General features: G+C 38.4%; 1 protein-coding gene across 3 annotated transcripts; it reads right to left on the bottom strand.

The window, feature by feature from the left end:
* Positions 1 to 30,686: 30,686 nt before the first annotated feature.
* FAM83B (family with sequence similarity 83 member B) lies at positions 30,687 to 88,258 on the bottom strand. 3 transcript variants are annotated; one of them, XM_059842716.1, is made up of 5 exons: positions 88,130 to 88,258; positions 83,049 to 83,552; positions 50,998 to 51,162; positions 42,301 to 42,425; positions 30,687 to 40,244 (listed from the first exon to the last, which is right to left on the bottom strand). In XM_059842716.1, the coding sequence occupies exons 2-5, from the start codon at positions 83,490 to 83,492 to the stop codon at positions 37,889 to 37,891; spliced, it is 3,090 nt and encodes a 1,029-aa protein (XP_059698699.1). In that variant the 5' UTR covers positions 83,493 to 83,552; positions 88,130 to 88,258; the 3' UTR covers positions 30,687 to 37,888. The 3 variants fall into 3 exon arrangements, with proteins under 3 accessions (XP_059698699.1, XP_059698700.1, XP_059698701.1); XM_059842717.1 differs by lacking the exon at positions 88,130 to 88,258 and adding an exon at positions 87,569 to 87,823; XM_059842718.1 differs by lacking the exon at positions 88,130 to 88,258 and adding an exon at positions 84,006 to 84,142.
* Positions 88,259 to 144,179: the final 55,921 nt, after the last annotated feature.

Raw genomic sequence — 144,179 nt, forward strand, 5'->3', positions numbered from 1 at the left:
CTATGAGGAAGTTGACTATCATCTGCAGAAGGGAGATGCCAGGTGGAAAAAGTTTAAAGCTATGCTTAGCTTCATGAGTAGTAAGAATCCCATTGAGAACAGTGAGCTGATCAGCCTCACCTCAGTCCCTGGAAAGGCCTCAGAGCACATTTTCTTGCAATCTATTTCCAGTTTATTGAGAGACAAGAAGATAATAAGGAACAGGCAGCTTGCAAACCCTGCTTAATCAACATGATTCTGAGTTGGTTACCAGGTGAGGATGAATAAAGGGTGATGGGCTAAGCTGGAGGGCTTTAATCCAGAGGAGATTTGAGAAGCTTGAGGACCGAACTAAGAGAGGCCTTACAAAGTTCAACAAAAAGAAGTGCAAAGTTCTACTCCTGGATAAAAATAATCCCTTAATAATAATAGGTGGGGAAATAGCTGAATGCATAGCAGCCTGCTGCAAAGGACCAACAGTGTATGTGACATTGTAAGTTATTCTACATAGATGTTACAGTCATACTGCAGACATCCTAAGATTAAAATGAGTCTTTAATCTCTCTTCATAATGTATAGAAGATAACAGGTCATGGCTTTGGTTATCTCCATGGGAAGGACACTCACCTGATATCTTGCATTTTTTTTTTTTTACTTCCTGTGAACCTTTCATGTCATTGGACGGGTCAATAATATCTGAATTAACTTTAAAAAGTTTAGTTCTTACCTAATTAGTCATCACTTCTAACTTTGCATTTAATATCCCCATTAAAAATATGAAGGTAGCAAAAGGGCTTGAAGTAAATACCAGCAGGTAAAAAGGCAAAAGAAAGTGTTAAAAAAAAATTAAAAAGGAAAATCTGTAGCCCAGTGAAACATCTGAAGTATAAGACTTTATATGTAGAAAACAAATTTTTATTTATTTTTGTTTTATTAGCAGAAAAAGTGTTCTGGCACAATGCAGCAGTTTCAGGTCATGGCATCATGTGGCCCAGACAAATTACACCTAATGGTCTTAAAGAAAGGAGCCAGAAAGCTCTGTGAACATCATATAGTTTAATGAATTATATATTAGGAATTAATCTTTGAATACGAAAAAAACCCTCTGGGAGACATCTGCTCATATATTTCCAATATTTAGACATGATAAAAAGAGTGAAATGAAGCCTCACTTCTAAACAATATAATAGCTAATTCAGGGCCAGCAGCAGTGACTTTTCATGTAACTGACCAACACTGAGTGACCAACTATATATACTCACACCCCTTGCAAGGTGTTCAAAGCATAGTCTTAAAAGATGGCAGATTAAGGGGAAAAAAAAGAGCCTTGTGATGCAAAACTTGAAAAGCACACTCCATCCAGCTAGTCAGAGAGAAGCTATAGAGGTTACTTCTCCATAACAATTCATGTGTGCTTGTAACTCCCATTGTAGTATATAGAGAACTATTTCAGACCTAGAGAAAAGAGCATGAGACAGCAAAGTTGCTAGAAGTTGAAGTCAGGCCACTTCCCTTAGGATGAAAATTAAATGTTGGAGCAATTCATAAGAGGTGGGGGAATGTTAAGCTCTTGCAGAGATATTGAATTTCATTTTAAAAGCCAGCCATTGATCCATCTCCTGGGAGCAATCCTGTAGTCAGTGCTCAGAGCAAGCCTGCAAAGATCACCACGTGGTCCCATGGCACCATCTGAGTTTCTCTGTACTGAGCTGCCCTGGTATAATGCCATGGCACATCAGACTGGGTCAGAATCCTCAATGCATGTCCTGTCCTATCCTGTGCCCAGATCTTGGCTGTGACCCCAGTATGGAACAGTGTCTCTGTAGCTACCAGAGCAAGCTGTGTCCCACCTTGAGGCTGTCTGCATTGCTAGTGATAGCCCTGCAGGGGGGATAATTGCAGCCTGTTTCAAGCTCTTCATTTGGAATCACTGTAGGCTTGTTTTGAATTCTGTCCTATCACTGTCATTCACATTAATCTGTGGAAAAGAGCACCTCCAGGACTGAGAACTCACTCGTATCTCCCACTGTATGCATGGTCAAAGATAGCTGCTCAAGTTGTATGTTAAAAGCAAGTGACCCCTTCTACACCACATTGACAAAATGCTTTTGCAGAGTCTTCACGACTGACTGTTGGAAAGCAGCAGAAGATACTCCTCCTGTGGCTGTAAAACGAGAATTAAATCCAACATTTTAATTTTTATTAGGAAGATTAGACAACAATAAAAAGGAATAATTAGCAAAATTTCAAGTGCCTGTTGTTATGAAATGTAATTCTGAAACCCTGTTCTCTTTCTGCCCTTTGAAGTAATAAATATTTTCTGGCTGTCCGTGCCTAAGCTTCCCGCCAGCTCCCAGCACATTGTGGCTGTGCTGGGACATAATCGACACCATTAACAATCTGTTAGTCAAGGTTCCTGGAAAATGGTGTTGGCAAACCTAGGGGTTGATAACATGGATTGACTGATACTGCATGCACTGAAGGCCAGCTGACACACCTAGTTCAGTCCTTATCTCCACAAACCCAGGAGGCAGACACATTTGAACTACACTGGATGGATCTACAGCATGCACTAATTCCTGAGCTGGGGCCAGGACATTGCTGTTATGCCCAGCCATGCCAGGGTCAATGCTGAGAAATGAATGGTGAGGGAAATACTGCTTGGGTCTGTCCTCTAGCCTGCTTAAAGAAATAAATGCACTTAGACTTGTAGGCAGGTATCTCAGCAGCATCACACTAAGAGCATCACAATTAAAGTGATTAAATTACAGAGCTATGAAAACACCCAGTGTGACTTTGGACTTGAATTTTCTGGTTTCAGGCGAGGACTAAATCTTAAAATGTTATTCTGGATAGCAGCCTTATTATGAGGGAAATATGTGATGTGAACGTAATGTTAATGCTACCCAGCTGTTCCTTTTGCCTTCATCTTCCATTCTGTAAGTGCTTTTATAGTAATATAACACCACAAAATACATGAGAAATAGCTTAAAAGTCTGACTGGTAACAGAGTATGCCAATACACCAATTTTCGATAGTAGATGAAGCCCAGAAAGAAGGAAAATAAACAGAAGGCTAAGCAGAAATTTCAAGAGAATAGAGGGCATGCTGCCTTATCAAAACCAAGAAGTGAAATATTATTTTGGTTTAGGCGCCTTATAAAGAAAATAATTTCTGGGTTACTGAAAATCCAAGATATCCAAAAAATTTCATGTCTAAACTAGTAGAAAAAGGGTAAAGGATTCAGCCATAACAATGTGTAAGCAAGCTCATTTCCCATGGCTCAGAAATCACAAAATAAAAGCAGAACATATCAACATGTCTCTGTAGTTATTTCTGTCTACCATCCCCAAAGACTAATCAGCCTATGAATACTTCACATGCTCATCACAGACTAAGATATACTTCATCAACTATGATAAATACAAAATTCAACTTGAGATGGTGGGGTGCTCTAACACCAGCTGGAAATTAGACTCCAAATAAGCCACTCCCTTTCCCCCTGCCCCTTTTGAGAAGAGATGGCCAAAGGCAGAGGGTTGAGATAACAATTTACTGAAAGGAAACAGCCTTGGAGTAAGGAACACACAGTAACAGCAGCAATAGAAATGACAAAAGTATAGGGAAGGAGAAGGTGCTTTACACACAAAAGCTGCTCAGCACCTTGCCTTAGCTCTGTGCAGCTGCTGGGATGAAGGCAGGATGGAGGATGCTCCCTGTAAGTTGAGGCCACACGGCCCCTGGGACAAAGACGAGATGGCAGCCGCTCCCATGCAGCACCACAAGGTTTCTCCAGACAAAGACGAGATGGCAGCCGCTCCCATGCAGCACCACAGGGTTTCTCCAGACAAAGACGAGATGGCAGCCACTCCCATGCAGCATCACAAGGTTTCTCCAGACAAAGACGAGATGGCAGCCGCTCCCATGCAGCACCACAAGGTTTATCCAGACAAAGACGAGATGGCAGCCGCTCCCATGCAGCACCACAAGGTTTCTCCAGACAAAGACGTGATGGCAGCCGCTCCCATGCAGCACCACAAGGTTTCTCCAGATAAAGACGAGATGGCAGGTGCTCCCTGCAGGTGGTTTTCCCGACCCCGAGCTCAAGACAATGAAAAACAATGATTGACAAATGCCCAAAATCCGGACCATCTATCTGTGCTGTGCCATCCATTGTTTTCCAGGCTGCTGTGCTCCGTTGGTTCAATCCCACACGGTGCCATTGCTTTGCACTGCTCCGCCCCACTCCACTTGGCTCTGTGGGGATCCTTTCAGCTGGGCTGGGATCAGGCTCACCTCTGCTGCTCTGTCACCCATGGACCCTTCCCACACCAGGACCACTTTTCAGCACCACTCCTTGGAGCTATGTCTGGGAGGAATGGGAAGGGTACAGGCAGCAGCAGAGGACAATGTCTGCAGGGCTGATCCCGACAACATCCCTGATGGAGAAAGCGAGGCAAAACGTCACACTTCTGGTGATACATTCATCATTTCTTGTCCCTTAAACCATGTCCCCAGTGATGATGTGGGTAGCACAGAATGTCACCCTGGCCATGCCACATGGTGCTAAGCCATGCCCCCCCTCTGCATTCAGAACAGGTGGGTATCTACGCAGGGATTCAATCTAAGATGAAGATATTTAAATTAATGTGTCTGTAGACACATCTCATTCTTTGTTGGGGTCCATGGAGGTGGAGTTGTAGAGAAAGCAGCTCATCCCTCAGCAGTAACCAACAATGAAATTCAGCTGCCTAGATATTGGTGTCAAGTGTTTTCTCAGTTGGTGTATGGTACAATACCTGGTTTCCAGTTTTCAGAGGCATGCAAGTCTCACGTAATCTGTGCCTCAGTAGGTATAAAGCACTTCCCAGTGTGTCTGAACTGGCACTAGGGGACTACATAGAGGCAGCTGAATACTGCCCATAATACTGGTTCAATTAACTCACTCCACTTGCTGAAAAGAAAACTTCAACACATACAGCACACCTAAACACCTAAATGAGAGTCTTGAACAAATTCTGCCTCCAAAATCTGTTACAGAAATTCTGTATGTGATAAGAAGCACATGCTGTAACAGACTTTTTGCTATTAGCTGGCATGGGTAGATGAATTATAAAATTACATTACTTCAGCTGAAAGATTAAGACTAAATGAGATGCAATTGCATAAATAGTCTTAATTGGGAAATATCCCATGTTTTCTTTAGTTGTTACAGGCTTCAGAACCTTTTAGCTCAAGTAGACTTGATATAGTAGATCAAAGTAGGATAACTCACATTTGAGAGATCTCAGGAATCTATAGTCTTATCTTCTGCAGGTTAGCTGAGCTCTGACCAGGTTGCTCATTTCCTCATTTCATCCAGGTCTTGAAAACCTCCAGGGATGGAGCCTGCTCTATCTTTTTGGACAATATGATCCAAATGAAATAGAACTTCAAGCAGAACTCAAATACTTTTTGTGCCTCTTTCAGAATGTTATTTAGAGTTTAATTTTCAGAAATATGTAGGTATTGTATGCAGTCCTGACTGAGAATGAGGAAGAAAAGGATTTAATTAGTCATCCACAGAAACTATCAAATTATGAGCAATTTTGCAATAAGTATCATTAATATGATCACTCTGGACACTATGTTCTTGTTTCAGGACAAGAGATGAGAAAAACCTCACAGCAGATGACAATATTGCAGCGATCGGTACGTGACACCAGACTCCACATTTGCTCATAGTTAGGACTGCATGGTGTCCATCCAGCTCCTCTCAAGAAATTAGGTTGCAGATACAGAAAATTACCTAAGAGTGAGGAAGAGGAACATCAATACAGAAAGGGGAAGTTAACCCAAAAGATCTTACCAGCAATATTTAAACCAGATTGGATCTTGGACCCTCTAGAACTATCTAACACAATCCATTCAGCAGAGAAGGCACTCTATCACCACTGGGGAACATATGGGTTTACAGTGATGTCCTCTTCAATCGTCTGCAGGTGTATTAGATCTTTTCTATTCACAGTAGGTTTCATTAGAGATGTTTGAGATGCATTTTTAGTAAGGACTGTGACACTTAACCACTAGCAAAAGGCTTTCTGTGAGACAAACAGGTAGCTCTTATCTCATGATATACCTATCATGTTTAAATTTGCTCATTTATAAGGTCAGAGAAGTATATGCAAAAAAAAAAAAACAGTACCAAGAAATTATACTCACATACATCAAAATAGTTTAGCCAGTTAATGAATGGTGGAGGTGTATTCATGACCAAATAACCAGGAACTTTAGAAGTAATTTAGTCAATTTGAGAAACAAATTGGGTTTGGCACTTTACACAATTGTGTAATGGAATGTTTAATTAAAAATTGAGCAACTTGTTCAACCTTTGTATTTCCTGGCTCTGATTTAGCTAGGTCTGTTATATAACCTTTCCTTTATGACAGCAAATTACATTCTGTCTGTGAACTCTGGAAACTTTTCCCACATCAGCTGTGGAGACAGATGAGAGGTCACCATCCCTTATCCTTTTTCAATGGCCAAACGTCAAAGGAGCGTGGAAAACATAAAAACCTCAAGGTCACAATCCTTTCTCCTCTGCTACAACTCCTCAAAAAATAAAGAAATTTCTTATTTGAAAAATTGGGGAAACTTTTGTGGAGAGCATGAAAATTGTCAGCATTCAGAAGAAATACATTTCTTCTTAGTCCCTTAAAATCACACTCAAGGCTCTCAATTCATTAAATCTGATCTTATGACTTCCAAAGTAAGCTACAAATATCCAGATCAATGTGGAATCAGCAGCTATTAGTTCTTACAAGAGTAATTAGTGTTCATACTAGAATTTCCAAAAGGAAGACTATTGCTGTTTACCATTTTGGATCAGTGGATTTTAAGATAATTTTTATATGAAGTGATGAAGTACTTTGTTTCGGGCAATACTGATTCAGTACACTAGAGTCTCTTTAAAGCTGCCAATTTTCAGACCACAGAAAACATACCTCTAATTGAGAAACAAGCCAACACTGATTTTGGGCATTACTTCTTGATTTTGTAGCTTGTTAGCCAAAGTAAATGATGAAGAGCAAAGAGAGAAAAGGGGATAAGAGCTAGGGATAATAATAATATGATAAATAGCATATTTTAAAATTGAGTTTACTATTGTTATATGAAAACAGCAGCTGGCAAATACAGTCAGCCCACAGAAAGTATGACTATGCAATGGGAAACTCATCATCCATTCTCAACTACCAGGTGTTGCAGCTTGCTTCCTGTCACTTTAAGTCCTTTGGCATTATGAAAGTTTGTGTACCCCAACAACCCCAGCAGTGAGTGCCCCCTTATAGATGCTGTATCCACTTTTGTTATTTTCAAGGTGCATTTTAGTGCACCCAGACCAGGCCTTAGGACCCAAGAGAGATGACTGGGAAGAAGAGGAATTAGGTGAAGCAGCCTGACTCATATGAGAGATTAAAATACAAACAAATAAGGAATTGCTCACCGTGTCTTCCAACAAAAGAATGAGGGCAATTATATAAAGCCAGAGGGTGGCTGGTCATTCCAAAAGAGAAGGTAGTTCCTCTCAGTGCAGGTGTAAGCTGTGTTCATTAAATACATATCTACCTCTTCATTGAGAGGGTTTTGACCTGCAGGGTGGTGAGCATTCAGAGCACCCTGGTGTCCTGGTAATCTGTGCATCTCCCAAAGGCCATTGGGGATGACATGATGCAGGATCAGATGGAGTGGTGTGGTCATCCTTTCTATTCTCCCTGTCTGTATTTCCCTCAAGTTAAAAATTGCCAACAGCCCTCAGATTCCCTCCTTAATGCTCACAAGGGTGATCCCTCATAGGAAGCAGAAGACGAAGAGCAAATACACCTCCTGATTCTAATTTTCCATCGTAGCTGCCAACAGGAGAGACAGTATGGCTCAGTATTTTTCCCTTAAGAATAAGCAAAATAAAACCAACCCTCTGACCAGATACATTCTTCTGAAAGCTGAGAGCTTCAGGGCTTGAATGAATACTGATAAGCACTGAAATATTCACAGAATTCAGCTGATTTTCCTGTGGAAAATATCTTGGGATCTTGTATGGGAATGAAAACAGAGATCATGGAAACCATGACTGCATGCAACTAAGTGAAAAACGCTGAATTTTAAGAAAGTTTAGTTATTTAAACCTTTGCATAGCACTCTCGAATTAATTTGAATGAAATCTTCAAATATTTTGCAGAATGTTTTCAGTAAAGCTTTCATAGTCATACCATGGAGAAGCTAAACCTAGCAGACACTCTATCCAACAACTGAAATTTATCTTGTAAACTCAATCAAATCTAGCAAATGCAGAAAATCCCAGGTGGAAAAATGTATATTTATGCAAGTTTTCCAAAATAAGATGCTTTTGCACAAAATTTAAAGATATAATTATGGTTTTAAAAGTAGAAAAAGAAGAAATCTTTATACTTGGTAATTATGTTCCAGTAAATTGGATCATTTTCAGTGTATGGATAGTTACATGTGAAATCCTACTGCATTAATTTAAAGGTCATGGCTTCACCAGAGGAGTGATTTCTCAGCATGTGTCCTCTGCCCTTGACTTTATTATGGTTTGCTCATTCCTAATATCTCTGTTTATCAGTTTGGTATCCTTGCTGCCTACATCAGGCATTTTTACAGCAAACATTATGAGTAAAAGGATAATTTTTCAGAAATGAATGTCTGAAAGTTTGAAAGATTTATTGACTAAGGAAAAAAAATAAATTAAAGGGTACCTGGCTCTTACTATTTAAATGTATCTGCACTTATTCAGCTGCAGGTTGAATCTGGCTAGAATATTTCATTTGCCCTTGACTAATTTTTCATAATTCTCTCCTTCTTAGAAACACATGAGGGCTGTATTTGTATAAATAGATCTAATCCTCTGATCCAAAAAGTAAAATGGCAATTTTAAGAAAGAAAAAATATATTTACTCAAATAAAAGAGCATCTTAATATGTTGTGTACCTGCATTTTTAAGGATATTGATACTGAAAGTACAATATCCTTAAAATATTTCACTTACATGCTACAGAGATTGACATTTGTAAAAATGACAACCTCTGTAGCATGTAAGTGAAACACCAACAAAAACTTATGATATTTGCACCAGTCTTGGAGAAAAAAAGCAAGTGAGGAAAGACAACAAAGCTGTATAGTCACACTTTTAATAACAAGTCCTTTTTACTCACTAGATAGTGGGGGGCTAAAAACTTTAAGTCAAGGCCTCTAATTGTTATTTTTTTGTGAATAAACCAATACATCTAGTTAAATCTCTGCTATTCCTTTTGCAGTTGTAAATTTTGGAATAGAAAGTGTACCAGAGCAGTATTTCCCACTTCAGTTACAAATTGTTGTGAAGAGATCTCATTGTTATAAAGTGATGTAAATTTTAATGGATACAGGGAGAATAAATTTATATGATCATATGGTGTTTTGTGAAATTTTGTGACAAAAATTAAATATTGTGACAAAACTTAACAATGGATTTCACCTGGGACTTTCATTCTGTGAATGGTTCAGGGCAACAGAAAGGAAAAACTAATAGACAGAAACAGTTATTAAAATTAGACAACTCCTTAAATCCCTAATTAATTTGGGATTTACATTTTGACTCCATGTGTGCATACAGAATACATGTTATGAAGAATGATAATAAATAAGGTATTCTAGACTGAACAGTTATACAAAATGCACTAGGCAGAAGGTGGTAACCTCCCTATTTCTGCCTCTGTTCTCTGAGTTTAGTGTTAGAAGTCATGTATTACATTTTATTAAGACATCAGAAAACTGCAGACATGCTCCTAGGCTTGCCAAAAACCTGTGCAATTTGGATTAGCTCACCAGAGAGCTTAAGTGAAAAGAACTGGAGATTCTCTGTGGCGTTTTTTAAAGCTCAGAAAAAGTTTCAAAATGATGGCTCTGTCAAACAGGAAAAAAATAATGAAAGATGGGCAATCAGTTATTGGTATAAGGAACAGACAGTACTTGTAGGTAGAAGGGGTGTATGGAGGAGGGAGCAGGAAGGCTTCCATAAAAGTGGGAAATTAAGTTCATGATCTACTGATAAGACCGATAAATTTTCATACAAAGAATGAAAAAAGGTTGTTGATGGTCAGAAGACATTCAGATAACTACTACATCAGGCAGGTAAAAACCCACCATTCCTTTATACTGACACTACAGCACAAAAGTAAATAAACTTAATAAAAATAAAAAACATAATCTCTTTTATGTCACCGACATGTTTTATGAAAAATCCTTTCCTTAGGATTTTTCCCTCCTGAGAAACTGAGAGGCCTCAAGAACAAACTGTAAACAATTCTTATCTGCTGCTGTGGAATGCAACAGGGGGAATCTGTGATTGGTCTCATCTGGGTGTTTGGAATTAACGCCCAATCACAGTTCACCTGTCCAGACTGTCTCGGTGAGAGACAAGCCTTTGTTACTCATTCCTTTTCTATTCTTAGCTTAGCCTTCTGATGAAATCCTTTCTCTCTATTCTTTTAGTATAGTTTTAATATATTTTCTATCATAAAATAATAAACCTAGCTTGCTGATACATGGAGTCAACCTTCTCGTCTTTTCCCTCATCCTGGGACCCTTGTGGACAATACTACACTTTGTAGGGGTGAATTTGCTCAGTTTAAGCTAATGATCTCTAAAGTCCCTTCTAACTCAAACCAGTCTATGATTCTATGATCCTTTGAGACTCCTATTTCCTGGGAAGAAGTGGATTACTTTCTGAGTAAAGTGTGAGAAGGTTTTTTGGGGCCTGATGTTTTGGGGGCTCCATCTCTCTATTTGATTTTCTGTGTGACCTTGAATGAGGTATCCAAGGCCAAATGTACTTCTTATGCTTTATGCACTGTTTTCATTAAAATGGATCATTCCTTTCAGTAAAGTAATGAGAATTGTTTTCCTCCTTTTCAGGCATTAATTCCTTTGGTTGAAATAACTTTTTTATTTTTTACTTGTTCCATTGTCTTAACTGAGTTATATAAAATGTTAACTTAGATGCTGCTAGACTGGGAAAAATTTGGCTCTGCATTGCAGAATTTCATGCACAAAAATGATGGCAGAAATGGCAATCTGACTCAGGGAGATACAGCAAGACTAATTCATTGGAGCCTTTAAAATGCAGTTTGGAAATAAGAAAAACCTGTGGGATCTGGTTTCATGCAGATACAGTAATAGTCTTTCTGCCTCCTAGATGGAGCTAAAGCACTTGTCTCCTGTATCTTGGCTCATGGGATGGAGGAAAGCAAGTAACATGACAAACATAATTCTTTTCTCTTGCATTTCTTGATTAGTATTACCTGCATTTTTTTTTACATTTTACAGAATAAAAGTTAAAAACCTTGGTCTCCATTTTGCAAGGACAATCTTTTGTGAGTGTAAATCAGGATAAAGTTCAGGATAAAGCCATTTTCTGCTTCTCTGCAGGCAGAGACAGTGCTGCTCACTAGGTACATGCTTGAGCAAGCACTGCCAGGTACCCAGTTCAGCCTCCTGGAAGACTGATGCTCAGTTTTCTTCCCCCTAGTCCTCATGAAGGAGAGATAGAGGACTTCTGCCCCAGGACAGAGCCTGAACATACAGCCTAGATGAGACCTCTTCAGTATTTATAAAGGAAGAGATTCCATACTGTTGAAAGGGAGGAATTTGAAACTAGAACCCACAAAACAAGGTACCATCATGGGCTAAGTATAGACACAAAAGCAAAGCAAACCTTGCAGATTTTTTTATATGTTAACAAACACAGTTCTAGTAAAACCTTGCAAAACCCCCCCACAAGTGAACAAAACAGTGCTATTCAAACAGTGTATCCTGTTTCTGGGTAGGCCAGTGTCAGGAAAAGGATGTTCCTCTTTCAGAGTTTTAGTGAAACTGAAGTCATAAGCACATGCATTAGGTCTCTGTGCCTGTCTATGCAACTCAGTACGTGTCAGTATGCTGAGACATTTAATTTCCACAGCCTCATTTGTGGTGAGTGCCAGCAATTCAGTCTACTCTACCTACCAACATTTTGGGGTGATGAGACCAAGAGAAATGGAGGAGGCATATCAAACCAGCCACAGGTAAAAGTGGAAGGGGAAGAAACAAAACCTCTTCATGCTGAACAGAAATATGGAAGACTCACAACAGTTATGATCAGAGTCTAAGAACATTAAAAAAATAAAACTACCATGCCTAAAGAAGACTTTTTAGGTTTAAAAAGGGGAAGAGGATGAAGAGGTTGCTGGTGTCCAGAGCATCAGCTGCAGCTCAGTGTCAACTAAAATCTAGGAAAAAGATCCTGCCTTTCTGGAAGACAAGGTAGTTAGTGAAAGTATTATAGCAAGTTGGCAAAGCAGAGCCACTGCAGAAGAGAAGGTCAGACCCTGTCCTCTGGGTTACTGGGCTTCTGTCTATGCTTTTGGACTCATGAAACAAGCAGCTCTGAAGTGCAGCCAAAGAGGCACTGCTGAATCTTTATGCCTGGCATCTGGCCTGTCTGCATTACTTATGATTTTAATGGCATCAATTTATTGCAATATCTTATGATGGTTGTAAATTATTTAATTTGATGCTTGAGGTAATTTTTAATTATTTAATTTGTATTTGTTCCCTTATATTGCTGCCTATATTAATCTATGACACTGATCCTACAATTACTTCCTCATTGGTGAACCTCTTTTCTACTGTGGACCTGCATAAAAGGTCTCTGCAAATGACAAGGAATTTTCTCACTTCTTTTAATTAAGCAATAGCTGTCTATAAAAAACCTCTATTTTTATTTTATTCTATACATTATTCTCAGTCTATCAAGAAACCATCCAAAAAATAGGTTATTTTAATAATATTTGAGCCCTAATTATCACTAGAATTTGGTCCTTGAGCCTGCTCTTTTGGAGTGATGTACTCTACACAATATGTTTGTTAGGTTAATACATCTGCTTTAAAATCAGACCAGGTTCATATCTGGAGATTGAGGCCACAAGCCAAAAGATTTAGCTGCAAGAGTCATACCTCTTCTCCAGACCTCCTAGTTGAATGTTATTATGCCATAAAACAACATCATGTGAAATTCAGGCTCCCCTTCAATATTTCAATATTTTTACTTCTCCAGGATGCCTAAGTATTGCAAATGCACAACACTGATTAACAGCCACATTCCATAACAACTCCCTAGTTTATATGCTGTGAAATATAACAATATTAATTTAACTCTAAAAAGTTGCTTATCAAAAATGAAAATATCCCATGCCCATTAAAACATGTTAATATTCTGTAATTGTGTATTCTATGTTTTGGCATGGGACTGAGTATAAAGCAGACTGAAATAAGGAGCATTATATCAGTCTTTAAAGAATATCTACATAGGCCATATTTTGTCATCCTCCTCTGGCAAAACCACTGCTGAAGTCTTGGCCTGGTTCTCAAACACAGCAAATGCAGCTCGTACCATCTCAAAGACCTGGTAACACAGCTGAGAAAACTCTTTCAAGTTGTGCCCTCATGTTTACATCTCTCCTCAGATCTATGCTTATGTATGCCCAGATGTGCCTGAAGGATTAAAATCACATTAGTGCGTGGTGTTTGTTGGCATTAAAACAACTTACAGGATGAGATATTTTGTCCCTGTGCATTGACAGAGCTGCCATGGAACCAGTTTGCACTCAGGAGTGTCACAGCAGGTTGAAGGCTTAGCTAAGAAACCAAGCCCACAGTCTAATCTGTTGCTGAGCACAGCTGAAAACAGATGTTAATTAAACTGCAATTACTTCATAACAAGGCTTGCATGTCAATTGAAGATAGAAGGGAACAACATGAAACTGATGCCCTGGATCATTGAACTATCCAGCCATAATGCCCAAGGATACAGAGCCAACTGGCTTTGGGATTACTGCAGCCTCTGTGAACTGGAGCATCAAAATCCTGATGGAGGCAAAAGTAAGAAGGTATTCAGAGGCTTTTCTTCATGACTGTTACTTGAGCTTGAGCTGCAGCAAATTGACATTTAAATGAAACACCTCTTCTCGTGGTGAAAGGGATTCCTCCTGTGCCATTAGCGAGCTGTTTGCCATCACACATTTTAGCTAGACCGGCAAAAATGAAACTGTGATCCAGCTTCTAGCCAGACAGGTATGAGAAGCAGAGAAAACAGATTGCAGGGAACGAGACCAGTGGGAATACTGGTCTTGCAGATTAAAATGCTGCATGATTTTATGAGCTACAAAGCACTCTGGAACACAGATATGCCCATGGAAGATAGAGATCAGAAAATTAAGTTTAGAAAAGTAAGTAAGGCTTTACAATCTCTTTACACCTTACAAAAGTAAGTAACAATTTAAAATCTCACTTTAAAATCAAAGACTCATGAAACAAACAGATCTGAAGTGCAGCCAAAGGAATGATGCTCGAAACACTGTAACTGCTAAAAGTGTTTGGGGAGAGAGATTGCAGAGAGATAATTGGGTGACTGTTTTGCCTTATCTTTTAAAACTAAAACCAAGAATCAGCAGAGACAGTAGATATGCTGCAGAGTTGGGTAATCCTGGTATCCACAAAGAAAATCAAGGAGAAAATCTTAATAACAGGCTTATTTTATGAGGTATAGCCACCTAGTTTCTAGGACAGCCTGTTAAGAGAAAGCGAGTTTTGCCTCCAAATGTTAAAGAGAATTGGCAGGAAAACATCAAAACCATGATCAAAATTATGATGCTAATAAAACACAGCAAAAATTTATAAGGTCAAATCTGAAAAAAAATCCAGGACTAGAAGAAAACAAACAAATATTCAGTGACATTTTAGGTCAATGTGAAAATATTTTCAGAATTTTTTTGGCGTTTTTAAATTGTTTTTTCATAAAAGATTCATTTTCTAACTGTAAAAGTCACAGAGTTATGCTCTGACAAAAGTTAGGCTTTTGGAAGAGAACAGTTCCACCAGTTCACAGCAAAGACAGACAACTTAGTCACAAACTGCCAAAGGAGAAAAGAAGACATCTTAGATAACTTTTGCTGAATACAATGAATATGAGGCCTAATTCTATACATCATAACACATTGTGAAAGACATTAATTAATACATATTTGCACCCTTGATGAGCCATTCCAGGTAACACTAAGATGTGGTACTACACACAGTAAAACAATTCCCAAACTTTAGAGTTGGCCATAACCTCAGATATAATAATCACATGAAGTTGTTTTTTTCTGTCAGCAAAGTGCTGCACTGTGGGTAGAAAAGTGTCTCTTTAAGAGAATCCAGACAGCAATAATATCAGATTTAAGAGACGACAGCATTTATTTTAAGCATAATTCATGCCTGGAGATAAAATAATGCCTAAAAGGAAAGAGACCTTGTATTTTGCCATGAATGCCCATACAGGGAGAAATACGAAGTGTGCAAAGAATACTTTGGTCACTCATAAAAGCAAAATTTTCAGACTTGAGAAATCACAGCCTTTTATTTTAGAAAAGGTTGTGATAGGCCTCTACAATTTTAAAGTCAAGAGCTACAAGGTCAAAATTATCAGCCTCTGAGTGCTAAATCATGCCAGCAAGAATTATGATAAATATTGACAGCAGATTCTGCAAGTTGTAATATGCTGTTCTTTAGCAGGTGAATTAATGGGTCACAGTACATGCCAACGTATTCAAGTGTATTTAGTACATAACTGGAAGTGAAAAGCAATGTATGACCCCTCTGGTTTCCCTGCCAGCATCAGTGGTCCAAGCTACAGACTAGTGTCCTGAAATGCAGAGGAAACTTGCTGGCTTCCTTCAAGTTCCCATGGTGCAACAGGTTCTAGTGAGGCTTGACCCCAGGAAGTACTCTGCAGATTGCAATCAAATAAAGGATGGGAAAGGTGTAGAAAAGCTGGATCCTGGAGGGAGGATCTCAAACTGCCTTTCAAACTGGAAAGGAAGAGGCTGGAAGTGTCACTGTGACACCAGTATGAGTACAACAGGGCTAATGGGAACCTACCTGCATCCACACCTTAATCTGGTTTTACAAGCACTGAGTCCTCTGATGTTATTATTCCCTGTGCAGCACACAAAACAGAGCACCCTGCCCTCATACAGACAGACAAGGAAGCTCAAATAGGATACAAATATCTGGGATCTGGCCAGGACAGGGAAAAAGAACTGGATGTGGACAAAAGCTCATCTTCATCATTGAGATGGAAGGCTTCTGAGGTGTGAGCCTTAGGGAATACAATGTATAAAAAGTCCCAGATTAGCCCTAAGTGTTTGCTTTGTAAATGTGGCACACATAGGGCTGCAGGGCTGTACCAATCACATATCAAAAATTTCTACAGCTGCATTTGCTCCACACTGCACCCTAGCAAGTAAATGCATTCAACAAGGCTGGTGCATACTGCCTACACATCTGCCATTCTTCCAGTCTTGGAGCTGGCTCAGCCATTTCTAGCTTGAGTGCTCCAATGTGCTTGCACAAGCAGTCACTTAATTCACTTTCAGGACAAACTTTGCATGTTTAAAATCCTTGTCTTTTTCCTTTAATAATTACTAGGGCAGACTTCCTCATACCTATGTCATGCAGGAAACATTAAAATTGTATCTGAGTGAAGTAGTAAATGTACCTAGTTTTTTATAAAAAATGATAATCTGTTTTCATGAAAAATGATATATCATTCTCCTCTGTTCATTCATGATTGAGAAAGACTCTAATTCTTATTAATTGCCCAATTTAGACATTAAATTTTGGAAAATATTTAATGGGAAATATAAGAGTAGACTACAGCAATTACAATTATTAGAATCACAGAAAATGGTTTGGTATCTCCAGGCTCTAGGCCACAAAACAAACCTAACATGAGACTATTTGAGCAAAACCTTCAGGAGCCCTTCTTTTCTAGGCAATTTGTGGGACAGGGCAGTGCTACATCACAGAATAGAGCAGCATATGCTCATTCCAGCAGCAGATCCAAATGGCACATGTCAGAACCAAAATGCTGAATATCAAGTAAGAGACCATGACACAAACAACAAGCAGCACTGACACATTAGATGTGAACACCTTGTAAAGAGAGAATATTTTGCATTCTGACCTACAGTTTTCTTCTGGTTCACGGAGGAATTGAAATAATTTTGGAGAAATTTCATGAGTGCATATTGGCTTAAAGGGCTCCTTACTGCATTGGTGGTGAGAGAAAATAGGTAAGTAATTTAAGTGACTTACACACCACACTGGGACATGTGCCTTTTCTGCATCAGTGAGCATCTGACTTTAAAAAATACAGATCTTAAGACTCTTTAGTCTTTGTGAAAACTGCCACATGAATCCAAAATATTGGCTTGAAGAGAATTCTTTTATTTCATGGCAGTTAAGTTGGTGTAAGGTAAGCATGAAATGTCTTTCAAACCCATCAAGTGACTGTTAGATACTTCTGCATGGTTCTGATTTTGAAAACTGATCTCCAGATTGCAGTAAGAAAGCACTTGTTATTTCACTTCTACTTTTCTCTTATGAATCAGTGTGTTTTCTCTCTGCCCACTCTACACGTGGTAGCATATATACATATAATGTATCTGCAGAATTCTACACACTCTAACACAGACAACTCCTAAAAGACTCCCTTGATTTTGTCTAGAATTTTTCTGAGGTTGATGGCATGCTATTTGAATGCCTCTGTTAGAATATCTGTTATAGAAAGGACCTGGTTTAAAGTGGTGATTAAATTAAACTCCAGCTATTTCCTATTGAAAGGAAATAATTTATTTTTTTGGAAGAAAGAAAATATTAAAGAATGGGCAAAGAAGGAGCTTATCTGAGACAACCATGGTATACCAATACAAGTAAAGGGGCTTAGGACTTCAGTCTGCTGTAACAGGCTTCAGTTATCCCTTTGAATTGTGGTATCTGGAGGGTCAGAGGTAGACCACAAACCAAAAGACACACACAGAGATAAAGGCTATGTCTATATCCATACAAGACCGGATTCAACCTTGTTGTATTTAACATTTCCTGACCACAAACAGCTTTTTTGCACACCAATTCCCAGGTATGTACAGAGATTGCCTCGACTCCAGAGGTTTCTGAAAAGTGAAATTTGAGGACACTTGGCACCCCACCACATCTCTAAGATCTCTCTTTGTAAATAGATGGATCAAGCAGAGGCAAAGTCATCAGCTTTTCTGCCAGCATCTACCCCAAATCAGCTCTTCACAAGCATAACCATGGCTGTCTGACTAGCATAAGAGTTAGTCAGAAAGAAGATATATGAAGCTGAAAACATGCTCACACACGAGTAGTAGGAATATTGCTATGTGGTGTACATCTCTTCCCACCCCTCCTTTCTTAACCCCACAACTTCTGCATCTGTACAAGAGGAATTTTTTAAAAGAAAAAATATATATTTTAAGATGTTTTATTCATGTTAGCTTGCTCACTTTTTAAATTATCTGACAAATGGCTGAATAAGAAAGTTGTGTGTCATTTCAGGGGCATGAACACTCAAGCGAATGCCCTGAACGTATGTCAGGGGATGTGTAGGTTGGATATTAGAAAAAACTTCTTCACCCAGAAAGTGGTTGGGCACTGGAAAGTGGTCACAGCACCAAGCCTGACAGAGTTCAAGAAACATTGCAATTTGGACAATGCTCTCGGGCACATGGTGTGACTCTTGGGGTGTCCTGTGCAGGGCCAGGATTTGGCTTTGATGATCCTACTGGGTCCTTTCAAGCTCAGAATATTCTGTGATTCTGTATGATGGTAATCAGTCTTCATTATCCTACAATATTCATCATTTCAGAGATTCCACTTTAAAAGTCACCTTGATTGTGTTGTCAATAAGATAAGAAATGTTATGGCTTATCTTTTCATGCTATCCTCATGACACACCTTGGCTTGAGTTTTATGGGCTGATGGGTTAATAAATAAAATGAAGAACTATTCAGTTCCTGTGTTGTTTTTAGAAGTCTTGCTGTTGTATTGCACTCTATCCTTCCTTTTTATTGGCAGAGCTGGAATGAGATATCATACCAGACAGGGCAGCCTTGCCTCCAATTTGGTTGCTGCTTAGAGTACAGCTTTCTCTAAGTTGGGAATAATACAGTTTGGGAACAATTTAATTATAATTAAGGATGATATTTACACATTCCTTCCTGAGGTAGAGCCAAAGATAAACACAGCCAAGAAAATAGCTGTGCTCAGTTCAAGAAGACCTTTAGTAGGGACTAAAACTTTGAATATTCATGAAGGACTATGTATTTTCCCGTGACATCAGAAAATAAACTCCCTTCAGCCAAGCAGGCTTGTGGGCAGGGAGAGATAAACATATGCCAATGAATTACACTTCTTCCATCTTCAGTAATGAACACGCCTCAGAAGTATTGCAAAGAGCTAACTTAGGTCAGATTTCGTAGCTCATGACTTAATTGAAGGCCTGTTCCTCATTCTGCACTAATCTTACATCTATTTCCATGGAGATGAAGGTTTTGAATGCATTCATCCCTGAATGACTTCCACTCCTTTGTTATTAGGCAGGTGTGCAGCGTGCAAGACAATCACCCCAGAGAAATTCTGCCTGTTCACTGTGCTTCAATGAATATGAACCTTTCAGGACATTTTGTAACCTGCACTTTCAGGTGAGTCAGCAGGGAGTATGCTTAAGTGGATAGCCATGCCCATAATCAAGAGGCTTGGTTTGCAGACTTCAGAGTCCTCACTGGGTGTGACATCTCTGAGGAGAGCCTAAGAAAGTTCAGAGTAGATGAATAAAAAATGTCATTCTAGTGAAAACCCTTTAAATTTTATTTAAATGTTATTTTCTGCAGTCAAACCTTTTCTTCAGCTGTGTCAGTGTCATTACTAGGTGCATGTTCTTGATTCTTCCTCTCCTTAGAGCTAGACATTTTGCACTGAGGAGACCTCCAGGTCCCACTGTCCATTGGAATATAGACATCTACTAGGTCGTTTCAGGGTAGATTCAGAGAAGAAATTTTAGAAAATAATTGAGCAATATCCCCTTTGCCTTAGTTTCCATTCCCTTAAGAGTTTATCTCGCAGGCTCGTTATTTATTAGACTTCACTGATATTTGTAGGTCAGATCTGAACCAGGTGTTTTCAAGAGAAATACTGTGATTTGAATAAATCAGTTTAGCACTTTATAAAAATACCAAAACATATACTGAATGTCTGTTCATAAACGTGAAGATGTTATTACAAAGTGCACAAAATTTCCCAGACATATGTGATAAAATGAGGACTCCCAGCATACAATGAGTCATATTTTCTCTAGGGCTGAGATATTCACAACTGAGAGAACAGCAAGAGGGTATCCAGGTTAGCTGTAATTCAGAGAGAAACATGAGAACTAAAAACGAGATCAGTGGTGCTCTGGTCTCTGCTCCCTCCCCAGACACCCATACTGGAAGGTGACCAAGTTGAAACAGAAGTGGGTACTGCTGAGAGTAGAAGGAGCACCAAGGAAGTCCTCAGTTTGCCATTTCTAGTAAATTATCTAGGACAAAACAGATGTCTGAGGCCTAGCATTTTTCTCTTGGCCCAACTGAGTCCTCTGAAGTATTGGTAAGACTCACCAGTTGATACCTCTAGGGCATCTCAGCTTTAGTCCTATAAAATTACCTCAGTACTACACATTTGACAGCTATACCGTGAGAACACTGAGTAGGATTTTAATTGTGAATATTAAATAATTACAACTTCACACAAAATAACAACATTAACAGCAGTAAAGGAATATTTATGGAATATGACCATAAATATTACTTTGATCAATGTGGGTGGTCCTGACCTACACAATGGTGCAGTAAATCTTCTGTAAAGGACAAACACACAAACTTCTGTCCAATCTCACATCACTGAAATGAAAGAAAATCACTGTGAAAGCCAGTGGATTTGTTCAGATGCAAAACTAGTAGGAAAAGACACAGATTTTTCCAGTCCTGTGATAATCATTAATACGCAATATTCACAAACAATGCCTGGCAAACTTTGCACAAGAGTTGCACATTTAAATGCAATAAAACACTTTGTCATCACTATTTGTCTTCATTCCTGCTTGTTGTTTGTAAGAGGTTCTGAAGGGTTAACCACACAGTTGGGAGGCAAGGAGATGCAGGGAAATGTAGCCAGCTGTTGAATGAAGCATCAAGACACGAACAGGACAATTACTTGAGGCAGTTTTCCTGCCTAAAACAACAGGAAGCTTCATCTACTGGATATGAATTTTTAACAGGAGACCTTTGAAGTGACTTCAAAGACATCAGGTGATTAAAACAGATAAAGGGAGCAAAGGGAGAGGCCGACCCTGTGCCATAGGAGGGGCTGGGATGCAGAAGGAGTTGGCTGGGGTTTGCAGACAGGAGCCTGGCCAGCTCTCCAGCTCTCCAGCTAACACCAGGGACTAACAGAGCAGCCTCCCTCAAGGACTGCACTATCCACTGCTTTCAGACAACAAGTACACACTGCTTTGTTTCATGGAGAAATATGTTCTCAGCTGCTGATGGTCTGCATCTCGTGGAGCGAGCACCCTGACTTGCCTGGCTCTGAGGCCATGGGTGAAGGAAGCATCCCAAGGCTCTGCTAAAACCAGGTTTAGGAGAGGTTGCTTATCAACAGGAACTGCATCTGGGGCTAACTGCAAGTTTTCTCTGAGGATGTATTGATAAGATGCTAGCTGAAAACAAAAGTATTTTTTGGGATAAGGGCACAACATCTATCCTTCACACCCCCTAAGAGTTATTCTAACACATCTTTCCACAGGATTTTCTTGACACAGACCTGAAAAGGAGCAATATTTTCCTTCTTTTTCAGAAAGCAAGGTCTATGCAGCTGCTGTATCATATCTGGCAATTACAGAAATACTAGCAATAAAGGAATTTTCTGAAGGTTTTATCCATAACTCACAAACTTGTGAAAAATCTCATTATTAGCATATTTGGTATTAGCAAGCCACACTTTTGAAAAAAACACTGCTAAGAAATTTTAAATGCCCAATTTGGGACTATATTGTGGCTGGAATTTCAGTGCAAAAAGCCTTTCAAAGAATCTAAAACAAAATGCAAATTAATTTTGTTTTACTGGCATGCCAGCCAAGTTATTTAGTTAAAGGACTCTCTACTATTTGCAGTGAAAGAGGAAGGACTAATTCATAAACTTCCAACACAAAGTTATTCTTTTCCACACAGAACAACAGTCTAAATTTTAAGTTCTCATTTAATATTTGTTTTCACTCATGTTGCTTCATTTTGTACCTGGCTACAGGGGAGGGTTGTTTGTGGCCTCTTCTTTGGGGTGGGAAGGAGGAAGAGTCTGAAATGATTTTGTGGAACTCCTGTGATGTTTTGTGGAGCAACAGAAACTCACAGGTCACAAGCTGAATAATGCTAAAATAAATCAGGAAATGTTGAATCTGTTAAAAAAAGATCCCAGAGCCCACAGAGGTGGCTTATATAGACATAGTCTGCAGATGCTCAAACAGAGCCATGAAGTGCACAGTGCAGCTCGCACATTAAATCCAAAGGTTACAATAAATAACCTAAATAACCTGTGCATCCCTTGAGGATACTCCCTCAAGGAAGAAAGATTGCCATGTGAGAAGAATAGCAGCAGCTCCATTTGCAGCAGCAGTTTCAGGTTTCATGCAGCAAGGGGCAAACAGAGGTTTCCCTCTAGCCACGCTGCACAACACCTCTGTGACTGCTCCAGGACGTGCCAGGGACGTGCCCAGCGCTGGGGGCTGCAGGCAGGAGTGAGAATGGGACACACCACACTGTCCTGCTGCACACAAGGGCAGCTTCCAAAGCTTCAGCAGAGCCACACTGATGCTGGGCAGCCGCACAAAGTCAGCTGTTGTAAAATATCCCAAATCACAGAACAACAGAAGAGAGGTGGGACCGTTTCAAGGTGACATTTAAAAGTCATTCCAGTCAATCACTTTTGGCTGCTGTTTATATTTACCCTTTTGTACATGCTGTCTTCTTTGAAAGTAAGTGCTCCTTTTTGAACTGGTTGGTCTATTTCCTATTCCAGAGTGACTAAATGCAGTGGTTGAACTGCTTTGGAAAAGTTTTTGTAAGTATTTTTAAGTCTAAAAATTCATAGAAATAACTCACTCTGAAGGGGCACAATGAAACTGAGAAGCAACAATGAGGAACAAAGTCCTCCTTAAAAAAATTGGGAGCTACTGACAGAGACTTGGGGTTTAATTTTACATCTTCTACCCTCCCTTCTGAGTGGTTGATCCAGTAGCCCCCAACATCCTTCTTAGTTCCATGGGAATCACCAGCAGCCTTCCTTCTCCCTATATTACACTGGCTTTGCTCTCAGTGCCATGGGGACAGGCAGACACATAGATGCCTAGCATTTGTCAGCTCATTTTTCCATCTTGGCAGAAAATGTTGAGAAAAAAAAGATCAACAGAGTGAAATTAATTCTACAATTGTTACATAATGTTACCTTAAAAAGCAACAAACTTGGAATTATTGTTTTGTTGCCACAGTAGATTTCTTAAACCAAAATCAAACATTTTAGTTTAAGAGCACCATTGAAACAAATACAATTATTGCAGAACAAGTCATGTAAATGCCTTCTTGGTAAAAATTCCAGAAATCCAGAGATATTTACTCAGAGTTATACTGCTGCAAGTGCTGCAGATTGCAGTGACCAATGCTAAACATATTTACACAGCACACTTGTTTCCATCTTTTTTCACAAACCTGTGAAGTTACACTCAACCTATTCAAATAAACCTAGCTGTAAGTTATAGAAGCAGTTTCACCAAGAGAAGAAGCAGGAGAAACTTTTTCATCACTCTGTCCTGAAGGTTATAACAACTCAGAAAATTTTAAAAAGGGATACATAAAAAAGCAATTTAGAATTTCATACTGTCTAGACAGAAAACATATGAGACTGCAGCCACTAACTGTACCATGGACACAGGAGATGTACTGTATCTTGCCCCTGGTATGATGCAGACAGGTATATGGAAGAATGTTGGGTTTTTTAGGGTTTTTTTGGGTCTCCTTGTTTGGGTGGGGTTTTATTATCTGTTTTGTTTTGCTTTTGTTTTTGTTTCTTTTCCCTTTACAGTGTGGTTACTATGTACAGTAAGAGCAAAAACGGAACAGAAACTACCCCAGCTAAAGCACCTCCAGCATAACACCCAATTTACTCCCACTGATCCAAGTTATTAAGCCTCAAAAGCCAGCCTGGTTTCTTCCAGATTAGAAAGTCACTGCAGACACACAGACTGTCAGTATTACAATTTCTCACCACTTAAATTCTGCTTTGGTCATCTGTAATGGGCCCAGATCTTGCTGGCACAGAGACAGTCATCTCACCTTTCCCATACCTCTGCCTTTAAAGTTTCTCAGTTAAGTTTTCCTCAATTTTTTGTATTTAAGGTACCAGGTTGTTCCATCTATGCCTGGTCTTTTTGTGTCCCTGGTTGGTAAAAGAAGTCAGCATGGAGCTGTAGGAGAACCAGTATCTCCCCAGAGCTACCCCTGTAGGAGCACCACTGATGAAGATGAGCAATCAGGTGGTAAAAATCAGGCAAGGACAAGAGAAGAGGTGTCTGTTGATTGTTGGAAGAAGAAATCTATCTTTTTGGTCCTTGTATCTGTCTCTGCTTATTTTAGCTTAGAGGACAAACAAAATATAGAAAAATGGGGTTTCATGATGTGTTCACAAATCGAATCCTAGCTGGCTACATAAGAAACCTGTGCTGCTGAATCTTAATCTCCCACATGCTAGTCCAGTACTTAATTTAAAAATATTGCCCATCCTGAAAATCAGGACTTGGGACTGCCCTCTGTCAGGTGTAAATCAGCATGGAAATTACCTTAGGGTTGTTTAGAAGTAGCAGCTGTGGGCTGTGGCATTAGCTGGAAGTAATGAATACGTTGCTGGTTTACAGCAAGCAGAATGCATTTATTCACACTACTTTCACTTTAGGATTGGTTTGTAGTTTTTCATCTATACAGGGAGTATGCATCATATACAGAAAAAGAAAATCCAAACCAAAAAACCCAACCAACCAACCAACCAAAAGAAAAACAACAACAAAAAAACCCCAATACCAAACAAAAAATGCAAAACCAAAACTAACCAACCAAACAAAAAATCCCGAAAAGGTATCTGAAAAACTGTCATCTCTGTCATCAGGTTGCTGTTTTCTCTTTTTCTGGTGATGAACCTTTTATGCCTGCATCATCACCAAACTAAAAGCAAATCAATTGCATGTTTCCTAAGTATTATTTCCTGTACTTGATTACTAGCTAAAGCAAAACTCAAAGAACACTTTGTTCTTTCTTGAAGGTCAGTAAGGAACCATCTGCAAAACCAGAGTTGTTTATTAATTAACACTTTATTCTGGGGCATTTTACTACCTTGTCAGATCAAACAAATCAGTATTAAGTACTGACTGATTATTCATTTAATTTTATAAATTCTATATATATGCACAAAAATATCACAAGATATAATCACTTATCATGTGAAGACTACTATCACACAGGTACATTGACACTGAACCTCAAAAACTGGGGATGGTTTAAATGCCAGTTTTGTCATCTCTTCAGTAGCCATGCATATACTTTTGTCAGCACTAAAGAACAGAGATATCTGAGCAGGCTGTGAGCTGTGGCACTTCAGATATTTTAGCAGCCTCATTATACCTGCAAAATTGACTGTAGCTCGCATATTTCTCGGGAGTATCATTATGCATTGATGCTGATGCTGTGCTGGACCCATGAATGCATGGGTAGCAGTGTGAGGAGAGAAAAAGAAAATTTCTTTGAGGAAATGAGGGAAAACTGAAGACCAGGTCCTTTACAATGATTGCGCGGTTTTGATCTGTGAAATTTTCATCAGACACCAAACACCACAGACCTGACCTGCTTGAGACTTCTCAGAAGTGCTTACAGGAATAGCCAATAACTCAGTGTATTGACAAGGTCAGATTCCTGCTTCATATGATTTTGTGTCACTTTGTGTGCTTTCCAGTGGAGAAGTGACAAATCACACCCCTGGTTCCTGCTTTGGCCTTCTCAGCACTTCCCCCTGCCACAAGAGTCTGCTTTCAAATGAAAAAAAAACAACATAAAAACTATTGATGGGAGAGATTCTTTTGCTTCCTCCCTTTTTGTGATATTTGAGAAGATTGTTTCAGTTTCTCAAACAGCCTCCCTGCCAGCAATAGCAATCTCACTAAAGCCTGGTGTGGTCACTCGTCAGCATCAAGAGAAAAAGCTTTGGGACTGAATTTTCTAACTCCTTAATCTGACAGTGCATGAGTCAGAATGGGATACAACAGATCTTCTGCCTCTAGGTTTGAGCTTCACACTGAAATTAAACACATAGAAGCAGATATAGGGAGGCTAGGGGATACATAGAGAGCACTTGGACAGGAGTTCATGCACTTACTGGGAAATACTAAGAATGCCAGGTGAGGTGTCCCCTGCACTGTGTGCTGAACACCCTGCTGGGATGGGCTCTGCCCCAGCTCTGCTGCTCAGAGTGGGCAAACTCTACTCTCTGCTCATGAAAATAAGAGTGGGGTCTAGCTCTGGTAATTACCTGAGATTTACGTGAAAGACTAAAGTCACAGGTGAGCATAGTGCTCTGAGTGAAATGCTAGCCTGGGCTTTATGAGATTTTTAGTTGCCACCTTATTTTGTTTGTCACTTTGAAGCACTGCTGATTTGGCTTGCTGCTGGAAGGGAATTAAAATATGCCAATGAACATTTTGGTTGCCTCAAGCAAGTGGAGGGATTAATATATCTTTCTGCCCCATGAATCTTTTTTGCATTTAATTAAGAGATGTACAGATGTGCATACAATTGTTATGATAGAAATGCACTGACCCACATTTCCTTTCCCATTAAAAGTATTTCTAAATAGTTCAAGAGCATAATGGCTCTTTTTTTCTCAATAAGAGAAGAAAGCATTCCATTATTTGTGAAGGAACATGCTAAAATATGATTTATGGTATATTTCTTGAAACTTAAAGTACATAAAAATTGCAAAGTCATGTCTGTTGTGTTTCAATAATTTTGGAACCCAAGGCAGTGATGATAATGGAGTGCATTATTTAAAATTCAAAGGAATAAGATCTATTAATTAATAAAATACTTTTGATCTTAAAAAATGAAAAATTAAAAGGTTTTTTTTTTTTACAAAAAAGCCCATACAATACTTCTTGCTCAAGGAAATGCAGATGCAGTAAAAGTTGTTTGAATGTCAACTGTCAGCTATCAACTTCATTTATTATGAATCTCTCAAGGTAATGAGATTACCATTTTTAAAAATAATTGATCTGAAAAATAATCCAAACAAATTATTGGCTTGTTGACTGAATAAAATATTTCCTGTTAACTTAAAGATTATAGACTGTAAATTTTTATCTACTGATAAAGTAATCTCTTTTGAATTACAGACCATTGTTGAATACTTGTCTTTAGAGCTGATCAAGCTGGAAAATAAGCTCATGTGAGAATGTATGCATGGAATATAGATAACCCTTAAAATATTAGCTCTGTAACAAGTAATACTCCTCAGGAAAAACAGATTCCCATATAGATAATGCTTTTCTCAGAGAGGTGAAAGAAGGAATATGATGAGATAAAAGCAGGGCTAAACACAAGTCTGTGAAATGTGGGTTTGAGGAGCAGTGTAAGAGGAATAACTTGAACTCACAGATTTGCAGTAGAGACAGAAAACCAATGGCTAGCACAGAAGTCCTGCTAGGAAAAAAGTATGAGCAAGTATGAGATACAAAGGTGCCTTCTGGTTTACTCTTATTTTTATGGCTTTGTTTCTCTCAGGCCACATTTGTGGTGTGGGTGGGGGGAAATAAAGGACAAAAATGGTTCAGGCAAAATCTTTATTCTGCTTATAATCTCCTAAAGTTCAACACTTTATTGTTTGAGAAGCTTTATTGCTTGAAGTCTGTACACTGTGTATGAAAAAAAAGGAAATTCAGTATAAAAAAAAAGCTAATTTGTGGAACATCTGTTCTTGAAATCTGCAGAGCGAAACAAGCTTCCCTTTCACAGCTGATGTCTTCCCAGCAAGTGAGAAGAATACTATTCCAGATCCATGATTTGTGATCCTATCTCTGCCCAAACATTTGCAGCATCAAAGGACGATGACACAATCTCTTGGACAATGGCACAATCCCTTGGACAGAGGCAGAGCTACCTGGCTGAAAGGCTGTATACAATGCATTGCTCCAGAATATTCCTCCCACCACTAAGAATTTGCAGTGCAGGGACTGTATGAGCCCAAGATGGGTGTCAGTGAGGTAACCAAAACCCAGCAGGTTACTTATTTGTCAAGTAACCAGTGACAGATGCTGTCCTCATAAAGGCTTTTTACCTAGCATGCCAAACAGGCTTCTGATCTTCCCAGATCTTTTTTCCTTCAGTTTTTTCAGTTTTCCCCCAAACCCTTGTTCTGATCAGAGAAGGAAGAACAGAGGATATGAACCTTGAGGTGTGCATGACACCTTTAAGGCACTTCTCTGGCTAATTGAGAATAAATATATGGCAACCACCTGCTTCCTATGGCCTGCATTGATTGCTGTAATGGTTTTGTTAGGGAAACAATCATGAGGAGTTTCTGAGAACATCCTGACTCCATGGCCTGTCTGCCCCACTGATTTATCCACTTAAAGCCTGAGTCGTCTGCATCACTCTGGTGGATGAACTTGAACAGTCTTGAACAGACTTAAGAGCCAAGTGCCTGTCCCACCTTAAAAAGCACAATGATATTTTTGTTTTGATGAGCAAGTTGAAAAGAACAATTGTGAAGACCATGGCTAACTGATTTGAAACTGGCCGCTGCACACAGAGTAATGGTTAATTATTTTTTCTTTATGTAAGGGTTGTCTACTTACTGACATCTATCACAATATAGTGCCCCAAGTACTACTAGTCACTACTTCAAGACAAAAATAGCTGGGTATCACAAATACAGTGTGAAAGTCTGTAGTTATTGAGATAGATAGGGAAAGGCCATTTAGTATATGCAAAGATCTGCAATTTTACAGGCACTTACTAGAATCACAGAATCAGTTAGGTTGGAAAAGACCCCTGAGACCAATTGAGTCCAACCGACGGATGGGGACTATAGAAAGATTTTAGCTTGAAATGAGCTTGTGCTAAACAAGACCCAATTTGCACACATGGAATCTCCAAGTCACCATATTATTGGTAAATTCAAGCCAGTGAAACCAAATGAAAGTAAAACAAGGAGACATCCATGTCTGCAGGCGCAGCTACTCTGGCACGCAGCAGCAGTAAAGCCTTGGGATTCTCATACACCAAAAGGGGATGACAGCTCTTACTCAGCTACGAGGAATTCTTGGATAATAAAGTAATTCTGCCAAAACCCTAAATATTCGTGTTTTCAAAAAAGTTTTGACAAAAAAAGTTTTCTTACATTTTAACTTTCAGTAATAACAAGCATGCAAGTACTTTCCTGCCAGAAATCCCCTCTCATTCATTCATCAGTCTCATTCTCATTAGGATATATGCATGCCTTCCTTCTCAATCCAAATTATATGCCCCAAAAATAAAAAGGGTTTTGGTTTTTATATATTTACTTAGTGATCATACATTTCAGAACGATGCACACAGAGTTGCTGGCAGGGTAAGTTTACGTTTGTCCTAAGTAAGGAAAACACAAAGTAAAGGAGAGGAGGCAGTAATTATTATAATGAATTTTGTGTGTGGGAACTGGGAAAAGCCTTGAACTCAATGAACCATGATGAGTTTTACTTAAATTACAATGTAAGTAGAAGTTCCTGCACAAGTAGCAGGCTCGGTATTATGTGTACAGGTGTGTGCCTGGGTGCCTGCAGACACCACACCACAACCCCAACCATCAAAGTCTCCATATGTGGTCAATCACCTCAGTGTTCTATAGCCTTTTATAACTGAAAAAGCACAAACTTCCTCTCTTTCTCTTCATTTCCTTCCTCCATTAAGTCTAAATATAGACCATAAGCTGTTCAGAAAGGCTACTATGTTTTCTACTGTTTTTTCACAGGCAATGAGCAAATATTAAGGATTCAAAATCAATTTCTCCTGAGCCATCCCATGGTACAACTCATGCATGGGATTGTCAGAAGTTAATTCTCACAAGCCATGGGAATTATTTTTCCAGTAGCAAGTACAATGCCAGAGACAGTCAGACAGATTTTCTGAAGGATGTTTCATTTAAATAGGGAAGAGGAAATTAAGGTGGAGATAGGAGGGAAAAGAAAACACTATTGAACCTGACATTACTAGCAAGGCAGAATTAACAGGAAGGCAAACAAACCCAAAATATTACAGCAAGGAAGTGACAGAAGGCTCTGAAAGCAAACATGGGATACTAACACTGTGGACCTTACCCCCCTACAGTTTTGATCCCACTTACTTTTATTATTATTATTATTATACCAATATTTTATTCCAGCTACTTTATTTTAGTGATGTTGGCTTTGGTCCTTTCTCTCTGGTTTCTGTGAGCTCTTGGTTCCATAGAAGGTGCAACAGTTCTGCAAACAGTGATGCTACCACAAAACAGCTTTGAGACCTCAGTTTTTTAACATTTCACTCAACATTTCCGATGTCAGCATTTTTTTAAAGATGCTTAAAATTTTGAAAGGAGAATTGCTAATAACAGTATGAGCCAGTGAGAAAACGAACACAGAAATGAGATGAGCTTGAAAAGAAACATTTTATTTGGTAAAAAATAAAGGTAATAAATTATTTCAAGGCAATTTTTGGTTTGTATTTGTACATACAGAGTATACTCATAACATAGCTGCTATGTAATCCAGGAGTTCCATCTTAGGGAAAAAGGATTTACGTATCAAGTAGTCTTAAATGAAACCAGCACAGTCCTTTACATCTGTCAGAATTGAAACCAACTTGATGGAATCCCTTTCTCATGCTTGCCACCCCCCAGAATTATGCAGGAAAATCCATTCTGGGTCTTGTGTATTTGTAGCATCCCTCATGCTTCTTTTTCACCATCTAGATTAGTGTCTCAGCTTTTTTCAATCAAAGAGCAACTGATTATTATGTTTCCTGCCATGTTGGGGCACTAGCTTTCATTTTCAAGTGGTAAAATGTTCAACTGGTAAAACATTATGAATATTCACTCGTGATTTCATCTTCTGATTTTGTTTCCTTTGCTGTGTGTGAAGATACCTGCAAATTCTCTTTATTTTTGTCTCTTTGTTTTTTTTTTAGTAATTCAAATTCACATCCATATCCTCTTCTGAAATCTTATGGATCATCACAGATCCACATACTCTTCTTTAAAGAAGATTGATCTAAACTCTGAAATTGGAATATTTTCACATCAGCACATGTGACATTTGAAAGAAACATATCATGAAGTCTAAATGTGGTGTTGCCATGGGTCAAAATCAGACACGACTCAAACAAAACAAAGAAAGTATGTAGTCAACAATTACCCACAATACATCAGCTGGGATTGCACCGAGAGCTTTAATACCAAAACCTAACAAAACATGTATGCGTTTGTTATACATGTTTATACTTGTTTACATGTTATACATGTAAACTAGGCCATTCCAGGTATGCTTTATCCTGGAATGGCCTAGTTTAAAAATCTAAGCATGTTTTTAATGCCTCATTGGAACAGTTCTTCAGAGTGATATTCCAGAGCTTGGGAAGCTGTAGACGATCAGTCTGAATTTTGAGTATGTTGATTGCTAAATGAGGCAAGAAAAGACATACAATAGACATGTAGGAGTCCAGTGTCTGAATGCTAATTGATTAGTTGCATTCATTCCTCAAACACAATAAAATATTGTCAGTGGTGCTCAGTCTTTCAAATATTTCTACTTCAACTGGCATAAATTCCATGTGTTCTGGAGAGAAAAGCAATTTTTCTCCCAGCTGTATTTATATATGGAAGCAACACTTTCAAAATAAGCACGTATCTTGGCCCACGCATCAGAAATGATGGTTTTTCCTCCAACTATCTTTTGCACTTAACCATTGAATTTTTAGATATTTTACCACATATGGTGAAAGAAAGATGCATAGCCATCAGAAGCTTCAGAAGCTTCTTCTGAAGGGATGCCAAGTAATTCTTAGCAAACCAGATTTTCTTCCAGAAATACACAGAGATATTTTGTAAAAATCCACAAAGACATATATGAAAAAAAATTATTTATGTCTTTTGGAAGAAGGGACAGGCAACTCAGGACAACTACAAGGATATTGTGAGGATTTACAAGGAGAAAATTAGAGGGGCCAAAGCCCATCTGGAACTTAACCCAGCTACTGCCAGAAAAGACAATAAAAAGCCTTCTATAAACACATCAGCAACAGGAATGTTGAGGAGAATCTCTATCCTCTCTTGGATGCATGGGGTGGGGGCGGGGGGGAGCATCGTCACAAAAGATGAAGCAAACACTGAGGTACTTAATGCCTTCTTTGCCTCAGTCTTCACTAGTAGGACCAGTTGTTCTCTGGGTACCAGCCCCCTGAGCTGGAAGACAGGAATGAGTAAGAGAATGAAACCCCCAAAATCCAAAGGAAAATGGTGAGATACCTGATACTGACACACCACTTAAACACACACATCTCTGGGGCTGGATTGCACTTACCCAAGGGTACTGGGGGAGCTGGCAGGAGTGCTCACTGAGCCCCTTTCATTTAGCAGCAGTGCTGCTTAGCTGGGAAGATCCCAGGTTACTGAAAGCTGGCAAATGTGATGTCAATCTACAAGGACCAGAAGAGGATGCAGGAAACGACAGGCCTGTCCACTCTGATCTGGGTGCCAGGGACACCATTTCCCAGAGCATTCTCCTGGAGAAACTGGATGCTCATGGCTTGAATGGGTGCACGGTTCATTGGCTACAAAACTAGCTGTATGGCCTGTTGGTGGATGGAATCCATTCCCATTGGCATCCAGCACAATGGTGTTCCCAAGGGCTTGGTGTTGGGGCCAGTCTTGCTTAGTACCTTTTCTGATGATCTGTGTGAGGAGATCACATAGACCCTCAGTCAGTTTGCAGATGACAGCAAGTTAACTGGGAGTGTTGATCTGCTGGAGGGTAGGAAGGCTCTGCAGAGGGATCTGGACAGGCTGGATCAGCAATAGCATGGCCAGCAAGACCAGGACAGCGACTGTTCCCCTGTGCTTGGCACTGGTACGGCCACACTTTGAACACTGTGTTCAGTTCTGGGTCGCCCACTACACTTTGAACACTGTGTTCAGTTCTGGGTCCCACACTACAAGAAGGACATTGAGGTGCTGGAGTGTGTCCAGAGAAGGGCAACAGAGCTGGCAAAGGGTCTGCAGCACAAGTTTTATAGCTTAATTGATCAACATCACAAAAGCAAACTCAGAACTACTAGCTTTGCTTAACAGGAAAGGAGCCCTGTTCTGAGCTCTCCAAGAGAAAATGTTTTGTGGTTTTTTTCTGTCCTGGTTACAAGTACAGAAAAGCATTCTCAGAACATGCAACATGTTTAGCATCATGTGAAATGTGACAATTGTAGATCTAACTATAACTCTTAGAGCTAAAAATTATGAAAGATTTCAGACCCCATGTAAAGGTACCCAGACATCTATCTGTAAGCACCTCTCTGAAATAAGAAATGAAATGGCAAGACAGTCTTTCAAGCAATGCAGTCTCCTCTCTTGTCAATGGGGTGCTAATGGAATATGTACTTGTGCAAGTGAAGGCAAAATTGGAGGAACATGCTTCAATTACCCATGAACTACTGCAGCTTTATGTTGCTCTAACTTTCCTGACTTATATGAACACAAACAAAAAAACCCTAAGTACTGTACTGTGCAATACAACATTGATATGGGGAACAAATTACACTAAGTACCGTGGTAACCCTACTGATCTCTCTGCCTTATACAGTTGCAAAGCTACTTGTTGATTGTACAGCTTGCCCCACCTAATGCTACAAATGAAAAAAAATGTGTATTTATCATACAGCTTAGTAGAGTCAATTAAAATTTTATTTTTACATTGTCCTGGAACAAATTTAGGTATTTTTTATGATGTCTTATAAACCACAACATGTTTTAATACATTTCAGAAAGCTGAGAAAGGATCAAACAGTTGTTGTCTTTAAATAGTAATTTTTCACCTATGCACAAACATCTAGCGCCTGATAAGCTTTTTGCTTTTCTCAAGGTTTGTCACAAATACTACTATCCTCATTTATTAGACAGCTGGCAACTCACTTTTTCTTGATTTATAATCTTTCTTCACATCTAGTTCGTGTTTGTTAGCATGAATAAAGAGGGCAGTGCAAGGTCATTAATAAGAGAACCACCAACAATTTTGCAGTCCGAGAGGCAGCAAAAGCTATTTATTATAAGGCTGAAGAAAGGAAGCAATTTAAATCATGACTGTATGTAGGGGTAGTTTATTTATGACACAAATTGAATGAGCACTGGATGAAGAGCCTGCATCTCCCAGCTGCACTGCCCTCTGCTCCCAACAGTGCTCCTGAGGGAGCTCAACACCCTCAGCACAGCCTAACTCTGCCCAGCTTTCATAGAGATGTGTGACTTTGCTAATGGAGTTTTACTGAATGCGGGAATGACGTGACATTTCTTATGGATTTCACAACTCCCAAGCCATGTGGCCAAATGACCATCATGCATGGCAACAGCTATTACTTCACAGCCTTACAAAACTGGGAGTGCATTGGGTGTGTGCGGGTTGTAAAACCTGTAACATGCAATGCACATTTAGGACACATTGAATTAACTGCATCTCTTTGGAAAGGCAGAAACATCAACACAAGCTTTGGAAAAAAAGAAGTTCAAAAATACAAATTCCAATATTTCTCTCCAGAAATCTGCACATCTTTTTTCTCTGCTGATATAAGGATTTTTTTGACACCTACATTTTCATTTTATGGGCAACTGGGTTCCCATGGAGACATGAGGCAATCACATCAGACATCAGTACATCAGACAGTATTGGGTGAGTATCTTCCCACTAACACAGGTTCTGGAGGGAACAAATGAAAACTTGGTCCTTGCAGCATCTGTGAACCTCCCTAGTGTGCTTCCCAACCTTCAAAGCTGCAGCTGCAGGCAGGGCATTAAGCTGCTCTTCCCATGGTGTCAAGCAGAGCCTTATCCTCCCCAAGCAGCACTGGGTCGTGTTATATTCCTGAAATAGTGATGTCAGTACATTAAGAGTCTGATCCTACTTCCCCTGAGGTCTGTGGAATTCATTTTCATTAACTCGGATCAAGCCTTAGCACAGACCATTCCTATGTGGGAACTCTGAGAACAGAGCTGAAAATGAAAAAAAATTGCTAGTTCTATGAAGAGTTTTTTGCAATATCAGCTCTATGAGCAGGCTCTTCACAGAAGGATCTTAATCTTCTGTGCAGGTAAAAACCAGCAGTATGTATCTACAAACACAGGTGACTTGGTAAATTAAAGTATCTGCCTTATGAGGATTCTTTAATTAGCAATCTACATTGAAAAATTCAGTAAATATTTCCAAATTTCATGATTTCCCAAAGCTTATTATAATATGGAAAGCACTTGCTCTTCTAAACTTGCCCCAAGATCCTTGTTCTCCCTCTCTCATTTCCTTCCCAAATATAGTTCTGCCTACAAGCGTATGTCAGAGATCACAAGAGTACATAGCAAAACTAAAGATCTGCCTAAAACTAACCCCACCATTTTTAGCACTAACTGCACTTCAGGTACTATCCTGAGCAAATGTCCAACTGGCTAAAAATTATTAAGTGTTTTAAAAAGTACAGTATGGCATTGCTGGTGTCTGCCCAGCTGTGGAAGTACATTGTGCTTATGTGAAAACATGCCTTGAGAACTAAGACACTCTTTATCTTGGGTCTGAACATGTTGCCTCTGTTGGGACAGAATATTTAAATATAAATATTTGTTTGGGAAAAATGCTAACTATGGTATTTCATCAAGGAAGGAACAAAGTGCTCACCAAGAAATTAATAAAATCTTTTGTGATTACAAGCAATGGAGAGACTTAAACTTTCAGCAGAGGACTGAGATGCAAGTCTTTGTCAGTCATATAAATAATTAGCATCCCCACAATGAAAGTTACTGCTATGAGGCATGAGCCCTAATAAAGGTGCCTAAGAGCTTGAATAAAAAGCTGACACTGCTTTGTTGAAATCACTTACAGTAACTATGGTGACTTCATGGGAACCTGAGCAGGTTCTCAGGGAGAAGTAGATTTCTATTTAAAATCTATTCCCAGGGTCACAGGTAGATAAGACAAATTGACATCATCTAACTGGTGCGTTTTTGCCTTTTTGGTATTTCTTTCTAAAGAATGATGCCAAAACCTTCATGGTAGACTCCTCCATAGAACACTGTGGGACTTTCCAGATTTAAGACTGACGTTTTCTCCTAAAACTCTTTCCTGAAACACTAAGATCTGTATAAGAATTCTAAGCTTTCAGAAGTGTCATTTCAGAAAAATCGGAATTTTGAACAAAAGTGCCACAGAAAATCTTACAGGTAAATGGTTATGGAGTCCTTCTAAGACATGAACTTCACACCCAGGGCAGGGTAAGCCAGATGAATGTATTGGCAGTGCACTGCAGATGAGAAGTGGATGCCATGCTGCTGCCCAAACACATCACCACACACCTGTTTTTGTGAGCACTAACCTGTAGTCACCTATTTTATGATGCAGAGGCTCAGATAAACCAAATGTCCCTTAGACTTAGGTGCCTCAATCCCTTCACTAAAGTTTAACACTTTGTACCACCACCCTTCACTGATACTTTCTTTGTCTTAGGAAAGGTGCTTTATCATTTGATGTGGTGATTTGTAAAAATCTCACTTTTAGCTGCCTAATTCCTTGCAGATTCCTAATGCCTTCCTTCCTTGTAATAGTCATCCTGACATAAGGCCATTAAAGCCACAAAATACCTGGCCACACTTGAAAGGCCACAGCTGCAAAAATATCTGCCAACACTTAAAACAGATTGTTGCATGTGAAACTCAAAAACTTACCTGAGAAATGGAAGTCCACAGATTTTTTTTTTTTAAACACCAAATAGAAAAATGTAATAAAAAAGCTTTTTAAACAAAAACATTACAGAATACTGGCATGCTGTACAAATGTGATTAACCCACTGAAATTTAAACTAGTTGTAGGTTATATTCAAGGTACCTTTTCTATAAATAGTTTTTTTTAATGTTCATTCTACATTCACACTAGTTTAACCATGTAAACAAGTCTGTGAAAACTGAGATTAAGGTCACTTTCAAATCTGTTTGCCAAATACTTCAGAAAAATATCATATTACACAGAAAATTCAATAAAGATAGATCCATCTACTGCCTAAACAGTTCAATAGATGCTAGGGGGTAAATTATTAACAAAATGAAACCTAAAAGAGGTTTCCAAAAATTAAAGATAAGTAACATGCAATGCATTAACATTTGTGTTTATCACTTGAAAGTGTAAATAAATGCTGAAAAAATATGATTTACTATTCCTAGTGCTATCCTATTTTTGAAGGGCAAATATTTGGAAACAATATTATCTGAGGTTTAAAAACATCCCCCATCTTTTTTACCCCATGTTTATTAATCTTAAAATATACTAGAATGTATTTTCTTCACAAGGAAAATGTATAAATTTAATCTTACAATATCAACACTATAAACAACTTCCTTGAGACATTTTCTGGACACAGAATTTCTGTGAAGATTTAAGTATAACAATTCCAGAATAATAATTTTTAAAAATATGTACATTCGTTCCAACGTCCTAGACCCAAGAAGAAAACCAAGTAAACTCTACAAAAGTTAGCCACGAGTCTTTGTCCAGTTAAGATTATGTCCAGCTTTGCCAGTCTCGCTGCATTTCAATATAATCAACAAAATTATAACATCACTTGTTTTTGTGTAGCAAGTTCCCAAACTTTTGCATAAATCCTCTCAGCTTGTTTTCATTAGGCTGCAATGGGTGGTAAGCAGCTGAGTTGTAGCTGACCATGTGATTACTCCTGCCATAATTATTCCCTAAGGTCTTGGTTTTGATATCTGATAGATGTGAACTGCTGTTGGCCACATTTCCTGCAGGTTGGCTGGCATTTTCCATCTTACAGAATGGCTCAAAGCGACTATAAACACGCCTTTCACTCAAGCGAGACCTCAGCTCCTCTTGGTGCTTTGAGCCTGTCAGCTGTGGTGCCACTGAACTTGATCTTTGGAGAGCAGAAACAGGAGCACTTTCGGAAGTAGCATTTGAGGAGATTTCCTTTGCATCTTGATACTGAATCTGTTCTGTATTAAATCTTGGAGTAGATGGATCTCCTGCAGTTTCTATGAACTTACTTTCAAGGGGGCACAAGAGAGGACACTTTTTATTGCTCTCGTCAGATGGAGGTTTTGGAGATTTCGGCGACTTCGGAGACTTTGGAGACTTTGTTGGACTCCCGGTGACATCTTCTTTACTTCTGTTCAAACTACCTTGAGAATTTGATGATGAATTTCTTTTTCTCTTTGGGGAAGAATCTGTCTTATTTTCAGAAATCTTCGGTTTTTGATTCTCATCTTCAGAAACCAATGTGTCAGAACTACTACACATTCTGTAAAAGGCAGGACCTTTGTTTTTTGACAAGTTTTCCTTCTTGTCTGGTGTGAGATTAAGAAGTGACCGCAGTTTCTGGGATCCTTTCTTCAGAAAACTTGGAGAATTCTTACTTTCTTTCTTCGATGTGCAATCTTTACTAGACTCCTCTCTGCTAGCTTCAGTGAGAGCTGCCATGGAGATTGCCTTGCTAGCAGTCGGGCTCTTCAGCTCTCCTTTCAGGTCCTTTTCCTCCTGTGGCGAGTGATTGGTTACACTATGCAAACTTTTAGCACTCTTCAGCATGTCTTCTGGAAGTTTTGGACTAACTGGCTGCTTAAGTCTATGCCTAGTCAATGTGCTGTAAACATAATTGGATGCATGTTTGTTGGTACCAGGATCCAATATGGACTTGGAATTAAACATGGGAAAACTTCTCCTTTTGAGCATATTTTCATTTTGAAGGTTCTTCAAATTTTCTGCATGTTTGTCTGTACACAGCGTTGTGTACAAATACAGTGATGAGTCACCAGCTGCATTTGAATTTACAGTAGGTTTTGTGTCATCTGCAATCTGAATTCTATGGCCTGTTGGTGCATCTGATTTAAGAGGAGAGTTTGTGCTAAGCTCGTCTAAATTATTATCTGTTCTATCTTCCACACTCGGAGCGTGGTTAGATGTCCCTTTGGGTGTTGCACTTCCCTCTGACCCAATTATAGTTGAATTTGAAGAACTCGCACAGCTGCTTACTTCCTGCTGTTCAGGTAAAGTTGGCTGAAACACCAATGACGATCGCAAGCGAGAATGAGAGTACAGTGCATGAGCTTTAATATTTTCAGCTGTGTCATAGCTATCATATCTGTCACCCAAGGCTGACCCATTTGACTCTACTGGATAATCTGACTGGTCATTCAAATAGGACTTTATTCGCCAGTTACGTAGGAATGATTTTGTTGTGTGCTCGAGGGTGGGCATCCTCTGCTGCAGATGGCGGATATGATTGTCTGTCCCATTAAAAGACCTCCGTACAATTGAATTTCTCTCCGCAAGATTTACCTTTGGTCGTGAGAACTGATCAGCAAAACTTTGCTGGGGAATATTGTAGTTATTTGCATATCCTCCCCGTAATGATGACACAATACTAAGGCTATCAGATGGCATTTTCCAAGTATTTGGTAGATTGTTTGCTCTGTTAATAGCTCTGTTGAGCAATAGGTAAGGTGTCCTTTCTGGCTTCTCTCCAGCATAACTATGTCTCTTCCAGTGCTCATTTTTTTCACTAGGTTGATACTGCTGTATTGGATTTTGAACATTGAAAGCTGGATTAAATGGTTGCTTGTTATAGGCTTGGTTTCTCAAGCCATATTTATCTATTTCATTTACTGCATATCTTCCACGAGACTTCCAAACAGGATCTATCTTGAGAACATTGTCTTGCCTACCAAAAAGGTTTCTCTGGCTAGAAACTGAAGCCAAGGAAGACACTGAATGCTGGTATGTATCATTATCCCAGAGCGCCTTGCGACTGTTCACCCGCACTAATTCTGGGGCAAACGAGCTGGGAACGGAAGAACGGGCATACAGCGTCCTGAACTCTTCATCAAAGGATTCAACAAGCTGTCCTGTGATAACTTGAACCATGCTGAGGTTAGTTTTTTCAAATGACCACATAAAGCTGAAAGAAGAACAAAAGACCATTAGATACAGCTCTTTTGAGCTGAAGTATTATTCCAGTCTTTCTTGAGAAGAAAGCTTGTACACAAACCTCGGGTTTGTGAAAGTACCTTCTAAATAAATAAGTTGAGGGCATGATTAATGTAATATGGACTCAGGAGGTCTAATCTAACATCAGGTAAATTCAGATGGAGATTTTCCACTGATTTCAGTGGGAGCAGGAATGAGTCAATAACTACCCTTATAACTGCCCTTATTAAAAAAGTATTCTAAAAAAGGATTCAAAAATGTTTAACAGTAAAGTACAAATACCTAATGGAAAAAAATCACTTCTACAAAGTCCATGGCAGGACCAACCTATACCCACTGAATTAACTCTTCTGTCAGAGAATGTTACTGTGTGGTTATGTTGTAAAAAAACCACATTGGAAATAACATGCAGGAGTGCTTCAGCAATTTTGAATGTACTTAATTCTAAATGTTTTCAAAAAGATCTGTCTCAGAATTTGATAAAAGTTTACATTTTCTAATATGCACACTGCATTGGACATGAAAATTTCTTTTCATTCCAATGATGATGCTTTGATAATGCTTTTTTCTCTTTTCTGCTGTAAAAGACTGAACACACACTCAAAGCTAAGTAGCTGCAATTAACTTACAGCTACAAAATGAGATAAATTAACATGTACACTAAGGATGCTGAAACAAGACTAATATGGGGCGAAAAACATACAATTTGTAGGTTACAACAATGAAAAAATTAGTTTTGAAATCCTATTTTTCATGAAAAAGGAAAAAATAAAGAATTTATTTATTTGCATTTTTCTTCTAGAGGATAGAAAATAGGTTAGTTTTGTTCTCAAAAATAGCTTACTGCTTAAGGGGTTTTTTGCTGTTGTTGTATTTCTCAGGAAGTTACAGTGTATCAAGATTAAATCAAATCATGCTGTATAAGTTCTTCTATTAATTCTCACAATTAAGAATAACATATAATATTGAAAAAAACCCTGAACTTTAAATTGAGTTCAGTGACAGAGTTCAGAAAGACTTGCTTTTCCTGTTACAAATCACTAGATTCTTTTACCAAGGAGGCCTAATTTCTACAGAAATTGATGTTTCCAGCCCCTGTGGTGCAAGGTGTTCAAGCAGTGTGGTTTTTCAAACTGGAATGTGAAAACCTATCCCACTCTCACAGACTATGATACTGTGTGTAGATGTCAAAGTATGCAGGCTCTCCCTGCAGTCTCTTACCCTGAGTCATTTATGAACTTGTCACTTACCTCACTACCATTTATATGTGTCAGTCTGAATTTGGGGCTGGCTGAGTCTTAGAGGAAATAAAAGGTAAGATTTTCAAAAGCTTACAGTGGTGGAAATCTGTGCAAGTCAGTGGCTGTGGATCTGACACCCAGGCACTATGCTGGCAGAAACCAACTTACTCGGGCAAAGGAGAAAAGTGTAGCATGAAAAGAAGGAAAATATTTAATAATGTGTGAGTTAGGACTGTCTCTGCTTTAACTTAGGTTTTTTCCAGCTCTGCAAGGCTCTTAAGCTGTTCCAGCCTGTTTTGTTCACATACACTGAAAATAAAAAGGAAAACAGAATACAGAAACAGCCAAATACAGAAAGAGAGACGGGCAATCATGAATTTGACCATCATATACTAGAGAGCCACAGAATCAGTCTCTAATGTTAGCTTTAGATCATTACATGGAGCAGCCATCTTATGAAAAAATTTTGACACTCACTTCTCTGGAGTGAATGTTAAAGAAGAATAATTCAGACAACATAAGACAGGATTTTTTTCCTTTTTACAACTCTTCAGCTGTAGCAAAACCTATATTCTTTATTTCTTATTTGTGAAAAATGAACAGAGGATCTCTTAGGCTAGTTAGCAATAAGTATCTATGAAAACTTGTTAAATTACAGAAAACATATTCAAATTTACCCATGTGATTCCCTAGAAGAATTTTCACAAATACAAAACCCCAAAATTTGTTATAGCAGCAGTACTGAGATGGCAGGTTTGCTACAGACACTTCAGTGATTGATCTTACCTGTAAGAACCATAAATGACTTTCTTACAGTCAACAAGAATAAATTTTTGTTCCATTTTTCCATGGAATTTTGCTCCTGTTTTAGAATAGTAATCTTGTCCTTTCACTGTCCGCACCCTCATATTCTGAAAAAGACAATCAAAACACTTTACTTCGTCTACAACAGTCCATGTTTAGCATTCAGAGGGCTAAAATTCAGAGGAACAGTAGGAGAAAAAAAAATTATTACATATTAATAAGTTCTGCAGGGAATGAAATGCTGATGAAACTTATCACCTAGGGACCCAAAATGGACAGTTATTGTTTTGTCTTCAAGACTGATGAGATTCCCTAGGTCTCAGCAAAATGAAATTCCACTTTTCCATAGCTGCAACTTCAGAAAAGAGATTCGGTCAGAAAATACCTTCAACAAGGGGAAAAAGGTTTTGTACTGTAAAAAAAAAATTCTTTCCATCAGCTGATGCACATGTTTATATGATTTCCAAGTACATCAGCCAATCATAGAGAACACTTAAAAGAGTCAGGATCACTTTTATTTTAATTGAACAAGACTGCTGTGTCTACAAACACATACACCCTACTGTGAGTTCATCCACTGAATGTTACCACCTGGTGCTAGAATCCCTTGCAATAAAATTTACCACCAATAAAATTTATCTATCAGCTTTGCACCATGAGATCAATCCCATTTTTAAATTCAGACACACTAACACAATGGGCATATGTAGCACAAACTCAATGCAGCAGCTGATTTTGAATTCTATTAAGCTTTATGCTTTATTCATGCAAACTCAGTAAATGGCACTTGGGAAATTTTCCACGCCCGATCTCAAAGATGTGGTGAATTTTTATCCCCGACTACTGGGATAAACATGAAACTGATTCAGCTAAGTCAGCATCTTGTAATTTTTCTCTATCTACTGTCACTTGGGTTTTTATGCTCATAGAAATAGAAAATTTGAAAGAAGTTGTTACTATACCTCATGGACTGTACTAATAACAATTTCCTAAAAGTTCTTATGGAGATGTAGAAAAAAGGACACAAGGCAACAAAAATTGTTACACGAAAGGTGCTTACTTATAGAAAAACTAAAATTTATATTCAATGCAAACCAACCTACAAGCATCAACTTCATGTAAATATGAGACAAAATGCTACACAAGAGATAAAAGCAGCTTGGAAGGTAACTGTGAATGATCACAATATTTACTGTAGTTTCTAGCCTTGGAATAGTTTTTCTAGCAAGCTTTTCGGTGGGAGTAAAATCCATAATTTAGCATTGTCAGTAAAAACCAAGAATCTACATGATTATCACATACACTGTACATATGGAAATGGTGGCATGTAAGACCTGTGAGTAGACAGGAATGTCACACTTCACCAGGACTGCCACGAAGACAGGCTGCAGATCACAGCAGATGTACTCTGTGTAAAAGTCAGCTGTAGGTAGAAGGGCTGTTCATGAAGACACTGGAAAAGACTCTGTACATGGTAACTCCTTCAAAACCAGGAGGATTAAATAAATGGATAGGATAGGATAGGATAGGATAGGATAGGATAGGATAGGATAGGATAGGATAGGATAGGATAGGATAGGATAGGACAGGACTATTTCAGATGGAAAGGAGGTACAATGATCATCTACTCCAACTACCTGACAAACTAAGGACCGACCAAAAGTTAAAGTAAATTATTAAGGGCATTATCCAAATGCCTCTCAAGCACTGTTGGGCTTGGGGCATTGATCACTTCCACTGTTCAACAACTCCCTTGGTGCTTCCTGATGTCCAGTCTAAACTTCCTGTGGTGGGTTGAACCATTCCCATGCATACTGTCACTGGATACCAGGGGGAAGAGACAAGCACCTCCTTCTTCACTTCCCATCCTCAGCAAGCTGTACAGATGTTCAGACTTACAGACTCATTTAAAATGCCAGTCCATAAAGCATGACTGAGTTTGCCATTCAGTAATACAAGCCTTCATTACGTATGGGAGCACTTCTACATTTGCCTAAAACATATGAAGTTCAGGTAGATAGAGGCCATAGGAGTTTTAAAGATAGCATCTTCTACAATCAATGGAATTTTATCTTTCCAAACTGAAAATTTTAAAAATTAGGAGAAAATATCTATGACATGAAAGCACATTTCCAAATGACACATGCTTTATAAATCAGTGTATACTTCAGTGTTGGTGAAATGAAAAATCAAATGAAAAATCCAACCACAGAATAATAATTACACTTAAAAGCTCCTGAATTGGAAAATTAGGGTTTAACTCAAGTTATCAAAGTTGTTTAAACTTCATCCACCATTAGGAGCGTTTTTGCTTTGCATTTCTGTCAAGCTTTGAAAGAGCTCAACTCTGTTAAAATATTTTCAATTCAACTCACTTAAAATGTACAAAGACAGCATTTAAGAATTACTTTTGTTCATGAGCTATATGTCTAGCAAATGTAAAACATGCCTAGCAAATATAACACATAAAGTTTATCTTCTAAATAGATAAATACAAGAAGTATCATCTAGAAGTGCTGTAACACTTTAAAAGGTAAAAATTTTAAAAGCAAAAATACAGGTGGATACTTAGGTCTATTTTCAAAAATAGCTACAAAAGAATTAATAACAACCCAATTTGCATTACTGAATGTCAGGTTAACATAAGTTTGAATCTCCAACTGCTAATCACTTTTGCCAACCTAATGCTCTAACTTTTCTGCATTCCAATTAGAAGTTTTCTTCTTGATGAAAATCAATTTTCGTGCTTCTTCAAAGTGATTTTGTTGAACTTTGAACAAGCCCACTGAAGAAAATAATTTCTTCACCAGCAGCTATTCAGGCTTCAACTAATTATGTTAAAAGCTTTTATTTGAAAGATAAATACTACTGAAATAGCAATTCCTAAAAAAGAAGAAAATACTGAAATTTACCCATTCTAAATACAACCATAATACTAATGCCTTACTTTAATAGAATCCTGTGAATTAGTAATGAAATTTGCATTTACTTTGACGACTGTTTTACCCAGTTCTATATTACACATAATTATATGTGCATTTCAGACATAATTAATTATATTTAATCATATTTATATCATTATAATTTGAAAAAGGTAACTTGAGAGCAGCCTATACATTTTCAAGTACCCATAACAAGTAATGCTGGCCTAAAGACACGCCAGTTGAACACATTAAATGTTACTTAGATAATGTCTGATCAGTATTGGACAGGATATAATTTGGAAATCGATGCTGGAGGCGCAACCAAGTCTAATGGCTTGCAAATTACCATACTACACAAAAAAAAAAGCTTTGCCTTAGGTACACATAAGTTGAAATATAACTTTAGGTAGGCATATGTAAAAAAGGAATTCAATTATTTACATTAAATTCCTGGGAAGTTTTAAAAAAAATTGTTGTCACTGTAGTCACTCTGTTGTTTTTGTTTACCTTCTTTTCAGTATTTTCCCCCTTGTAGCTTTTCCATCCCTGATTCTGAACTCTTTTCCTCCCTTGGTAGGTCATCCATTACCAGATGGGAATGTGACAAGTGCCAAAGATCCACTCACATAACCTGTTACCTTTCTAACATAACACTTCCTTTTCCTGCACAGTTCATCCAGAATTCTTGACCAGCTTCAAACCCTCTAATTAAGGTGCCAGAAATGCACACTTTTATTAATCACCCAAAATCCCAAATCACCCAAACCATATTTGGGATATGGAAACAATGCATTTCACTTGGGATTAGAAGCAGTAAACATACACATACCGAATTACAAGCCCCATCTGGTATGAAATGCTGGGCTTCACCCTCCTGCCTGGTTTCACCCTCAGGCTATAGGACTCTCCTAACAGCAGGGTGCTCATCACAGCATCATTGTGGGGAAAGCAATCATTTACAAATGGATCTTCTCTCTTGTCCAAGAGTTTACACGACACTTAGGAACATTTAAAACATCCAGTGGCTGCAGTTTTAGAATAGCCACCAGTGTTGTCCAGTTAAATGACACCCAATGATGAACAAGAAACAAGCTCTAACCTCTTTTATGTACATTTTCACTACACTTTCTCTACATATTCATTCCAGAAAGTGCCACATAACTATGATTTAAAATTTTGAAGTATTATTCACCACTACACATTTATTTTCCTTAGTAAAATCTCTCCAATATGATAACTAGGTACAGTGAGTATACTGGTCTCAAACACTTAATTTCAGCACTTTTTATTTGTAGGCACTGCTTTTATCAGTGTTCCATTACTCGCCCCATATTTGCTGCAAGAATATGCACAAAGAAGAAAATGGATGTCTACCTAATATGTAGCCTAACAGTTTTAAAGGAAAAATAGTCAAATTTTTCATATTGTTCCTCATTGCTATAATTATTTATTGTCCTGTGCCTCTCTTCTCTAGTAAGACAAAACAGGTCATAGAATGATAGAATACCAGATTGGAAGGGACCTCAAGGATCATCTGATCCAACCATTCTTTGCCAAAGTACAGTCTGGTCAAGATGGCCCAGCGCCTGCCCACTTGAGTCTTAAAAGTGTCCAGTGTTGAGGAATCCACCACGACCCTGAGGAAATTATTTCAATTATTTTCACAGTGATTGTTCTCACTGTGACAAAGTTTCCTCTTGGAATCTCTCCAGGAGTAATTTGTTCCCAAGATCCTTCATCCTTTCCAAGCGACTCCTTGTAAAAAATGAGTCTCCGTCCTCTTTGTAGCCTCTCTTTCCATGCTAGAACACAGTGATAAAGTCTCCCTTTCTCTTCTCAAAGCTGAAAAACTCAATTTTCTCAGCCTGTCCTCATATGGCAGCTTCCCAGTCCTTGGATCATCTTTGTGGCCCTTCTCTGGGCCTTCTCCAGCCTGTCCACATCTTTTTTAAGTAGTGAGGATGAGAACTGGACATACTGCTCCAAGTACTGAGTAGAGTGGGACAATGACTTGTTCATCTCTGCTGGTGATGCCCTTGCTGATGCAGCCCAGCATGCTGCTGGCTTTCCTTGCAGAAGCAGCACACTGCTCACTCACACTGAGCTTGTCATGGGCAGAATCCCAGCTGGTTCTATCCCAGCCTGTGCTGCACTCCTGGATTATGCTTTCCCAGGTGCAAGACTTTACCCTCATGCTTGCTGAATGTCCTAAGGGCCTTGCTAGCCCACTCTTACAGCTAATCCAGGTCCTCCTGCAGGGTGGCTCTCCCTTCCCAAGTGCCCACTTATTCACTCTGTCTGGTATCACGAGCAGCCTTTGTCAGGGTACACTTGATCCTTCCATCCAGATGACTTATGAGGATATTAAACAGCATTGGGCCCAGAACTGATCCCTGGATGATTCCACTTGTGACAGATTGTCACAAGCTTTAAAAAGTAGCTATTGACCACATATGTGCTGTACAAATGCCAAGTAGTTTTCAAGTTTGCTTCTATTCTGACATCGAATATGACTCAATGACCACTCAAGACTTGACTGGAGTTTGGTCCTTATCACAGAAGTTCTCCCACAGACACAACATCATGCTGTGAGTAGCTATCCAATAAATAACCAAATCTGCCTTAGATGTCGAAGTACTGGAAAATTTTTGATGATTTTGTTAACACTGGGGAGAAAAAACAGGCTGCAAGCAGGTCTCAAGAGCAGCTCCTACTGAGTATTTAAACATGCATATCTAGGAGTAGATTTCACAGAAGGAAAGTAAAATCAATTGTGGTTTAATTTTCCCTTTCCCTCAATTCATTAAAAATATTAAGAGGATTATCAGGTAATAAACAGGTCCTGACAAATAGCTTTCAATATCCTCCTGTAGCAAAATGATTCTTCATTATTAGCAGAAGAGTAAAAAAGAGGTTTCTGCAGAGCACAGAACCTCCACCGTCTCACCTCATAACAAATAAAATACTTGTCAGTAGCAGAAAAAAAAAAAAAGTGAAAAAAATTACTTATTAGTTTCTGAAAAATCACCTGAAAAAAAAGAAGTTTGAATCTGTAACAACTCTTCATCTCTCTATGCAAAGGAATTGCTGACCAAGCAAGTCAGAGCAGTGACAAAGTTAATCAAAGAATCTTAGGTGAGACAAAAAAAAACCAAACAAAAAGAAACCCAATTAATTACTGAGGACAAATGTAGTACAGCCAGAAAACGAATGAAACTGGAAAAGAGAAATGGGAAAGTACAGGAAAGGAATTATTTGAGCTTCACTGATCGATGTGATGTCAAGATGAATATTAAGTAAGAAACAACCTACATGAAAAGATGCTGCAGAAAAGACTAAAGATGATTCTAGTAACCCCTGATTTCCTAGTTTCCTATATGGAATCCACAAAATAACAACAGAATATATGGTCCATCCATTTTTTCAGCTGTATGTTTCAATAAAGAAGAGAACATGCCCTGAATTTGGAATCAGACTACAGATGAGAAAAACTGTCTGCACAGACATTTAATGAAGATTTATGAACAAAATCCTCTTTCTTTTCCATACAGAAGACTACTTAGTTGTAAAAGTGAATTAAAAAATACAGTTTTGTTCATCATTGCATCTTGGTTTTTTTACTGATTAAAGGGAGAGACAGAGGTGTTGAGTCTGAAAAACTGTGCAGAAAACTCATCACAAGTGTAAGGACTAAGAAGCTTCATCCATACCCCAACAAGACCGAACCAAGTCATTCCAGGCAAGAACAAGACCAATGCTGCTGGTGCTACATCTTTGGGAAAAGGAATAGACCCATACAGCTCTGTTCTCTTCTTGCCTTCACTGAATAGAAGGGCAAGACCAGAAGCTAAGAGTACAAAGTTGAAGATGTTTATATTTTTTCTGAACCTTGAGTGATGTGAAAAAGGGAAAGGGAGAAAACATCTTCAAAACACTAGCTCTTCTTTCATAGTCACCTGCATTTCCCTTTTATCCTCTAAAAAGGCACAGGAGTTAATATGTAGGAGTAGTAAACTGCTGTTCACAGAGCAACAGTCACTGGGAGTAGCCCAGGGATGAGAAGACCATTAATTTGAACAGCTTTATTACAAGCTAAACTGGAAACTCAGCACACAACAGGATTATTGCTTAGCTCTTTGGCATATATTTTTTATTTTCTGATTAAACTCAAAGTATTCTAAGTTAACCTTGCAGAATAAAGATGTATTTTATTTCTGCCAACAAAACCCAGAAATGTATAAAACACAATGTCACTGAAGAGGCTACATACAAACCTCTCCAATCCACACTAATCCATACAAAATCCACTCTAATCTATGTATATTAAATTTTCAACCATGGTATAAATTACTTCAAGTCTATAAAACTGTCTTAAAAAGATAACCTTGAATCCAAAGAAGGTAAGCTTTTGAAACAACTGTTCATGGAATTATTTTGAAAATGCATATGGCATTTTTGAGACAGCACTTGAAAGACACAGTCTTAATTTTTTTTTATTTGGGAAGGAAAAACCTCATTCCATATATGGACATAGAGCATTTTTGGCAACCTCTATGGCATAATTAACCCAAGTAATCAGCAAATGGTGGTATCTCAAGTTCCAAAGTATGGAGGTACTGACAAATACTGACTTCATGAAGGCAATCACTCCCAGTGATTATACTGACTTCATGAAGGCAATCACTCCCAGTGTTTATAAAACACCACAGTTTTGGTGTTTTTTCCTCAGGAGTTCCCATAACTCTGTGTATTAGGCAACCAGAGAGCAAGAAACAAGCATGGAAAATAGAATGGGAATACTTCTGAGGACGTTAAGTCAACACTCCAGAATAAAAATGGGTATAAAATAGAGTTTGCTCCAAAAATCTACCCAAAAGTCCTCTTTATGCTCACGAATACACCACATCTCTCTCTGATTCCTGGATTGGGTTCTTAGAACAGGTGCTGCTAAAAAAAGCTTTTACAATACTTTTGAGTGGCCTGAATGAAGCTTAACTAGTTACAGAGGCAAGGAATTTCAAATGGAACTATGAGCTAAGGCAGTGCTCAGAATTTTGCAAGCAGACTCTGACAACATCCTTGGAACTTCTTTAGTACTGTCTACAGTAGAGTAAACCTAGAAGAATTTATGAAGCACTTATGTCAGTTCAGTGCAGCTCATGGTTTATATTCTAATCCCTGATAAACATTTAGGCAGTGCAGGACATCTCGTGAAAATGTAAATGTCATCTTGTTGTCTCTCCTACAGGATAAAATTACATATTTAATGTGTAAAAGGAATAGGACATGGAAATATGGATTTTCAGGAAAACACTACTAAAATAGAATCTTGGGCCTCCTAAAGTATTTTAATGCAAAACCTAAAAGAAGAAATCATAAAATGAAGTACACAACTTAAATTTATCTAAGTCTTAAGACTTTATTTGCAGGCAGCTATAGGAGAAAGGATGAAAAAAAGCTTAGTTTTTCAAATATGCAGTATTCCTAAATACACAATAATGGGAAATTATTTTATAAAATATATATGGAAGTTATGACATTCTATGAAATGCTCTTATTTTGACACCTGCAAAAGATGCTTTAAAAAAAAATATATCTGTAGAGAAAGTTCTGCTGAGAGCTTACCTATTTACACTTGGTTGTTAATTTGAAAAATCAGTATTTAGTAACCACTCTTCCAATAATAATCACTCTTTAGTGGGCTGTGGAGGAGTAAGTAGTGAATGTTCCTGCAAAGGAAGACAGTATGCCTTACCCTGAGCCTCTGAACTTGACAGCCTTGTTTCTCTGTCATCTTCAGAAAGTGACTGAAGTTCGATTCATCGAGCAGGATATACACTGCAATCCCTCTAGCAGATGCTTCCATGATTTCTCTAAAAATATCCACATCTGTAAACATATCCATAACAATGGCAATGACCTGAATCAAACAGGAAAGACACAAATTATTGCATTGTATAAACTCAAATATAGAATTCTTCACTGAAGCCTGTGCTGAGCAGCTAATACACTAATATTTTTTACACATTAAAATGTTCTATTTTCTATGTTGTTCCACTTAACCTGAAAGCTTTCAAGACCACTGGATCTTCTTTTTGAGAAATCAAGTGACCACCTGTGTGACGTTTGTCACAAGTACCAAAGTCCAGCAAAATGAGTTATGGGTTGTCTTGGTTTAGTCTGGAATCAAGTTGATTTTGTTCCTAATAGGTGGTACCGTGCAGTGGTTGGGATTTAGCACAAGAATAATGTTAATAACAAACTGATGTGGTTGTTGCTAAGTAGTATCTACCCCAAGTGAAGAACTTATCAGTGCTCCATGCTCTGCCAGTGAGCAGGTGCATAAGAAACCGGGAGGAAGCACAATCAGGAAGGGCTGACCCAGGCTGGCCAAAGGGATATTCCATACTGCAGAATGTCATGGCCAGTGTGTAAACTGAGGGGAGTTGGCTGGGAGGGGTCAATCACTGCTCAGGAACTGTCTGAGCATTGGTCAGTGAGTGGTGAGCAACTGTAACATGCATCACTTCTTTTCTTGGGCTTTACCTCTCCCTCTCTCTCTATCCTTTTACTTACAATTATTGGTATAGATAGCAATAGTATCCTTTTATTATTATTATATTTAACTTTCTATGTAAAAATGTACTTTACTATAGTAAATTTACTTATTCAATTATTAATCTGTTCTTATCTCTACCCACGAGGGTTTAGTTCTTTTCAATTCTCTCCTCCATAGCACTAAGGGTGTGAATGAGCAAGTGGGCATGTGGAACTTTGCTGCTGGCCAGGGTAAAACCATGACATGGGTGTGTGTAGTGACTGGTTTTATGAGTAAAAGAGAAAGGGAGGGAAAAGAGCAATACAAATGCTGTGGAAAAACCTTCAAAATACAACTGCATTATGTATTAAAAAAAAAATCAGATAAATTTTTTGTACATGAGGTTTCTCAGTCTTTCATCATTTTCTCTAAAGCTAATGGCTCAAGAGCTTGAAGTAGCTAATAAGCAGACACAAGAGCTGGAGGCACTATTACTGGGACAACACATCCTCAGCTCGTGAGAGCTTGAGAATCAAGAAGATCAGCATGCTGAACACCAGCTACCAACACCCTTCAATCCACAGAGATAAAGCAAGTGTGTCTGATTTGGAAAAGCAACGTCCCTCTAGTGGTACTTTGGAGATATATAGAAATGTTGTACTGTTGACATACCATTAGTAATTTGGGAAGAACTACTGTTGAAACGTGAAAGGAAATAAGAGGAAGAATCAGTGTCTGTGTAACTTCTAAAGGTATTATTTTGATCCACTAGTATTTTCATGAGATGTCTTAGGTGCAAATTCAAACAAAATAAAACCCTTCACAGATATCAGAGCAGGATTTACCATTTTCACTAATCTTTAAACTACCTGCATATTAACTTCAAAGGTGTAATTGTTAGGTTGCAAGTACTCATTCTAGAGCTGAAACATTTACCTCCCACAGGTAAATGCTGTTGCACACAACCAGGTAAAAGTTATGTCTCCAGTCAGTTGAATGAATTACTTTTTTTGAATCCCACCTGCTTAGAACTAAAATTTTCATTTATGCCGAGCATGTAATATCACTAGAAATAGAAATGAGAGATGACTAACACAAAGTAAAAGTAAAATAACAATGAAAACAATTAGAAAACATAAACACAACTGAATAAGAGAAAAGGAATGAACCTGGCCTCTTCATTACATGTCACCTGGCAATAAAGAGTCTTCACAAACCCACCAGTCAAAGAGGAACTGAATAGCATCAAAGAATTCCATTAATTTCTTAGGAAACATGTCAATGCACTACTTCATTTCCTTTACTGACTTTTTGAAAGTAAAACCTAAATGTGTTTTTCTCCAGTACAGAATGTGTTTCTTTATCTAAGGACTGAAAACATGAATGTTTATCTTGACTCCAAGGATCTCATCACTTTCAGACTGCGCCTTCTGCTTGGTCTTGTTTCTGAGATACAGAGTGTTAACTGAACAAGGCAACACTATTTATTCATCTGTCTTGCTTCACTTGCGTCTGAGAAGAAAACTGCCAAGACAGATCAAGTATGGTAGGTAATGACCAAAAAATAATCTGTTCCCAAACATGAGTCTGTTTCATTACGTGTTTACCCCTTCCTCTGAACTCCCTAATTTCTTCCTAGACTTTCCTTTTCTTCAGATCTTCAAGAAATGGGTGCTCATTGCATTCTAGGATCAATTTAAATGTAAGAGAAAAATCCTGAATGGATTCATTAGTGTACACTGATATTAGAACATGAAATATTCAAAACCCACAGCACAGCTTAGTAAAAACTAAAGCCCAGAACTGACTAGAATGGCCATATCCATCTTTATGAAGAGGAAGGTAGAGAAATAAACACATATGCAAGTAGGCCAGTAAGTTGATGACATTATAAGGATGCATGTGCACTACTGTGCAGATATTTCACTTGGGAATGAACAGGGGACCCTCTTTGTCTTCACTAGTAAAATTATTCTTAAACCATTTATCTTATTAAATCTGGAGTAGCTCTGCAAAGCATCAAGTAGTCTTGCAAGAAAATGTAGGTTTCACTTCCGGAGCTGGAGTAGGGATTATCTTTTGAAACCCAAAGCTTGTGCTGTCTGAAAAGTCCTTACCAGAATTTGAGTACACAGATGCAAAGATGCAGTCATGATCTGACAGCCAAATGGGCATCCATTTGTGCATTTCCTACAAACCAGAGGTGACTCCTGTCAAATGTCCTCATTAGGCTGCCCATTTATTCTTAGCAACACTCAACTGATCTATTAAACACAAACATAATTAGGCTTGGCTGCTGGAGAAGAGTGCCAAATTTGAACAATGCATATGATACACATATGATACATACAATATATAAAAAGTCATTAAGAGTGATACGGTAATTTCTGCATACTGATTTCCATAAACCAAAACAGGTGTTTGACCATAAACTATAGATTTTGATTCAGAAAGAGTGGATTCCATAAAGGTCATGGAACAGTCTGGCCTTTAAATGTACAAAACTTCCTTTTTTTTTTCTTTTTTTCTCCTTTTAATAGGCGTGTGTGTACATTTCCCCAGTTTGCCTATTTTGCAGCAGAAGGGAGTATTGCACATGGGAAAAGACAAAGCAAATATGGTATTCAAGGTTCCGAGTTTTGATTAATTAAGGAGACCAAGATTAGGAAATTACTTCAGCAAGGTATTCTATAACGTGTACCTACCTTTAATTAAAGCTGCAAAAACAGCTGCAGGATTAGTTACTTACTGCATCACTTTGGAAGAAAAGATTTTGCTGCTGTGTTTTTATTTTTGTTTTTGCAATTGCAGAGCTAATTTCCACCCTGGTACTTAAAAGAACACAACCGTGGATTCCAGCAAGGAAGAAAAACTGATATAATTCAAACTGCAGAAATGCATCAGAAAATTGCCTATTCCATACATTCTGCTTCTTTTAGGCATAACAATACTATCCTGAGTCAAGAAAACCTCATGAAGGCAGAAAGCTCTAGTGTCATACAGGAGGTTTCCTTACAAACTGCCTTTTTTTCTGAAGCATATTTGTTTTCCACAATGCAAAGATCTTTTTAAAAGGAACCACTTGTTCTTTTGAAACAAATACAGTGGCCTTCCAACCACTTCAGGAAAAGTGGATGGGTATGGCAGTTTTTCGATGAAAGCACCAGAATTCTGGGAGAACTTTCTGAATCTTGTCAAACTGATTATCACCCTGATCAAAAGTGACCCTCATTTGGGAACAGCTAAGCTAGCATGTTACAGGAAGGAGAAAATAGTTGGTAGAGCAGACACTTGCTGTGCATAACATCACATAGCACTGAAATTATGCACAGCAAGAGGACTTACCACCACCTGGGTGTGTATTGGATAGAAGAGCACATTTCAATGATCAACTAGAAGTGAAGACAATGCAGAAAACACTTTTTATGCTAGTTTTCTTCTCCCAAAATTATCTTTGATTGTCACTGCTTGTATTTTTATCTTACCTACCCATTCTTTTTTTTTTAAGTGATGATTATTTTTTAAGCTTAAAATTTGGTTTCAATGATGACATCCTTACAGAACAAGAAAATCTGCTGAAGTCAATAAGCACAAAATGACTCCTAAGGAGTCTGACAAAATGCTCAACCTAACTGAAGGCAGCAGTAGAGCCATATGCTATTAGTCTTCTCACTGTCTTGACACTAAGACTATGCTTTGGAACAGAAAAGTAAACTACACACCCTATTTTGGCATTTAAAAACATGTAAATACAGAGAGGAAAGTATAATTTTGTTGAATAGGACTATTTTTATACAAATATTCTAAACAGTATTTTTCAGTAAGCTGATTTATTTAATTTGCATGTTAGTGAGGAAAGTACCATTTTAAAGCTCAGTATCTCTAAACTATCATCACTCTGTAAGAATACAGAGTATTCTTTTAATTCTTTCAAAGTTCTTAATCTTCAATTTCGGTAAATGACCAACTCCTACAAAAAGTACCAGTGACAAGGTGCATAAAAGACACATATACATTTGTTTGTTGGTTAAAACAAAAAGCTATAGCTGAAATATCCTGCATATATTTGATAAACAGGAGATTATGTACATGGTAACATGGCAACAGAGTGGATAACACAACACAGTAAATGGAGGCCAAGGTTCAGCTCTGTGGCACCTATTATGCTACAGGGTAAGCTATTGCTAGTTTGGGCCCATCCATGTGCATTGTGTCTGCTTAGATGGTTCTCACCTTCAGAAACTAACACGATTCACAGGCTTATCTAGAAAGAAGTTGCCAATCCCAACAGTTACACTTATCATTAAACATCTCCAGAGCACATCCAGGGGAAGGTCACCAAAGGGGCACTTGCCCTATGCAGACTACATGAAGGAGCTGGGTTGTTCAGCCTGGAGCAAAGACAGCTTCAGGGAGTCTTGCAGCAGTTCCTGGTACTTTTCAGGGAAGTTCTGGAGGGACAAAGTCAGGTTCTTTGCAGTGGTGGCAGGACAAAAGACAATGGTCACACCGAAATGAGAGCAGATCTGCCTGGATACAGGGAAACCCCCTCATTCCTACAAGGACATCCCAGAAGTAGAGCAGGTTGCCCAGAGTGGTCCAGTTTGCATTCTTGGAGGTTTTCAAAACCTTGCTGGATAAAGCCTTGGACAACCTGTAGATATTACCACTAGCCATGCTTTAAGCAGAAGGCTGGGCTGGAAACTTCCAACTGACCAAAGGCTGCAACTCAACGATTCAGAGATCTTCACTCCCATCACTGTCAAAATGAAAGCAAATTTTGCCATGTTTGGCAGTAATTATAAGCTTTGCTGTGAGGCCTAAAGAAAACAAACAGAGACTATAAAAAGAGAATGCTGAGAATCAAAAGAGTTTTTCTGCTTTACTTCCATTTTTGATAAGAAAAAATAAGTGGATTTTAATCTTCATTGAGTTTTAGGACTCAAAATCAAACTTTTTAATAGGTGTGTGCTGAAATTCAAGCATAAATGTAACAGAAGGCCTTTACTGCCAGGGCTCAGTAAGTCTATTTTGTGAAGCTTTGACAGTTTCATTATCTTAGCATTACTACTTCTTTCACAAATATGAATTATGATTCTCTAGGTTATATATTGCAGTGTGTGTCATTTATCTCCTTTGCTATAAACAACAAAAATACAGGAGTCCTCTACTAAAACTGCTTGCTTAGGGCAGCCTTTACTAGCAACATCTACCAATATCAATAACCTAGTAAGGAATAATGCTGAAGACCTACCCTACACTGCAAGAGTATTGATTTCTTGTAACCCATATGAGGCTTACTTTGGGCATTACATGACAAAAATCCATACTGCTGTGCAGTGCTTTAAATGTCACCACCCTTTCTCACCCCAAGAACAAAGAACCACATCTCTAACAGAATTATTAATTCTATTTTCATTGACCTTTTCTCTGTTAGTCCAATTCTCTTTTTGCAGATCTCTGTTTTGGGGAGAATCTCCTTGAGGCACAGGCTCAGTGCTATCTGAGTCTGGCCTTTCTCAGAGAGCAGGCAATTGCAACAGTGCAGAAGGAGGATACAGGGCTGTGTACCATGCAGCTAGAACAGGAGGCAGGCAGCAAATGGACTGGTGAGTTTCTGGCATCAGAAGAGACAAATTTGGTGGTCAATGCAGACAACCTTCCCTCTAGTAAGCTACACAATATGTCCCACAAATTATTGTGGTTCTTTTTTCAATTATGTTGATTTTCATGGTTTAGGGTTTAGATCCAGTTTACTTTTCCTGCAATTCATATTAACAGCTCCCTAATAAATCATCTGTTATCCTTACTTTCTGACACTGTTGCTCAGTGCTTCTAAGACAAAAGAAACACTGAGACTGCTTCTAAGACAAAAGTTCATTCATTATTACTTCGGTATTAATTTGCAAAATTGAAGACAGCCCTGAAATGCTTTGCACAACACATCCTTTTATTGCAATGTCTACTTTGAAACCATTTGTCCTGGATTAATTGCTGAGGTCTCACAATACAGTAACAAATGAGAAGTCTTGCAATAAAGTGCTAAAGTGCAATATAATGAGGGGAGCCTTGCTCTGTAAATACAATAACATAAATAGTAATCAACCATTTGAGTATTATCCATTCTCCTACAATTTCTGTGGCAATATGAAGGAACAAGTACTGAGATTATTTATACCTATGCAAGATTCATGAAATTAATATCACTACTTGTTGCATTGTCACTACTTGTATTATCATCATAATTGACCCCCTGAGATCTTATTTAATATATTTAATTTGGCTCTACAGGCACAGAGCGATATACCATAACTATGCAGCGTACTTGGAAATGTTCTCCCATTATTGCATTCTTTAAAAGCAATTTAATTAACTACAGGGTGAAGTCTGGCACTTCATTATTACAGGCAGCTACACCACCTCAGAATCAGCTCTCCTAACCCTCACTTCTCCTCTTTTCCGCCTCCTGCTCCAAAATATTTCTACCATTTATTGAGGACAGAAAAACACAGGCTCTCAGAACCAAATACACCTTCTGTTCTGATCACCAAGCCTCATTTTATCATCCCATGTATCACCTACAAAATCTAAGAATTTAAAATCTAAGTTTATATGGAATAAAAACTAACTTCAAACATGTACATTAGCAATCTTCAATAACCTCAACAGTTTCTTTCTGCAACAGGGCATCAGAAAAGTTCAACACCACCAAAAAATCATATAAATAAGCTCACTGTCCAGAAAACATAAACTAAACTTGTAGCTATCTCCTGCAACACAATAAGAAAAACCAATGCAAACTAACAGAAAATTATGAAGGTGGGTAACCACATAAGGCAACTATACAAATACTTTTCACAGAATCACAGAATCACTAGCTTGGAAGAGACCCTCAAGATCGAGTCCAACCCATGCCTGAACACCTCAACTAAACCATGGCACTGAGTGCCACATCCAGTCTTTTTTATACACATCCAGGGATGGTGACTCCACCACCTCCCCGGGCAGCCCATTCCAGTACTTTATCACTCTTTCAATAAAAAACTTTTTCCTAATATCCAACCTATATTTCCCTTCATGCAGCTTAAGACTGTGTCCTCTGGTTCTGTCAGTTGCTGCCTGGAGAAACAGACCAACCCCCATCAGACTACAACCACCTTTCAGGATGTTGTAGAGAGTGATAAGGTCACCTCTGAGTCTCCTCTTCCCCAGGCTAAACAGCCGCAGCTCCCTTTTTAACTCTGTTTACCTGTGTAGCCCACATGGTAAAGCCTTATCTGTTCTGTCCAAGGAATACACACAAAAGATGTACAGTAGGGGAACTTTCTAGCTATCAGTAACAGGGGAAAATGTTCTGATTCTGTTGGTGAAGAGTAATATGACAGTAAAAACAAGAGCTCTGAGAAAGGATGCAATTTTACTTCGAAAAACACTGGGAAGATCAAATTTTTACAATGAAGAATCTTCTTAAAACTACACGAGAATTCTTCCTTTTGCTCAATTTGGGAACTTTTGTATAGCTTAATATGTCTAAAAAAAGCAGATCAGGAGACCAGCATTAGCTCTTCGAGAGATGAAACTAAAACCAAAACAAAAGTAAAGTTCTCTGAAATGGAAATAAGTCTGTTTCCTCTGAAAAGTGAATGTACAGAAGCCTTCTGCATTACCTTTCAGAAAGCTATTGCAGGCCAAGCTAGGAAGTCATATATACACCACCTTGAAGTGACACCTTCTCTGTCACCTCTTGAAATTCACGCAACGGGGAATTTAATCTTGCAAAACTGATGGGAGTGAGCTACCTTAATTCTATAAATGTGATCTTTAACTATGAGTTTGGTAGTTGTTATTCTGGCTGAAGGATTAGTAAGAACTCATTGTGAGCTGACCAAATTAAAGGAGACACTTCCTCACTCTAGCCAGCAGCAGAGGTAGTAATTCCTCTGAAGCTCTGCTTCCACACATGCAGAACTGAATGTCAGCAAGTCATGGCAACAAGAAGATGAAAGGGGATATTCCACGGATTCTTTATGGGGACTTTCCAAAGAGCATTTATAAACCTAATCCTTGGAATGAAGGATCTGCAAAGAAACAGCTGCTGCTCAGTGCTGGCACACCATGGACAAAAAAATATTTACCTAAATCTGCAAAAATCTGTCATGCATGATGAAAACAACAAGCGTCCACAATGCTCAATTTTAACACTTTCCTTCCTACATGCAGTGCTCCCATCAACAACTAAAATGCTTTTGGTATTTAGCAAGCAAATTGTGTTCTGTCACTGAGAACAGCAGCAGGCAGAGGTCCTACAGAAAAGGACATAAGGCAGCACAGAAAATCCTTGGCAAGACGGAGGGAATGCATTAGGGACCTTCCTCTGCCCTTTCTTCTCTTGCCATTGGTATCGCTGCTGTTTTCCCAGTGCCATGTGGGCTGCAGCTGGTTGGGCAGCAAGATTCTAATATTTGCATTTAGCTCCTCAGAATGTTCATATTCAGTTGTTATGTTGAGAAGCTGCCAAGCTTTTTCTGAGGAAAGCAAACAGAAAGGAAATGCCAGGATTTCTGACAGCCTGTGACTCTGCTATACCATAATGGAAATGCATGACAAAAATCAAAGGTACTTCTCTGGCCTCCGGCTTTCTCTATGATGAATTTCAAAGACTTACTGCTTCAGAAATACTTTTTTTTATTTAAAAGAGCATTAATAGCTTAAATATGTGGGTTCTCATGGGATCCCTTAATATTTAGTGAATGTTTAGGCTACTTGAATTAATATTATAATGTTATACATTTTATTTTAAATTTCTTCATAAGTAGAAGCACTTAATTATTCATGTGTGTGTATTTAGTGACTGCACAAAAACAAACAATGCACAACAGTATGATGTCTTAATTATTTTATTTAAAAGTCTTAGTAGTGTGAGTTATACTGCAAGGTTAAAAACTCTTTCAATACCTGAAATTATTATCTCACACCTGAGAACAAAGGAAAGGGATACCTCAAATGCAGGGGGGGGTAAGGGGAAGGCAAAGGGACAAAACAATTTTTTTAAATGCACTAAAATTGTCCTTTCAAATTACACCTGCTTAAAAATGCTCCTCATGCCACAGTAAACTAGATTGGACATTATTACTTCTAAGGGCTCTTCCTGTGATTTCTTTCAAGAAATATTAAAATAATTGACTGCCAAAGAGTCAAAGTAAATGTATGAGATTTCAGCTAATCTAGATAACAATTCTAGAGAATATTTGGGGGTTTGCCTCCTCTAATGGTACATTTTGGTGGGGTTTCTTAGATTGGGAATGGAGTGGTGTTCTGAGTCAGTCTGCCTTCCCACTGATTCACTTGGGTTTCCTCAAGAGTCCTGTATACACTTTCAGTACTAAACCACTCCTCCTGACAGTTTATATATTGAAAAATGCTTGACAATATATAAAACCCTGAATACTTTAATCTATAACAAAAGTATTTCCTACAGTATAGAACTTCTTTGGAATTTGTTAATTAGTCACTTGGAAACAATGAAAGATTCTCTTCAAAGGCAGATTTATAGGAAGAAGAGATGATTCATACCAACTTTTCTAGACCAGGAAGGATATTTTTGCTTTTAAGTTTGCTTATGCAAGAGCTGTGTACTGTTTGTCATCTTTAAGACCTTAATAGTAAACTGCCTGAAATCCCTTGCTCTTGCTTACAAGAATAAGTAGGTACAGCAGGAACAACTCGCACAGAAGAGAATCCAAAAAGAAAGGCAGGTATGTAACACAGGGGTGGAAACTGCTGACTGACTCCACAGTAGATGCTGGAAAAGAACGGAGTTAGATGAAAGTAAGTGTCTCAAAAGCAGGAAACATTTATTTTTGCATTCTATGCACATTAAAATTTTGGTGTGTCCAAGTCAGGAGACAAACTTGATGTGTTTCTGAGTAGCTTATAATTCAGAAAGATAGACTTTGGAATACCTATATGCAGTATGTTAGGCACAGTCCACATGGATGGCCTATCAACATTTTTAGCAAGTGGAAAAATAAAAGCATACAGTTGAGGAAGACTTGTAAGCCGTGTACTGCTAAGTCCACAAGTCTTACACCAGGGTGATCTTGCATCAAGCAAACACAAGTTCATGCAAAGACTAGTATTTTCTAACAAGGAAGGCATTGCAGCCAAGAGAAAACAAATCTATTTTTTGTAGGCAGTGCCTAATTTAAATCAACAACAACAACAACAAAACCCCACAAAACAAAACAAAAAAAACCAACAAAAAACCAAACCAAACAATAAAAGAGTTCAATCACTAGATTTCAAATCAGTGAAGGGCTGCAGACCAATAAGCATGATCTGATTATATAACTGACTTTGATACTGAGAAACAAGTCCTAATTATATCATTAATTGTTGAAGGTTGGTCCTCTATAGACACTCCAAACTTCTTCCAAAAGGTAGACTGCATAAGGAACACTGGTAGAAAAAGTGTTTCAGACATAAATGCAGGAAAAAAAGAGGAATAAAAAATTGGGAGTCCTTGCAGAAGACATTGTTATATGTCCCCAAATGAGACTAGAAGCAATTCTGGTTAAAAACCTCCTCTAGTTCATGGTCTAGAGAAGGTAATACCAAAATAAAGAAAGGAAACCTCCACAGAGGCTCCTGTTAATCTTTGGAAAGTAGTGGCATAATTTCTTTGTCTTTAGGTTAAGAAGGAACATTACAGTCTACTGCAATTGAGTAATATTTGTTGCAGCTGCAATTAGCAGACCTGGATGGATCACATGCAAGACAGCAAAATAATTTTGCTGTTGGTCATTATTAATTAAACTTTTGAGTATCAGAGAAATAATGCCTATGGCCACAATTCAAGAAACAGCTTGATGACCCAACCTGGTTGCTCAGCCTGACTCCTGAAAGGAAAACCAACAACAGAGTCAATTAATACAGAAATGAAGGCTAATCGCATATTTAGGGAATGGTAAATGGGAAAACACCTTTTCAAGTATTGCTTATTTCACCCTTTTTCGAAATACAGCTTTTATATTCAGCTTCATACATGTGATTGAGAGTCAGTAAAAGACACATGAGGTATACATACTTAAGGACTGGTTATTGGCAAGATGTGTAAAGTAGTTGTCCAATGAAAACATTTTGCTTGCATGTATTTCTAGCAGCCTGTAAGGCTCAATGGTATTAAAGATTTTCATACAGCTGTCACAAAAAGGGAAGCAAAGGCACTATAATTCACAGATTATTATGGCCTATTTCTGTTGCCCCTTCCCTTCCTTCTGTGACTGCCTTTGCCTTACTTCCCTTTACCTCCCTCCTACCACTTCACTCCCTTAATTCTTTCTTTCTTTCTCCCTTACTGTCTCTTCTTCCCTCTTTCAAAGGAAGAACTCCAAACTGATTCAAATTTGAGACTGAAAAAACCTGCTATCGGATCCTGCATGTGGGCTTAAAATGGCCTCCTACGCATTTTATACAAGCTTAAAAATACTCCCCTTTTTATTCCATATTTTATGACTATACCCTTATGATATTCACAACAAAGCTTTTGATTCCTGCTACAACTACTATTTGCTTCAATGCTACTAATTTCAAATTCTATAGATGTATCTAAATATGTTTAAGGAGGTCAACTCAAGCAGTATATGGTTAGAATAAACCAAAAACACAGAACACAGGCTGTTTAAAATTCCTGATCACAGGTCAGTGATGGGTCAGTACAAAGGAAAGCCAGTGACCCCCTAGTATAAATAAGAGAGGATGAATAATGAAAAGTTTCTGCAAGATTTAGCTCTGCCAGATTCTCTGTCCACCTTTAAAATTTTTCCACTTCAGCTACATGATATAGTAAAATGCATTTATAAGTAAAAACAGAATGACTGGACAACACCTGTAGTAACAGTTATGTTGCAAAAAAAGGAACAGCAATTATGTCAGATCACTATTCTGAACCACATATCACAGATATAATGTAAGCCTGCATAAGTCCATATGGCATCTGAATGCCAGTAAACAACCTAATCAGATGATTAAAACTATTTACTTTTTTAAACATGCGGCAAATTGAGCAGGAACTTTCCCTGATACTCACAGGATGCAGATTACACCACCTGCTCATAGAGCAGCCACAGCCACTTGTGCAACATATTGCTAATGACTGTGTGCTGGCAGACTGCATTTCAATTTCACCTATTTAAGACAGGTTTTGAAACTAATTAATTAATTGTTGTCTGCAAAGCATGTTCAGGTCCTCAGGTGAAATCCATTACCCTGGCATGCTAGATTATTTATTACAGATGAAATGAAAAAGGAAAAAAATAATTGCAGACTAGTCTGAAAGCATCAGCAGAATGTCCTAAAGATAAGAAAAGATTACTCTTGTTAATAAGCAATTATGTGCAGCTTTTCAGGAAGAAAACAGATTCAAATTTTTATGCACAATAACGTATGGAGCAAGATGGCTGAAATAGTGAGGAAGCAATTATAAAAACCCTGCTCAAACCTCCTGTGAAGCAAACTGAAATGAAGAAGATAAGTAATGCTGCGATTCTTGTAGCCCCAGTGGAGTGAATTGTGAATTGGCACTAAACAAGGTACTAAACAGAATTTAATTTCTGATCAAATGCAGCACTTGAAAAATAAAACAATAAAATAATTACTAGTAAAATTATTATTAAAGAGTTATAATTTCAGTACCAATGCTATGCTTTAAAAAACTATATTTATAAAAATTATTTCAATTTTTAAATCCTTCAAAAGCTTTTTAAGTGAAACCTGACAATTCTTGTTCAAGCATGAATCCTGCACAGGTAGTGAGGTATCTGAGGGAGTTGCAAATCAAGGGATAAGAAATAGAATTGAAAGACACAAGTGGAAAAAAAATGTAAAGAAAAATTTCTTTCTTATTTGTTTCTGCCAAGTTTTTGCTCAGCTGATCTTTTGCCTCTATGTGAGCTGACTTTTGAATAACCATCTCTGTCAAGCAAGAAGCAATACAGCTTTACAATTATCTTGGTGACACTATTATTTTGAAAATGCAGTTAGCATCAGTTTTCACTGATCTGCACAGCTCTTCCATAAGACCACACAAGTATTAATTCATCACTTGCAATTTGATACTACAATTATGCAAAATCAGAGGAAAGATTATTTGATCCTTGTGATAAAGTCTGGTCAGGTATTTATAATACTCCACCTTTCCTATCTACTACTCTTTCCAATTAAAAGTAAAAGTTTATTTTTGATGGTTACAAGTTTATTAAGTGTATTCATAATGATTTCTTAAATCAGAGCCCTAGGCCACTTCCAGGACACATCTGGGAAGGCACAGACACACAGCCAGGCTGCAAGGCTTCCTTCCATGACCCAGATTCCATCTGCCTCAGCCACAGATGGGCACTATGGACTGCTCCTCTCCTTTTTCTCATTCTCACAAGGATAGGATGCAGGCTTCCTTCCGTGGCCCAGATTCCATCTGCCTCAGCCATAGATGGGCACTATGGACTGCTCCTCTCCTTTTTCTCATTCTCACAAGGACAGGATGCATAATGAAGCATTCATTCAAGAATTATTAAAATGAACAATTATTCAAATAATTGAGTTATCACTGTGCAAGAAACTGAACCCTTTGTACTCAATTGAGCTACTGACCAAGTTAATGGCAAATTAATAGGATTTTTTTAAACAAAAAGACCAACATGTTATGACAAGTCTTGCACTGTATAGCTTCATGTATGTGAGAGCATTCCCCTTTCTACAAAATATTCCTCCTAATGTGCATTGCATGCCAGTTCACACACACACCTAACCTCCATTTGGGTAATGATAATCAGAGATCTAATCAGGAAGCCTGCTGAACATTGGCAAGAAATGCAAAACTACTCCTAGAGCAAGGTGGTATTCTCCAAAACATCACAGCAGATACCTGAATTTATGAATGGAGGAATAAGAAAATCAGTCTCAGGGGTACCTACTGCAGCTCTTCAGCACCTTTCTTTGCAAGATTTGCTGCCTGTTTGTGCCAGTGAATCCCCTGTAGCCACAAAACATTCCTGTGTTGAATATCTGTGTACCTCAAGGGTATATATGCTAGGAAACATGAGGGGCAGAGAGGAAAATTCACTTATTTTGCCATCAAAAGCAGAACCTTCTAATAATAAGGAGTGAAGGCAAAAACACCACTGACCAGACCACCCATGGATTTACATTAAGCCATGTTCTATTGGAAAACAGAGAAAATTGGCTCTGCTGGAAAATGTGCCAAGCATGCTAATAGCTAAATATACGAGATAACTTTAGTTGTTTGAGGTAAGGATGGAGGTGAGAAGATGCAATATACATCTGTGGAGGAGAGGTGAACATTTTATTCCAAGAACACTTTGTCAGGTGCTGCTTTTCAATGCAAAGTAGTGCCTTTCAAATAAATTATTTGTTATTACAAAGTACGTGTCAGGTCTCTGGAAACATGTTCCCTTGAGTAACCTGCCCACTCCAAGTTCATGCCAGAAAACCTCTCCCCATCCCAGACTGCTCTGCTCCCTGTGCCTGTGTGCATGCATGAAATCCACACTTTCTGTAGCACAGTGTGCAAGCAGAGGAATGCACATGTGCACACACACTGACTGAAAAAAACGCATTTTATTATTTGCCTATTTCCTTCAGATAAAAAGTTTCAAACCAGCACTGTATCAACAAAAGAAAAAAAGAACAACAATTTCAGACATAGTATCAGGACAGTTCTTATCCTTTTTTCTTTCTCACTTAAAAAGGTGCACACCTCTTCCTGCTCTTCAGAGTCTCTCAGTGTAATTCTGAATCTGCTTTCAGATACTCGTACAGTGTGCGCTCACTCAAGAAGTACAGCTGTCAGGAAGGAAATTTTCGGTGATTCTATTATAGTTTTTGGTTTACTGTGACTAGCAGTTGGTAATTAAAAGATACTCCAGTCTCTTCTCAGTCTTAGATGTGCAATATACATAATTTTCACTAACACAGGAACAATTTTTGCAATGAAACAAGACTCAGGTATGCAAAGGTAAGGCTTTCAAGACACTTCTGTGGGTGACTGAGCATTTGCTGAAATGCAACCTAAATTAGAAACACTATTTCAAGTGAACAACAAAAAAGTTATTCTCTTGTTTCTCATGCATAGAGGGACATGGTGAAAAAAAATAGCATCAGAAGATGGGCAGACAATGGGGAAGCAAACAACTCTTTTTCATATTTGGATATTACTGAAATATTTCTGCTTGAATGCTCTAAAGCAAACAATCTCATGGACAAAACAAATAAACAAAAGGTTAATGCAAAATATAAAGTTTTAAACCATTGGAAGCACCTGAAAAAGGCAGATTTCAGCAAAAGCCCTTGTAACTGTTCCCTACCCCTAGCACAAGGTATGCCAAGCTATCTATATGTTTTCACAAATCACTCTGAGATTATATTCATATTTATAGATGAGATGTCTGTGTTCTACAAGGAATTTGTATACAAGTCTTCCAAGTCCTAGACCAATATATTTAACCAGATTTTTTTTTTATATTCAGCAAAAATAAAAACATAAAAAAGCCCCCATATTTTTTATAGGATGTAAAAGACATCTGAGAGGAGACAAATGCAGGGAACTAGAAAATCATGTAAATCACTCCCAATGTATCTAGTTCTAGAAGATATTAGCGTAGAAATATATTTTTAATAGAGTAATGTTATTTACAACCTCCCAAATCATCCCTGGAGCAATTAATAAACCAAAATCTTACTGAAATCTGTTTCTACTACTTCTCTATCATAAAAGACTCTGGAAGAATTACCAGAAAAAATAAGCATCATTTTTAATTCTTCTTAACACTTAAATGCACACAGAAAGCTTTCTCTGTAAAGTGCAAACCATTCCATAAATGCAGGAATAACATATTGCATCTATTTTTATCTGGGAATCTGAACAGGGTGTGTGTGTGCATGTCACGCTGCTGTCCTGAGCAGGGACCTGAGTCAGCCCATTGCTAATGAGCTCTGCCACTGGAAACAGTCTGGTCACGCTAAGGTGATGCTCCAAGGAGGTGAGGACACCCTGCTCCTCGTGAATGTCCTTGTGCACTGATCCCTGCTGTGTGAGCAGCATCTCAGAGGCCAACAGCCAGGGATTATGGAGAGGCTGAGCATCCCAAGGTCTCCATGAAAGCAACTCCTGCAGCTACGAATCAGCCCGAGCCTCACCTCACCCTCCAGTCCTGCATTTAGAATTCTCTGCACCTTCTCTTTCGGCTGGCTGTCATGTTGAGTGACGAGATACACAAGCAAAAAGCTCAAGCAGGCTTGGTCTGGGCTTGCAACCTGGGTTTCCTCAAGCAAATTCCATCATTTAGAAAAAAGTGATTGTCCAAAAATATCCTTATCTCCTGGGCAATTCTGAATTTGTTGCCCAGAAGTGTTGACGGTAAGACTAGTACCCACCTGTTTTAAGGACAGATTTATTCTTAGCATCAGCTCTTTGAAGATGCAACACTGTCAGGCTTATGCTGTGCAGAGAGTCAGATGTCATTATCATTACAGTCCCTTCTGATATCAAAACCTGTGAATCTCTCAGTTTTATCAGCCTCTGCTGATTTTGCAGTCCAGAAATATGCAGTCCTGTTCATCTTTGCAGGCTGCAAAGATGAACAGGGAGAGCCCAAACAAGCTACGAGTTTTTAAAGACTACAAACACTGATCACAGGCTCACATTAACCCAGCTCCTTTTCATAACAACTCCCAGTAAAATCAATTAGAAAATCCTATCAGAAAAGGAAAACAATGACAAGGCCCATGAAGAGGACACATGAACACAGTAAAAGCAGTGGTATATAATCAAGAAGTACAGAAGAGTGCTTTATACGAAAAAATAGCATTCATTAAAATACCAGAATAACTGCTAGTCTTGGGGGAAGATATGTCTCTATGAATGAGTTCAAAACTAAAGGCCTGCCACTGGGATTTTGAGGAGAATGAACCTGGAGCATAGGAATTACAATGCAAAGAGCCACTCACTTCAAATTCCCAGGCACAGAGAAGCCCAAAGCATGCTTAAAAACACCAAGAAAGTAAAAAACTGCAGATTCTGTGAAACATCCAGGAATATTCTACAACTCGAAAACAAATGAAACATTTAAATTGGGATTTTCTCAGTTTTGTGGTTTTGAACAAATTTGAGAATGGAAGGAAAAAGGAGAGTATAGTTTCTTTCCACTAAGAGTTGTCCTTCCTGGACAACCTGCTGACCTTCAAGAGCCAACCATGACTTTGAAATTAATTAAACTGTCCTAAGTGAAATACCATTCTCAATTTTCATAATGCATTAATTTAGTTAACTATGTTCATAATTACAATGAAAGATTTTTGGCATACATCATATTCACAGGTGTTTTGCATTTCAGCTTATGGCACTGCTGACAGCAAGTTTTTCAATGAAATTCCTCTGTGTGTGCGTATTTATTTATATAAGTATTTTGTAACCTGTTAATACAGATTATTTACAAATATTTAATGTCAGTTCTTACTTCTTTTTTTTCAACAGGTAAAGAGATTTCTCTTATTGCAATTATATATTCTATAAGCATAAAACAGATCAAAATAGGATGCTTTGCATTTTTACTGTTCCAGGCCAAAATCCAATTTAGAGCCACAGATCAGCAATTTAAAAACAAAACCAGAATAGTTCAATGCTTATTACTTACACTGTAATTGCTTTATTCATGGCTGTTGAAAAAGAAAAAATACAAACCAGTGTATTTTTACTGTAATGTAGGACAGTCAGTGGAAGTCACTAAATGAGAAAAAAAAAGTAAAGTACTGGATTATTTTTAACTTTTATGTTACAATGCTTTCTATAGTTCCAAATTTCTCCTCACTAGAGAAGTAGCTTAAATTCTAGCCAAAGTGATTTCTTTCATAATCTCCAAACTGAAGTATATTTAGCATAATTTTCAGAAACTTCTCCACTGTTAGTACAGCAATGCCTCCAACAGGCATCGACAAGAAGCTTTTTTGTACCATATCAGGGATTTCTTTTCTTTAGGGAAAATTTTAGATTCTTTACACAGATTCCACAAAGACTGATCAAAGAGACTGCTCAGATTCAGATCTACTGAGTAAGGAAAAATTATGCTTAAACCCATGTCTGTTTCTTTTTGCATGCCCTATATATAAATATATATTATGAATCCCCACACACACTGGATGACAAAAAGCAGCTCTAAGTTCCATTTGAGTTTATAAACTAGAAAGTCTGTGTGAACATCAGTGTGAAATGAAAGGCAGCCTAAAATGCCAGTGTTACTTCTTTAAAACAGGTCAGAAAGATTTCTGTATTTGGAATTAAAATGCCACAACTTTTCATTCAGTATCATATTTCCACAATCACAGTTTCTCATTCAGTATCATATTTCCACAACAGGTAACTATAACTGTGCTCCTAGAATGTTTCAACAAATGTGCTTATCTGGAAATCCCCCCAAATCTTTAAACACCTAGCTATTTGTGGTATTTTCAACCTAATTACATTCTATGGAAAAAAGTCTGACAAGGATTATCTTCAAATGAGACTTTCAGATAGAGTACTTAGCTTTGTAACTTCAGTGCCTGCATTAAAATACTGTTATTACGTATCTCAGAAATTAGATATTTTTCCCTTTTTAAATTATCTCTGGTTTTGTTATGTGCAGTCCACTACCTTAAAAATAGATTGCTGGGTTATGAACTAGACAGTAATACATTAAACTATTTTCTTCTTTTACTTTAGTAGTCATTTACTCAAAGGACTACTTGGTATAATTAAATTTAGCAAATAACTTCCTCAGACAGCACAAGCAAGGTATCTGCACAGAATTTAGCAGACTATGAAATTCTGATCCCTAGAATTTTTTAAACACCACTAAGAAAATTCAAAATAGGTAGACCTACCTATGTACACACCATTCTGTATCAACGTAACTGTCCATTTCTTGAGGTAACTGTTTTGTTTTAATTTAAGAATATGGAGCATTTAAAAAAACAAAATCCATAAACTATTTTGGACAGTTCTACCACAATAACTAAATTCCAGATGTTTGCTTCTTACTGGTTTTTCTTTTGTTTTTGTTATTTGCATGCCAGCATACATGGAAAAGTGCACGTGTGCTTTTTGCAATATATTTTGCAATCATTTTTAAAGCCTTAAGAGTACAAATTGAGAAACTTTTCCATGGAATTTTCCTTGCAGTGTACATAAGCTCAGTAAATGTTAACTCTTAATGTTTGTTAGCAGAGGACTTAATCATTTTGGTTTTGGTTATTTATAGGAAACTACAGAATAAAATGTTCTTTGATAGACATTCTATATTGGCAAACCCTCTTCTTGCTCTTAATGTATCAACATAATAAATGAAGTCTCACTTTTGTATTTCTTTTGAAGGGAGCAGCCTATCTTCCATAACATTTGTACGTGTACCCACCCCACTTCTGTGGGAGCTGGGCCTGCATGGAGGGGTCAGTAAAGGGATGGAATAGCATCTGGGGAGAGGAAAACATTCCACTGGCTTCATGGCTTTGCTTGGCTTTCAGCTATTCAGTTATTCAACACAGTTTTTATTTAGAATAAAAGAAATACAGCAGTCTGCTTGGACACGTTATTCTTTTTTCAGGTGCTCACAATGGATGCAATCACCTGAAGATGTAGCTAATTTTGGACTACAAATGTACTGTGGCATGATTTAAGAGAAAGAAATTAATTAAACCTTCAAAATCAGATCCTTAATGATATATGGCCATATCCCTAGGCATCAATCCTGCAAACATATGCATGTCAAGTTAATAGAACCTCTCATGTACACAAATTACAGTATTTAAATCCTCCCAGAATTACAGATCTAATTTTGCTTGAAGAAAAAAAAAGTGTCTTCACTGAGAAGATATTATTTTTTTGTTTCTCTGCCTTTTACTAAATATTCCCCCCCAAAAAATCTTGCCAAATTTTATTAGATGTACTGTTTGATAAAATGAGATGGAAAGCAATTGTGTATACAAGTCATGGTTGTAATTAAATAGCCTACTCTAATTTCTGATACACAATTGTTCAATCTCTAAACTTTGTAATTTTTGCCAAAAACATCAGTAAGATAGTCCTGTTCAGAAAATACACCTTTCTAATTTTTAATATCAGAGATGCAACTTAAAATAAAATTCAGAAACCTGGCAATAAAATTGATTAGACTAGCAATTCAAAAGCATTGCTGTGTTTCTAACATCATGTTGGTGCTTTACAAGTTCTTACTGGTAGTGACAGAGGATGGGGAACTGACACAACCACCACACTGCAAGCACTGTCTCCAGGTGTGCTGACTGGCACCCTCCAGGACAGCCACATTTCTTTACTGACCTGAGAGGGAGGTATTATTTCCAGATGTCCCACCTGGAATTGCTTTCCAGAAACATGCCAGAAGTGTCTAGAGTAGGCAGCAAATGTTCACCTCTGTCAGAGGTGAGCAGTGAAAGGAGAAAGGATGGAGGAAGCAGGGCTGTCCAAGGGACAGAGTTGGAGAGGGGGCCATAGAGGGAGGGAAAGGAAAGAGGAACTATGACCAAAAATGTATGTATGATGGTTTCCTGTCAGCTATGTAAGAATGATCACTTCAGTATGCACAGTTTTTGTGCCTTACTCCCACCCCTTTGATACAGATTTTCAGCAGTTACTTCTGATCAATGCTCACCACCACAAAGTGGAGCCCAGCTGATTCAAACATTGGTCCATCTGTGTATGTCTAAGCTGTCCCCTTCCATATGGTGTTCTAAGACTCCAGCAACCTCAAGCTGCCAGCATTTTCACCCTAGGTGCAGGCTCCAGAGTGTTATGGTCCCTCAGAAGGTCGAAACAGTGTTTAGTTGCTGCACAGATTTCTAAAGAGAATCAACTGGAAGGACTGACAGGATCTCTGCTCCTCTGACATGCCTCTTACCCAACACCCAAGAACAGCACATCTTTTCCTTCCTTTGCTCTTCTTTCTCCAAAAAACACCTGGAGCTCTGGCTTTGAAAGGCTCTGGCATGCACACAGAAAGACCATCCTGAGATCTCAAGAACTCATTGCAAAGACACAGTTTACCTCCTCTAACTTCAAGATGAAGAACAGGGCCTTTACTTGGGACAGCAATCCTGTAATGGGTGATTGCAATTGTAAGAGCTGGAATGCGGGATGTAGGACTCCAGGCAGCACTTCAAAATGCAGTTTATTCCATCCAAGAGGTTACAGCAGTCCAGGGTCGTGGGTGACAGAGCCTGTGCCTACAGCTGCCAGCTCCAGCTGCAGGCAGGCCTGGAGACCCTTTGATTTTGGTTACATTGCACTATATACTCTTCTTTGCTGAGCATCTTAATACAGTAGAACCAATCTATACTTTAACTTTTATCTATAGCCTATCAGAACTACTATAATTACCATATTCATGTTACTATTCTCCAGTCACTCACAGTTAGTACATTACAGTTTAAGCTAGAAGTTGTTATTCAGTTTTCTTGCAGTGGAAAATTCTTCTACTTGCCACATCGGCAGGCTTGTTTGCCTGTGCTACCCTTCTGCTTGGTAAAAATATCTTCTTGTTTGAGTGGGTTTATCTTTTGCTCTTAAGTCATAAAACCCCCTTCTAACTAACATACCCTTTGCCTCCTTGGTTAATGAGTAAGAGTGGCTCAGCAATTCTTTTCTTCTAAATCAAAACTTGCTTCCAACTCTATTCCTTCATCAGACTCTACATTTAAAAATCTTTCTGCTAAACATACATATCTGTGAGACTTTCTTGTCAAACTTTCATCCTTCCCAATAGCAATATCATATGGCACTTCAGATCTGGACTGAACTTTCATCATTAAACTTATGCATAAGAAATCAAATCCTCTGCCTAATGAGATTTCTGGCACAAGTGGCTTACTGGTATTCATTAATCTAGATAACAGAATAGATGATGATGTTACTGCAATCATTTTGTGCATCACAAAATCCATTAGAAAATACAGTGACATTACTGGTGCTCATGTTATGCTAAAACATGAAATAGGGTGATATGATAGCAAATAAATAAACAATGGAAGAATCAGTCATAGTTGCTGGTTTCATATCTGTACTTAGTCTTCTCATTTCAAAAGTATAACCTTTGAGCAAAATAACATAGTTTTTGTTATGTTTTAAAACAACTTTCTGCAGACTTGCGAGAGTACATACTGCTGTAAAAGTTACACTTGTAGATGGCTGCATTTTTAGGCCCATCCTCAGCAAAGGTTGCTGATCTCTATCAAACACATTCTCTGCAGACACATAGGCCTGTCTGTTATTTAAAAAAAAACCCACGCCCTAAAGAGTGACTTTTCAGGCAATTATTGCATGCCTGTGCTAATCTACATTAGTCAGTGACAGGAAATTATCAGAACAGCAGACAGCTTCAGATATTACTGTGCTCCGTCATGCTGGATGGAGACCTAGTTGCTTTGACAAGCAGCATCTCTGGCATTTGAAACAAATCAGCGTTGCTGGCTTGACACTGCAACTTCTGTTTGCTGTCTCCGACGTCTCTAATGAGAAAGCACAGCTCACCAACAGGGAGTTCTGCACAGCTTAAGAAGAGCTTAGTCCCTTAGAGGGCATTTCTTGAGAAAGGTCCCACTGGGAATCGCAATTTTCTTCTGTGTTGGTTATTTCATTTCGTCCTCAATATTATTTCTTCTGGATCAAGCACCAAAAGCCCAAAGAAAAACACTAACTAAAATGTCTTCTGTGGGCTGATGCCGCTCAGATTCACCTGAATTCAGAGGTGATGTCTTAGTGCTTCACCTAGTCCTTAAGCCATAAAGGGAATTTATTGAGCTGAAGTGAAGCCTTCTTAGCAAAGAGTGCCTGCAGCTCCAGGAAACAGCATGAAAATAGGGCTGAGATGTTGTATCTGCTGTTTGAACTGAAGGCACACCTATTTGGCTACCTGAACACACAATCCCATGCTACTGTTTGAGCCTGACTGCTAGTGGATGATGCAGATCTCAAAGTTTTCTTTTCATCTCTAAGAGATACAGCACATAACTTTTCATATTATCCTATCACTCAGCCTTGTCTCTGACAGCAGGATCACTGGCAGAAGGGAAAAGACCTGAGGAGATCTGGTGCTGCAGCGAGCAAAATCCCTAGATAAAAGACACACCTAGAAGCTTTCTGAAGGCAGCTACATGCCCACAACTGCTGGGGAAAGCAGGGGTCACCATGGACCCTGGTTTTGAGGAATCTGTTCTGTTCTCTCACACCACAGATCTTCTGGGCAGGCAGCACAAGCACTCCAGACCAAGAGACAGAACTGGTTAAGATAACCCACTCCTAGATAAGGTATGAGAACACCTTGCATACGTCACACCCTTCTTATCTGAAGCTAGGAAATGCTTCATGCTGTTACAAATGTATTTGAAAAGTAAGCATTACACAGCTACGGTTTGCAACTTTTATCAGGGAAGTACTGATGTTCATCAGAAGTTAGTCTCCATAATTAAAAATGCACAACTGTAATTTTTATCAAAAACTAAAAACACAGAGGCAAGAAAATAAAAAATGGTGTGATTTATATTCATTTAATGCTCAGTCTGTCTCAGTAGACTCATTTACAGAACCATACACACTTTGGTTATGCTATTTGCTGGCTAAGGATAAAGGAGAGCATACAAATTCTGAATCTGCTGTTTATATTGTAGTAGTGGTATGTCTGTACTGGCTGGCACCAATCAGGGAGGCTTTGACAGCAGAAACGTGTACGACATACAGAAATGCAGTGAAACATAATAATGTTCATTGCTTCAGAAAACAAGCACCTAAGACATGGGAAAAGATGACAAACAAGCGCAAGGAAAGCAGAGATAGACAGTTCAATTGCTTATAATTCTGTATTTATAATGCAAATAACACTACTATAAATTCAGCTGGCTTACTGATCAGAGGACTGTGTACTGAAAAATTATTAACTGTTGATCAAGCAAGCAATAGCCAGATCTTGCAATTATTTATTTTGAATAGCTCTATTGAGGTGAGTCATTTTATGGATGTCTGCAGATCCTATGGTAAAGTGGCAAGGTCAGCACCAGTTACACCCTGTTATGGTTTTGATGCCAATGCTTCCTTCCTTCCAAAGATAAATTACAGAAGGGTTTTAGAGAGCAAAAGCCCTCTGAGGTCTCAGGCATGTTGACAGAATTTCTGAAAATGTGGACTTTAGCTTCTCTTGCAATTTTATTGTATCTTCATTATAACATGGTTATAGATATAGAAAATGGATATAGATACTTTATCAACAGGCTAAAATGGAAGGCATGACTACACAGCTATCTAGGGCAAGGTCTGCACTACTTTCAGAGAGGTAAATAATAAAGTGTACTTTGACTCCTCTATCATCTGGGCTGGAATACTTGCAATACTCCTCAAGGAAAACAATGCAGCATTAAGCAAATTGTTCTGAAATAGTTACAAGTGAAATAGATACTTCTACTCAGATCTGATCTATGAGGAAACCTAATACCTGTAACTCACTGGCATGCAATCCCACTCCTTCCAAACTGAAGAATGGGAAATTTTGTTGTTTTGTCAGCACTTTTCAGCTTTCTATGTAGATTCTATCACACTGTGTTAGATAAAGACAAATACTGTGTTGTGTCACACAAATACTGCTTCAGTACTGCAGGTATCTGCACACAAAGCTATATTCATTTAAAATTCTACCACGGATAATATAATATTTTAGTTTCCAAATTCTGATATATAATATATTCAATGTTCAGAATGACCCTAAATGTGTCCCCCTCAGAGGATCACTGGCTGTGCTGAAAAGCTATCATGAGATCAAAAGCTATTGCAAAACTGCAAGAGATGAAAAAAGGCTTATGGATTTATGAATGTGATTAGAGCTATAGTTCTTCAGGCAAGACTGTTTCCTGGCTGGAAAAAAAAAAAAAACCCACAAAAAAAACCCAGAAAAATGGAGATCTCTCCGGGAGAGGAATTCAGATGAACGAAAATAGCACTTCAACATTATCAGTATTTTCTGGACAAGCAAGAAAAGGAGAGGGACAAAACCCCCGTACACTAGTCTGGGCACTGAAAGAAGCATCCTGCCTGGGCAAAATTATTTGAAATCAACGGTTTTGTATTTATAGCCTATTTTGATCTGTAACTGCTTCAGCATAATGTAGTACAAAGTTATTGTTGAATATGATAAAGAACACTTTAATCTACTGAATGTGCAAAAAGCATAAATGACTTCTTAATGGCACTTTTGTTTTGACTGACAGAGATTTATGTCAATGAGAGAAAATGCTTTAATGAAAGGAATTGCTCCAAAGCATATGTGTATGCTTACTTCTCATATGTATGTGAATGAGACAGACATTAATAAAGAAGTACAGCTGCCTGCAATATCTGGCCTTTAATCTTCCTGATTAATGAATTCTATTTTTAAATTAATCACAGAGGTGTGGTATTTTGATAACACATTAGCACAGATCTGACATAAAAATGGCAATACCTATAAATTATTTAATTACTTATTTTAATACGAGTATTGAAGATGTTAAAAGTCTTGCAAAGATAGAAACCTGTAAATGCTAAACTACCACAACTAATTAAAAATTATGTTCTCAAAGATTCCCACTCCCCAGGCTCTGCACTCTGCTTGCTCTTCACTTTTGTATCCTCTCCACGTAACAGGAGCCCTACCAGGAAAAATTGTGGGGTTTATGTTTAGAGCACGTAAGAATTGGATTTCACAAAAGCCCCAGGTTTTCCAGATTATAAAATTGCTTGCAGATGTGTCCCATTGATGGCAGTCCTCTCTGCCTGCACTGTGAGGGCACTGCTGTGACTGCTCTGGGACTGCCCTTACATGGGGGAGCAGGACAGCAGGGAGAGAAGGGGACAGGCAGGTAAAACAGTGTGAAGGCTCCGAAGGCAAATCCAAGCAGAGAAAATGCCTGAAATAATCACTTGTTGTGAGCAGCACGACTCTGTGATGACAAAAAACTGATACTGGGTGACACAGTAGCAACAAGAGCAAAAGGCGTCCTCTTCCAACACATGGCATGTACTCGGGGCAATTAGAAAAAATGGGACATGATCTCACTTTCGGAAATAAATCTATCACAAACTAAAAACTATGTTTCACCTGGAAACCATACACATGACTGCCATGCTGGTTTCCAACCATCAGGAAGTCTTTTAAGAGACTTTGAGAGGATGTTAATGATGAGTTCACCCTTCAGCAGAGCAGCTGAACCAAAAGGCACCTGCTGAAATCCTTGTGGGGCAAAATATCTTGGCAGGGAAAATGCTGCCTTATATGTTTTCAGCAAGAAACCGAGTATTTCTACATGTTACTCTCATCTTAAAAAAATTATATCTGCTGATTATCTAACACTTTAAAGATAATACAGAAAATGTCTGAGCAGGACAACTACTGTATTTATCTATTCTTTCTCCCTGAATTCAGCAGATTGCTCTGGCTTTTACATCCAAAAGGTGCAGCCCCTCTCTCATCTGCTTGAACCAATGCAATTAGTGAGCTAAGACAAGCACTGCCACAAGCACTACTCATTATCATTGTTCCAGTCTGTGTTCAAATTATATTTAAAATAGTTGGCAAAGAGTACTGGTGAAAGAGAAATAAAAGATTGCTCAATACATCCATATTCTACAAGCTTTCTTCTGTATAGAAACATTACTCTTCATATTTGCATGTAAGAATTTGATTTTCTTTCATACTAGACTGCAGCCAGTACTAGACTATTATTATGTATTATACACGACCAAATCAGATTAGCAGTACATAATAGTGAAGAATGAACAATAATTAATAATAATACCAAATAATAATGAATTAATAGTAATAATAATTTTTTCTGTAATACAAACCTTTCACTCTTGCTTGAAACAATACACAACAAAATAAAAAAAAATAAAAGGAAATATTTTCCTTTTTATATATTTGTAAAATGAATCAACTGTTTTTATTTGATGAGGTCCACTGCTATAGAAAACAATGCAGGCATTACATTTTTTGCATAACTCTCTCTCACAAGGATTCAAAGGAACACCTTTTTGACTAAGTGCTTACCTACAGTGTGTCCAGCAAGACTAATAACAAGTTACACTGATTCACAGTGTATAATGCAATTCTTACCCAAGGGTCTAAGTTTTGCAACTTTTCTCATTAAAAACCCCAATCACGAGTATTTCAGCAAAAACAACTGCCTTTTTTTATTTTCCAAAATTATAATACCATTATTTTCCAAAATTATAATATACTAACCATTATAATTTTTATTTAAGCTTCTAAGCAATTATATTTTTAAAAAATTCTTACAAATATCACTGACTTCATGAACCCAGGCTTATGACTGCTAGTATATTTGAATTAAAAAAACCAGTTAAAAGTATTGCATATTTTTTGAATAATGCGCTACCTCATACATTCCATCATAAATCCCAGAAGTACGTCAGAAAGTCTTTAAGTGTTTTCTGGCATGTGCAAAAAAACAGTAACCCCTGGATTGTCTAAGCAACATGGTTCTTTAAATTACAGGTTTTAATTCTCTCCAGGAAGAGCAGATCCTTATTTGGATATTATTCTGAACTGTGCCTTCTCTCTAAATCTGTGCAGGAACATCTCCATGGTCGAGAGAGGAATCTAGTTGCTGTAAAAGAGAAAAACACACTGCCAGAAGGTGCCTTTGGTGCCCTGTCCTGTCCCTTCTCTGTGGCCTCACCCTGTCAATCACACCTGAGAAAACAGTACAAGAGATTTCTTGCACATATGCACAAGCTCATAACTGATGGTTTTGAGGCAACTCTTATGAAAAGTCACAGAGGGAGAGAACACTTCATTACTGAAGTCTCTGTGTTACAGTGTACTAAAAGAAGGAAGTTTCATGTTAACCAGCATCAACCCACTACAACCTGACACAGATGAGTAATAATCTTGATATCATTTCCCAGATGAATAATCTTCTCAGTAAAAACTGCTAAACATTATCAGTTGCTGTTCAGACAGCCCAGCTGTGATGAGTCAGGCTGCAGGAGCACCTCAAGCCTCAGAGAAGCCGGAAACCTGCCAATGATTAAAGGCAGAAGCCTCCAAAACGAAAGAGAAATAAGGCTACCAGCTTGTTTACAAAAGTCTCCATCATTAAGGTCAGACAGACCTTGCAGTGCTTTTTCCTCACATGGTTATATCAACATGTGAAAAAGACTCGTGTCTCCCCAGTTGACACAGTCACGCCAGCCTCCTTGTGTGAACACAGGTTATGTTGACAGAGGAGGGTGGTTGGCAAGCTGTATCATTTAGAGATGAGGTCTAGTTACACCAACTGTAAGCCCATCTTGTTGACATCTTGGTTTTACCTAAGGCACTCTGCTAACATAACATCTCTCCCACAGAAGTGCTGTAGTATATAGGTGACAATGTAATGCCGTGCTGTGTACAATACAGTTTCCCTACTCTAACAAACCTTCAGAAACATATATCACAAGCACAGATTCATCTCTTTAAAATGGTTAGCTTATTTTTCTAGGATGTAACAGTATTGATCCTTTTCTGTAAGAATTCCACTATAATATCGCCTGTATTTTACAATGAAGGTGATGTCTATAATTTTTATGCTGCTTGCGTATTCAAGAAATACGTGACAAGACTTTATTACACCACTTCTCTATAGTCACTGGTTCTATTCTAGTGTAGCATGGGCTTACAAATGATTTTCTTTAGTCAGGAAAAAATCAGTCAGCAAGCAAGTTGCTTAATGTTGTTTACAACATCTTCTTAAGGTCAAAATTAACATACATAATAATCATTTTAAGGAGTGACACTGTGATGCATCAAGCATGAAACAGGTCAAGAATAAGTCCACTAATAGTGTCATCTTATCCTTATATATATCCCAATATTCAAAAGCATCTAGGTTTTAAGTGGCTCATCTCCTTCATGAATTTTTGGGATAGTTTATACATATAAATACACATCAAATGGGTTCCTTCATGGAGTGAATCAGTGCAGAAATATTCTCTGCCTTGCCCTTGTAGGAGCTGGTTTCCTACTATACCGAGCAGTCAGGCAGCCCAGGGAAATCAGTGCCTGAACTCAGACACTCAGGCCTGGTGCTTGAATTTAAGTGGTATGAACATGCCCACCTCCAACAGCCTGTTTATTTTCACACAGAAGTTTGCTGAAATTCCCATAGATTTTGCTAGAGCTGTGTTGGCTGAATATGATTTCCTGATTTATTCTTCACAGGTTTCTGTTTTTCATGTGCAACATTATCCCACTGCCTTTGAATAGTCTCAAGACTACACATCTCCACTTCTACATAACAAAGAACCCTGTTTAATATAACTACATTTTTTTAAGTGGCTTATGAGAAGTGTGCTAGGCTGTTTACAAAGGAGTTATCTACTGTAAGCATGATTTAAATACTGTACCTTACTTAGAAATATTTTAAACTTTTCTATGAATCTGCAGACAAAAGAGGCTGAACACTATGTCTCTTAGATATAATTGCTGGTCCCTGAAGCAACCAATCTATATCACTGTATCAAAAGTGTTGTGGTTGTTGATGTTGAGGTTGTGCTGATCACCTAAACAAACCTTTCAGCTGTCAGATTTGACAGAGACACACATAAAACATCCTCTTTATAAAGTGGAAGAAATGTAAGCACACCAGGGAGCAACATACCATGCATTCAACCTCCTTTCAAAGCAAAGCAAGTAGCACACCTAATTTTTTCCTGTAGTTGCATTAAAGGAGCAACTAAGGGGGAATGGCCTAACTTCATGTCATTTCAAGACCTTGAAGCAAAACTGAACTAGTCTTCTCGACAGAGTTAACAGTGTTTTAGTTGTTTCCCTTACAGTGGATACATTGGTAGGTCAGGAGCTGCAGTTGAAAGAGTGTTCTGGGGAATTTACAGTCAGGTCTCACTACATACCAAAACAGAAAACATCCAATCTCACTCAGAAAGGGATAAAGAGGGAGAGAAATAATGAACTCTTCCTTGAGCATAGTCATTCTAAATTATAAACTGTAGGATACAAGACCTAGTGATAACTCTACTATGGCAACAAATTATATGCTTTATCTAAATATAGCAGAGACATTGTAAAAAGACGCAGTCCTTCCCTGCCCTGCCCTGTTCAGTCCATTTCTATTGCACACATTTACACACATATTTCAGCCACTGAAGTGGTTATTACAGATGTTTGTGAGATAGAGCCCATTCTACCAATTTAAAGCTCGTAGAGTCATGCAAAACACAACTGTATATCACAGGGAAAATTTTAAATACTTGCCAGAAATACTTCTGAAACTTTGTCATACCTTTTCAAGAGGTATTATGAACCTGTGTCAAACAAATCTGCATGCTAATACTTTTTCTGATTTTTTTTTTAACTAACATTGTTTTAAAAATTTAAAACTTAAAAATTTTAAGCTGACACACTGAGAGCAAGAGTGGTTTGTACATACAACCACTGTGTTTTGCACATTCTGTCACTAAGGTGTAAGCTGGGTGTGCTGTAGGAAAAACTCAAGATATAAGTGCTCCATATAAGTGCAGACAAGTACACTTGGAAAAATGTCCAAATTTTCCAGTCATTAATCAGAAATGAAGGCAAGATACACAAGTAAGATCTATTTCCTTGTTGTTTAGTCTAGTTTGTTTTTTTCACTCAGAGTTTGATTTCTGCAAGGACATGCCAAAATCACAAAACCAGACTCTCAAGGTCCGTGAGTCGGATGAACACTGAGGTGTTGTTTTCTTATAACTGTCTGCCTTGCCAAATCAATGCATGTTGCCTGATGCAAGACAGAAACATTAGTATAAATCCTGAAGTTATACAGAATTCTATCAATGTATATTCAACTGAGGTCAAAGAAAATGTGTGCTGATTATCTACAAACTTCTCATGCACTGGTCAGCATTACAGTAAAATGGTAATTATTCATTATAATGGTAGTATTAATTAATCCCTCCAATTAACCCTTGATCCCTCTGAATTGAGGTTAATAACACTGGTGCATGTGACACGAAAGGACTGATCTCAGTCTGGGAAAACCTTTCTTACTGAATTGTGAGCAACCAAATAATTTTTTTCCTGCCAGGACAAAAATAAAAACAAAAGACCCTTGTAATAAAATACCAACTAGATTATTATTATTATTATTGCCACTTTTTTCCCAATATTATTTTTCATGTTTACCTTTCTTGCATCTCGTATCATCTTCCGAACAGTTTCCTTTATGGTGTAAGGCTGTGCTCGTGGTGGATGAAAAAGCAGATCAATATTTGTGCCACCAGAAATTCCAGGCATCAGATAGGGCCAACCTAAGTCAAGATTTGGAGCTTCCACATCGGATTCAATGGGCCAGTAGGTTCCCGAGGAGGAGGTGTCATCAATGGCATGGTTAGAGGAATAAACTGTGTTTTGGGGAAGTTTGTGAACATTGTTCAAAATATAATCAATTTCCTCATCGGCTAAGAACTCTGAGCATCTCTCTTTGGAAAGAAATTCTTTGTAGGCTTCTAAACCTCCTTCAATCAGAGCATCAATAGCTATTCGGTACCATTCCTTGTAATGAGGTTCAATATAGTTGTCTGATCTGCACTCATCATGTAAGGAGGACAGCAAAGATGAAGTTTCCATTTTCACATGTATTTTGTACAAAGTCTTTTAAGAGTCCACTCATGAGCAGATGAAATGTATCTGCAAAGAGAAAATAAGTAAGAAAACAATGAAAATATTTCTAGATAACTATGACACACACGCAATTATTAACTAAAATACTCTTCTGTAAAGTTGCTCTAAGTTTTCCTAGCATTTTCCAAAATTTAAAATATTTTGAAAAGACTCAGGGACCACTATTGCCAAAAATTAAATACTAAAGAGATAGATAAATATTAAATAGATAGATAATATTAGAGAGATAGATAAAGAGCTTTTACATAAAGTAAACTAAACACATAATTCAGCAATTTTAGGAAGTTTATATTACAAGCTATGTCAGAGCTCATAGCACAACAAACATCCATACCAGTAACACTAATAGATACCCAATGCATGTTCCAATACACTATCATAAGTTGTGTTTCAAAATGCCCTTTGCAACAACTGAGTACTGTCCAAAGAAACACTTCAGAGATCAGTTAAATTTCCTACTTTTTGATACATTACTGAACCTGCAATGCATTTCTTTTCTTTGGCTTCTTTGAAACCACAGTCATTCAGGTACTTCTCCTTATCTATCTGTTCTCCCATGCTGATCTAATCCGTTTGTTGCTCCCAAGCAGGACCAGCCTACCTCATTTCAGTGAGTTATGAGGAACTCCAGAAAGATTTATCCTCCCACATCTGGGATCAAACTCTGAATCAGCAATTTGATGTCTAGTTTCCACCCTGCTCATTCCTTCTGCCAAAAGGAGCGGCTGCTTTAATCTTTTTTTTTTTTTCAAAACATTAATAACAAGTTGTTTACTGCTGATGTTTTATAAATTCATTCTTACACTTTTTTATTTCATTTAGCAAGGTCTGAGAGGTTTGCTTTGTGCTGCACATAGGAGATTTAAGAAAGAGAGAGAACAAATACTCAATGTTTCTTCCTTCACATTTCTGCAACCCTCAGTATCTCACCACAAAAAAGGGGGGAAGGTGTTTCACGGCAGCAGCATCAGCATAGCCACGTGAAACAGAAAGATGGTAGCACATCTTCCAGGGCTAGGGCATGAAGCTTAAGAGAAAGACTGCAGAAGTAAGAAGAACATCCAATGAAGGCAGAACGGTTAGGAAAAGCTTGCTAGCTTGAAAGTTAACATTGGGTTTCCTTACAAGCCTAATTAATAGTATAGCAGAATAATAGCAAATAGTCGTATGGAGTTCTGATTTCATTTACTGGCATACAAATGTAATTTAATTCCCTCTTCCCATCAAGACCTTCCAGATATTTTTGCAAACAGTGCAATTGTTTTCTGTTGGGAACAGTTTGAATCTTCCCAAAAGGAAATGTAAATTAGTTATATTAACCTAAAGGAATGAAAATAAAAATCTCCATATCTACTGATAGTTCAGATACCAATTAAATGTTCAATTAAACCAAGATTTATAAGGAACTTGGGAAGTCTGACGTTAAAAAAAGACCAAGAAATAAAAATCCAGATCTGAAGCTGGCATCAGCCTGTCATATGGAATAATTCCATTTGAATCCTGTCTCTCAGCCAAGTAGCAGGGCAGATCTTCCCAGATAGGATTGCTTTCGAGCCTGGGGGAAAGGAGTGTTCCTTGCTGCTTCAAGAGTAGCTCTTTGTGGTGAACTGGAAAGCAGAACACAAAAAGGATCTGACTGCTCTCCCCCAAACTAAGTACTACAGGTATTCCTCTGACAGCTACTCAGGGCTTCATTCTACACTGCTCTCCCAAGAAGAAATGAAATGTGACAAAACAGGAGCAATACCATTTCCCTTCTCCCAGATGCAGAGACAGCCAGTGGCGGAAGGTGACGGAGAACTAAGCACACAGTACAGGCAAGACAGATTCAAAGATCAAACTCTTAACATATTGTAAAATTAAAACTGTCACATCAGCACCAGCCCAATCATCTGGACCACGTTTTTAAGACATTTTAGATACAGAATGAAGAACAACCAAGAGTACAAAATGCAGGTACTCAGCTGAGCTGCTCTCAAGAGTCTGAACAGTAATACAGGTGACTTCATTGAGATTCCAACACACCCCTCTTTTAGGGCCCTCCAGGACAAATCATTCTCTAGTCACTGCAGTAACTCAGTCTTAAAAGTCAGTCTTATTACGACATGTAAGAATAAATATGATTTTACAAAGGCAAGTGAAAGATATTCCTAAAATTCTCACTACTTTGGAACAGATATACTTCTAAAATAGAATTTTTTCCACTGACTGCATATATACAGTTGTGAAAGATGTGTTTATTTCAAAAGCCTGTCTGAATTGATTTTTTTTCTTCTTCTCATTCTGTCCTTTGAAAATAACTTAAGGGCATAGGACTATACTTAATATGTAACATTGTGCAATATCAAATATTGAATGTTATGAACAAATAAAAAGTAAAAAAATTATTACTTGTGTGTTCTGCCTCACATGCATTTCTTTTATTTGGTTTGGTTCTTTCATTTGTTTTTCACAATAGTATAGTATATTGCTTGACTTTTCATTGAACATAATGAATTAATTAAGTGTGGAATAGGTCAAATACAGCAACTTAAGCTCAGACTTATGCTGAAAGCAGGGTATAAATAAAAGTAACCTTGAAAAGGTGAGACTTCTGGTGCAACATCCTCCAAACAAGAACAGTCATTTTACAGTGAACATCTTTGAAGTTGATGTTTGATTAACAAGTGCTGTTTAAAAAAGAAGCTTAAAGCAGTGCACATTAATTTAAGAAAGTAAATGTACAATTTGCCAGCATGGAAATAAATCACAGAACACTTGAGACAAATGAAAAAATTTTAATCCCGGTTTTTGAAATTAAAGACATCAGCATGAGACACATTCATATGAAACAAAAGAAAACTCCTGAATTCAAACAGTAGCTTCAGGTATACTCGACAAAAGCTCTAGATGTCTTTACACAAGTATTTTTCTCCTTAGAAGGTAAGAGCAACTGGGCAGAAGCTGAACCTGTGAAACCATATAATTCTACATAAACCAGTAGAGGTTTGGACAAAATTCTTAATAACTATTTGATGTATTGTGATTTCCGCATAATAAACTTGATTCTTCAAAGGTCCTCCTCAGGTCAACAATTACATTAGCAAGGTTGTACAGAGTGAGACCCATTTCTTCAGGCTTACAGATCTTTATCACACTTTATGTACATGATCACAAATTTTACCAGCACCAGAAAAGCTGTCATTCATCCTCTGAGAAACAAACTTGCCTGTTAATTCCAGCCCATCTTCTCAACTTGAACACAGGGATCAGTCACTTAAAACTTTTTTAATAAGTGCAATTAATGGCCTTTAATTGAATTTAAAGTCAAATGGAGCTGCTAAAACTGGATCTTCTTCTGAAGAACCCAATTCTGAATCCTGTATTGATGTGATCATCCTGTCCTTCTATTAACATGATCAGACCTTTCTAATGCCATTACAAGGAAACCAGCAAGAAAAGACATTTTTCTGTGAAAAAGATATAACTGTGCCTTTATATAGAAAGACTTGGAGAATATCACAGACTTCACAAATGCAGCAGATGACAAATGCCCACTAAATAAAATTATGCAACATTCTACAGGGGTTCCAGACTAGTACTAGAGACAAGGAGCTTCCCTGCCATACTAGCATTAACAGGATTTGAAAAATTTCCTATTCAGCAACTTTAGGGACCAGCTCTAACCCCAGGCTGGTACAGCCGGTCCTTGGCAAGGGCCTGGTCATGGTGCTTTCCTCAGGACGTCCTTATCGCTTTTCCAATGGAAATGTGATTACTTTGACAGTTTCTGCATAAAGTCTCAACCCTGCCAGGAAATTTACATCTCGAGAACAGCTTGTTGCAAGCTGTTGCATACTCTCAGGTACGGATTTTAGGGCATCCACCTGGGCACCTCTGGCCCATGGCTCGGCCAAGGAGCCTCCCCACGGCTTAAGGGCCTGGCATGACCAACCTCTAACAGAACAAACAGGCGTTTTATGACACCTGCCTTCCACCAACCTTTCTATTAAAGAATTGTATCAAGAATAAATAATAATTACCTTACATTAAGCAGCGACAGGCAATTATTTCATTATTAATGAAATTACATTTTCTGTGAATACAAAGGGCATCAAATCCAAGTGAAAAACAACACCGCAAGCGTTCCTGTTGCTTTCCTTCTTTTCTCTTTCTCTTGCGTGTTTGTCTGCTTGTTCTGCGGCGGTTTTTCTTTGCGGGGGGGGTGGCTTCGTTAGTTCCACCAGAAAGTTAACTTTCCAGGCCAAACAGGGGCACCGGGCGCTCCGCCGGCCGACACCGTGCGTGCGGCGCCCCCGGCCCGGCGGCGCGGGGGCCGCTTGCGCAAGGCGGCCCCGGCAGGGAGCGCGGCGTGGGAGCGGCGGGAGGCGCTCCGCGGGCTGCCCGCCGCTCCCGGCCCCCGCCCCCGCCGCCGCCCGCGGCCGGAGCGCCCCCGCCGCCGCCACCCTGCTCCGCGACCCGCGCGCCCCCGTTTAAACGCCCCGCGGCGCCGAGCGGGATGTTGGCGGGACGGGGGAGTGTCCTGCCCTGCCCTGCCCCTGTCCCGTCCCTTCCCGGGGGAGACTGAGGGGAGACCCACTTACTGCGCCGGTGCCCCGCGTGGGGTCTCGCCTCCGGAGCGGCGGAGCGGCTCGACCCGGCTGCTGCGAGCGCGGCGGCGGCGAGTCACGGCGGCGCAGCGCTCATCGCAGGTACTTCCCGTCGCTCTCAGGCGCGGTGGGTGTGGAAACCAGTTACAACATGTCAGGACGGTGTCGCACCAAACCCGCCGCCGCGGGAGCGGGGCGAGGACTTGTCTGAACTGGGGAAGCCCGGCCCTCTCCCGCGGAGCGAAGGGCAGCGCCTTGCCCGGGCCGCGCCGGGCCCCCCGCCCCAGCCCGGCCCGGCCCGGCCCGGCCGATCCTGCGCTGCCCTGCCCTGCCCTGCCCGGCGGCCCGGCCGGCAGCCGCGGGAGCCCGCGGGGCAGGGGCGACCCGAGCCAAGGCAGCGGCTGCCCCACGGCGGGCCCGCGAGCGGGGTGTGCGTGGGAGATTAAACTCAAAGTAAACGCTGGCTTCAAGAAAAAACAAACCCGTCAGCCTCGAGTCACGGTTTCCAGGTTAACTCCGGCGGAGCAAGTCACGGCAAGGGAGCGATACCCGCTTGAGACCTTCAAAGTCGTATATATGGACAAGCCCCTTTTCCGTAGCTGCTTTGAGAAAACTCTTCTTTTGCTCTTGATGTCTTGGGTGGGAGACACGGATCTGCAGGTAGAGCCCCCCATCCTGGAAGCAATGCACCTGGGCCTTCCTGCTTCATTCTTCTCTCCAGCACCAGGCTGGGCACAGCGCATGGCAGTGCGCGTGTTGAAACCTTGGAAAAGGTTCTTTCTTTCTCTGAAAGGCTCTTTGAAAACACGATCATCTCTTTTCAGTAGGATCTTGCAACTACCAACAGATAAGCACATCCCATGTGCATGACAAGCATGCTGAGGGGGTTTTATAATTTAAACTTTTTGTAGACTTTGTCCACATCATACTCTGGTGCTTAACTGCAGGCAGCTCTTTTTTTAGGCATTTAAGACAATGCAGTATAACCCTTACAGTTAGGCTTTATTAGCAATAACTCATCCAGACTGGCTTTAAGCACAAACTCATTTTCCTAACCTATACTGCCTAATAGTAAGTGTGGGATGTATCCTATGCTGTGACATCTTGATGATGTTTTCTGAGAAAAAACAGCAAAAATATGCAGTATCTGCACAGTAATATTTGTATATTTATGTGTATGTAAGTGTGTAAGTCTGGCCATCAGGGAGTGGTTTTTTTCCTGTGCAGTTAATTCAGGTAGTGGACTGCACAAGAGAAAATAATTGGTGTTAATGTACTCATGGGCTACCCTTTACAGACAAAGAAGCATCTGGATTAATGATTAGACTCTTCTCACACTCAAAAAAGAATTTCCCTGGTTTTGATGGAGAAAAAAGGGGGTGAAAACCACTTTAAAAACAAACTTTTGAAATGTACATAGAGCTATATAGTTAGTACATAGCACTTTTTGTCCCATGAAAATACATAGTCAGGAAGGAGAAACTGTTTCTGTGGAAAGTTACCCATAAAGAGGTGAGGTATCTAATTTTTTAAGAGAGCAGATCTATTTTCTAAAATTATTTAAGAAAGGGAAGGAAGGTAGATGTATGGTCACATAACTTCTTTTGACCTTGAATGAATTGGTTGCACTTTTATTTCACAAAATTTACAAGCCTGGGTCTTCTAGAGAAGTTAAGTGGCTGAGTACAGGCTTAGCATGAACAAAAAGCTGTAATGAGACCAGTCATAGCTTTCTAAATAAGGAAATCTGCATGAAGGAAAGTTTTTTTGCCTTATTACTATCTGTACAAGAAAAGGTTTTTTTCTGCTCCCTTACAATTTATCAATTGAAGTCCTCCAGTAGCTATACTAGACCAGACAGTTCATAAAACCTAACCTGGGTAATGCATTTTGGAAACTGTTAGCTGTCAAAATAAAGAATGTTTTTACCTAGCAGGTTGCAAACTTCTGTGTCCTGCAGCCACAGGCATCAGTGGAAGCAGACAGTATGAGCAAGCTTAATAAGCAGTAAGACAAATTCTAAGCAATAGATATAAAACTGTATTGTAAAAATGTGAGGCAGGAGAATGTGTTTCAGTATCCTTACTCCTAGAGCTGTGGAACTCCAGCAGTATGAGAGGAAGGGACTGCAGAAATTGGGCAGCCCTCATTCACCTAAACTTCCTTTCCTTTTGCCTTTGAAAATGTAGCATTGGGCAGGATCAGTTGAAGCATCCTATTGTTTGGAATTTTTTTACTGTAACCCAACTGATTCATAAAACCTCAAAAAACTCAGAAGTTCTTAGACATAGCTCTTTCATAAACTACATGAGAGAAAAGGATAAACTCAATATGTTTGATGGCACCATCTTTAGAGTGATTGTCTTGAGTGACCTGGGTACTTGGGTACCCAGGTGGGATGATGGTGCTGACGGATGATCATCCGTGCTACTCCCATCTGCTTGGAGTTCTGAGACTCTTTTTGTATTGACAGATCATCTTGCCCTATACAAGTCTAGTTGAATGCAAGCAGAAGATGAAAGATTATTAGCACATGTGCAATGGCACCAGCCCAAAAGTTTATTGTAGGGATGATTTTTAAGGATCAATACTTATATGAATTATATTTCTATTCCTACAGCATGCTTACTAAGATTTCATTTAGATTTACTAAAGGGAACATTGATTTGGAAGCAGTGGATGTTTATACAATTCACGATACCTATGAGCAGAGATTTTATTAGATTTTAACAGATGAAGAAATAATACAGTCCTGAAGATTCATACTATTTACAAATCAATGGCCATCTACTCTAAAGCATAAGCACAGAGACTTCACACACTAATCTTAAAATTAGAGGAAATGTGCTTTTACAGATATGAATATGAAAGGAGCTGCACTAAATTTATAACAAAGCTTCATGGGTAGTGATACAAAATCCACACCTTTCATAAAGTAGCAGAGAGAAAAACGAGACAGAAAACTACAAATGAATATGGAAATGCAGGCGTCCTCCTCTCAGTACATCTTTTTCTAATTAAATAATCATAGCCTACTCTATTCAGTATCATATTCTTAAATCAAGAATACATTAATTTGGTCCTTATAATATTAAGGAAATACTTGGCAATGTCCAATCCCTGGCTTGTTTGCCAGTTACTTTCACAGCTTCTAACAAGAAAAAGCCAGTAGTCGAAATACAAAGTACTAAAGCCAAGGTCTTTTACTGAGAGCATTATTAACCTATATATTGGGGCCTGGGTATATGTGCTATATTCTGTTTGGTAGATTTTTGTTGTAGATCAGGTCCTGTGTTAAAAGCTTGTACAAGCCTTCTGAAATTAATTCAAGGAGTTCAATTGTGTGAAGAGAATCTGTGTGTTTCCTTTGAGAAATTTTGGTAAGAGGTGAATAAAGTTGTGCAAAGTACATTAGTTTTGAGGCACAAGTAAATAAATAGAAATCCACCCGTTCTTATTTTCTGCCCATAGCATAAGTAGCTGAGAGAGAGATTAAAAGTGCAGAGGGATGATCAAAGGTGAAGAAGAGCTGCCATCTGAGGAAGAGTCACGGAGTCTGGGACTCTTCAGACTGAAATGGAGTTGGTGATTGAGGCTTCCTGGTGTTGTTCATTACATGATGTGTAGCTCCAATGTACAACAGGCCTGAATACAGTGAAGGAAACTCCTCTGAAGTCAGCTTTATTATAAAGCCAATATCTCTTTCTTAGGCAGTTCCAAGACAAGAGGTTCTAAACTGATGGAGGTTGACAAAGTATTCTCTGCTCCTATACTTCATTCCTCTCACTTTCCTCTTTGCCACTAGTCTGCATGTCATTAAAGGGCAGATACAGGGCTACACAGACCTTTGTTCTGAATTCATACAGCCATTCTTATATTCCTTCAGAGCATGCTAAAGCCATTGTATAAAGAAATTGTAGAAGCACAGATTCCTAACTTGGGATTAACTTCCTTCTCTATGGATCAGAGAGGTAGCTCCTCTTGGTCTTCTTAAAGGCTTGAGATATCAGTGTGTGCCATTAAATATGATTCCACCCCTGCCCTTGGGGAAGAGGGCTGCACAATGGGCAGTAGGTTTCTCTGAGGTTTTATGTCTTCATAATACGTAGTTTAGATTTCCACTCTTTCAATTTGTACCTCCTTGTTCTGTCTACAGAGTTTGTCTCCAGCTTCCCTGCAACCCCCTTCAGATACTGAAGGTTGTTGTGAGGTCTCCACAAAACCCTCTCTTCTCCAGATTGAACAGCCCCAACTTTCTCAGCCTGTCTTTGCAGGGAAGTTGCTCCAGTCCTCATCAACTTCATGGTTTCTTCTGGACTTGCTCCCACAGTTCCAAATCCTTTTTATGCCGGGGACACAGGGGATGCAGCACTCCAGGTGGGGTCTCACGAGAGTGCAGTAGAGGTGTAGAATCACCTCCCTCGCCCTGCTGGCCACACTGCTTTGAATGCAGCCCAGGGCACAGTTGTCCTTCTGGGCTGTGAGCATCCACCGCCGGCTTGTGTTGGGTTTTCATCAGCCATCGCCCTAAGTCCTTCTCCCCAGGGCTGCTCTCAATCCCTTCTCTGCCCAGCCTCTAGCAGTGCCTGGGATTGCCATGACCCAGGTGTAGGACCTTGCATTTCTCTTGGTTGAGCTTCACAGGTTTTCGCCCATGTCTCAAGATTCTCAAGGGCCCTCAGGATGACATCCCCTCCCTTCATGTAGACTCTTGCTACATAGCCGTAAGGATCTTTGAGTCAAAAGGAGAATTCATAGCTCCTAGGGTCCCTCTGACTGGGAAGAAAGGTGAGTCCTGTAAATAAATTCATAGAAAGAGAAAAGTGAGATGGGGCTAGAGGGAGCAAATCGTTGCTTGATTTGCACGTGGTTTATTTTCAAAGCTGTAACCACTGTGGCAGTGGGTTGCCACTTAGAAGGACCTAATTTTGGCCTAGTATTTACCTCTCTGCTTGAAGGTGAGGTTGGCAAAAGGATGAAAGCTGTTTGTCTCCTTCCAATCCCAGAAATGCCTGAAGCTAGTTTTCCTAGAACTGGTTACTTGGAGTCTTAATGTTACCCTAGTGTTTGCTTGCGTGCTCATGGTCCTCATGAGCTTTATACACCCAAGCCCATCTTTCTTGTAGATCTTTTCTTATTCTGAAACTTGGGTCAGTTTAAAGGTCTCATAGTGCCTTTGGGAGTCCTCTACCCATCAAAAGTAATACTGGCAGAAGTAGAAGAGAAAAATAAACCAGGGAATAGACCAGCCTATATCAAGTAATATAATCACATTGAAGTCTCAACAGCAGAGGAAGTTATGTTAATGTTCTAAGGTACCAGCATGATAAGTCTGAATGCAGATGCTACAAATGGCAGATTTACTCTTTCTGGATAGATTCCCAAACTGCCAATGAAGTTACAGCCAAGGAAGTTATTACCAATGGCATAAGAAGCAAACAAGTAGCAGAATATTCCATCCTCAAATACAAGGTTTTCTTAAGTGTCCACACACCTGTCCAGAAAACAAAAATGCACTATGATTAGGGAATGTTTATTGGCTGAATGGTGCACAGCAAATGTGGAGTTCACTTACGAGCACTATGAGGTCAGAAAATGTTTTCCCATGAATTTGGTGCTTTATAATCAGTGTGAAATAGTTAATTTATATGTACAATTAATGAAAGAAAATTAATTTATTCTGCATTTATCAAGGTGTCTTCAGAATTAATGTAGTATTAATTGGTGAATTAATTGTAGTATTAATTGTAGAATTAATTGGTGACCATGATAAACTAAGAATATCTATGATTCAGATTTTTAAGAATAGTTAAATCTTTCATCAAATCATCTAATGCTGTTGTGGAAAGCAGACAAGCTTATAGTCACTGACACTTCTCCAAACCTGGAATACACACAGCAAACTTCAAATACAAGTACAAATTGTGAACAACTGCTCTGGGTTAAGCTGAAGATGTTTCAACTACAGAAGAGAAACAATACAAGTACAATACAGGAGTATCTATACTAAATCCATCTAATTCAACACCATGCCTTTGACAGTAAACTGTTAGAACCAAGTTTTTGGGTAAGTTTGTGGTCTTCCATCTTCATCTCTTAGCTCTTTCAGAGGCATATGAGAGTTGGGGATGATGGATCCCCATCATTGTCATCCCCAAAACATGCCAAACCCAAACATATCTGATTTCCAAGTAGATAAAATACAGAGACTCTTGTTTCAATCTGTTTCTTGCTGTGAGAGGAAGGGGATGCATTGTAATGGCACTTAGGCAGTGCTCTCTGTGACAATGAGACACCAAGATGCAGGAATTACAGGTTGCAGCAAGAGAAATTCTAATTGGGCACCGGAAAATTCTTCACTGTGGAGGTGGTTAAGCACTGGGATGTGCTTCCTGGACAGCATGTGGGATCCACCTCTGTGGAGATTTTCAAAACATGACTGAACAAGTCCTTGAACATCTTCATTTGATTTTTCAGTTAAACTGACTTGAAGCAGGAGGTTGAACTAGATAACATCCAGAAATCCTTTCCAGCCTAATTGTTCTATCATACTGTGATTCTGTCCTTATTTTCCTTCCTGTGACAGCTGCAACAGAGGTTATTCCATCCTTAGAATGGTAAAAATCTTACAGGAATTTTTTGAAATGAAATATTTCTTTATGCATCTCTATTGTGTGTTATATTATAATCCCCAGTCTTTAACTGAAATAACCTGATGATAATAAAAATGTTGGGTTTAAAAGTTTAACAGTTTTACATTCAAAACACTTTGGAGCACTGAAGAAGTTTCTTCTAGTAAACTGAGGAGGTTTTCCAATTCATATGAGACTCAGCTGAGAAACAGGGAGAAATAATAGCTTGAGGTTATGAAATAATGTTATTATCTGATTGTGTCTAGAGATTTTATCAATAACAGAATGGCTAAATTCTGATACTTGAATTGGCCTTGGAGTTAATCCAGCAAGATCAATGGAGACTGTTCACTCCTAACACCAGAGTCTTCAGCTAGCTGTTAATGTCCTTAAGGTCTGGCTTGAAATCCTGAAACCAATATAATACATAATATTTCCAAACACCAGCTTAGATCTGGAACCATATATGTGTCATGGCCATGTGTGTTCCTTATAGCAGTATACATGACTACCACTTACAAAACTTCAAGCAAAACAAATACTGTCAGATTTTACTGGTAATTGGTGAACTATCTGACATCAGAGAGAAGCTCTATGTCAAATGTTTGTGAACAAACAAGATGAAAAGTTTTTTGTACTTTATCAATAACATTGATATGGCTGCAAGAGATTGTGTTTCAGTGTTTAGAATAATGCTTTGAGTTGTCTGTGATATGTGATGGTTAATCTGAAATAATCAGGTCCTTGAACAGTATCTTGGACAAAACATTCTCATAAATTCAAATGTTTGTGGATTCTTTCCATTCCCTTCAGCTACCTGAAATGGAAAACCTGTGTGATGAAGGCCTAGAAGTGGGTTTGAGTTGTCATCCTATGTTTACCAATTACGGGATGACATGTGCTCACAATTCATTTAGATTAAACAAAAACATTAACATTTAAGTGGCAATCTTAATCTGACTTGTACTGAGTTAGTAAATGAATAAAGAATGTTAAACTAAGGGCAAAAAATACATAGACTAAGAAGTAATTGAATAAAAAGGACTGGGTTATGAACATGGAATTTGGCAGTTACCCTCTCCAAGAATTGAACTTGTTTTAAAATTGAGTCATTTATATAGAAAAAAAAGAAAGATAGAAACTATCTTAAATTCAGTCGTGCTGAACTATAAATGTATGGCAAGCTAGAATGAGGCAGACTATCATAAAAATGTTAGGCACTATAAAATCTTCTCCAAATGAAGTAAATACTATCCTTTCATTTTTTATCAAAGCCTAAAAAATTCCTGAATTTCTTAGGGTCTTTCATGACTAACACAGGATTTCAGACTCCTGTCTTGAAAATTGCTCATCAAATAAACTCTTCTCAACTGTTATTTAAACTTGCTCCAGAGAATCTTACTTTTCCTTTCTAAATTCTGGAGTGCCTGATGCTCTGTGCTTGTGTATACAAGGATCTTGGCCCTTATGTGCACCTTCACACCTAACTCATAAGCGTGATCAACTCCTAGAAGCTTTGAATTCCCCCTTTCACATCCCATATGATTAGATTGAAAGGTTCTCAGGTTCACTCTGATCCTCTCAACTACATTTCAGTTTTTATTTACTGTGATTTACAGTGATATCATAGAAAATGCTCCCAGTTCAACTTGCTTCAGTCAGCTTCGGTTCAGGCTCTTAGCCAGCAGCACACACCTCAGCAGAGAGGTGAGCAGAGCTCCCCAGAGGAGGCTGGTGCAGGGACTGCAGTGAGTAAGGAAGGCTTCCGCTGACCTCAGAAACGTGGAGGGCTGGTGACCTGCAGCATGAGCAGAATGCAGCACGTCCACACCCACAGGAAGAGCAGCAAATGCAAGGTCGTGTCCAGTTGTTATGATGTATATCCTAGTAGTAGGAAGCAATAAAAGAACAGTGGAGCTGGAAGACAAGTAAACAACAGCACTTAGATCTTGATCAATAACCCCCAAATTGGCAGGTGCATTAGGCATTTAATTGCTATATTATTCGTAGTAGAAGTAGTATTTTTGTGAAGGAGGGTCGTAATGAATCATGGTCTGAGTTTGGGAAACTACTGCCCATGTCAGAAGTAGCATGTGAGACAAAAGGATTAGTGAGAAATACTAATACAAGTAATTGAGATGTGATAGGAATAGAAGTATTCCTCAGGGGCTAGTTCATAGGCAAATAATTCAATAGCACCCTCTGTCATCTCACTTACCCCTTACTGAATATGCACATACATATTGTTTTAATGTACCTTCTCAGCAATGTAGTTTTCACTGCTGGTATTTTGCTTGTTTTCCTTGTCATCCTGCAGTTTCCCAATAAAACCTGCTTTCCTGAAAAAAAAAATCATTCTCCTTTTTTCTGTGTGTTTGTTCATTACTATTGCAAAATGTTCCTCCATAGCCTAATAAAGTGCAAAAGTAGCTCTGTAGAATGTCTGTAAGTTTTGATTTAATTTAATTTCATACTGGGCATCACAGAAAGGCAGATACAACAAACAATGAATAATAATCAAGAATATTTGTGGTAAAAAGTGCCTGAGTGACTGAGTTTGAATCGTTTTTACTCTATTTCCAGATAGAAAGTAGCACAGTGAAGATGATCATGTTGTCAGCAGACACACAGGAGTCACACTATTCTCAGAAGAAACCTTGAGAGGTTTCTGAAAATGCCTGACAGTAAGTGTGATCCTGGCTTTGAGAATGGGAATATGAAGGCAGAGAGAAAGGAGATTTGTACAACATTTAATTGTGTGTAATGTAAAATTAAAGTTCTAGTTCAGTGCTATTATTCATAACAGTAACTGGAAACTGTTTTGATAGTGCATTCTGTTTTGATAATAATTCATGTATTAACCAGGATGCTGAGAAATGCAGGTGAGTAACTGGCAACTTTGAGAAGAGCTATCACAGTGGAACTGAGCAGATTACTCCAATGAATTTCTGGGATCACAATAAATGGAAATATAGATGGAAATACAAATACTCCATATGGAGCGGAAAATATCCAGACAGCAAATGTAACAAAAAAATGAGGTGTGTAGCATATTTATTGAAAATGAAGGATTAAAAAAAAGATGGAAGTGGTGATTTATTTAATAAGAAAAATTAAGCAATTTATGCATAGATCTAATTACATTTGTCCAAAATATTGTGGTGCTCATACTTGGAATATAGCTCTTCTTCAAGTTAAGATTAGTTATTAAGAGGAGGAATAAAGATGTTAATGTAGGAAAAATTGTCATGAATTAAGATCAGTATCTTTCTTTATTTGGACATTTATTGTGTATTTACACTGGACAACTTTGTATTTCAGATATTGTACCCTGATTGTGTTGGAATGTCTGCTGCTAAATGACTTTTAGTGCTGGTAAACTTATTTAAGTCTTAATTCATATGTACTACAGTCTGCCTTTAACATTCTTAAACAAAAAGCATGTTCCAGTCAATACAGATCTAATATCTTATCTTTCGTCATTTCCTCCATCACCCCACAAAGTTTTGGGTAAGCCTTGCCAATGGTCCATGAAACAGCAGGTACAGTTCCATCTGTTCCTTTTTCTCCAGAAGGAAAGTTGTTTACATTTTATACTGCTTGTTTTTGTAGGATTCTGTAGGAAGAATTGGGGATTTAAAAAACAAGCAAACGAAGCTAACAAACAAATACCTGGTATGTCTTAACAGGGAAATTTAAGACTGAAGAGACATGCATTGCATCTGAAATGCAAATTTCTAAACACATAATGGTTATTATTTTCTCTCAAAACTAATTTTACACTTCCTGGAGTGACCTACAAAAAATTCCTTTTCTTGGAGACTCACTTTACTCTTAGGCAGAAAGCTGGACTGCTGTACACATAGATTCATAAGAGCAGTGTATTGAACAACAAATCACGTTTGCAGCTTTTTGATACCAGTTGTATCTTTTTTGAATGAAAGGTGTTTTTTCAATAATGTCAGAATTCTATTTTTCCATTGATTTAATTGATTTTGCCTGCTTCATGCATTATGCAATCAACTGCTAAACTTCCTGATAAGATTTCAGCCACAATTATGAAAGTAATAAATTATTTTATAATGATAGAGAAATGCTTACAAAATCATAAATAGACACAAAAAATAAAAAGAACAATCAAAATAATTTTGTTGCCATTGTGTGAAAACCAGAACTTTCAATATTTTAAACTATTTTATGCAATAAACTTTTCATATAATTAAAATAAAGTTTCCTACAGGGATAAACCATATCAAAACAGTGATTGGAAAGCGAGGTGCTTTAAATGTGTGGAATGTAAAAAAAAGCTTCCTGTGCAAATTTCAGTCTGCCCTTTTTATGTACACAGATTATCAGATAGCTTTTAATTACATGATTGTATCAGTATTGTTTCTTCACATTTGGAAATCCTGCCTTATTCAGTAAAGGGGTAGTTATTCCTTATTTCTTCTTCCTCCAGTATTTGATATCAGATTTTACTCAACATCCAACAGGCAGATCCTGCATCAAATACAAAATTATCTCATATTATCATGGATGATTGTGCTGTGCTCTTGCCATGGCATGTAAGTGCTTCATAATATTACTTAATCTATGGTTGCCTACCAAATTAGGTGCCACTATTACCCTCATTTTATAACTGAGAAATTGAGACATGTAAAGATTAAGGTTAGAATTGTCAAAAACATTCCCTAATTTTGGATGCTGAACATGAGATGTTTTATGCTTCATTTTCAAAGCACAATATACTTTTATCACCCTTTTTATCTTCAAAGCACAGCATTCATCAACCTGAAGTTGATCAACTTGAAGGACAGTATTGTAGCTGTGTCTCTGCCAGATGAGACTGTAATTGGGTGTTTAGCAAATGGATTTATTAGCTCTGTATCTAAAAGATGGGGTACACTCAGTGTTGCAAATGGGCCTTTCCAGAAGAGGAAAATGGTGCTTCACATCTGTTGTAGGCTTTGGAGGGGATTGTGCTCAGATGCTTTAGGGCACACATTTGTGTGGAGTGGGTTTTAGAGATACTAAGGGAGTACCACTCGAGCTGCAATGTCCACATGGTGCTGTACCTATCAGGAAATGCCCGCATGGTGCTGTACCTATCAGGAAATGCAAGCACAGTTCCTGTCCTGGCTGGTAAGTGCTGTCTTTATATTGGCATGGTGACACACCTCTACTAACAAGCCCCAGTTTTCAGAGGGATGAATTAACTCACACACAGTAACTTAATGGCAATAGTTACCTTGTTTGGGAGCCATCTCACTTGTCTAACTCTGCAAACAGGGCAGGCTCCCCACAGAAACATATGTGCCTGCTTACCCTAATCATGACTGATGCCGCTTTGTTTACCTCATTTTGTCACAACACAGAATCTGTATTTCTGCCTCTCAGTCTTCCATCAATGCCAGAAACCATGCCCCTTTCTGAGCACCATTACAGGTGCTCAGAGTCCTGTCAAGGTTATCTTCTCTCAGTAGGACTTAGTTCCTTTATTTTTGGTGTTGAGCATATCAGTAGTGAGACCAGAACCTGTGCATAGGATAGACAAAAAAAGGTCTCAGCCATTCTACAAAGTAACTCTCTGATATTTGAAAATCCATTTATTTCTAGGAATCAAAAACAAGGCCTCTTATTCCCTATGAATGACTTTTGAAGTGCAAATTTTTTGCAATGATTTTTCTTTAGTAAATATGTGTCCCAGGTCAAACTCCTTACATATGTCTTATGTATGGCTCCATTTTATGCAATAATCTCATCTACTTTCTTAAGGTCTGCCCAAAATCTAGGATCTATAGAGAGATAAGATACTTGCTGGCACATTTTAAGTGTTCAGTAGTAAAGTCACACTAAAGAATGGGAAAGCTACTACTGAAAGGTGGAAATAAGCCACCTTTTTTGGTTTTTTTAAATAATTGAAGCAGTATATTGGAAAATTCCTACTAAGAAAATGCAAGGAAAATTCTTCTTTCTTACTAGGAAAATTCTTACTAAGAAAATGGTAAATGGAGAGTCCTTTCTGAATTAATTATTATGCCTATGTTTTAATGTTTTGGGACCTTTAATGGAAACCAAAGTAACTGAAATTATTTGAAAGAAGATGATCTGTTGATAACTGTTGTCCAACTAGTCCAAACTTGAGACAGACATCCTTAGTTATGTTAGCACATGAACAGACTCAATTATTTTCAGATGTAAACACATACAGAACTTGCTATAAGACACTGATACCTTTTTGCAGCTTTTACAATTCACCTGGAAGCAGTCTTCTCTAGGACAGATCTGTTCACAGAAGAGATTTTATTACCAGGAAAAGTGATAGGAACACACTCTTGCAACTGAAAACACCAAGAAAAAAGTTATCTCATGAATTCAGGAACTGAATGCAAGCTTAAGTTAAAGTATTTTCATTCAGTTAATAATTTTTTTATTTCCTTTCAAGATAAGCAGTAAGAAGCCCTGCATCTACTTACTGTGGAACTTAAAAAAAATGGTTTATCACTTTCAGGTGTTACCAATTTTACTTTCCTTCATTTCCCTTACATTTCTTTTTCTTAGATTTCTGTGCTAGTAGCCATATTAAATGTGTGTCTGTCATTCTTACAACTTGCTATTTGATACGTTTATTTTACATCTTTAAAGGTCTTATAGCTGGATAAACATGTGTTTTGTGACTTTTCCCCATATTTTTATTTCACTCACACTTTCCATTTAATTTTTTATGTCTACCAATGACTTAAACTTTTCTCATCATTTCTTTTTCTTTCTATCTTTGCAAAATAACATTGTGTTCCTACTGAAAATAATTCTAGTTTTATTTGTTTCTTCTCCAAATACTCTTGACTACATGATGCTTTTGACAGCTTACCAGGACAGGGGATATCTTGAAGCATACCCCCTCAGGAAAAGTAGGATGAAGGACTTTGCTGCCTTCTTTTCTTTCAAGGATGGTCTTTTTAATAAAAAGGAATGTCATACTATATATTAGACACATATTGACACATCTATTTCTTGTACCTTGTTTAAAATACCAAAATAGTTTGGTGCAATTGGTGACCGTTCCCTGTTGTAAGTTTTGCAGCCATCAAAACTGCCTTGATGCCTTGCCAGGGTCTAAAACACTAATTGTGTCCTGGTTTCTGACATATAGGACATGCTGGAACTTGGAGTTCATTTCTGGAATATTAGGCTGTTGGAACTTAACATTGACCTATTCTTAATCTTTTTGCCAAAGAAAATTAATTTTTAAACAAGATAAAACTTAGAAAAATGTTTAGAGCCACTGGAGCCACCACTGTGCAGTTGATTGTTCTCAGTCCTGGAGATCTGGGCTGATTATTGCAATCCATGCCTTTTGACTGGGCATTAGTAAAATGATAAGGATTTAATTTCTGTATGAATGCTTCCCTTTCTTTGTCAGCTGCTTTAAATTTCTGCACTTGTGTCTGGTTTCTGAGATATACTGTGGCACAGGGTTTTGTAGTTAAAATAAGACTGTACAGATCTGTAGCTATGCAATACCATTACATTCTTAATGTGTTGACAGAAAGCTTAGCTCACCAACTGCCAAGCACAGGCTTGTTGAAGCATTTTGTATTGCCAGCAGGTTTGGGCATTCAGCACCAGTATCAAGCCTTCTTCTTGACTGCTTAACTTATAACTAAATAATAACTTAATTCATTAACAGCTATTGATGGTCTCCACCAATGGGTAGACTCTGAGCCTGGGTGTGTCAGCAGATAACCAGCTGGTACTATATTCAGACAGACTTTGCCCATTATCCATATAGCCTTTCCTATTACGAAATGAACTCTTTGGGAATTCAGGAGCTTTGGAAAATGGTTCAAAATCTCAGTGCATAAAAGAAACTGATTTTTTATCCCACTTTGGACAGATACTTTGTACACCAGTACTGGTAAAAGCTAAAAGAGGGCTGCAAATAAAAGGAATTTCAAATATTACATAAATGTTTTACATTTATTCAAAGATTTCTTTTTGATGATTTTGCAGTGATGAAGTGCTGCTATTTGTTATTTTGAAAATAAAAAATATTGATATCTTTTTTGTTTCCTCAGTTCTTACAAGGTCACAAGGATATAAAGACATTACCTGCCTAAGCAAGGTGAGCATTGCCATTAACTTCAAATTAAGTCAATGCAAATAAGGGCTGTTCTTAAGAGCAGAGATTTGTGGAACTTTGCTTTAGTTGACCATGATGATATAGAAATGAAAAGACACTGGTATTTGATAAACAGATCCCATGATGTATAGAATTTAATTCACCCTAAGTTATCATCTGTCTCTCTGTAGCTGGCATCAAATTGGTGCACAATGTCTTGTGGCTGCCTGCCCATTCATCCTCTGCAGTCTGATTGTGCACCCCTGTGTGACCCAGGACGAGTCTGTCTTGTTCAGGCATGTGGTCATGCATGGCTGATATTGGGAATGGTGAAATCAAAGCCTCATTTGTTCCCCAGCTTGTGCTCTCCTCTGTAAATACTGGGTAGCCTTAAATTCCATTTTGCCCAACGTTGCAAACCAAGAAACAAGCTCAATTTAAGATGGAAGAAACACCTCTAAACTGGCAGCCTGTTTAAGCTCAATGATATTAATCAAAGCCTAAAGTATTTGAAGGACAAATTGTCCAAAGGCTGTTAGATGTCTTTGTGAGTTTAAAACCATTTTTATAAATAGTGATAAAAGCGATAAGAAGCGCTCTTGGCTGACACTTTGAAGGCATGTGAAAAGGCATTTTGTTTTAGATATAATAAGTGAGTGAGATTTCATATATCTACAAAGTTAAATTGGTGAACAGTTCAATGGCAGTGTGAGGCTAAAAGACTTTGTTTCAGTTTTAAATTGTCAGTAATGCACTTGGCCTTCACTGCTTGCGTTAGGCTAAAACTATGTTTGGATGTTGCTAATCCATTAAGAAATAGTGAATAATTTGCAAGTGAAATTTGCATGAAGTAAAGAACAAGGAAAGAGTACTTCTGGCGGACTGTTTCCCAGTTGACGCTGCTGTTTGATGGAATTATTTAAAGTTGGCACAGACAACACTTGGCATAGGTTTTCTCTGAAATCAGAAAACAGCTAGCTACCATTTTCCTTGGGCTCTGAAATGACTGCCCATGCTTTTTAAGTTTTGTGCTTTCAGTAGTATGAAATAAGCCAGAAGAAAAATCTCTATTAAATAATTTTAGAAAAAGAATGTCAGTCCCCACAAATCCATAATTTTTCATGTTACAGGGCAAGGAGGAAGGACCTTATTAGAGTCAGCTCATCACAGAGATGGCTGACTCTAGTAAGGTCCCTATAAACTATAAAGAGATGGCTGACTCTAGTAAGGTCCCTATAAACCTGGCAATGTAAATGGAATATGTTTATTTGGAATTGTTTCATTTAATCCACTGTTTAAAGTAAAAATGATTTGGAATACTATCTGAGATATATTGAACACTACTAATCTGAGCATCAATGTCAGATTACCCATTGCGGTTAGGTCATATAATATAAATAACTGGTTTGCTTTGGTTTTCAGTATGCAAGGATTTGCAATTTCAGTCTAACACCTATGAAATGGCCTAATGCTTCCTCTGCTTCTTTTCTTTTGGTGACCCTTGACTGCTGTTTGAGAAGCTGCGGTCTCAGGGGCCTGTTGCTGTTGCACTGGGATCATTTGTCACTTCACCAAGCTCACGTGTAAGTTAGTTCCGGAACCATTTGTACTTCCTCCAAGGGTAGACCTGACATGCACCCTCTGGAGGCTGGCTGCAGACTCAAAGCCCTACCTAAGCCAGTTTTGAATGTGTGAGATGGGTATTGGCACTCAGCTCCTCACACTGCAGGCCAGCAGGGTGAAGCTTTGTATCTTTGTTGACTTCTAAACTATTTGTTCAGCTTCCCTGGTGGATTTTGCAGCCTTCCTCAGCAACATTTGCAGTCACAAAAAAAACCAGGAGTGTAAATATATTCCTAATCTGAAATTCTGTCTTGCAGCCTCTAATACCAGGTAGACAACAGGGTAATAATTCATGTACAAACAACAGGAAGTTTAACTTCAGTAACATCAATTGAATACTAACAGCTTCATAGTTGTGAACAACGGCTTCCAGGACATATTACATTTTTTATGAGATAGTGTATAAGTCACTCCAATCAGGAAAAGAAATCCAACATAACATAGAAACAGAATATTTTAGGGCAGCCTTATAGTCAAACATAGACAGTAATAAAGATTTAAAATGCTTCCACTGATGTGTTGAAGACCTTGCTGCCTCCAAAAACACAGAATTCTTCATCTAAAAAATAGTAAAATTTTGCAGTTAAGTTAAACACACTGATAATACATTTAAGCTGAAAATTACTAAATTTAAACTATACTCTTTTGACTGAGCTATAATTTCACCAATTTTAATAGTTTTTCTAAAAGTAAATTGTCAAATATCTACATTTATAACAATTGTTCCGTACTTGAAAGAGGAGGCATGTCGTTCTCATATGTTATTAAAATAGAACCTGGGTTAAATAGAAATTGTATATACCAGGTAAACAAATGTTATCTGTCACATTCTTTTATTTTAAATCCTCTGTATCACAATTTTTCCCCTGCCAATTGTATTATATAGGCCTGCTTAGGATACCTATAGTTCTGGCCTTAAAATCTAAAAGCCATAAAGTTCAACTAAAAATAAAATGAGAATTGCAGAACTGTACTGTAGCTAAAATATACCTAGACTCTGTGATACCAGTAAAGCTAATTGAACTTTTAGTTCAAAAACAAGGGTACAAAAAAGTAAAAAAAAAAAAATACTGAATTCCAGCAGTAGGTGACCTCTGCTGAAATCACAGATCTTATGATGTTGGCACATAAAAAAGAACATTTTAACAGCATGTTAAAGTGAACACTGTTTTGCTATGGACAGCATAATTTTATTTATTAGCCTTTTATGCAGCTTTTAATGCACGTGCTATTCCAGATACTAACCCAATGACATGATGCTACTTGAGCAAGATGATGCAATGCTAGTCAAATCTTCTGACAGAGTACAGAGAAGAGATGGGTAATGAGAGATGGTAAAACAATACTTAAAAGAAACCTATAAATCTCTGTTGTCAGGCATTTACATGAAGCCTGCTGAACGTGCAGGATGACAGTGCAGGCTCCAGTGCCAATTGGTTTTAGATGTATTTGCCATTTTTAGTACTGCAACCATTCACTAAAAAGGTACCACAAAGCCTTCAAGAAATTATTTCCTCAAAGAGGAGCAACTGTTTGAATCTGAAATTGTCCAAACTTACTTTTGAACTTTTATTAGTGCATTTTTTAGAAATGATTGAATGAAATCACTCCCTTTCTACTTTCTAGAACCAAAGTCTTCACTGTGTTCAGTCATTAGACCAATTTTGCGGTTTCTGGAACAGACATCTCATGGTTCTGCATCTTCTACTTGCTTGGAGAAGAGTAATCTGCCACGTATTTTTTCTGGATCTCCAAATAGGTATCATGGTCATAATCAAAACTTGCAAATAAGCAGTGAGGCTGTCCAATGGAACTAGCATATAACACTGGTTAAAATAAGAGCCCTTTCCTCCCAATGTCTACTGCCACAATTCTTATTCTGGCCAGTTAAAAAGAACTTGGTCACCATCACATCTAAGCCTGCCAAACTGCTTGTAAAAATCTTGGATAGGCGAGAGAACAAGGATGTGATGTTATCTCCCTTGCCACTGGGGTTGTGGTAACTGAGTGGATGCACATCATGAGGGGAAGTAGAGCTTGACAGTACTTTTAATCAGTGTGATAGACACCCCCCTACAATTGCTAGGAAAGTTCTAAAGCTGGGCAAGACATAGCAACAGTATGGCACACTGACACCTTTAACATGCTTGTTTTCAGTGCATGAAAGACATAAACAAGACTGACCCCATTTTAAGCCCTCCCTGTAGCAAAATATCTGGAAAGGAGACAAGGGTCTGTAAGGCTGGAACAACTAACCATTCACCCTCACCTCACCTGTGCAGACTCATCCAGTAGGATAATTTTATTTGGTAGTGAGTCAGCAGGACAGTGACATTGAGGATAGTGCAGTATGTGTATGTCTTGGGGAGAAGTGCAAACCCAGGTCAAGTGTGACAGGATTTATTAGATTAATTATACACTGCACATTTTGATCAAGGCCCATGAAATATGTCAAAGTGTGAGAAGCTGGCTATCTCAATTAACACTGTATTTTCCTTATTCTGGGAGCCACAAAATATGTGTTTGAATGAGGCAGGAATCTTTTGGGAGAGATATTACCTTTTCATGTGATCTCATTCTCTATTGGATTGCACACATACGGTAGATCAGGAAAAATGTTTGCAGTGCAAAATCACCCTGCTGCAAACAACACTTGCACAATAGGTGCAAATAGAGGTCTTGAAGCTGTAAGCATTTATTAAATGCACCTGGGATTAAAATGTGTAGGTGCTCAGTTGCAGCTATGACTCCCCCTTTCAACCATTATATCTACATGTATGTCTCTCTGCTTAGATGACTGGGTGCACCCACATGAATGCGTGCTTGTGTCAGCATTGACCACATGCATTTATAGAAGCTTTCAAGTCCCTTTTCATATTTTACTGCACATCCATGCAGCCAGAATGGTGAATTCTTGCTCAAAGCTGCTTCTTTTAGTAGTTGACTTCCCCCAAAATTGGATCCTGTCACTGGTCACTAGAGAGAAGAGCTCAGTGCCTGCCCGTCTGTCTCCCCTCATGAGGAAGTGTATGAGTTGACCCTGGCTGGACACCAAAGCCTCTCTGTCACTCTCCTGTGCAACTGGACAGGGGAGAGAAAATATAATGAAGGGTTCATGATGTGAGATGAGGAGACATCAGTCACCAAATGCTGCGACAGCCAAAACAGGCTCAAATTAGAGATATTAATTGAATTTATTACTAACAAAATCAGAGCAGGATAATAAGAAGTAAAATAAGATTTTAAAAACACCTTCCCCACCTCTCCCTTCTTCCCAGCTTGACCTCCTCCCCCAGCAGTGCAGGGAGAGAGGGAATGTGGGCTGTGGTCAGTTCATCACAGGTTGTTTCTGCTACTGCTCAGGGAGAGGCATCCTTCCCCCACTCCAGTGTGGGGTCCCTCTCACAGGTGATAGACTCTCCAATGTGAGTCCGTCCCACAGACAATAGGCTCCCTCAAACTGCTTCAGCAGGGGTCACTCCCAGAGGGTGCAGTCCCTCAGGAACAGGCTGCTCCAGCACGAGCTCCTTTCTCTATGGGCTTCCCACAGGGTCACAGCCTCCTCTCAGGATCCACTCAATACAGGAAGCTAATGCTATGAGGTGTCTCCACGGTCTCCAAGGCCACTGTTGTCATTTCTTTCCTGTTGGTATATTGGCACCATTTGATCCTCAGAGCAAGATGGGTTTGACTACTAAACCAAAAAGAAAACTCTTTCCCTAACGTTAATATCTGCAGACTTGGGTATACGTGAAAGCAGTGCCTCTCAAACACCACTCTGTGATTTTATCACAGCACTTTTCTTACTACCCAAAGATCTCACAGGATAACACTTGTCATGTTGTGTACCAGCACTGCACTCTCATATTTTTTTATGACACCTAGGTTCTTAGTAATAGCATGAAACTGGAAAGAAAGTGGGAAGCACACACGTTGGAGGTCTCAACCTGTAGTTATTTACATACCAAGCTTCAGGACAGTGTAAAGCCCTGCTAATAATCAATGTGATATCTCATGTGAATAAGTTCAGTGTGTATATAAATTGCTGCTCAGCTGAGGATTGTATCTGATTTAGACTGAAAGCTAATTGGATGTGGATTTTATATGCCTTTATATTAGTGAAATGGAGTGCATATCTATGGGACTATCAGGTAGTGTAAGTGATCTGTGTGTGAAAAGAAGGTGTGGCTAAGTTTTGTACACATCAGGGTGTGTTTTTAATTTTATAAGTGTCTGAGTAGAATTTTGCGTATCTCATCACCTCGCCCCTGCTTTTATCTTTCTTCTCGTGTTTTTTTGTTCTTCCCAATCCTTTAATTTTCCTGCTTCTTTTATCTGCTTTACTTCCTTCCGTCTATCCTGCTAGACATCTTTTCTGCTTTCATCTATCAGGTCCTCTTCTCTCTCACTCTGCTGTCCCCAAACACATATCTCCAAGTTAACTCTCTTTATAATTGGCAGTACTGTCTCACACCTTTACTTTGTTTGGCCTTTAATCCTATGTGTTGATGTGCTACATTAGGGCTGTACCTTCTCTGAAGCAAAGAAAACATGTTACATGTTAGTGCAGTACTGCTCCCAATTCACTACAAATACTTTGGAAAAGCTGCAACAAAGTGCAAATTGATTCTGCACATTGTTGGGTTTGTTTGTTTGTTTGTTTGTTTTTATTTGTACTTGTCTGCTCTGTTTCTCAAGATCATGTATCCCAAACTCATATAACTATTTTTAAGACCAGCTGCTGTTCAAGAAACTACTCAGATATTAGTGGATAAGGAAGACAGCTCATTCATTTCTGATAAAAATACTGTATTTCTGTTAAAAATAATTATGAGCTTGCTTTTTCCTGAGTTCATCTCCTAATGGCACTGCTCATACAGAAAAAAAATAGGTGTGCCTATTACACGCAGATCCTTTAAGTCTCACCTGTGGGAAGTAAACATAGACAGTTTATCCAGACTTTTGTGGTTAGAGTGCTTTTTATGGCAAGGGTAACACAAAGCAGATGGTTGGAAAATGATAAACTTTTCTTCATGTTGATTTGTCAACCTCTGTAATATAATCATCTTTAAAATGTTATAAGTGAACATCCAGAGTTACTTTTGACTTTGTAAATATTTTTTATATGCTCAGTTACTTGAGAAGAAAACCAGTTGGCATACTTTAGCAAAATTTCAGATGGGTTACACCTATCAAGTTGAATATTAGTCAAAAATTACTGCAACTAATTTTCTGACTACTAAAGAAAACTACAATCATTTTTTAGAACATGTATGCTTGCCTGTGTTGATTTAGATGCTTTATATCTATCTTGAGGAGCAATAAGAAGTTACAAAACTCCTCCAACAGTCTAAAATATTTACTTATATGGAAGAACATGCAACATGCTTTATGCGTGAAGATATTACAAGCTGTGATCAATAACTCTCTTCTTCAAGAAAATAAATTAAAATCCTGATATTTACTGTAGACCTATTTGAAAGACTTGTTGAATTTTGAAGATAGTTTTAAAAAAAACCAACCTGCCTGAATGTCAGTATTTTCATGTTTTACTCAAAACTTGAAAATAGTTTCAGATCTCAGCAGCTGAAATCTGACTTCTCTCACCTCCCCTTCCCTTCACAATTGGGATTTTAATATTTCAGCAGAAGCAAATTCTTGAAATAATTTCCAACAAAAATTTCTTTCCATTTTTTTTCCACTTTTAAAAATGTCTTTAAAATTATTATTTCTACCTTTCTGTGGTGAACAGAAATAACAAAAAGGAAGAATTTCAAGAAAATAATTTTATTACACAGGCGGGTGACGAAAGCTTGGGATATAATTGCTGTCAGCTCTATCTGATCTTGACTTTTTTTCCTGAACAGACATCCCTCTGTCATCAGATACAGGTGGAAAATGAAACTTCTTTCTCTTCCATGCCAATGTGAAAATAAAGCCAAATTCATCTACTTTCTAACAGATGATCTCTTTGACAGATGAAATGTCCTTTTCTGGGGAAGACTGCAGTGGCACTAAGCCTATATAAGCTTTACACTGCAGCAGCAGCCACAGGCTGGGTTTGAATATTCCGGCCTCTCTTATTCACACAGTAGGAAATTACACCACAGTTTGACTACCTCTCAACCCCCAGGTTTGAATGTGGAATTCATATCAGCTTTCTCACTTCTAGCCTCAAGTAGGAAGTCTCCAGAGACCACAGAAATCCTTAAAATGGCTGAAGAGTCCTCATCAATGGAGGAAAGCCCTAGGCACTTGGTGTATTTGAGGTGGGAATGCAAATGCAAAGCAAACCAAGCACAAGGAAGAAATGTTTCAACTTGCCATGTGCTCTAATGTAGGCTGCCACAAAACTTTGGGCTTGCTCTAATACTTTAATGAGAACTCACCTTGCACTTGAGCTATTTATACAATATTATTTTATTCATTGAAGACAATTTAATGTAAATATTGCTGTTTTCTTAGAATACCTAGGATGAATGTGAAATTAGCTCTATTTCAGAGAAAGGAAAGCAATTGTGAAGAATCTGCATGACACAAACATTTATTTGCCACCAGCCGCAGCTGAAAGAGCAGACTTCTGCTGAAAATGAGAACTGAGAAGTGGTTCATTTGTTCTGGCTGCTCTTGGCCATTCATCTGAGCTTGTCTGATTCTGAGTCTGTCTGATTCATACACCTCTATCCTGCCCTTCCAAGCAGCCATTTGTAGCAGACTGAGCTTTTTTAGGGAAGATTACACTTGTCACTTGTACTGTGTCCTTAAGGATAAAAAGTCATCTAAAGATAGTGGAACATAAGGACAGTCAAAGTTACTATTTTCAATCCCTTTACCACGTTACCTGATTCTTGAAGGCCCATATGGGTCCAGTTCAAACAGGATATGGAAATACACATGCAGCTGAGTTTCCTACACGTTTAGCAACAGCAGTAACCATTTTCTAATATATTTTTTTTATAAATATCTGGTTTTCATGTAGTGATATAAGCTACCAATTCTTAGTAGCCATTGTAGCTTTCAGAAAGAAACACCTTCTCCATGTCAGCAAATGGGTCTTCAGAGGGTCAGGTTGATAAGTTCTGGTTTTATTTGCAGTCTCAGAATGAGCAATAGATTTTGTTGATGCCTAAAATTTCTTTAAAGTAGCCCAAATAAGTGTCAAAGAATATACAAATGGTAATAAGATACCTGATCTTCTTGTCACCTTCCAGCAGTGTGGGATTGCTCCTCACAAGTATTTTTGTCAGCAAAACTATGATGGCTGATTTATACTTTCGGCTGGATTCTTCTTGCAAAATGTCTTTTCTGCCACTTTTTCCCCATTTTTCTGCTAAAGATGGAATCTGCTTCTCCATTTTACTTTTGCAGTTCATCTGTGGATAGTGAGGCTGATGCACCTGGCCTATATCCCCCAAGAGGCTCTTTCAGATTGGACATGGAGCACAGCATTCTGTGAAGGAGGCCAGAGAGACATTTTCACATGGTAACTGTGTAAGGACACAGCTGCTTGGCTCAGGTGCAGCATCTATTTACCCTCAGTGCTGTCAGCACATCAGCAGGGAACAGGAAGAAAGAGTTTAGGAGATGTGGTCTCTTGGGAGATCTACCACCATACTGATAATGTGTTACTTGTTTATAACTTCTGAGTGTCTTCAGACCTTATGTTCTTTACTCTTTCTTTTTAACTTCTCTATAGAAATGAATCTCTTGCCATTTCTTTGAACCATTTCCTGCTAAGGAATCTGTTTTTCCAAAAGTTTGTGAACTTCAGTGAGCACAACATTACAATTGTAATCTCCATTGCAAACACAATTACTATACATCACTGCTCCAGGCACCATTCTCTGACACCTCCAGGCTCCAGGAAGCTGAGCTGATTCTAAGAGGACTGTTCACATATATATGTGTGGCACACATATATATGTGCAGCCTTAACTGCTTTACATTTACGAATTTCACATGTCATCTGCAGCACAGCTGACTGTACAGAAGAAAATGGCAGGGCTGCAAGGGCCTGGAAGTTCCCATGTAAGTATGGTTCACTCTGACATTTTTATGTTTCTCTTGGATAAAAAATATCACTTTTTTTTTAAATCTAAGGAAATACATGTAGACTGCTGCTTTGAACAAAATCACCACAGGTATCTAAATAACAAAGGGGAAATTCTTTTTTTCTTCCTTTTCATCTCTTTTTCATCAATCACCTTTGTTTTGTCTCTTCAACCTAATTTCCCAAGGGGATTTCCCATTCTAGCAATGTGTCTGGCAAAGGTTGTGTGATGTGCATGACAACAGGAAAGAGAGTTTCCTTTGATGCACACTTCTTAGGGTTGATGAAGACCTCCAAAATATAGCCTGCATATGGCTATTATTAATACTTAATAAAAACCTACCCTGACACTGAACTCTCCAAAAAATTGTATGAACAGACACACAGCTTATATCCAAATACTTCCAAGGCCAAAACCTGGTTCAAGTAATTCAAAAATGTAAGACTTTATGTATCCTGGTACAACTAATGGCTTACAGTGGTTTGCAATAACTTCTGAGCTTCCCTCTGCACAGTCTTATGGCTAACCCTTCCAAGATTACCTCAGTAAACATAAATCTAAAGGTGAAAGTTATCAACACTCCTTTTAATCCTTTTTAGGAATGGAAATCTCTCAAAGAACAGTGAAATTGAAATCTTCCTGCTGTTCTTACAAGGTTTTACTATCTAGAAATTGCACTCTGTTCCCTGCTAATACTGGGCTTGTGTCCCCCAGGTTGAAATGACACTGTTCACCTCTGTGTGTTGTTCTGATACGTGACAAGTTGCATTGGGTGTTTAAAAAGCATGCATAGAGACATGGCCACACAGCTTAGGCATGGATTTGGACACTTGATACTATTGCATTTTGGTGGTTTGGATTATGGATACCTGAAAAAATATATCCCTTATTAATGAATGAAGACTTGTTTAGGACCTGCTATATTTCTAATTGTAGAATATTTGGTTACCAATAGGAAAATGTTAAGGTACACAGTTGCATGTGGTTTTATTGCCAAATGCAGTGTTTGATATGTTCAATTTTACTACAAGGAGACTTGACATTCCAAGTTCCAGGCAGTGCTGGCAGGAAGGCAGGCAAACCACTTGTCACACTGCAGAGAAACACAGAAGGGTTTTGATTATCACAGATATTTTTATATCAGCTCCCAGTCCCTCCCTGAATAAGCACAGTGCTCTAAGTTTAAAAGAGACAGAGATAAAGGGGATCACAAGGAATACAAACAATACTAAGAACAGCATCTTCAAGCAAGCACATATACTTTGACAACCAGGGCCAATAAAGGTGTCAGATGTAAGGCAGGTCTTTCTTGGTGTAAAAAATTAATATAAGTTTTGGTGTCACACGGTTTTATTTAAAGAACTTTTGCTATTTTTCTTCTCTTTGACTTCTCAGAAGAAATATCTACATCCAATCATCCTGTGCTTGTCAATGTCTTGGGTGGAATGAAGATACAAATCCATGGTGTTTTAACTTTCAGACTCAGCATTTGCCATTCTGGATCCCAGAACATGAGCTCTACCTTTTTGCAGAGGTGTGTGCTCTGGTACTCTGCCATGTAAGGGACAGTATAGAGGCTTGTAACCATGGGGCTTCTCTATGAACTGTGCTGCTGGCTCTTCATCTGCACCTTCTGAGATATGGAGACTGTGAACTGCTGCTTCCTCCACAACCCAGCACAGGGTCACAGTGCTGGTACATTTGCCTTTAGTGCTACAGAGAATGTGCCATCTCCCTGCTTCAAGATTCAGAGCATCCTCTTAATCATTCACATTTGGATGAATTTGTCATTATGCTAGCTTGCATCTAACGAAAGGAGTTAAATTTAGACATGTGTCAAGCTGCTGTCTTCTTGCAATTGAAAAACAAGCAAGCACTAATTTACAAATTTATCTCCAGGATTTGAATTCACATTGGACTTTTTGGGAAGGAGACAGAAAAACAATAATTAATCTGTGTGCAAATGTCAGGTTGATTCTGAGATGAATCACTTGAAATAATAACAGTTTTAAGACTCATTGTCTTCATTTTTAGGTTCTTAAAGTTCACAATCCCCTGTAACTAATTTAAGCATTTTGGAAGCAGGTTACTTTTGAATCTGTCCTTAGCCAAAATTATGTATTCACCACTGATTTTTTTTACTTAGCTGACTGAACAGCCACAAAAGCAGATAGATGTAAGCTCTACAAGTCAGATCAGAAGAAACAGAGATTTAAGCAGTAAAGTGTGCAATGGCCTGATGCAAGAAATACATAGGAGCTACAAGGGAAAAGATAGAAGTCCCAGCTTAGAAACAGCCTTGTATGTCAGTCACTGATATTGTGAATTAATCCCTCTTTATGCCACTGCTAATAGCTTTCTGGAACACCCACAAAAACAAAAATAAAAAAGACAATGAGAAGTAATTGCTTGAAGATGTTGAGTTTCTGGTTTAAGCTATTGTGTCTTATCTTACAGATAAATTAATTCAGAATCAACAGCCATTTCCAGAATTGTGCAGAATTCACAGGACTGTGCTGGTTGAAAGTCATGCAGTTGTCCTGAGCAGATATGTGAGAAGATACATTCTTAATTTTAGATTTTGTAGTGAGCCACTCTTTTCAGCATGGCTTGTGGCAAAGGGTTTCATGTGTCATGAAAAAACCTGGACGTACAGAGTTTATGGATCATCTGTCTCAGAATCTCCAACTAGAAATTTGAACTGGGAGAGTTCACCTTTGCTTATTCATGGCACCATGGACTATATCCCTGAAGAGAGCTGCAACTGTGGCTTTTTGGAACTAGAAGCCCAAGCAGTATGAAATTAATGTTGACATGCGCAAAATGCACAAATTCACGCCCTTTCCTGCCAACCACAGAAATTTGAAGGGATTTTCTCTGAAAATGGACCTCAGAGTTAGAAGCAGCTTTAGACTGCATGAAAATGAAACACTTTTCTGTCCAAAAAAATTTACATGTTACCCTTGAATTGTCAGTTCATACTATCCATAAAGTTTTTAACATCCCTTTATACGTGTTATATGTGTTGCTTCAATTAAAAAAAATTACGACAAAATTATTAGACATGGTGTGTCCTCAAAAACAATGCCAACATAGTTGAGCATTTATAGAAATAGGTATTACCAATACTGCACCCACAATCATGTGATGCAATCCCTGCTGTATTTTGTAACTGGATGTTACTGAACTCTGCCAACACAGTCACTAAGCTTGTGTTTTTACTGTGGTTTCAACAGAGTGTTGTTTTTCTACAGCAGAGACCCAACAGGTGTACCAAGTAACATGAGAAGGGTACCCCTAAAATACTACTAATGGAATGATTTTAATTATTGTTGATTAGGTCAGCCTTAATTATGTATTTTACTAATACTAACAATTGGAAAACATTCTTTTTCCTGAAAAGTATTGACAGATACTAATTCATATTTGAAAGTTTTTATTTTCACTCCTGTCAGTCCAAAAATGTGAAAAAACATTCAAGAATACTGTACAAATTATGGATGCTGCATGCCATGGATGAGTTACTCTAGAGTTATTGCTGGTACAAAATGTTAACACAAGATATAACTACTTAAGTCAATGTCAGAGGATCACAGGAGAATTCAGGTGTGAGGGAAACTCAGGGGGTCCCTAGTCAGGCTTTTTGCTCAAACCAGGATCAGATGCGGTCAGAACAGGTTGCTCAGGGCTTTACCCAGGTGAGTCTGAAAACTTCAGAGGCAGGAGACTGCACAAACCTTTTCTTTGCAGCTTGCTCTCCTGCTGGGCTATCCTTATTGTGACAAAATTTCTCCTTCTGTCCACTCCAAACTTCCTATTTCAGCTTTCATTTTGCCCTTAACCTCCTGTGATATGCCTCTGGGAAAATCCTGACTCTGCCTCCCAAATAACTTCCCTGTAGGTCTCCCCTGGGGCTCTGTCTTCTCCTGTCTGAACAAGCCCATCCCCTCAACCTCATCTCAAAGATAAATGCTCCAGCACTGTTGGTCTTGGTGCACTTTCCCAAAATCAACGGCAGCTGTTTTAGGAGGAGACACAATGCTGGATGCATGTTTTAGATGTGGTCTAATGAGTGCTAAATGGAGAGGAATAAACCTGTTCCTGACCTACTGGCCATGCTGTGTTAGCACAGCCCCAGGTGCTGTTGGTCATTCCAGCTGCCAGGACTCACTTCTGGCATGGGCTCATCTCGGGGTCCCCCACAACCGCCAGGGTCTCCTGAAAAAATCTGCCCCTCAGGCAGCCAGACCCCAGCCTCAATCACTGCCAGAGGTTGTTTGCCTTTGTCTGTCCTGTTGAATTGCACAATTTGTTCTCAAGGTGAGTTAAAGGAGTCACCACGTTTGGTACCATTCCAAGCCATTCACACGACCGGGAATCAGACAAACTCACATGAACCAGGAGAACAGCAACCATTCCCCTTTCTGCTTTTTACCCTTGGGCAAATCATGTCACCTCTCTGTTTTAGTGTTGTCATCTAAAAATGCATTTGGCATTTATTGGTATATTTATTCCCCTTGGCAGAGCACTCTTGGCCAGATTTATCAGAATGTTTTATTTCTTTCTCCTGAAACACAGAGGATGACAGGGATTGAACCCAGGTTTTCACCTACAAAGTCATTTATGATCAGCTGCTCAACAAATAGATAAAATCAGTTGTAATTACAAATATATGTGTCTGGCAGTGAACCAAGTATAAAAGTAATTTTGCTTTAAACCTGTTACTCAAAAATATCTAAATTTGAACAAAAGCACAAGCCTAATTTTCATCAGAAGCATCCCAGCAGAATTCTGAGTATAGTGCTTACAGGCTAACTCCAAAGATGCTAAAATAGAATTCTGTGTGATTCATAATTAATTTTTTCTTTGCCTTTTTTTTTGTTTAATATTTTATCTTTTAGCTATTTTTTCCAGCCTCTGCAGTAGATGGTCAGTTATCTGCTGATTTCCCTTGATAGAGTGCTAAATAAGCACTTTATGATATTACAAGTTTGTCTTGGGATTTATTAATTTTGTAAACATTGCCCAAAAGGCAATGTTTCCTGAGAAGCTGGACATTGCAGAAAAAAGTAAATCTGCTCCTTGGGTTGTTTCCAAGTATAGTCTGCACATTGTTTTTTCAGCTACTGTGGGACAACTGCACTCTGCAAAAAAAAATCTAGGCCAAACTTTCAAACTGTGTTTCCGTCTGTGATTCATGCTGCACACCCTCTGCAGCAGGGTGTGACTCTACATGCTGGGAACATGTTTGCACAGATCCTCCCTGGATACCTGTAAAACACTGGTTATTTCTGACAGAGAAACAAACTTGCTCAGTAAGTAGAAAATGCTCCTCAGCTATCAACTTTCACACTACTTTTTGTTTCAAAAGGTCCAGCAGTCACTGTACTTTGGGGGTGTCCATTGGAAACCTGGTGTTCATTTTGTGAGAAATATGCCTCAAAGTATTGTTTCCTTTCACCAGTTCATCTGTCAGGCTGTTAGCAGGAAAAACTGCTTCCCTCTAAAAATGGTTTAAAAGGCAAGAACTGCAGTGACACTGTTCTCCCACGGGATCTCTTGGCCATCTCATATTCCTCTCACCACACAGATCACTGCACAGGTGGCTCTAATACAATCTTTTGTCAGTGGAATTAGAAGGCTCCACGTGTCTTCTTTATGGGATGTGTCCTTTTGACAGTGAGATCTCATGCCAACACCACAGTCCCTCATGAAAGCTGTATCAGCTCTAGTGTCAAAGAAAGAGTCAAATGGCATAATGAGGCCTAGATACCCACCCAGGTTTTCCCTGTGGATAATAAAAGGCATCTAGATACAAGCAGTTCCAACTCTTCCTTATCCACAAATACTATAACTTCTTTCATATATATATATATACATATATATATATATAAATACATAAAGAAAGAAGGACTTGGAATCCTTCCTCAAAATCCCTCTGGAGAAGTTGTACACAGCAGCTGGTTTGCAAATGCTATTACCATGAAAATTCTGAATTGAAAAAGAAAAAGTGCTCAAGCTCAATGAAATCGTACAACAGACATTAACCCTGGAAAGGAGCTCTTGAAGGAAATATTTCTTGGCTGCATTTTCTCTCCCACACCAAGATGTGCTGTACTGACATTTTATGAGTGCTGTAGGTGTGGTCAGCAGTAAATCATGACTCTTGTGGGGAGTTCACTCCCCAGCACCCTCAGCTGTATTGTGCCTTGAGGGTGGCTGTCTCACAGTGCTCTCGTGCGCAACTCGGTGCTTAGGCAAAGAATCTTCCCATTCATGTTACAACATGGGAAAAGTATTTCTCTAACATTGGTACTTTTCCAGTTGCATTTTCTCATACCTGATGATCATGCTCATACTTAAGGGCTCTTGAAAAGAAATGTCTTGGCGTACGCAGCTAGAGCCTTTAGGGCTCTGGCTTTTCTCAGGAAAATGATGTTTACCTTTCTGACAGAGTGCCTAGCATTAAAAACTCCTCCCTGCAATATTACAGTTAAAGAAGGCAAATTTAAACGGGAAAAATAAAATTAAAGCTAACAAGACAACCCCGCCTTATCTATTATAACAGTTTGTGAGCTTGGAAAAAGATAAAACCAGCAAATTGCCAAAATAAAAGCTGGCAACGTATTCAAATTGGTGTTTCAGTTGATAGAAAGAAGTGTTTGGGTACCTAAGCTTAGTGATATCTATGCATTATTATAGTACTATTGCTGTTAGGTCAGACCCAGCAACATATCTAGTCATTATTGAAATGCAATTTTATGACTAACACAGCTGAGTTTGTTTCATTCTTTTTAACATATCTTGCTTTGTTAAAGATTTGTCTGTCCTCTGATTGATTGCCTTTTGTCTTTTAACTAGACTAACATATTCTGCATCATGCAGCATTGTTTTAAGAAAATGGATGTGAAAGTTAGCTGTATCACACTGAAAGTCTCACAGATTCGTCCAGTAGTAAAAATGTAATAGATCACAATGGCTATTCACCAAGAAACACTGAGGAATAAAACTACATTAAATACTTGCGTTGAAGTTATGGCTCTACCTTTGGTCATTTTGAACTAGTTGATTCATTTTCAAAAAAATGAAGTTTTTTTTTTTTAAATCTGGTTAAACTCATATGCTAATAGTATTTTCTACATTTCAAATTAAACCGACAAACCAAATGGAGCAGTACTGTTATAAACTCTGATTATATACTGTGATATACTCTTGTTGTTGTTGTTGTTGTCATACTATGCATATTGTACTGTTTTAACCACTATTGACAATTCTTTTTTTCCACAGCAAAATGAGAATGAGGCGCTTTTACAGAAAAAGCAATGTGACAGTTGAAGTTCCAGGAAAAATTTCTTTTTTATAAGGTTTATCAAGCAAAATATCTTCCTTCATCCCCTGAGTAAAGACTGAAAGATTTTGTTGTTCTCAAGTTAATAAAATGTAATTCAGGAGTTAATTTCTACTATTTATGATTTTTATGATTTTTAAGAGACACAATAAAATCAATTATCAAATTGTTATAAACATATGAAATAGTTTTTTAACATACAAGTACCAGTTATGAAATAGGATACTTATAATTTCTGTAATTTTTGGTTACTGTCACTCTGTTTGCATCAAGTAAATGGCTGGTTTTTCTTATTTTCCTTCTGATCCTTTCTCTTTCAAGAAACAGAAAATTAGTGAGAAATGCTCTCTGTACAAAGTCTCACATTTGTTCCAGATCTAGGCTGAGGGTTTGGAAGTTGTGCAGGCTTCTTCAAAAATCTCCTGCGTTAGCTAGAGGTTCTTCTTTGCTCTTTGCTAATTTTGTTTTTGGCTTATATACCATGAAAGCTCCAAGACCTTCATCAGTAGGCTAGTAAATCCTATAACCCAGCTCAAGTTTAATCCTGCAGTTCTGTGACAAAAAAGCCAATCAACCAACCAACCAACCAACCAACAAACCAAAAAATTCAGCAACACCATCAAAAAAAACCCCCAAAAAACAGAGACGGGGGGGAAATCTCAAGTGACCAAAAAAAAACCCCAAAAAACCCCAACCAAAAAAAACCCAAAACCCAATAAAACACCCCCAAAACAACAACAAAAACTAGCCCTAGGAAATCTTGAAAAGCTAACCTCTCAGTTGTGTTTACTTGCCTTAACTTTCTGTTTCCAGTGAGGTATGGGAAAAGGCTGAGAGATATGCCACCTCCAAGGAATTACCTTTCTGTGATGAGGAAGATAAAATATTTCAAAGCTAAATAAGGAATATAAAATTTGAAAGTGCTCAGAACTTTTCAAAATGTTATTTAAAAGGACTAGGATACAGACTTTGCAGTATCTCCTATATGCAGTCCTTCACATTTGTCTGAATTTGAAAAAAAATGTTCTTGTCATGAGGCTATCAGGAAAAAAGTCAGTTTGATTATGTTCCCTTAGAGTTAAGCTTTTGAAGGTGAAGAAATGTCTTTTTTTTTTTCAATTTATGCAGTACCTAGCTACCTACTATAATCTTAATGGATATTTTTTAGTACTGTTATGATAGAAATAGGAAACACAAGAAAACCAGGGTTTGCCTCTGTAGGTTTGAGAGGCTTTTTAATTAATCTAAGCTTTTGGGCCAGCAAAATAGGAATCAATGCTTTGCATTTAATTTTGCAAATGATATTGACATGTTAATTTGCACAAGAATGAGATTTCATCTTAGATTAGAACATTCAGCCAGACTTGCAGCACCCTGAATGTTCAACAAAGGTTAATACTCTGTCATTGTGTTCAAGTTACATATGGATTAGTCATAATGTGGTAGACTCAAGGTAAATCACAATGACTCTTACAAGGACCTGATAACTTCAGATTTCATGCACTATTCATAGTGAAACCAAGTAGGGACCTCTTTTAGACTTCTAAAAGATGTCTAAGGCAATCACCATGAAACCTTTTCTATATTGCTAACAGGGGGAAGGTTTGTAGGGTTAATATCTTCCTGGAAAGGCATGTCAAGGCATCTGTGGCATTGTTCCAGGAGGAGCTCAGCTGTCTGGCTGGTGTGCACCCAGCACAGTTTGATGTAGAAGGCAGAGGGAGAGATGAGACAGCATTGCTCTGCTCACCCAGCAGTTGTTCACCTGCTATGTGGAACTTCCCACTCTATAGGTGTGGGAGATTATGTTATCATGTACCCCTCTCCTTACTTTCATCACCAGCTTCATGTCAGCTTTAGCTTCAATCTTCATCAGCAATCAGTTTTTGAAATCACTGATTCCTACTGCAGTCTTCAGGGGCATTCCTCTTGACTCCAGGTGGGTGTACTGGGCTCTCAGTTGAAACTTTTGTGTTGCCAGTAGAAAAATGTAATAAGTTGCCAATAGGAGAATGAAGTATTTCAGCAGTGGCAGGACTGTTTTGTTTTGATTTGTGTTTTGTTTGTTTTTGTTTTGGGGTTTTTTTGTTTCTTTTTTTTTTTTTCTCTGAAAAAATCTAGGCCAACAACAAAATACAGTAATATTTACTGCATTTCTGTTTAGGAACCAAAACCAAATTGTAACACAGCAAAGAAAAATGGTCTTACATTGTAATGCTTCCTAAAAGACTTCTCTGTTGCTCCTTCAACCTTTAAGGAGGGGAAAAATCTCATCTCTCTGCCTTTGCTTTTCACTGAAAACATCAGTCCCCCAGGGTTTCAGGCAGATACCATTCATGTGAGATACCATGTTGCAGCTATCATCCCTCAAAGACCTGGGTGTGAGGGTCGACAAAGGTGAAATAATACTGTTTCCTATACCACACTTATGGTATCCCAGATGTTAAAAAAAATAAAATTGTGAATTTTTAGTCATTTTTTATCATTCATTGTGAAGTCATAAACAGTAGAATAAATAAATGTTATTGTTTTGTAGGTAATCCTCCCAAATAGCCTTGGTTATTGGACAAAGAGTCAGTTATATTCCAGAGAAATATAAATTTACCCTTATTTTTCATAGAAATTGAATGGGAAAAAATTATAAAAGGATACCTGTTTACATATCTAAAATAACTTCAAAAGCCAAGTTATATACATCCTAAAGGAGTTTTACCAGAGACTAATAAGAGAAAGATAGTGTTGGAGGTAGGCAGTAATTTCATTGTTCAGAAGAGAGATGAGCAACCTCATATTCCTCAGATCCTGGTGGAGTAACAGTAAACAGCAGGGGGATCTCCATGGCAGAATGTCTTTCCTGGAAAAAGTCAAATAAGAACAAATGCAGTTAGCTGAACATCTGTATTGTTCTTTACCTAAAGTCATCCTCACTGAAAAAGGTGAGTTCTCTTCCTCTGTCACAGATTATAATCAGCCTGTAGGACCACCTGGGAAAGTGTTGTTTTCCCAACTGGCTATAGTGTGTCTGGCTCAGGCACAGGTCTACTGGAAGCAAAATGACCTTAAATTTCCTTCCTTTCAGGCAGTACCAAGCCAAGGGTTCCCTTGTAGTCACACTAACCAGCTGTAGGCACATCTGCAAAGCCTTCCTGCCACTTCCTCCTGCAGGGACAGACCCAGCAGGTCTGCCTGGCCAGGTGTCTTTCTCACAATGTATTCTGATTAACATTCTGTGCTGTACTGTGGTTAAAGGGCTTCTTCACAGAATGTAGAAATATGTGTATTTCTTTTCTTCAGAAATCCTGCCTTGTCTGGTTTGTGTCAGTCAAACTTTTGCTTAAGTCATGCCGTTAACTACCACAGAAATAGACTTTATCATTTACTCAAGAAATCTGCAAGCTCTGGGAAAGCTGCAGCTTCTTACTACTGTTCAACTGCCATGGATGGAAGAAAACAGGCTGTTTCTTGATCTGCTCTGAAGTAGCTACTTATGGAACACTGGATTCTCCATGACACCCTAAAATGCCTGTTTGCCTGTAGAGTCTGTCTGTTCAGCTTCTCCAGCTTGCTCCTTTGCATTGCTCTCCTCCTGCAGCTGTTGCATTGGATGCTGACGCTGGAAGTCACCAATACTTAACTCTGATGGGGTGAAGGCAGAACACCCATGTGGAGCCTTCTGCTGCTAGAGATAAGCTTGTCCTCAAACCTAAAGGAGCACTCAAAACCAGAGCACTTTCTGTAGTGCCTTACTAGAGGCACAGTTACTCCTGGGAACATACTGGGGGATACACTGTGCTGTGGATTATTTCCTCTTGAGATGAAAGCAGGCAAGTTCCCCTGTAATGAAGGATTTGATGTTTGTACTTCATTGGTGTTGCCTAGATACTGTAATGACTGACATCTTTAAAACACAAATAATTTTGCAAACAATAGAACATTTTTAAGGTTGCAGAGTCAAGTACTCAAAAGATAGGAAATGCCAGAGCTAGGATTGCCCAGGAAACCTTAATTCAGGCATCTTCTGCTGAATGTACTATGACACTTCAGTTACATAGGTCACCTGCTTCATTAGGCACGAAGAGAGACAGTGCTCCAGCAGTGAGAAGTTGTATATTGCATTTGCTTCTCCCTGTTCACTGTGGACACCATGACCTTATTTGCTTCACATTATTCAAACACTTCTGTAAGGCCGAATTATTCATTTCCTCTAGGGTGTCAGATTGTTTCACAAACAGTAATTCATTCAGTCCCACAAAACTCAAATTAAATCTTTTTTTCCCCTTTATTTTGTAAGAAAACCAATACAGAAGTTGTTTAATGTTGAAGGTTTCTCTCAGGTTGAGATGTCAGTCAAGGTGATCTAAACCAGAATCTTTTAGAATACTTTCAACTACATAATCAGGAACAGCATCTGTTGACTTTAACTACAACTTTTGCTTCTTTTATATGTAATAAAATTTGTTTCTAAATAGAGTTTGCAATATGCATAAATATATTGTACCTAACTGTTAACATTTTAATAATGTATTTCTGGCTTAATATGCTCTGAGAGATATTTTGAGCCTGTATTTTCTAATTCAGTGCTCATTGAGCCAGTGCTCATGTGCATTGGCCATTGGAGACTGTGCTGGCATCACTGATGCTAGAGGTGCCTTCAAAATGCCTTGAAGACTGCCTGTAACTCAGCATTCTGAAGGAGTGGATTTAGCATAGGGATCTCTCATAAAGATATTGCCCTTGGACCTTCACCATGACATTATTCATTATCTAAATGAATTGTGTTTAATCTTTCCTGAACCTCCATTTAGATTAAATGCTTATTAAATACAAGTACAGCAATTGAATTTTTTTGTGTTCTCAGTATTTTAAGAAAATTTTATCCCCCATCTACACTGGTGGAGCATAAGTTTCTTTATTATGTCAATTCACCTATTCTACATATGCAGTTCTGCTCTGAATTTAGTATGAGAGGCATTTCCTGGCATCTATAAACCCTACTCTAAAATGTATTTGCCTGTTACATTACAGGATATTTGGTCTCTGCTTTATCTATATTATCTTCCAGCATACCTGTGCCTGTGCAAGAAAAGTTTAAGAACACAAAAGAGGAGGGTGCAAATACACCTCTGCACAACTGCACAGTTCACAGTGTCCTACCATGAAAATATATCTGCCTTTCATGGAAAAATGGCTCTAGAGGTTTGCTGAGCAATGCAACAGTCTAACCGTAGTTGTGTCAGGCTTACTGTTAAAAATCAAAGAGGTTTTGCAACAAAGAGCTCTACTAATAACATCATGCTAATAACAAAGTTTTATATTTGATTCAGAGAATAAACTGAGAGCTGGACAGTTGAGAAAGGGCTCTAACAGGACTTTATTACATGTTGAAATGGTTTCAGGCTTTTTTTTTCTGATGAGAAACCTATTGAAACAACTCTGTGGAAACATCTCAGGATGAAGTTGTTTTTCAGCAAGAAAAGAAGATGTAACTACAGCTCTCAGAGTTGCATGAAATCATAAAAGTAAAGCTCACTTCTCTCTGGTTTGCATATTGGCAATGTTAATTGAAAAAATTATTAAGTGCCCTGTAGGGACCTAATTTATATTCCTTTTTGATTTTAATGGAATTTGAATGAGGCAGTTCGTTCATAAATCTACCAATTATGTATAAATGAGTATAGAGCTTTATTTGCTGCATATCAGTATAAGCTTTCTGTTGTTCTTTTGGTTCAATTATGAACACACAAAATTGGATACATCTGTTAAGACGTATGTGACTAAATTCAAAACTCTCTAATGCCTCATCTTTTTGACTGTGACAGATTTCTGAAATATTATTTACTAAAACATCTTTTTCATAACTTTTTAAATTTGTTTTTTTTCATTTTAGATCTGTTGTCAGAGTTCATTTCCTGCAGCTTTTCTTGGCAATCCATGCTTTGTCTGTTATAAGCCACTCATAACTAGCCTTTGTTTGGTTTATTACACATGTAGATATACCAAACAATCCTTGGCTCAGTATTGTTTACTTTTTCATCAATGACTTGGATGAAAGAGCAGAGGCCTCCCCAGCAAGTTCCCTGAGGACCCAAAGGTTTGAGAACTGGCTGATACCAGAGGGCTGTGCAGCCCTTCAGAAGGACTGCAACAGGGTGGAGAGATGGGCAGAGAAGAACTGTCTGAAACTCAGCAAAGGCAAATGCAGGGTCCGGCACCTGGGGATGAATAACCCCAGGCACCAGCACAGGCTTGGGCTGAGCTGCTGGAAGGCAGCTCTGAGGGGTGCAGGTGGACCACAAGCTGCCCCTGAGGTAGCAGCATGCCCAGAGGGCTGGCAGCATCCTGGGGTGCCTTAGGAAGAGCGCTGCCAGCAGGTCAACAGAGGTGATCCTGCCCCTCTACTCAGCCCTGGTGAGGCCACATCTGGAGTGCTGTGTCCAATTCTGAGCTCCTCAGGATGAGAGAGATATGGAGCACCTGGAGCATGTCAAGTAGAGGATGGCAATATGTTTTAGGGATTGGAGCATTTCTCTTATGACTTAAGGCTGAGGGAGCTGGGCTTGTTCAGTCTCAAGAAGAGATGTCGGAGAGAGGACCTCATCAATTTCTATCAGTATCTGAATATGAAGATAAGACAATGGAGCCAGGGTCTTGGTGGTGCCAAGCAATAGAACAGGGGGCAATGGGCAGAAACTGATGCACAGGAAGTTCCAGCTGAATATGACGAAGGATGTCTTTAGTGTGCAGGTACGGAGCAATGGCACAAGTTGCCCAGAGAAGTTGTGGAGTCTCCCTCCATGGAAATATCCAAGAACCTGGATGCAATCCTGTGCACTGTTTTTTTAGATGACCCACTCTGGTCCCTTCCAACCTGGTCTATGATTCTGTGATATCCTTTGTGATTTATGCTCCTCTAAAAGACAGTTTTTAAAATAGAAAATCTGTTCTTAACTTCTGCAACTGAGCTCTATGCTGGAATTGGGCACTGTGAATCCAAGTCAAAGGCAAATGTTGTGTACTCAGAAGAGATTCTGCTTACTTAGAAGCTGCATAGCAGTGGCCAAAAAGTAATACATACCGTGAAATCATCTGGCTTTCATTTCCACTAGGAGGACCCACCTAGTCACTTCTGTGCTGATGTAACTGCTGGGGTATTAAACTCATGAGCAGGCCATTAAATAATATTTCTTTGCTGTGAAGTCTTTGTGTCTGGAATTTTACTGCTGTGCTGAGATGCAAGGACATGTCCCAAACTCTTTATTGTCCTGAAGATATTCAAATGGCATCCTCTTCACATTTTACTTTTTTTTTTCATCAGGTGAGACACCTAGACCAGCGTAAGATGATTCTAGCAGAGCATCTGCTTAAGGAAAGCATTTATCTGTTCTTCAAAGCTGATGATTTAAATCTGCATCTAAGACTGAACCTGTATCTTTCTTAACTATGCAAAGATTTTGCTAGTGTCAACTAAGAGAGTGATTTAGCCAGACTAAGAGGTGTGAATTACTTCCATAGCATCACCAGCCCTTGGACTCTCTTGGAATCAGAGAACTGTGAATGTCACTTAAAGACATGTTCTCTGACACTTAGAGACTTGTTCTCTGTCCTCTTGATGTAGCTACACATTCAATACCACTTGGGTGATGTGGATGTGTGAGGAAGGAGAGACCGAGGAGGTAGAAAGAGAGAAAGTATTCACTGAAAAAAAGGTGATAACAGAATAAATATTTTACCCTTCAGCTTCAGAGCAAAATACTGCAGTCTGAGCAACTACTGTGGTATTCTCCAGGGCTCTGTGAAATATATTTCCTGTAAAGGTATTTAATTGTCCTTTTACTGCATAAAACAAAAGAAATTAGATGAAGTTTCAGTTAAGTCCTTAGCTAGTGAAGTTCCAAGGGCTCTCCTTTGACCTTCTTGTCATACTTATTGCCTGCACTGTGAAGACTTAGGCACTGTCATCTTTGTAGCTACCCTTCAAGTAGTCACCACCCGCTGGAAGAATTTCCCTCACCTTCACTCTGCTGTGCTGAACAAGCTCAGCTGCCTCAGCTTTTCTTTACAAACCCTTGTTAGGCAAGGGTTTGTAAAGCAACCAAGACTGTGGAAAAAGACTCTTCCACTTAAACCACGTGCAGTAGCTGTTGAAGTACTGAGATGGATATGTGTGAGAAAACCATTGACTTAATTACTATAAATATACAGTGATCTAAAAAGAAAATAAAATTATTATAACCAATACCATAGTGTCTAAAAGTTCCTATTAGCATCAGAAACTTGTTGCTTTTAGCACTATGAAAACTCAAGGTATAGCAATTCTGTATGAAGTATTTTTCAGTCAGTGTCTTTATTGCAACAGTTGTAGGAGTCATTTCCAAATTAGTATTTTATGGAAGTTATGGGAAAAGATATCCAGTTTGGTCCTGTTAAAATCCACACAGACAAAAAACTACTGAGTTAAAAGGCTCAGAAAAGTCATGAAGCAAAAACTTCAAACTTCTTTAATCCTTTGTTCATTTTATTATTTCCTGCCCTTTGGGCTCTTTTCAATTGGGTAAAACTCTATCATATTGTATCAACAGTCCACAGGAGACACCATACTACCATAGGTTAAGGTGCTACTCTGCACCATCTTCCTATTTTTTACTTCTGTTTCAACAGAAATATTCCCAGGGAATTAGATGAGGTGGGAAACGTGTTTTGGTCAGATAAAAATAATTCTGAGTGCATTTTCTACATGGAAAGGTATGCAGCCATTACTGCATAATGGCTTCTGCCAGAAAAGTGGCTTCTGCAACTAAGCTACCTTTCAAAATCATTTCACACTTGAGAGGCAGATACCTCAGATTTTTGTGTTTTAGTTTAAATAAGACAGTGTCTTGTGCAGTTCAACTTTTCAAAGCTGAAAGCAGATCAGATGCAGTTTTTAAAAGTTAAGAACACTTAACATGCAGTGAAAGTCTCTATTAGTGCAAGAAATTCTAAACCCTGAAACTTACCCTAAACTGTGAAAAATGTGAGAAATAAATGCAAAGGGTAGAAATAGATGGTTAAAATTATTTTATTCTGTTTAAGGTTGCAGGAAAAAACAGTATTATTCATCCCCACAAGACCTACTGTCAGGAGGTGCATACACTGCTGTCCTTCCTGAATATTTAAATTTTTTTCCAAGAGACAGGAGCTGGGATTTATTTCTAGTAAGTGCAGCTGAAAAAAAAATGGAAGGACAGAAATGTCAGGACAAGCAATCATTTTGTGTCATGGCTGGAAGAAAAAAAAAGACAGGCTTTTCATAGTTACAATGTCAGCCCTCACAGTTCAGCAAGAGAGGTGGGATAATAAATGGGAGGAAAGAAATAGGGCAGAGTAAGAAGAGTGAAATGAATGACTGGAACAAGAATTGGAATAAGAATAACTGCATAATTGAGTGAAAGACTTAGTACCTCTGTCAAGAAGACTTAATGTTCAGACCTGAAGAGATTAGTCAGTTATCTCAATAAGGACTGTAAGAATAGGCTGAAGTGGAAACATTTTAAATGGGAATCTCCATTAGGCAGGTGGATATTGTATTTAAACATATATAATCACAAATACGTATTGAAAATTTTAGGTAAAGGAGGGGAAATCGACTGAGAACTGTTCTGGAAATAAAAAGATTGTATGTGCCCTTCATGTTGTGAACTATGTATAAATTTATTTTATATTGCATATCAGATATTACGGCAAGTCAGAAAGAATATAGGAGTTGACAAAAAAATTGGAAATTAAGACATCTTGATTAAATTTTGCATTAGGCATGCTCTTTTTTTGTTTCATCACAAAGTCTTTTTGTCTTCTCCAACAGCATCAGTCTTAGACAAAATAGAGAAACTGATAAATACACACTGATTGACAGCTTCTGTACTTTTCAGCTTCAAATAGTGGAATTCCCGGGATACCCAAGTATGCACAGCAAGCTCCCTGATTTTCTCACATGTAACCTAGGAAATTCCCTGCAGTGGTCTGGGAAAAGAGGGTGTGAAGAGCTGCATGCTCTGTCCTCCATCGAATATATTGCACAAAGAGACAAACAGGTTGCTTCACAACCTGCCACAACTAGCTATTTTTCTACACATAAAAAGTATGTCATAGGTAAATTGGGATGTGACATATAGGAATTAAAGACCTGACTCAGCTGTTAGCAAACTTTTCTCTATTTTAACCAAAGGTTTCTTCATCAAGGGAAATAATTGGATTGTTGTAAGGTGGACCTGGGGAGTGGACTATTGTGCATGCTCTACAAAATGATCATTTGAATCAGCCCCAGAGCAAACAAATCAAACCACCTTGGCAATAAAGTTGTTTTCAAGAGTAAAGCTGTTTTCAAAAGGTCATTCACATTTAGTTAAAACAAATATTTGCATCAACAGATGACTTATTACTATCTCTAGAAGTGAAAAAATATTTCCATTAATCGAATATATGCCATAAAAAGTACACTTTTCTGATATGCAACATCATGAACAGAAAACTCATGTCATGAGAAATATTTGTGGCAGTGAGAGCAGCAACTATTTACCTTAACAAGTATTTCTAACATATATGATAGATGTAATACATTTGACAGTATTCATTTCGTCTACATAACTCAGTATAAAGGACGCTGGATGCAGGTCCTGTCCCTACCTAATCAGCAGTTGGACACAGCTCAAATTCTATGGTTAAAAATGATACATTTTGATAGCAGAAGTCCTGTTTCCATAGGGAGACATGACATTTTAGAAATTAATACACTTTTTGTATCAACTGTTTGACCTTTGCTTGAAATGGAGAATATCTTTCTTCTCAAAACAAATAAAATTTTTTTTTTCTAACTTCATGTTAAATAAATCTCTTTTTTGTTGAAAACCTTTCTAGTTTTCACTGGCACAAATATTCATTCTGTTATGCGTTTTCTGTGTTTCATCATGTAGAGAGAGGAAAATAGATAGCTAGAAGTTTTGCCTACACCATTGTATGTTTTTAAAAAATTACTTTCAATCTTTGATTAAATTTATTACAAACGGAATTTGAACAAAATATATTTGTCAGCACTTTTCTAATTTGTTGAATTTGTAGCCCCAGAATTTGCAATTCTCTTTCCAATAAACGGGTACATTTTATGTTTATTTTTATAACTACAGCTTTATGGGTAAGCAAATCCAGTTGGCTCTGTCTTTTCCTCTCCTGAAGCATCCAGTTGCAAAGAGAAGAGAAGAGAAGAGAAGAGAAGAGAAGAGAAGAGAAGAGAAGAGAAGAGAAGAGAAGAGAAGAGAAGAGAAGAGAAGAGAAGAGAAGAGAAGAGAGGAGAAGAGAGGAGAAGAGAGGAGAAGAGAGGAGAAGAGAGGAGAAGAGAGGAGAAGAGAGGAGAAGAGAAGAGAAGAGAAGAGAAGAGAAGAGAAGAGAAGAGAAGAGAAGAGAAGAGAAGAGAAGAGAAGAGAAGAGAAGAGAAGAGAAGAGAAGAGAAGAGAAGAGAAGAGAAGAGAAGAGAAGAGAAGAGAAGAGAAGAGAGAGAGAAGAGAAGAGAAGAGAAGGACAGTTACTCACAATTGTTCTGGGAAGTTGTGGATGCCCCATCCCTGACAGTGTTCCAGGCCAGCTTGGATAGGGCTCTGAGCAACCTGGTCTAGTGGGAGAGAGGTTGGAACAAGATGATCCTTGAGGTCCTTTCCAACCCAAGCCATTCTATATTCCAAGCAAGAACGTGAAGCTAAGAGTTATGTCCTCTATTTTTCTTTGGGTGCATTGCAAAAATGTACTAGCAAAGGTGGAGGTCTAGCGACACAATGTGCAGCGTTTTGCTGTTCACAGAAAAGCAGATCAAAACTGATCAAAATATATGAAGCACTGGGTTAGGAGCTGGGAAGAGTCCCAGAGTGGTAAGTTAAGTAAAGCAAATGTTTGGCTGAAGGACAGAACAATTTTGGCTCCAATGATCCTAATTTAAAGTTGATAGTTTACCAGTTAGTAAAGCCTAAATCTGAACAGTGGCACAAAAATCAAATAATCTTTCATGAGAATCCATCTCTGGGTCCTGAATTCTCAAGCAATTACTCAGATGACTGTAATAAACCGACCTGAGTTTTCTCAGAGTATGAGCAACATCCTTCCTAAAATGCATGTTCAGACCTGGTGACACAGTCCTGAATTGGATTGCTCCATAAGGGTTACAACCAGCATAGTCACCAAATATTTGCAGTAAAAGCTGTAACCACTATTATCATGGCAATCCTCCTCCCACCCCTACCCTAGAACTGAAAACTCTAAATAGCATGAAACAGGAAATTTCACAATGCACAATGCATTGTTCAGGTAGGTGAGATCTATTTGGGGAGGAATACACAACACATTAATTTGTGGGTACCTTTGCCATCACTCACAAGTGTCTTATTTGGTTTAATAAAGCGCATTTTTTCTTCCTTGCTTCCTTTAAGAGCACAGCAACCCATCGCAACTGTAGAGGAAAACACAATAACATAGAACACAACAGTCAATTAAAATTATGTCCATAGACCCTAATTACCTGTATTTGGAATGGCTGAAAAGTATAGGAGAAGTACTGAGCTAGGCAGTTTGGCAGGAGGAAACATCAACATTTCATAAATTGGCCCCATTGCTGTCATATTGCAGAACTCCCGAAAAATATTTTTTTTGAGATCGTAGTGAGTAGGATATTCAACAAATACAAAAATTAAAAGGAATATTTCCATAAAGAAAATTAATTTGAAGTGTGAGGTCATAGATACTGGAAAATAGAGGAGTAGGCTTTTAAAAGAGAAATTCTGTTTGCAAGTGAGTTACATGCTACGCATCCGTTGTTGAGTCCAAAGCGTCAAAATGGCAATTTATATTTAGTTGTTTTGTTTTCTGAGGGGTTTGTGGGGGCTTTTTTATATCTCCAAAATGATAAACACTCCTGGTTCAAACCAGTCTTGTCACTTCATTCCCACCTGTGCACAAAACCTAGTGTAAGCATACTTCATGGTGGTAGGATCATATTGATTCAAAACAGGAAATAAGAGTGAGAAAATACCATTTTACTTGGACACCTTTCTTCTTAGCAGAGACTAATAAGTTTTTCAACATACCCCATTCCCAGTTCCTTCTAGTGCAAGTTACCTCTAGAAAGACTTAATCCCATTTTGTTCTCCTGTGTCCTACAAGACTCATCTAAGCCAGCTAGCTCTCCTCAGGGCCCGCTGGATGGAACCAGGAGATGGGCTGTGCTTTCATATTCCTTCATGCAGAGAAGTGATCCGAGGCCAGACTTGGAATCAAGGTCAAAGAATTGCATGGGTTGGAAGGGATCCTTAAAGATCATCCAGTCCAACCCTCCTGCCATGAGCAGGGACATATTCAACAAGCACAGGTTGCTCAGAGACCCATCAAACCTGACCTTGCGTGTTTCCAGGGATGGGGCATCTACCACCTTTCTGGGAAACCTATTCCAGCACCTCATCCCCCAAAATGTAAAAAAACATCTTCCTTCCTATGTAGTTGGAAGCTACCCTTTTTTGGTTAAAACCGTTGCCCCTTGTCCTATTGCAACAGGCCCTGCTAAAATGTTTGGCCTCATCTTTGTTTCAGGCTCCTTTCAGAAAAAAATGGTGCTAAAAGGTTTCCCTGGATTCTTCTGTTCTCCATGCTGAACTTCCACAAGCCTCTCAGCATGTCTTCACAGTAGGAAGGACTCCAATTATCTTTCTGGTTCTGTTCTATACATGCTCCAAATGGTCCATGTCTTTCCTCTGCTGGGGACCCTGGACACAGCACTCCAGGTGGGGTCTCCCCAGAGCAGAGGGAGAGAAGCACTTCCCTCAAACTGGTGGCTACCACTGTTTTTGATGTAGCCCAGGATGCAGCTGGGTCTGGACGAACTGGATTGGCAGTTCAATTGCCCAGCACCCATCAAGGGCAACTCTGTGAGGAGTTTCCCAGCACACGAGTGGGAAAGGTGCTGTGTCCTGAGTGTAGCAAAGTGCCTTTCTGCAACCAAGAATCAGTTGCTCCTCCAGGTCCTTGTGGAAGGTGAGAGTTACCCGAATGTCTGTGTAACTTTGCTAAAAGGAGGTTTATAGAAATGTGAACTATGGACTTTTCTTCTGGTTTTGAGCCTTGATTCTTCTGTCTCAGAGGCACCCACTTTCTCTCTCTCCATCTTTTTTTCTCTCTCTCCATTGCAGTTAAACATTGTACTCTGTCCCAAACTTCTGTTTTCCCCATGCTGGTTTGTAAGATTGTCTGAGTTGTGTCTGGGATGTGAGTGTTGTCCCCTGGCTGTGGGCTGGAGGTAGCCAGCCCAGTGCCAAATTTGTTAAAGCACCACACGAGCCTCACTGAAACCACCCAAAACCGAGCACAAGCAGGCTTTTAATGAGCTTGTTCAAACAGCAATCAAGAGACCTGCCAAATGCCCAGAAATCAAGACTCTCCAGGCCAGAGCCACTGATCTGGTAAGGTTAGCACTGGTAGAAAGCATGTATATGCCTACCTCACTCCGAAAAATTTTCATCTCAGCTTTCTGGCTTAAGCTGCTGGCAGAGACAGATATGAGCTAAAGAGTCAAAGAATTTTTGTGCTGATGTGGGCAGAACCTCTGCATGGAACGTCAAACACTGAGCTGTGGATTCCAGCACACGTGAAGGTACCACAGGCTTGGACACTGCCCAGCTCCTCTTGAAGCACCTCCCTGTGCCCCAGGTATTTGGGATGCAGGAGCCAGGCAGAGCGAAAATAACGGGATTTCTGCTGAGTATCAGGAAAAATTGGCAAATAATCATGCCAGTAACTGAATTGTTTGCAAACTGAGGAGGAAAGGGAGAAAGTCCAGATATGATAAAATGTGATCAGAATAACAGCTTTATGCTAAGCAGCTAAAAACACAGGCTATGACTCCTGGGAAGTGAAAGAAAAGCTGGAAATACAGCAATTAAGGCCTTTATTTGGCAGTTAACAGGCAAGTACATGCAGCACTGTGTGCCTTTGCACAATCAAGTTCTAACAAGTTAAGAGATATCCTTCAAAAAAAGAGATGCTGTACTGTACTCACTGGGATGCATGAAAGGAAAGTGTTTGTTGTTCCTGTTTTCAAAAAAAGGTCCATGGAATTGCATTTGTGAAAAGGGATGTGAATGAGAGGAACCATCACTCCTGTGAAGGACTTTTTTAGAGTGACACCCTAAAAACAGTCTTTTGTCAGCACAGCATTGTTTTTCATTGTTTGTGTTTTAAATTTAATCACTGCTGTGGCTGCAGATGTTCATGAAAGAGTGAATCACAGAAATTACACAAATGTTTAGGTTTTCATGCTTATTCACTTCATACTTGTCAGAACAAAAGGAGGGCTGAGTATTTGCCTGCAATATTCAGCAGCTTTATTGCTGTTGCAGTGCCCATCCTTTCAAAGGAGCAATTTGACCTGTCCCATTATTTCTGTCACTTTTCTTGGTTTAGGATCTGAAAAACAAACAATACTTGTAGGTTGTCGATCCCATCTTCTTTCAACAAAATGGAAAGACAGAATTGAAAGAATCTCAACTAATTTCATCTCATTAAATCTTCTGGCTTTCCTAATCTCTTTCTATGACACGGAGATTAGAGAAACATTAGGGCCCTAAATTAAGGACAGGATGAGTAAAAACCCCCTCAATGTCAAAAGCAAACAAACAAAATGAGGTGACTATAAATGAAAGCAAGAAAAAACCCCGGAACAGTATAACAGCTGTTGATGTGGTTAGAATAAAGCCAATTATTCTATGAGAAACAATTAAATCAAACAATTAAGCAGGACGTTGGCATAAGGCAGCTAGGTAAAGCCTAGGAGTATGGGAAAGCAAGCAGGTTAAGCAGGTTTTGCTGCTGTCTCAATATCCCTAAGGTACCTGTGGATAATACTAGGTTTGCCTTGCTCAAGTTTCATTTGAGTTACATCAGAGATGCCAAAAACTGGTGTTGTACTTAACGGAACAGCCCCCTCCCTCCCTCCCTCCCCAGACTCCTGTTATTGATGATTGTGAGGACAGGGAAGTCTTTAATAAAATTTTTCTTGGTCAGATGGCAGATATGAGCAATGCCCAAAGAGAATTTAGTGGGAAGACTGATCTGAGGTTCCCCTCCTGCATTTGGGAGAGAATCTTTACAACTAGCTTCTGTCTACTCACTTACTCATTTGGTTCAAGATTTTCATTACTAATACAATGATTGCTGCTTCCTATATTTCAGAAGGCAAGATGACCACACATAGTTCAGAACTATACCACCAGAGTGTAATTTGGATTACCTAACTATGTTTAGTATGTATGTGTTTGTGAAACAAAGGCAGCAGTTTTCATGCTCATTTTTAAAAAGGCCAAACAAGAGGTTTTAAATTAATATAGAGAGATATCTAATAAGGAGAATAAAAGAAACAGATTAGTTTTTAAATAGTATTTGCATACTGAATATGTATAGAAATGAAAAATATTGACTGTGTCTAGGGGAAAATAGTTCCTTCTGATTATCTGTACAAAGATTAGATTATCTAAGCATCCACCTCCATTCCTCATTACATGAGAGCAGTTTACTGATTCATTCTCTGTTTATAAACCCTTCTGGACTGGAGTCTAATGTAGGATAAAGCACCTAATATTTTCATAGGATCTTCTGTTCCTTTCCCAATCAATACATTCCTAACAATTTTAAATCTTTTCTGTTCTGGGTCTTATTCAGTGTTTGATTCATATAATTAGAGAGTTACTTAACATTTACTTCCCATAGCCAGACCTCTAAGGGCTAAATAAGAAAAATGGGCACAATATACAATGGGCTAAAATGAAAACAGAATATACAAGTTCTAATTAGTGTCCATGTCCTGTAGTTTGCCAACAGCTCTCCTGATGTAAAATTAGTTGTTAATGCCATTGTACTAGGGATCTATTCCTAAGAAGGTGCATTGGGCAAAATTTGTTGATCACAATGTTTTTACAGTGCCATGAAAGACAATCCCAGCTGCAGGTGTGGATCCCTGGTGGTTTTACTTTGTACAGTCATTGATGGTGGTCAAAGCTGAGTATCCAAGAGCCATCTGGAGAAAGAGAAGATAACTGTAACCCCTATCAGTAGGACGGGGAAAATTTCTTCTGTTTTAGGGAATCAAGGGTGCTATTAACAACTAAACCACATTTTCTGCATAATTTTGATGTTCTAGTTGTGCTGTACACCAACTTTCCCATGTTTACAGGTGAGGCAATATTTGCTGGAAGAGAGTGTTCTAGAGATAATTAATTAATGCTTATAAAGAATCCAGATTTTTCAGAAGGTTTACATGTGACAAGTGATTGAGATACATCAGGTTTCTCATGACAGTGTATTTAGTTGTAAAATGTATTTTAGAATTAATTATTTTTTTCTGGCAAAGAAATACTGAATTTTAAGATGAAGCTTTCTATGAAAAACTGTTTCTTTTCCAGGTTTCAAGTGTTCCCTTCAAAAAACCCAACAACCAACCAACAAAAAACCAAACCAAAACAGATAAACAAGCAGAACAATTTGAGCAAACATTTAAAATATTTCTTTGATCTTTTGATGAACAGCCTCACATATTATACTTGAGTTTGTAGCTCAAGGTAACTTTGTGATACCATTAGCCTAAGGTTGCTTATACTTATTATAAAATAAGAATCATTAAAAGACACTTTTGCATGGGCCTTCAACCTCAATCTTGTATGCAACACACCTTTTTTCTGAGGCTAACACTACAGCTGCCTAGACTTCTCCTGACAAGTTCTTGCCTTATCTTTCCTTAAAACTTTCCATTTCAATTCAATTCCTTTTAAAAACTGTCAGAAATTATCATCCTACATTTGGAAAACTTATTTAAATAATTAAATTCGATAATTTAAAAGAATGGCCTGAGGGTTTGGATGTATGTGTGGGGAAACAGAAGCAAATAAAATATATTAAAATTTGATAAGAAAGTAGATCATATTTTAGATCTCCATGTCAACACTTTTAAAAACTGGCTTATCAGAAATCTTAGAAACTGCAGCATATAATAAAAAATCCTGTTAAATAAACCTGTGACAAAGCCAAAAAAGAGCTATCATTCACATTATTCTGAAAATATCGTAGAATTAAAAAAAAAGTGGAATAGTAATTCGAGTTTAGGTCATATCTTAAACAGTGAAATAACTACTAGGTATGAGGTTCTATAAAATAGTCATTTTTTTCTAAGTATTTTAGAAAGAAAAATTTGAGGTTGGAATAACGTGAGGATGAGATTTAAGGAAAGAATGCTCTCTTTTTCTTGCACTAGCCCTCTATTCCATTTTTATGAATCTGAAAATAGCATTATGGTAGACCCCAGGAAGAGCTGAAGCTCAAGTAAAACTTTTTTTTGAAAATATAGATGAAGTTGTATTTGCTAAATGTTTGTGCAGAAACACTAAGTGAGAGATAATTCACACCCTGTATAAATTCTATGGCTTGTTGTCAACAGCTGTTAATCTGAGAAGAAGCCCACAGTAGGAGTGGAATGTGCAAGCTGTAATGGTTCTGCCAGCATCAAGTGTGTAGGAGGTGTTTAAGAAAGAGCCAGCTCCAGCAGTGTTGGCACAGGGTGCCTCACTTGGTCTGTTTTTCCTTAATGATACTCTTCAAATTACTTGGAAGCTCTTCCCACACATGATTAACCAGCAGGTTCAGGACAATTAGATGAAGAATTGTCTGTATTGCGGTCCCTTACCCAAAACTGTATTTCCAAATAATAAGACTTGCTTCCTGAGCAGAACCTTGACCTTCAAGACATATGTACCCTGTGCTCAACATAATGCAAACATATGCCATGCATATTAATGTGTGAAAGGCACGTTGCTCGCCTACTAGTCTCTCATGCCACTCAAGGTGTGTCTTACTAGTTCCAGCTTGCAGGAGCAAAGAGTTTTCATTGATATGCTACAGGGTGCTAAACCAGTTCTCACTATATCTGCAAATAAACAAGCGCAGGTACAGATATAGATACATATTTTATCCAAGTGCAAGCCATCACGGAATGCTAATCCTCAGAAGTGGCAGTCTCAACTTCTCTGTGCGCTGTGATCTCAGAAGAAGATCCATGAACCTCGTTGTGTGCAGTATAGGAGCACAGCTTTCATTTCACGATCAAAAGGCGGCACAGAAGCCTTCCAAACCTTTACAGGGATGTGAAACCCGGACACTGGGGATTAGTAACTGCTCAGTGAAGACTCCAGCTTAGTAACGCCTCAGGAAAATTGTGATTAACTATTCTCTTTCATACTCTGGTCAACACAGTAGCATTGTAGAGAAGTGCAGAAATACCCTAGGGATGAAATGACCCCAAATCTGAGGTGAACCACAGTCCTAAATTCTCTTTCTATGTCAGTCAACAGGGTTGTGTTAACTTCCAAAGTGGTTCACAATGCTTGTGCTCTCTAGGAATGCTGACAGGAAAAAATAATGCTGTGGACTCCGTAGCTCCACTGTGATACAGAGTTGCAGACTGGAGGGGATCACTGACATGGAACCAGTTTGTCACTGTAAGGCAAGTTATTGATCTTCCACAGATCCTCTTCTGCTCAAGGTCTAATAGAGTTCAGAATCAATATACAGAATTATGTACATAATTCCCTTATATAGAACTCCTTCCATTCCCATCAACTCTCCATTGAGAGATTTTCTATTACCTTGATGTCTTCTCAAATTCTTTCTTATTTTTATTCATTACCTTTTCATGAGAGCTATGACTTAGCAATACCTCTACATCCATTTAATCCAGTATCAGTCTCTCCTTTTTTTCAATGGTACCATAATTACAGCTTTCCAATTTGCACAAAGGTATGCGTTTAGGTCTTTAGACCTTTTGTGAAATGAACTTTTCTCATTAAGCTATGAGTTTTAAGTATATACAGCCATCACTCAGTTGTCAGGGTAACAGAGGATTTGCAAAAAAACAAGATAAAACAAAAAAACAGATAATAGCAAGGACATTCATTATCCTGTCAGTATGTTTAGTACATTCTCTCCTCGTAGCTTCAAAAGTCCTGTTTATCCAGTTTTTGCTCAAGAGAGGGATACTTTTGCATAGCAACAGGTAGAGTTCAACCTTTTAGTACCAAGTCTTTTTTATTACGCATTTTACAGACAGTTCTGTATGTCATATGTCATAATGCATGGGAGAGGAAGGAGCAGGGGAGGTGTTGTTAATAGATACAATTTAGTTAACACACTCAGAAGAATTAAGTTCTGAAACCTCTGGTCACTCTGTCTCTTCCTTTAGTACTGGTTCTGCTATTTCTGATATAAAAGTCACGGATATATGCTCAGTGTAAAATTGATATACACCTTCTGATTTCATGGGAACTACTTTGTTAGCTGTTTGCTGCTATGTGTCCCATGAGGAATTCCTGGGAGGCAACCCTGCTGTCACTGGACACCTGCTCTTTGACATCCTTGACCATGAGGCACATGCTTTCATGGTGCTCCTGGTATCCTTCCCCCTGACTCACAGGATTGCAGTGGTCATGCTTGGATGGTCACGTTTTGGACAGGACATGATGGTCTGGCTCCTCACAGAGAGCTCAAATTTTGAATTACCCATGACTCTCAACCTGCTTCTGACTGCAGTATCCTTGTCTTCAGTGTTGGTCCAGTGTCAGAGATCAACACTCCGTCAAGACCAAGTGATTTTATTTCTCTGAATGACATAACTACTTCCCTATGTGTAAACTGTGTGTTTCCTCAGCAAAGCCATGAGCTTTGGCCTGTATTCTATTCATGATTTAGCCTGTTATCATGGATTCCATTAGCCTCAAAAACTTGTAAGACTGGATCTGCTGCCTTAAGGCAGAGATGAACATCTTTGTGGGTTTGGGTTTTTGGGTCCCATCTTTTTCAGAGAAATGGCAGTATTTTACACAGAGTGTTGTCTCCCTGAACATTTCTGTTTTCTCATTTCATATTATCACAGATATAGGGTACTGATTGTGCTTTGTTAAGAGCATGGTCATCTGTTGGCAGAAATAAGACCATTTTCTGACTAGCCAGTATTCATCATTTACGGTTATAGTATGGATTGTTCTTTATGCATCCATCAGCCTTTGTGTTTCCAAAGAGTGTCGATGATGCTTTTAACTGATCCACTAAATGGGATTTGAGCTGTCTCTAATCACCTTAATGTGCTTTACTTAGTCAACATCCAGAGCCAAGAGTATTAGATAGATCTGAAGATGATACCAAGCCCTAGTGTGTGATTGCCCACACACACTTGCTGGTGTACTCCATGCTGCATGCACAATGGTGGGTAATGTTTAGCTCTAAGGACACAACCCATGAATTATGTGCTATTTGCATGCAGGACCAAAGGACAGCTTCTTGCACGTTATATTTAGCAGCACATATGTAGCCAAAGAGTCTGACAGTGATCTGCTTCCTTCAGCTACTAGGTTTAACTGATCACTATTACAAGGCCATGAAGAAAATATCTGGTTCCAAATGTGTGGTCTGTAGTAGTTCAGTTCCCAACATCCGCAGCCTGCTCTCGTAAAATTAAAAATGTTTCTTTCATTTTTTTGTCCACAAAATGCTCTCAGCACTGGAGGCAGAGAGGGAGAGACGAGCTTATAAGGAGGTTCAGGACCAACACAAGGAAGCCCATGTGGCCAGGTCAAAGCCCTGTCTTTGATCTTCTTGCAGTTTGCTCTTGCAGGTGGAGGAATTCAGGCTCATTTGCCCCCTACACATGTGCTCCCTCTGGCTCCCAAGTTACATGTTCGCATTATTCTTAAAAAAATTAGGTCACATATTGTCACAGTTTAATAGTCAAAAAATGCAAAGAGACTGCATTATATAGCATATAGCATGTGATAATGCTTTATCAAATAAAACATCCTGGCCATGAGTCTGGTTGTACAGAGACAGTGAGCTGACAAGTTCACACTGAGGATGCTGGTAAAAATATTCACTAATCTTTAGCCAAGAAATGTTTTTTTTGGAATAACCTGCCAAAGTATAATTAAGTATTCACTTAAAACTACAATGTAAACAAGCACAGTATCTAATCAACACATATCCTGTCAGCTTCAAATTGTTTTATCTCATTCATTAAAAAGCCAAGCAATGACATTAAGGTGCTTTTACATAAGCCCAAGTGAAACAAACCAGCCCTGTTGCACTAACATTTACTTCTTTGAGAGAACAAGCTTTCAATACAGAGATGCTTAGTATTAGGTGATTTGTATTAATTATATTGTCATCCTCTACTCTTCTATTAATATGGATTCAGATCCACTTATTTTGTTATTTTACTCACAGTTAATAACTAATTTTCAGGCATGACATTCTCTGGGGACAAAATTCAGTCTTTCAAATACTATAGAGCATTATTTTTATTTTATTACCACAGTCCCTTGATCAATATCTGAATATTTATATTGATATAAAAGAGCTTGTTCCCATGCCAGATCCTCTCCAATTGAAGGTTATGGCTCAAAATAAAAAGACTCATCATCTCAATAACTACTCAATAAACATTTATTTTCACTTGTATGACTACCAAAACCTTGCAACAGAAGCTAAATACAGTAATTGTGATAAAATATACTGGTTTCATTACCAAACCTGTAGTGATCAATTTCAGTGGAGATTTGCTAGTGACAATTCCTTGATTTTTCTTCCTCTTCTTCTTCACAACATGTAAGAGGTGAGTTGCAAATCAGAGTTCATTTGTTCAGATTTAATTTTTTGCAGCAAAATATATGTGAACAAGAGCTGAACATCCATGCAGTTTTCTTATTTAGGTGGGGCTTTATTCCGCAAGTTCTGACTAAAATAAATGCTGCAGAAATATGAGTTGTGCTGTGTGTTACACAGCAGGAGTCTGAATATGAACTGCTCAAATGTCAGGAGATCATCCAGAAAGGCTGCAGTGACAAATGAAATTTGAACGGGGTTTTTTTGTTTGTTGGTTTGGTTTGTTTTTTATCTTTTCATTTATATGCATTGTTTCCAACATTTCCATGTGGCCAGGACTGTATGAAGTCATTCCAGGGATCCATGCTCTGAAAGTTATGGTGAATCCAAGCTGCCCAGTACTTTTGTGTCATATCTGCAGCTAGGCTGCTGCTCTCAAGGGTGTTAGATGCTAGATTAATCTGTTTCTGAAGAAGAGAGTAGGGTATTTCTGACAATATCTTCTTTCATATTAGAAAAAAAACATAATGCTTTACTTGTCTGGCAGAACTAGAGGTTTTAGTTCTTCTCTCTCTCACAGACAATGTCCCAGCCCATTGAAGGGAGCAGGAATTATGTCCTGTTTCATTGAAGCTAAAAATTTATTCTAAGCTGAAAGAACACATAAAAGTGAGACCAAAGTTCAAGCCTTCGTGCTTGGCTACTTTTTTCCAAGGGCCAAAAAAATTAAATTTATTTTAGAAATATTTTTATTTAATTATTTCAATAGAAAATATATGGTTTAAATTGAATATAAAATACTTAATATTTATACTTACTCTGGGTTTTTTGCTTAAGAACTCATTGGTGTCCATTCATCCTAGCATATATTTGCAGATCTTCAAACATGCTTTTCTGCTACTTTTGCAAAAAGTCAGATGTAAAATCCATCCACGATTTCAGATTGTTTTGCATTTGGAGCTTGACTTTGAGTGCTCAGAGACCTGAATTTTGCAAAGGACTCATAACTGCCAGGCAGGACACTGATATTTGAAAGAAGATTTGTTAGCCAGTTGATTCCTGAATGTTTTCACAGCTGTGTTACAAGATAGGTTGTGTAATTGCAGTTTGCAAAGAAGTCTGCTGTCAAAAAGTCATATTTTTATCCATCAATAGACATTCAAGATGAAAAAGAACTCAAGTTATAACTAAACAGCACTATATGCAAAGAGACAGCAAGATGTCTAAATGTGATTAGCTAAGTGTGGTGATGCACACAAGAGGACTGGAGTGATCCACGCCTCCTTCACAAGCTAAGCTAATAAATCTGCCCAAATGCATTAAAAGAATTGGACTGACAGCACTGCCAGTCATTATTAGTGTAGAAAGTCATCAAGTTTTCAGTCTGGAAAGATGCACCAAATGTAACATAATTCATAAAATCAGCCTAAATGCTTTTTGGGGCTTTTTTAAAGGAAGTTTCAGAGAGTGCTTATTTTTCATTTCCATAGAAACTGTTGCTTCATTTAACAAGTGTCTTTCTCCACTCCTGGGGATCCTTCAGGGAGACGCAGTTAATTAGAGTGGACTC

The sequence above is a fragment of the Haemorhous mexicanus genome, chromosome 3 (genome assembly GCF_027477595.1).
Source record: "Haemorhous mexicanus isolate bHaeMex1 chromosome 3, bHaeMex1.pri, whole genome shotgun sequence".
In the NCBI taxonomy this organism is placed as follows: domain Eukaryota; kingdom Metazoa; phylum Chordata; class Aves; order Passeriformes; family Fringillidae; genus Haemorhous; species Haemorhous mexicanus.

Excerpts from the sequence above, each read along its gene's own strand:
- FAM83B (XM_059842716.1), bottom strand. The coding sequence starts at position 83,492 with ATGGAAACTTCATCTTTGCTGTCCTCCTTACATGATGAGTGCAGATCA. Across the intron at positions 51,163-83,048 it reads TGATACGAGATGCAAGAAAG|GTCATTGCCATTGTTATGGA; the intron begins GTAAACATGAAA and ends TGTTTGATTCAG. Across the intron at positions 40,245-42,300 it reads GTCATTTATGGTTCTTACAG|CTTTATGTGGTCATTTGAAA; the intron begins GTAAGATCAATC and ends TTCTTCTTTCAG.